The following is a 103,917-nucleotide window of genomic DNA, read 5'->3' on the forward strand; positions in this document are numbered from 1 at the left end:
ATCCTACAGTGAAATCACCCGATACAGAGAGGAAATATTAAGCGTGGCTTACCTATTCCACCGTTGTCTGCTGAAGAAGGAAATGAAGTGGAAATGTATGCTACTACTGCTGCTGTGATATAACACCAACATCACTGTTATACTGTCAGCTGCGAGGGGTAGGTTATTGTGCATTTGATCTTTCTTCCACGCACCTTACAGTTGCGTGTCCGCTACTAAGCGAACAATCATGAGCCCTGAGTTATGAGCCCCTCAACTGACCATCTTAGTGTGTTATTCTAGCTGCTATGTCCACGCAACAATCATCATGTGTCGGTAATCCCAGTCCCTTACCGCTCACATTTTCGGTCTACTGCATCGGTAATTGACACTATTAATACCGCAACAAAGGAAGCCTCATATCAACAGTCCCGCTGTGAACAGCCCAACTGTGAACATTCGCACAATAGCAATATTCTTACACCGATAAAAGGCGACATGTGTTGTGCATCGATAGAATAGGAATTCTCTTGCGCCTAAACGGCTACTGTGTTATAGATAAAACAAATGTTTATCGATAGATAGCGATACTCTTACGCCTCAAAATGGCAACAGTGTAATATACAACAAAAGTTATCTTAAGATAATAAAAAATGTACACGAATGAATTCGGCTCTGTTACAGCTGAATTGCTAAATGAGCCTAATAAAATAAACTGTTGGGATAATAAAAATAATTCATAACTTCATTTGTTTGTCCGAAACTTGGCTTTCTTCGCGAGATGATCGCTCTTTCCACGATTTTAATAATAACGCTTGGACCGTGATGACAGATACGGAGGGGTACTATTGGGGATCAATAGGTGCCACTCATTTTTGACGTGGGACTACGTCTAACCGGAATATATGGAGGGTAAAATGAAAACCTAAACACAGAACATGCAGGAAAAAATGAAAGATTTCGAATGCTTATAGCTCGAACATTTCGTACTGGATAGGAGAGATGTTTGCATCACTTGATAGGGAATATTTCTACGCATCTATCGCAACTAACAAAATGTTGTTTTTCATTAGATAAACAATTGAATAACTGTAAAATATTAGGCGTTATCTAAACGCCCTAACTGCATCGTTTTGATTGGCCCGATTTACGGTTTCCCTAACACAGCCATCAAAACCAAGCAGCCTTGGGGAAATCGGCATTGCAAATACATGAAAGTAGGGGGACTTTTGTTCTCATCGAAAAATGTTCCCTAACACAGACTTTAAAACCAAGCAGCGAAATCGGCATTGCAATCACACGAAAGAGCCTAGAGGCGAGTGAACTGAAAAGTTTAAACCCTCTTAAAGCCAAAAAGAAGAAAAAGAACACACAAAAGTAGGGGGAGCTTTTGTTCCCACCGAAATGTGTTCCCTAATAGAGATTTCTAAACCAAGGTGCCTGGAGAAATCGGTATTTCAAATTCATGCAAGTCGGGGGTATTTTTGTTCCGACTGGAATGTGTTTCCCTAACACAGACTTCAAATCCATGAAGCGTGGGGAAATCGGCATTGCGAATTCATACAAATCGGGGGTATTTTTGTTCCGATTGAAATGTGTTTCCCTAACACAGACTTCAAAACCGAGGTTTCTGGGGAAATCGGCTCTGCAAATAAATGCAAACTGCGAGTACTTTTGTCCTCGCTTGCCTTTGTGCAGAGTGGAATATGTCTGTCCTAACATGATCTTCTAAACTTAGGAACCTGGGAAAATCGTGCAGCCACTAGAAGCGAATGAACTTCCCAGTTTCAAGCAAATTCGAGATTCGAGAAGTATGTACACTTTTGGGATGTAAACTTCAGAGGGAAATGTAAAATAAAATAATCGTTTGATAATTTTTTTTTTTGTCTTTATTGGAAAGATTTTCAGCCTTAGGCTGGTTCATCAAACGTTTGATAATTCTTCCGTACATATATTTTGTTCTAGTCATCATACCAAATGTAAAAGGTCCGTCATTAAATTTACTTGTAACGAAGAACAATCAATCACAATAAATGAATTGACTTTACACGGCATTTGTTCATTTTTTTCACTCACAGAGCAAATATATTGAACTCAATTGAATTTGGAAACTGTTTCATTCAATCAAGAATTTAATCAATACAAACGAATGATTGCTCAGCTAAGGTAGTTCCACGTGAACCTTGCGGTTATATCATATCATATCATTTTTTTTTTCAAATTGACACCTATTGGAGGGATCGAAGCTGTTGCTTGTCATGCAAACATCAGAGGCAAAGGCCTCTGTATTGTCAGCTTGTATTGGCCTCCGAGAGCTGCGGTTAGCAACTTGTTGACATGTGCTCACTCCTTCCTGAGTCACGATTGGTCTTGGGAGACTTCAATTCTCACGGAACCGCCTGGGGGGAACAGTACGACGACAACCGTTCATTGTTCATATATGACCTTTCAAACAGCTTCAATATGACCGCCGAGAAACAACACGTGTACCGAAACCACCTGCTAATCCAAGTGCTCTTGACCTTTCGCTTTGCTCGAAATCACTATCGTTAGATTACAAGTGGAATGTAATCCAGGATCCCAACGGTGGTGATCACTTTCCAATCAAAATTTTGAACACAACTGGGTCGAATTCTTCTGAATCTACATTCAAAATTGATTTTAAGCTCATGTTTTGTCATCCCGATTTATTAGAAACACCTTCAAACTTTAATTCGTAATGAGATCGCTTCTGCGCAACAGCATCATTAGCTATGTGAATAACGTGATCGTGTAAAACAGTCTTACATTCCAGCCGGCGTTGGTTCGATTCCCGTTGACATTGTTTGAACTTTTTTTTTGGGTGCAATCCCAAAAAAGATGAAAAAACAAAAAAAAAAGAAAGAGATGTCTGCTTCCATACATACAAACATTTTGAAGCGTTGGTGGACAGATGACATTATTTGCTCATTTGACGCTACATGGCATGAAAAGACATGGTTTCTGCCGAAATTGAAATGCTTCCTAGCAACGCTAGTTTGGGTGTATAAACATGGCATATGACCTCATAAGATACATTCACTGGAAAAAATATGCGGACGCGATTGCTCTAGCCATCCATTTCAGAGATGGTTTACCACCATTGGTGCAGTATAACTTCCATTCTCGTTTGATCTATGAATGTTTTTAATACTAAATTCAATTTTTGAATAATATTTTTTATCAGTACATTTAAAATGTTATTTTTCCTAAATGGTTGTTTTGTTTTCCAATAACTTTGTTGAACGCCATATTTTAATCAAACATCTGGATTCTGAGTTACGATTTTTGAAAGAAAGATCAATGATTCTGAATACGGTCTTTTGAAAAATCCACTTTATTTGAATTGGTCATATGATAATGAAAATTTTGATTTCAGTTAGTTTACATCATAAGTACCAAGATTCAAAACGAAATGGAGAGGGTCGCGTCAAAATTTATTTTTGGCATCGTTACAAATGACATTCTAGTGAAAATGAAATTAGCTGTGAAAACGAATTCGCTATTGTCCATATATCGTTCGAAGACCATGATGCTGAAATTGTTCCGAGATTTTTATCTTACATTCACGCTTGTGTATATTTTTACTGTTCAATCCTTCCATATGATTCACTTCTGACCTGGTTAATCCTCTCAGTGCATGCAATGCTGAAAGTATTACCTTCCTTCAACAAGCAATATTAACCAGCGGGATAACAAGCATACACAACATTCCACTCAGATGTGCATCAAAATGGACAAACGATTCACCCCCGTTCACACTTTTTCCTGCATGAAGCAGGATTGAGCTTATTTCATCGCTTGAGTTTTCACTTTTTTTTTTCGTTATTCTCGACACGCATAATTTAATCAAAGATGAGATTTAATTAAATGAAACTGTAACGGGCGAGATGCCAATTATTTTTTGACGATCGCTAAGTGTTTACAAAATTAGATTACACTCGCTATGCCTCCAGCAATTATGCTAATTATTGGTGCACAGAGGCTTCAATAAATACCATAAATGCACTTATAGAAGATTATTAGAAAGCGTAAAATGACATTCTTGTAGAACTTGGCTCACGGTAACCTAGTTACCGTGCCGATTTCACGAAATTGTTACATAGATAACATAGATAAGAATAACGTGTTTTGACCATAATCTTGTGTTGGCAGTGATAGCCCAAAAAATGTAATATGATCGGACGAAATCAAGTTTACTTCCTTTTCAGGCCAGCATCATTTCGCTGTCGTGCTGAGAGTGGTGTAAACAAAGTTTTACAATAGTTCGCCGACAAATTGGAAAAAAAAGTTTCGAGAGGAATGTTTACACCAGGATCAGATAATAATTTTAGAGTTATTTAAGGAAATTAGCGCTTAATTGAATAAAAAAAATAAATTGTACATAAATGAATACATGCTCTATACTTTTCGTGAAATTTAATTGGAGATGAATTCACAAACTTCTTGCTTCACATCTTGGTTTGCCTCAAGTAACAATCATCATTTTTATTGATACTATATTGTTTCTGTTGTCCAATAACTGAATTGCATTTTGAGTGGCAAATTCGAATATACTTGCATGGAATTTTACAACAATATGTGTCATTAAACATATATAACTAGCCAATAATATCCTTCAAGAAAAATTAGATATCAATAAAAAATTGAGGAAACATGAGAAGGTTATGCTTTGTTCTGTTTATTTATTAATCTCCGTATTGAGCCTTCACTGTCCGTGAAAAGCACGAAACAAAATATAAGTATATATGCGGAAAAGTAACAAACAACAACCATAAAGTGAACTCATACACCATAAACCGGAAACACAATTACTTACTCTCATCTCTTTTATTTGGCGGATCTATACAATTATTACAAGTTCATTCTTTGTTTCGTACTTGGTCCAAATGTGACCAAAAGTTGCTCATCCGTCCGCCGACTCCATCACAACAAAAACCATTTCAATGCCAAAAGAACAATCGGGAGCGCATAAAGCAGAGCCCAAACACGTTGTCACAAAGTTCAAAGTACAAACATCATCATCAACGTCTCCATCTCGTCTCCATTTTCCGAAGATGAAAAGCTTTTACTTTTCCTCCTGCGATGGATCAAATTGAGGTTATGTCCTGCAGGAGAAGAAGCACACAGAAAACAATTATATTTGTTCATCAGAGTCGTCGCCAATTGCGAATCATACGTACCTCGAGAGTTCGCCAATGGGTGTGTGTGTGAGTGTGCTCATTCGGAAGAACCGGAAGAGGACCCAGCGCTGGACACGACTCGTCCCGCCGCCGATCCAGAATGTGCTTTCTTTTTTCGGCTAGTACTCTTTTCGTTCACAATTTCGTATCCACTGGCTGTATCGTTTGCATCGCTCAGTTCCTGCTCGCGGCCAACGTCCAACTCACCAGCATCAGTGGCATCATCGTTGCTAACGACGTCGTCGTGGTCCATATCGCGTTTCGTTGTTTTCTGATGTTTTCGTGCTTTACTGCGGATGCTGCGACGGTTTGATTGGTTCCGGTATTTGCTGAAGGTGGACAAATTCGATGGCAAATGGAATGTGGAAATGTTTTATTAGACAAGAAAATGAATTGAAAAAATCTATCAATAGAATCTTAATATCTGAGTTTCTGAAGTTAATTAAAGTGTTTTTAAAGGACCTCCATTCACGAACACCTAAAGTACACATAAAGACCTAGTACGATTGATGAATAACAATACGCTTAAAATAGATTAGGTGGTTCGACTGTTTACTATGATATTTTGCATTTATATAACAGATCTGCCAATGGCAAACACAGTGAGAATTTTTCCGAACCGAATTCTTTCCAATTTAGACATTGTATCGATGAAGTGATTCCAATTTAGAAGGTGTACCGACAAAGTTTTTTTTGCAGTGATTCCAAGTTTTGAGTAATAAGAAAAATTGCATAAGTAAACTTGGTTGTTTTGTTTTATGAACGAAAAAGTCATTTTAAAGACTAGAAAAAATGTGTGAAATTCTCCCGATGCCATCGGATTCTGTATGGTACATATTACAGATTTTTGTCCTAAAGTCCAGATAGGTACAGTTTTTTTTGAGTAGCCAATTTAAAACAGGTACAATTGGACAAGTAGATGAGGAATAAAATTGATATATTGAATGCAGATAAAATTATCTATACGAACAGGAGGTATTTCAACAGAATCAGCGGAACTTCGAGCGATACTTCCGACTATTCCACTTGGTAGAGTGTAGCAGTTCCAGCATGCTCGGTAATCAAAACGAACAACCATGCGTGTGCGTGTGCTACAATGAACATGGCCTTTGGATTTATGTTTGTTCATGAACTATCGTTGGAGATGTTGTTCATATAAACAAACTCATGAACGTGATGGATGTCAAGAATGTGTAAGTTGGGTCTTATTCCCGAATACACCAAACGTGAAAAAAGTCACAGGAGGGCTGTGTCCGGGACACAACCGCATAGTTGACGTAGAATTCCGTTAGGCTATCTGTTGATTTTGTATATGTTTGAAGAATTACATCGTTAAACTCTTTGATAATGATTCGGTGGCTCTGAAAAGGGCCGTTTTGTTTGGTTGTTGGGTATTGTTTGTTCACTCCTCCAGTTTTACCGAGTGATGATGACAGATGGATGGTAAACAGTGGATAGTAAAATGGATAGTAAACAGTCACAACCAGTGCTTGGAAATATCTGTATCACATCAATCTTTTCAGCTGAATTTCCGGCCACATTCGATCATTATACCATTGCATTCGGGATACCGAAAATGAACCAACGCCAAACCACACAATCACAGCAAGCCACTCACAGTTGATTCATCCAGTTTTTTTTCATTCTGTTTTTCGTTCTGTTCTGCGTTCACGGAATGTGAGCAAAACAAAATATCCCTAGTTTTGTCATTCATTGACATTAACATACCAGTTCATTCACTATCAGCATCGTTCTCGGACACTGACGAAACGGAGAAATTCGTTGAGGAAGATAAGAAAGTACAGAATGCTCATAATAGTGACAATAAATTAAATTGTTCAAGCATGCAAGGTTTCCGTCTCAGTTAAATTGCTTTCATTTTACATAGTGAATATCCACTTGTCAGAAATGCTTCAAAAGAAGAATTCCGATGTAAAAAATACCGTCTTGACTCAAATTTCAAACATTTAATTCTTTTTAAATTCTGAACACACGAACATAAAATGGTGGTGTCCAAGACACGACCGCAATGGGAATATTTCGAGCTTCCTTTTGCAAACGGATCAAACTATGCTATAGGATTAGCGGATGAAATTGCCAACATCCAGCTTTGGCTGACACAGTTTGCATTCGCTGCTTGGATCGATTCTGCAGAATGCCCCCTCGCCGTCCAAGCCTAAGCAATCCTTAGCTGTGAGTGTGCATGCAGATCTTGCTCTTTTGTTGGCATTTCCGCTTGCGCCACCGATTTGCGTTGCCCTTTCGGAGTAACTTCAAAAACAACTGAATAAGCAAGGCGCTGACTCAATGAGAAAATCACACACATATCGGGATACTGAAAATGAACAGTCACAACATTCCTGACAATTCAATGGCAATGAATAAATGTGAATGAATTCTCATGACTCGAGCTTTGAGGAAAGCTCAGAGAGCACAGAATGAATATGAATGAACACAGTTGTAAATTTGTTTGCCATCGAATGAATGACAGTAGCATCGACAAGCAAAATAAACGCGTTACACTGATAAAAATATATTTTCAATGTTGCTTAACAAGCTCAATATTTCCAAGCTCTGATCACAACACACGATCGGTCATTGATATGGAATTTTACGAAGCAACCAAGGTCCAAATTAAATTTTTATTTGCTAGAATTAATCGTATCACTCACCTTAGTTGCAATATAATAAAGCCCCCGACTTGCATATATTTGCAATGTCGATTTCCCTCAGGCTTGGTTTGGATGTCTCTGTTAGGGAGCACACTTCGGTAGGAACAAAAAGTTCCCCCTACTTACATGTATTTGCAATTCCGATTTCCCCAGGCAACTTGGTTTTGATGTCTCTGTTAGGGAATACATTTCGGTGGGAACAAAAGTATTTTGATATCTCTGTTAGGAACCCACCGCATGTGTCGTCAATTTCAACCAATCAGGAGTGGGTATTTCCGTTAGGATAGGGGTTGAGATTTTTCAATTGTTCGATAGTTAAATTAATGACATATATAATTTTCTTCAATATGAAAAATTGTTATGAAATACTGAAATCGATTGACGCAAAAATTTCATCAACCCATCATGAAATGGCTGAGTAATAAGCGTTTGAAATTGGACAATTTTCACGGTGTGCTCGATTTTAGATTTTCAATTTGTATCCCAAAATGTTCCCGAAAGACGTAATCCTACGTCAAAAATGTGAAATAAGTACAACCCTCAGTTCGTGTTCTGCTCTCGTAGGATACGGACGTACCCCTCTCGTGCGCTACCATTGTTGGGAGGTATTTGTTTTTTTATATTAGGCTGTCAAAAAAGTCCTGCGGTATTTCCGCGAGGTGTCGTTGTAAGCGCGTAGTTCTAGTTGTATTCATTGTATCGAGTCATACTATAGCTTGTTGGAAGGGTATTTTTGCGCGCTATAATATAGTCCTTGACAGTGTTTTGTTTGGTTAAGTCGTTCGTGAGTTATAGTGTCGCAAATATAGAGCAAAATAAAGAGAAAATCCGACATATTTTACAGTACTACTATGACAAAGGTAAAAATGCATCTCAAGCTGGCAATAAAATTTGTGCAGTTTATGGACCCGATACAGTTTCCATTTCCTCCGCACAACGATGGTTTCAACGTTTTCGTTCTGGTGTAGAGGTCGTTTAAGATGCGCCACGCTCCGGAAGGCCTGTCGTCGAAAATTGCGACAAAATCGCTGAATTAGCCGAGAAAGACCGGCATAGTAGCAGCCGTATCATCGGCCATCTTTGACCGTATCGACGCATGTGAATCGCTGCTGAATCGCAACAAAATCGACCCGTTTCTGAAGCGGATGGTGACTGGCGATGAAAAGTGGGTCACTTACGACAACGTGAAGCGCAAACGGTCGTGGTCGAAGCCCGCTGAAGCGACTCAGACGGTGGCCAAGCCCTCATTAACGGCCAGGAAGGTTCTGCTGTGTGTTTGGTGGGATTGTCAAGGAATAATCTATTATGAGCTGCTTCCCTATGGCCAAACGCTCAATTCGGACCTGTACTGCCAACAACTGGACCGCTTGAAGGTAGCACTCATGAAGAAGAGGCCATCTTTGATAAACAGAGGCCGCATTGTCTTCCATCAGGACAACGCCAGGCCACACACTTCTTTGATGACGCGCCAGAAGCTCCGGGAGCTCGGATGGGAGGTTCTTTTGCATCCGCCGTATAGTCCGGACCTTGCACCATGTGACTACCACCTGTTTTTGTCCATGGCGAACGAGCTAGGTAGTCAGAAGTTAGCCACAAAAGAGGCCTGTGAAAATTGGCTATCCGAGTTTTTTGCCAATAAGGAAGCGAGCTTCTATAACAGGGGTATTATGAAGTTGGCATCTCGTTGGGAACAAGTCATCGAACAAAACGGCGCATATTTGACTTAAAACAGATGATTGTAACTAATTTTATGAACAAATGAAAATTCAAAAAAAAATACCGCAGGACTTTTTTGACAGCCTAATATATTGTTACCTGTGACACTAATCTTTTATAGTTTTTCTTTGTAGGTACTTCTTGGGTACAGAATGGTGTCGGAAACAACTACCTGATGGGTCGTGCGAGCTCTTCTTCAGGGGAATTCCCGACAGGCAACATTCAATCTAGAGGTCGATCAAGTGCAGTAGGAATTGCACTTCCGTGTAAACTCGGAGCAGCATCATCAATTATCTTGGACTCGATAAAGGACACAATAACGTCAAGTAGGTTTAAATAGTTATAATTTTCTAACAATGGACGGGGACGAAGATATTCTTCTTGACCCGTCCATTGGAATGATAAATCCCCTATCCCCCGCTCCCCTTCATGCTGAATCCCTTTCCCCTACGATTCTTCAAGAAAATGCCCCATCTTTAGCCTCCGATATAGATGCCCCACCAATTCTTTCTCATTCAAAAGTTCCCCGATCCAAGGTTTACCCCGAATGTAAGACAGGGCCATATATCGTTTATTTTAGACGTAAGGCTAAGCCGATTGATGCCATTAAAATAGCGAAAACCCTGAAGAATTTTTCTGCAGTTGTCGAGATTACTAAGGTTAATCGAGACAAACTACGAGTAGTTGTTGTGAGCCTTACTCAAGCAAATGATATTGTTAGGTATGAAGGCTTTAAAAATGAAGTTGAAATCGACGGAGTGATCACCGAACCGGGTCTCACAGAGGAATACATTATGCAAGGAGAAGGTCGCTTCAAAGACCCTTTCATCAAGTCGGTGAAATTGCATTCCGTAGCTATCAAAGACTCGAAGAAAGTGTATACTCCGTCTGACTCGTTTCTCTTCCCGATATTGTAGCCATTGGTAAAATTCGTTTACCAGTGCGCCTTTTTATCCCGCGCCCCATGAACTGTCTTAAATGCAAGTAATTTGGACACACGATGTCCTTTTGCTGTAATAAAATACGTTTCTGGTAAATGCGGACCGGAACATGCCGATGATGAGTGCCCGAAACTGAAAATTAAATGTATTGCAGTGAAGCTCCACATGACCTATCCGTATGCCCAGCATACAAACAGCGTGCGGAACATATCAAGCGTTCTTTGAAAGAACGTTCTCAGCAGTCCTACGCTGATATTTTGAAAAAGTCTTTTCCTAAGACACAGGGAAATTATTTTGCTATTTTGCGCAATGACGTACCTGTTGCAAACGCACCTAACGCAGGAAGCTTTTGGACTACACAAGGAACCCCTGGAAAAAGACAAAGACAGTCCATCCCATCTGAGTCCTTTAATACATTAGTAACCCCCCAAACTAGAGCGCCAATTTCGAAGAAACGCGTGACAATTGAACAGAGGCCAGTACCTCCTGGTCTACGCGCATCCTCAGTACCCCCTACTATCCAAAGTCCTGAATTGAACCAACATGCCCAAACTAATCCCAGCAGTAATACCCAATTTTCCCAATCTGAACAACAGCCTCAAACAGGGATGTTGGCGTTTTCAGTTCTTGTAGTTAGTGAACGTAAACGTTAGTGAGCCTCTTAAGACCTCTATCATGAATTTTTTTGTACTCCTCGTAGTTATGTACTCTCCAACTGGCAACACAATTGGAGTGAGGTCGCTGGGTCGCTGGTTACATACAATTATTCCCAAGGTATCGACAAACGCATGGTTCAAGGGATTGAATGTAGGTCGGAACTTCATTCGCGTGATGTCCCGCCTCATCTCTAATCATTACTTGTTAAATGCACATCTGTTTTCGCATTGGGATCGTTGATAGTAATATTTGCCTTTGTGATGATGGTTATCATGACATCGAGCATGTGGTCTGGTCCTGTAGAAACTTTCATTCTGCCAGAGCTCACCTATCGGATTCACTCAGGGCACTAGGAAGGCAATCTGACTTACCGGTTAGAGACATCTTAGCTAGTCGCGACCTCAACCTTATCCTTTCTCTTTACTAATTTATCAAAAGAAATGATATCTCTGTTTGATTCCTTCCCTCCACATCAAACCAAACTACCACACTCGTCCATCCTAGTCCTAAATCCTAATCCTGTCCAATTAATCTAGATGTTAGTGTTAGATTTAGCTATTATTAAATTGTTAGTCTTAATTATATAGAAAATAAGTTATATTTTAAGGTGAAATTTGACTCTGTAAACGTTAGATAATAAGTAATTGAGTCTGATTAATAAACGTTTTGGAAAAAAGTACAACCTTATTCCAGATTACACGCAACTGTAAACACTTGGTAAAATTTATTATGAATACACCAGGTGTATGGCACGATTATCGCTATCTCACTCTACCTAACGTCACCGCGTATCTCACTATCCCTCTGCTGTAAAAGTTCATCATCGACTTCACAATATGTCAGATGGTGGTAAATTGGTAATTCGCGATGACAGAAAAATAGTGTCGACGTCTGGTGGCGACTTCAAATTAGGGCCATAATTTGGGTCCCAAACTCGTTAGTGTAATCTCCATCAGATTAGAAGACACGAAGTCTGTTTTTGAATTCCAAAATTTGAATGAAAATTTTCACATCATGTTATTTAATTACTTGAGACACATATTTGTGACTTTCATTCAACCATATGGCTATACAATTCTAACATTGTTAGTGATTTTCTTTTTCATTATAATATAAAGTTGTCTTCATAAACAATTTTCGTATGAGACTAGAACACTAATTTGATATAGAAAAGCTAATTTTCATTCATAATTTTAATTTTGAAAACGTTCATTCCGACTGAAAATCAGCTATTCTTTGACGCTCTCCTAAACTAGTAAACGAAGCTCAATGGCGTCGCGGATCGCTGTTTGGAGGAAAACAAATACTTTTGACGTTTGAGATTTTGGCACCAAAACATGGCGGGTGCCATACGGCTGGAATACACCGAGTTCATCCATTCATGTTATTCAAGTTTACACTTCACGCTCTCGTTTGTGTAAACAAAGCGATTCCTCGTGCTCATCGTAATCGCCGATCATATTCCTTATTCGGCACAACTCGTCCACTACTCGAGGACAAACAAAACAAAATACAACTGACGTTTCTCTTAGTAACGATATTGGAAATGAACATAGGGTCATTCAGGTTTCCACTCCACTTTCTACACGGAGTTCATTTTTACACTTCACGAATGGTGGAAACGGGAATAGGTGCAAAATAATAAAGTGAGATGTAAGCATATTGGGAACGCAATGTGAGTGGATATGAGAGTAAGGCCCATTATCTCGCGATTATACTCGTGGCGCGAATTTTCCCCCATAGGTATTGACACAATGATTGACCACGAAATAAAAAAAAAACATACATCGATGACCATTCGATCCATCAGGAATAGTCTTCAGCTTTCATTGACCTGTCGCTGCCTAAAAGTATTGTCTATTCTAGAGAATAGAGTTTACTAAACCATAATTGTATTATCTAATCCACGATATATTAGATCAAAGGCAGCGGATACTAATTCACAGCATAGATAAAACACATTTTCACGTTCACAAACGACTTGGCTTTATTGGATTTCATATCACATCACATCACGAAAAAAACCACTGTAGAAAATTACCCAATGGGTATTTTCTCATGAAATTTTGGGTAGAAGTAGTTTAGAGGGTATTGTTAACACTGTATTTTTATCGCTGTCAGATTTTTTGAAAATTGGAAAAAAGGCGTCACCCGAAAGGCAACGTCGTGAATTGATTTTGCGCAAGCACTTGGAAAATACTCAACTCACTCATCGGGACATCGGAAAACAACTCGGAATCGTACAGTCAACGGTGAGTCGTGTGATTAAACGTTACTACGAAACTCTGAGCTTCGAACAGAAGGATGAATGCGGTCAAAATGGATTCGTTCAGAATGCCAAGACCGGGAGGGAATGCATACGTACAAAGTGCAGAAGGCTCCAAATCGTGACGTACGGCAAAATACGGTGGTAAAGTTACGGGACCGGAAACTGTACACCCAGATGCTGACGAAGCCAGATTTCTGGAGGAGATGGAATAGCTGAAGCTAAATGTTGCATCAAAGACCGCCAATCCTCCCAAAATCTCTCAGCTGCGATCGATAGATATTGTTGGGCGAACCTCTAACGGAGGATCGACTCCAATAATTTCATGGTCAAAACGAAGAAGCAGTTGATATTTGTTTGCGCATCGAGGGCGGATCGTTCGAATCGTTATGAATCAATCGCTGTAGCATTTGACGATAATCGAAAATCGAAAATCAATTCATTTGAGTAATTATCTTTCAGTATTCGATTAATCGAGCGAATATTTGTGTTTTGTAATAATAATGACCAGGCGTTGATAATGAATAAAGATTATGATGTCATGAAATATAATTTTCAAAACAAATATCGAAGTGTAGAACAAATTTTTGAATGGAGTCGTATTGCAGCAAAAAATGAAACGCGCAAGAATTCGTCGACGTCAAATTGGTGTACTTCTGTTAAGAATGCATTTAAAAAAAATCCGAAATGCTGCATTTGGTAGTTTAGTGTATATCTTCTTCTTCTTCTTCAATGGCACTAACGTTCCTAGAGGAACTTCGCCGTCTCAACGTAGTATTACTTGCGTCATTTTTATTAGTACTTAGTTGAGATTTCTATGCCAAATAACACGCCTTGAATGCATTCTGAGTGGCAAGCTCTAGAATACGCGTGATCACAGTGCAAGTCGGAGGAAATTTCTTTGACGAAAAATTCCCCCGACCAAGTTTAGTGTATATACAATAGCGATAAAATGGCAGCGAGAATGGTCATGTCAGATTTCAAAAACCGACCATGTACATTTTGTTCAATGGCCCAAAAAAAAAGATCTGTGCAAAGTTTCAGCTCAATCGGACATGATTTAGTGGTGCCTCAAAGCGCTCAAAGTTTTGATTTTTTGATCCTCGAAAATCTCCCAAGGGGGAGTAAAGGAAGTTTGGAAAATCGATTTTTTTGACGTGGGACTACGTCTAACCGGAATATATGGGGGGTAAAATGAAAAATGAAAAACAGAACATGCAGGAAAAAATGAAAGATTTTGAATGCTTATAACTCGAACATTTCTCACTGGATCGGAAAGATGTTTGCATAAATTGATAGGGAATATTTCTACGCATCTATCGCATTTAATAAAATATTTTTTTTAATTAGATAAATAATTTAATAACTGTTAAATGTTAAGCGTTATCTAAACGCCCTAACTGCCTCGTTTTGATTGGCCCGATTTACGGTTTCCCCAACACAGACTTCAAAATCAATGTACCTGTGGGAATCCGCTTTGCAAATATACATGCAAGTAGGGGATATTTTTGTTCCCACCGAGCTGTGTTTCCCTAACACGGACTTCAAAATCAATTTACTTTGGGGGAATCCGCTATGCAAATACATGCAAGTAGGGGATATTTTTCTTCACACCAAAATGTGTTTCCCTAACACGGACTTCAAAATCCGTTTTGCCAACACATATAAGTCGGGGGTATTTTTGTTCCCACAAAAATGTGTTTCAAAACAAATATGCCTGGGGGAATCCACATTGCAGATATATGCAAGCTGCGAGTACTTTTGTACTTCCTTGTCGTTGTGCAGACCGGAATATGTCTCCCTAAAACGTTCTTCTAAACTGAGAAACCTGGGAAGATCGTACTTTCAGATACTAGAGGTGAATGAACTTTCGCGGTTCGAGAAATGTAAAATACAATGATTCTTTGACAATTCTTTCGTTCACATGTTTTGATAGTTCTATGCATCATATCAAGTGTAAAAGGAAGTTAATCAAATTTACTTGTAACGAAGAACATAATCTATTACAATGCATGGATTGATCTTACATGGCAACTGTTCAAACTTTTTACCTACAAAGTAAAAATGTTTACTCAATTGAATTCGAAAATTGTTTCATCGATCGATAATTTAATGAATACAATACAAATGCTTACAAAAAGTACGGTAGTCCCACGTCAACCTTGCGGTTATATAATATATATAACCCACCCATTTTTCGATGCCAAATAACTTAAAAATGCATGAAACGTCGAGATCTGGTGTCATCTCAAAGAAATTTGGACGAAAATCGTCCTTTTGGGACTTAGCCTGAGAGACCATGAAGGTTTGGAAAAAAAATAATTATCGAATTTAAAGAACCGACCATACACATTTTGTTTATTGACCCGAAAAATTACGTGTGCAAAATTTCAGCTCAATCGGACATAATTTAGGGGTGCCCCAAAGCTCTCAAAGTTTTGATTTTTTGATCCTCGAAAATCTTCCCAGGGGGGTGAGTAAAGGATATTTAGAAAAAGGTTTTTTTTTTCGATGCCAAATGACTTGAAAATGCATAAAACGTCGAAATCTGATGTCATTTCGAAAAAAAAAATTTGGCCGAAAATCTAGTTTTTGGGACTTAGCCTGAGTGGCCAAAAAATCAAAATTTTGAGTGCTTTGAGGCACCTCTAAATCATGTCCGATTGAGCTGAAATTTTGCACAGGTAATTTTTTGGGCCAATCCTAACCTCCGCCCTATCGAACGGGCCTTGGTCAAATCTCAAAAAATAATAATAAATACATGAAAAACGAGCAGCAGTTTAAATCTAACTGCCGTTCGGCGGTGAAGAAGGTCGATGAGACTACTGTGCAAAATTTAATGGAAGGGGTTAAGCGGAAGGCACGGCACGGATCGGATTTGCAAACCAAAAGAATAGACTAACATTTTTTCCTTCAAATATATGAATTGAACTACCAAAAGAAAAATAAGATACTTTTTGTATTATGAATTTTGACTGAAAGAATCGATTTTTTTGTAGACCCACTTTTGCGCGTTCCAGTTTTCATGTTGATAGATGTAACAATTCATTATTTTTGCGGACGATTGAAAACAAGAGCGGTTTTTCTGTTCAAAATTACCTGAATGTAGCATAAAAATTATTATTCCTGAGCAGGGTTGCCAACAATAATTTGAAAAAATCAGGAAGAATGAAAATAAAAATCAGGATAGCTCATATTGGGTTGTTCGAAAAGTTAATGACGGTTTTTGGGAAAACATAATGACGGTTTTTGGGTTGTCATTAGTTCGACAACTCGCAAACAGATCGGACAAGTTATTAATCGATCCAACAAAGGTGTTTTTTTCACATCGAATAATAGTGTGCTTTTTCATCGGTTGCGCTTGCGAGTGTAGCGAAATTTAAAGTGGTGCGCGCTGAGGATCCAAATCAGACACATTCATCACACACGCCACACAGCCGCGGCAAGTAGAAATTTATTTTTCTTTTGTTTCCCTATCATTCCTTCTACCTTCTGTGCACGATTTACACCATTGTTCAACTTTGTGTTAACCAAATTGGCAAACTTTGGCATTAGGGGTGATCATTATTTCTTATATACCGTTGAACTTTTATTGGAACTTTTTTTCATTTTAGCATTTTATTTGACATAAAATAAATCATAACCTTATAAAAAAATATTTTTTTTTACTCATTTATTTATTTTGAATCATTATATTCTGTTCATATCGAACAGTTGACCGATTTTTTTTTATATGGCTGAGGGCGGGAAGGATCCCCCATCAACGCCATTGAATATTTCCGATACCGATCCTCCTCCTGAAGAGCAGGAAGATGAAGCTGAAGTTGAGGAAGAAACTTCTGTATATGAAGTTGGATGTTCCGAAGATGAGGACATTGACGAAAAACAGGATTTTCGTCCAAAAGAATACCATGAAGGCTCCAAAGGCCCATTCATTGTATACTTTAGACGAAAATCTAAACCTCTCAATGTCATTCGTATCTCGCAGGAACTTACTCAGAAGTTTTCTGCAGTTACCGAGATTACACGGATGGGGCCAGACAAACTACGAGTTGTCGTCTCAAGCAGGACCCAAGCGAACGAAATCACGCGCTGCGACCTCTTTGCGATTGAGTACCGCGTATACGTGCCCTGTTGCAACGTCGAAATAGACGGCGTAATAACCGAAAAGGGTTTGACTCGAAAAGAGATTATCGATGGTGTCGGTCGCTTCAAGAACTCTTCACTAAAAACTGTGAAGATTCTTGCATGCGATCGACTGAAATCTGTGTCACAAAATGACAAAAATGACAAAAGGGTTCTCAATCGGACAAACTCTTTTCGTGTGACTTTTGAGGGTTCCGCCCTTCCAAACTACGTTGCAATAGGTGCACTTCGTTTACCTGTTCGGTTGTTTGTACCCCGGGTAACAGTGTTTGCCAAATGATCCACTCATTGAAAAAATCGCTTTCGTTCGTTCAAATATGATCTTTCAGGAAACATTTCCCCCAGCGGTATTCCATTATTGTTATGTGCTGCAAATCACGACACAAAAGAGAACGAGACAACTCTGCATCGGCTCGCACTTCATTGCACACCAGCATGCAAGCAAAGCTATCATATACGCTTTCAGTGCAGAAAGCTTATTTTCTTCTTTGCCTCTAAAGGCGGCATTCCATCTATTCAACATGATACATGCTACAAGTCAATGGTAAACAACAATGGATATGATACTTGCGCAATTTTTTATTTTGTTTCTACCTCAGCCACTGCACAGTAGTATGCGAACGCTCACTGCTCCAACATATTTGTTCTGATGTTATTGTTTTTACGATCAAACATTCTGTTGTTCCATTATTGTGGTGATTTCTGATAATCGTGAACAAATGACGTAGTTACTCCCATATTGTCGTACATGTCGTGCTACACACGTCGCACCGATCCGCAGGCCAATGATAAGGCCAACGTTGTTCGACAAGACCAATTATGTCGTAAACAGAGATATTTCAATAAGCAAGAACCATTGACTTGTAGCATGTAGCATGTTGAATAGATGGAATTCCGCCTTAACATATGCATACCGACCTCTCCATGCATCATGAAACAGCAGAATCATACGGACAACGCAAAGCGAAAGATTCATATTCAGCTAATGTAGCAGATCCTGATTTTTAAGTCTCAGAGAGTGCAAACTATATGATTATTTAGCTCGATAGAGGCTAAGGGAAGGGTTGTCAGATTATATTTTCCATTTTTAACGCCGCTATCCCTTGAAATGTGTATATTCATATAGACCGCATAGTTTTACTAGCAACACCGCTCCAGTGAGAAGCAAAAACTCTCGCGTTTTATCTCTTTTCCCATTCGCTGCTCTCCGCAAATGGTGACGTAATGATGACGTAATTTTTCTTGTATCATTTATTGCTTTACACTTGTCTGTGCAGTGGGTTTCGCTATAGTAAAATGAGACGATATATGCGGTTCAAACTTGTATGCAGGCTTCGAAAATAGTGTGCCATGTTTGATACAACTCGAATATGCAAACAACAGTCTTCGTTCCTCTCTTAGTTTAATCACTAAATGTTACAAAAGTGATTGCTGACATTCATACAAGTATCTGAATGATCCTCTCATATTTGGTTATATGTTCGTGAGAGTTTACTTGCATGACACATTGTGTATCATTTGATTTTGATCGAAATCCAAACACTGCCAGGTAATGAAATGCAACAAATGTATGCAACTCGGTCACACGGCCGCCTTTTGTTGCAATAAAAAACGTTGCGCAGATTGTGGAGACAGCCATGATGAGAATCCTTGCGCGAAAGAGCACAAGTGTCTTCATTGCGGCGGGACTCCTCATGATCTTATCCAATGCCCGGTGTACAAACAACGAGGAGAGAAAATCAAGCGTTCCTTAAAAGAACGTTCCAAGCGGACTTATGCAGAAATGCTTAAGAGTTCCGTACCAACGAATCAGTACAATCCCTACTCCATTCTGCAGAACGACGAGCCTGTTGCTGACGCTCCCAATGCAGGAAGTTCCGGTACATCGCAGGGTGCCGTCAGGAAAAGAAAAATTACTTCTTTTCCATCACTCCCCAGAAAGACGACCGAAACTTCCCAAGTTGGAATGAAAACTCGAATTGAACGTGCTGAGAATAGGCCGAAGCAAGTACCTCCTGGTTTAAGCGGTTCTTCTACGCACCAGGGGTCCTCAGCACTTCCCGGAGCAGCACCCACCCCGTCTGTTTCATTTTCGCGGTCGAGGCAACAGCCACAATCTGGTTTGCTTGCGCTTTCTGACCTGGTGGACAACATTTTAAATGCTTTAAATATAAATGACCCTCTTAAAAGCATAATATTATGTTTGCTTCCGATTGTGAGAACATTTTTGAAAGAAAAATGTGGTTTTTTAGCAGCGTTCATTTCCCTCGATGCCTGATTCAGTGCAAGAGGTCAAGGATTTGACCACTGTAATACAGTGGAATTGCAGAAGCATCATCCCTAAACTAGATCAATTGAAATTTTTAATTCATAGTTCTAACTGTGATGTATTTTCCCTCTGTGAAACATGGCTTTCTTCAGCCGACGAACTGAATTTCCACGATTTTAACATTATTCGCCTCGATCGAAATGACTCGTTTGGTGGCGTACTATTGGGGATCAAAAAATGCCACTCCTTCTATAGAGTCGCTCTCCCATCGATGACAGGCATTGAAGTTGTCGCTTGCCAGACACAAATCAATGGCAAAGACCTCTGCATTGCCTCGATATTTATTCCTCCAAGAACTATGGTTGGCCGCCATCAGTTTTTTGATATCATCGAGGCACTGCCGGAGCCGCGGCTAATCTTAGGTGACCTCAACTCCCATGGAACAGCATGGGGTTCACTCTACGATGACAACCGTGCCACTTTGATTTATGATCTGTGTGACAACTTCAAATTGACAGTTTTGAATACTGGGGAAGCAACCAGAATAGCCAACCCTCCTGCACGGGCAAGCATGCTAGACATATCTCTCTGCTCTTCTTCATTATCCCTGGATTGCACATGGAAGGTAATCCAAGATCCCCACGGTAGTGATCACCTACCAATAATTTTATCGATCGCCAATGAATCAAAATCTAGTGAGTCAGTCGATATTGCGTATGACCTCACGAAGAATATTGACTGGAGAAAATTTGCAGAATTAATATCTGAAGCAATCATTTCGATGCATGAACTTCCTCCACTCGAAGAGTATAATTTTATATCGAGTTTGATTTACGAAAGCGCACTTCAAGCTGAAAAGAAACGTGTTCCTGCTACCACTTTACGACGTCGTCCTCCATCACTTTGGTGGGACAAGGAGTGTTCAAAGGTCTACCTTGAAAAATCATCCGCTTTCAAAAAATTCCGGGAAACTGGACTAGTGGAATGGTTTCGAAAGTACCAAGCTCTAGAAGCCAAACTAAAAGGTCTGATTAAAGCAAAAAAGCGTGGATATTGGCGAAAGTTCGTCAATGGTTTGTCAAGGGAGACCGCTATGAGCACTCTTTGGAATACGGCTAGGAGAATGCGTGGCTGGAACCATACAAATGAAAGTGAAGAATACTCTGACCGTTGGATTTTCAAATTTGCAAGAAAGGTTTGTCCCGATTCCGTTCCTGCACAAAACGTCGTACGCGACATTCCGCTCCAATGCGATTATGAGAATTTTTCGATGGTAGAATTCTCAATTGCCCTCCTCTCATGTAACAATTCAGCTCCTGGGTCGGACAAGATTAAATTCAACTTGTTGAAGAATCTTCCCGACTTGGCGAAACAGCGTTTGCTGAACTTGTTCAACAAGTTTCTGGAGCTGAATATTGTCCCGCATGACTGGAGACAAGTGAGAGTGATAGCCATACGAAAACCCAACAAGCCGGCTTGCGATCACAACTCGTATAGGCCGATTGCAATGTTATCCTGTATTCGCAAATTGTTAGAGAAAATGATTCTACTTCGTTTGGACAAGTGGGTTGAAGCGAACAATTTGCTGTCAAATACGCAGTTTGGCTTCCGCCGAGGTAAAGGGACGAACGATTGTCTCGCGCTGCTATCTTCTGAAATCCAAATCGCATTTGCTCGTAAAGAACAAATGGCTTCCGTTTTTCTCGATATCAAAGGGGCATTTGATTCAGTTTCCATGGAAATTCTCTCAGAGAAACTTCATAATCGTGGACTTTCGCCAATTCTCAATAATTTCCTGTACAATTTACTCTCAGAAAAGCACATGTTTTTCAATCATGGCAGCTTGAAATCTTCTCGATACAATTTTATGGGCCTACCACAAGGCTCCTGCCTAAGCCCCCTCTTGTATAGTTTTTACATCAATGATATGGATGATTGTCTAACTAGAAACTGCACGCTGAGACAACTTGCAGACGATGGAGTTATTTCCATCACGGGTACTAATCCCGCCATTCTGCAAACACCCTTGCAAGATACCCTGAACAACCTGTTCACGTGGGCTCTAAAGCTGGGTATCGAATTCTCTACGGAGAAAACCGAAATGGTCGTTTTTTCTAGGAAGCACGAACCCGCCCAATTCCAGCTTCACCTATCCGGTAAAGCGATCAGGCACTCGATGTTTTTCAAATACCTTGGAGTATATTTTGACTCTAAATGTACCTGGGGAATACACATTGCGTATTTGAAACAGAAATGCCAGCAAAGAATCAATTTTCTCCAAACAATAACCGGAACATGGTGGGGTGCCCATCCAGGAGACCTCATTCAGTTGTACAAAACAACGATATTATCAGTGTTGGAATATGGCAGTTTTTGCTTCCGATCAGCTGCCAGGATTCATATTCTCAAGCTGGAGAAAATACAATATCGTTGCTTGCGTATAGCAATGGGGTGTTTGCATTCGACACATACGATGAGTCTCGAAGTCTTGGCAGGAGTACCCCCGCTTACTCTTCGATTCACAGAATTATCCTACAGATTTCTCATCCGTTGCAAGATCATGAATCCATTGGTGATTTATAACTTCGAAAATCTACTCCAACTGATTCCTCAGTCAAGTTTTATGTCTTTATACCATGAGTACCTTACCCACGACGTGCACCCTTCGCCAGGCATCTCCAACCAAGTTTGCTTCCCATACTTTTGCAATTCTTCTGTCATTTTTGATCTGTCCATGCGACAAAAAATCCATGGAATCCCAGATCATCTGCGCTCCGATTCTATTCCGTCGGTATTTTCGGCAGAATATGGGAAAGTTAGATCTGATAAAATGTTCTTTACTGACGGTTCATTCATAAACGGGTCCACTGGCTTCGGCATCTTCAATGAAAATTCCAGTGCCTCTTTCAAACTCAAAGATCCTTGTTCCGTGTATGTCGCTGAACTGGGTGCGATATACTACGCACTAGGGATCATTGAAACACTGCCCATCGACCATTATTTTATTTTTTCAGACAGTCTCAGCTCAATAGAGGCAATTCGTTCAATGAAAGTTGATAAACGCTCATCTTATTTCCTAACAAAAATAAGACATCTGTTGAGTGTTTTGGTCGAAAAATTATTCAAGATTACCTTAGCATGGGTTCCCTCTCATTGCTCGATTCCGGGGAATGAGAAAGCGGACTCGCTAGCTAAGGTGGGCGCTTCAGAAGGCACACTTTTTGAAAGGCAAATTGCTTATAACGAATTTTTTCACATTCCTCGTCAGGACACACTCGTTAGTTGGCAGCGCATGTGGAGTGAAGATGAGTTCGGTCGTTGGTTACACACGATTATCCCTAAGGTTGGTTTATGTGCTTGGTTTAAGGGATTGAATGTAGGTCGTGATTTCATTCGCGTGATATCTCGGCTCATGTCCAATCACTACAACCTAAACACGCATCTCTATCGCATTGGGCTCGCAGCAAACAATCTTTGTGATTGTGGCGATGGCTACCACGACATCGAGCATATTGTCTGGTCGTGTATCCGATTCCATGCTGCTCGCTCTCAGCTCTCTAGAGCACTGAGAGCAAAAGGCAGACAATCGGATATCCCCGTCCGGGATATCTTAGGTAGCCGTGATCCTGATCTTCTGCTTCATCTATACCTGTTCCTCAGAAACGCCGATGTCAACGTTTAGTGATGTTTCCTTCGTTGTGTCCCTGTTTCATATCCCTCCTATCCGATCTATAAACTTTTACTTAGTCGCGGCAATACTCTTTACAGATACACGGGCCAAAGGTTGTGCAGTCCACTGATGATTCAACAAGAGCCAAAGGTTGTACCGCTCATGACAACTCTACACGAGCTGATGATTGCGCCGGCTAGTGACCATTCTATAATGGATTCCTCGAGTCGAGAAGACGCACCACGCTAGATATGGGGTACAGACTAGGGGGCGTTGCTGATTAATGGTCAGCTGCATCCCAAAAGGAAGTATCCCGTGTCGGGCACATGTACAGAGCATTGGAGACAGCAACATCACAATTACGAAAACACTTGTAATACTAACCTCGAGCCAACCGCGAGTAATCGGTTACATATTACTAACATAGTTATAAGGCAAACATTGTCGAAATATTGAACTCCCGGCCCCGTCAGGTTGACGCCATATGAGCCCTAATAAAAATATATATTTTGGATAAAAAAAAAATTTCAATCAAAGAAAGCATTATAATTTAATTTTATATCAATAATTTTATTTCACACTCTTTCGTTATCCTTCATACAGCTTTAATATTCTATCCTCCCAGAACATGTTTGCTTCTTCGTCGAAAAATTGCTGCAAGCTATACTGCCGTTCTACGCATAGTTGTCCCATGTTCCGAAATCAGCAACTGAGAAAAACGCATTCAAAGTTTTCTAGCATATTTGTCTACCAGAAGCTTTAAGCATATCGGTTTAGCAATAGACGGGGTTCTTAATAAGCAGAGAACTATTGTTTAATGAAATGTGAAAAGATCCCCTCATTTGAATCAATCAATCTTAGTTACAGACTTAAAAATTCATGACAGTTATGCCTAGAATATCAACATGGGACAATTAGACTTGATTTTTTTTTTAAATACTGGGAACAAACAATAAGTTTTTTTGTGTTTTTCCGAAAGATTTTGCATAAAAACATCGTTTTATGAAGAAGGGATCTGCAATATAGTACGTAAGTGTGTAAAACGGCACTATACATGTGAGAAATAGGTTGCTTGGTAGTAGCTCATAATACAGAATCCATTCTAAATCCCACCAGAAACAGAGTATATCTTCCTTCGGGCGAAAACCGGATATGTAAAAGAATTAATAAGCATGGTATAAATCCTCGCATAAACGGAAATGCTGGGGTTTCGCCTGACTTTTTGATCGTTCACATTTTCCCCTATAGCATCACTACAGTCAATTGCAGAGAAACCAATATTCAAATTTTCACTGAATTCATCATCCATGCTTTGGAATAAAACTTTACTTAACAAATGAGGAAAACATATCAGCAGTGGAAGACTTGTTGAATTTTTCCAAATTTTAATGATATTTAGTACGGTTATAGATATATTTACCATAGTCACTAAAGTTTATTCTACTTTGAATCAGACGAACACATTACATATAAAATCTAAAATCTGTGGATTCAAAAATTTTCTTTTGAGTAATTTTATACTCTGATACGTATTCCTTCATTAATAACTCTGGGGATACATCTACATACACATTATCCTCAATAAAGCAATGTTGTTCCTCAAACTTAATCTCGTTGTAATTTCATAAATTCGTCAGACAATCTGGTTTCATGAAATTTTCTAGCACTGTTTTGGGACGCCACGAAACAATTGAGGGTAGAGATAAAAAAGTTAAGTACAAAGTCATAAATTCGTCAGACAATCTGGTTTCATGAAATTTTCTAGCACTGTTTTGGGACGCCACGAAACAATTGAGGGTAGAGATAAAAAAGTTAAGTACAAAGTTTAACTTAATGTGAGATATATACAAGTGCGAACCGGAGAACTATCATGACAAAAAACTTTGGCATGAAAACCAGTATGTTTATTACAAATAATGTAAAGAGCACAAAAATCAGGAAAAATCAGGAACATTTTAGAAAAATCAGGATAAATTGAATGTTCGTCAGGATATCAGGGAGCGTGCTAAAAAGTCTGGGAAATCCTGAAAAATCAAGAAGGTTGGCATCTCTGTTCCCGAGAGTCGTGTAAAGAGTGGTCAACATTTCAAGCGGCGTATCAAGTTCACCGTAACGATTGCTATTTGTGGAACAACATTGTCCTATTCGGAAACTGAATCAGGTCCTATCCAAACTACACATATTCATTCAGACTCTGCAAGAATGTTATTTTTTTTACTCGTTCTTCGGCAGAACATAAAAAAATTGTATAAAGCCTGTCCACGTCAAATTTCGGACACCAAGATGATGCCAGTAAAACAAAAATTCACGTAATACAACATTTTTCAGTAAAATAGACTTACCGTTCTGAATCCTATTTCGGACACTTTGTTCTAATATCTTGAAATGCTTAATGCACTGATGGTATGACTATAAAATTAATATCACAATTGCTTCTTTAGAGTAATTGCTTGGTTTCATTATCACTTCATTACGGAATTACATTTGAATTATTACATAGCAGGAAAAAAACCATCCAAAATCCACTCATTATCGTTTGTGTTTGACGCTTGCTTAGCGTGAGCACGTAGAATTTAACACTTCATCAATAATTAAATTTCTCTCGTGTTTCATCAGTGCTCATCATCGTTATCAGGTTACTGTGATTGTTTGGTAAGTGTTTCGCAGTTGACTATAAAATATAGTCAAGTGTAATGTAACTTTCGTTCAAAAAATTACAAAATAAAATGTCCGAAATTTGATTTTTTTTATGTTTTCAATCAAATAGGTTGAAAGCTTAAAAGCATATTGAACTAATTTATTAAAAATATCAACCAAATAATATCTGTGCATAAAGTTGAGATCTATTTTCTGCATCATATGCCTTAAGCCTCCAAAATATGATTCAGAACGGTATATCTAAAACAAGGAAAGTTTACTTCGATGTTAATTACGTTGTCTGTAATATTCACGAACTTTCTTGCCATTTTCTGCCATTAGGTTCCTTACAGTACCTTCAGATATTCTGGCGGCGGCGCTTTTCCATTTCCTCTTGAAATCATTAATGTCTTTCGCTTTCTTCTTAGTTTCGAATAGTTTTCGCTTAATCAGAGCCCAGTACTTTTCCACTGGGCGAAGTTCTGGACAGTTCAGTGGATTTGCTGTTTTTGGCACATATTTGACCTCATGTGCATTATACCATTCCAGGATGGATTTTGCATAGTGAAAAGAGGCCAAATCTGGCTAAAACAACCCTGGAGAGTCGTGGCTTCTTATGAATGGTAGCAACCGCTCCTGGAGACATTCCTTCTCGTAGACATCTTTGTTGATAGTGCCGGTACAGACGAAAGATTTGGATTTTCGGGCACAACCGCATATGACCTGCCAAACCAAGTACTTTTTGGGGAATTTAGACTGCTTCTTGGTCCGGAAACACTCGGCTACGACATTCCTTCGTATTACAGTATAAATTTCATAAACTACACTGAAAGAAAAGTGTCCGAAATTTAACGTGAACAGGCTTCAGTCTTACTTTCAAATTAAGGGGGTATTCCAGTTTATAAATTCCCAAACATTGTTTTCTTTTCTTCATATTTCTTTAATTTAGACATTCAAGAACATGCCGTTAGAAATATTTTTCGAAATTCCCACTATTTACCGAGTTCTTCCCATTTTAGTGACGCAGTAACTAATCTGGTAAAACAGGTGCGGGTAAGACGGACAGTAAGTGTAATATGTACAGATGGATGATTTATATACAGGTCGGTCTCGATTATATACAGACTTAATTATATATGATTCGATCATATACAATTTTTAGACTCAATTGTATACAGTTTGAAAAAAAAACTTTTTTACGTTTCAAATATGGCTTATTTCGAAAAAAAAATATTTCAACGTTAAGACGAAAGTTAATTCACTATTATAAATACAGTGGAGTAAAAATCGTTATTTTTGAAGATTTTGATTGAAGACTCATCAGGAATTGTTTATAATGATATTGTAGCGAAATGAAAAAATAGAAGTTGGGTGTCACAGAGCAAATTGTAGAGCGATAAGGGAGCTTTAATTTGGTTGATAGAAACAATCATGTTTATAATGGATAATTAGAACAAATCCACTAATTTGAATGTTTCATAACTATTTCCAATTTCACACTAACGCTCCTTCCCTTCTGCTGGTGTTGGTAAGGATTTATTTCAAGTTCAAATCACCAAAACTTGCGCAATGAAAATGGTTCGCTACTCAGAAGCACCATTCTGTGCGATTTTTATGTATTTCGCTCTCACACTAGAACGAGTTGATGTCTACTATGAAAAAAGCGACCTCTTTTGGACCGTTTTTGGTACTCATAAGTAATTTGAAGCTTATGTATCATTGCACCGTTCACCGTTCCGCGGTCGGATTGGTGTATTTTGACGAATTTTGTCCTTTTTCGGAATATTACTAAAAACGGGATGAATCACCTCCGGATAAACTCACAATATTTCATAAAATTTTTTACGCCTCCAGTCAGACAGGATAACAAAGGTCTCACACCATCCGGTTATCGGCACGATGTCCATCTCCCTTCTTTTTCTTTTCCCGTTCTTATGTAGTATTCAGAACACCAAAACCTTTAAGCCTAATGCTAAGAAAAATGTTGCGTCTGAATATTTTTCATGGTTTTTTGTCGGTCCCTAAAATGAGTTACGATTGTAACTGGGCCGCACTTTGGGATAGATGATGTATTTTGCGTTCACTCAGATACATTTTCAACAAAATTTGCAGCTGTTGAGAAAATTCCATAAGGCACCATGAATTAAATTACTCAATTAAAGAATTATAAATAACACTAGAAAACATGATCATCAACACGAGTCCTTGAAAAGTAAGTCACTATAAAACAATAACGTCGATACCATCACACTGCCAACCTCACCTGCCACCAACTCTGCCGGCCGCATTATCCTTACAACGTTTGCGCTTCCGGTCGCTTCTAACCTGCTCCATCTCATCTACGTCGAATTCATTATCCTTGGTAGCCATTAACTTCCTCGATTTGCCACCCTTCTTGCCGCTCCGTTTCGTACCAATCTGAAGTGCATCTTCATCTTCCGCTTGACATCTTCTGGCGGCGGAGGATGCCTTCAGTCCCCCGTGCGTCCTTTTCTTCTGCTGCTCGATCGTCGTCTGGCTGCTGGCTGTCGAGTATCCGGTGTCTTTCCGCGCTCTGGAGGATGAACTTGATGGACGGGGAATTCGCCGCAACATCACCAACGACAGTTTTGTTTTTTTTTATACGGAAAAGGCAAATGGGATAGCTTACTGTTACTCTGTGCTTAATTACGCATAATTGATTCTACCACAACTGCGGGCTGCGAATGCGAAGAAATGGGAACTACTTTACCTTGCCAATTTGCGATGATGCTTAAGCATCCGCATCTCGTGAATCTCGTCATCGCTGAAGTCAGCCACCTTCCTGTTGGGGGGAAATAAATACAACACTAGCAGTAAAGCGCCGTCTGAAGTACGTAATTAAGACCGTTAGTGCTTAGGATACGGTAAATGAACTGGAAAATAATGAACGCCCGACGAGAATTGTGCTTCCATGAAATGGTAAATATAAACTGGCTCTAATTTAAAACAGACATAAACCCGTCCCATCTTTAGAGTTCATTCTGACATCAGATCAAGGAGTTTGTCAGGTTTAAATTAAATACCATGCTATGCCTAAATTATAGGCTTCGAATTATTCTGTGCTTTCCAATTTGCTTAGTGCTAATGAAATGTGTTCGATGTGTATTGTATTCATCACGTCCTAACTAGCTGTCCACATATTCGAGATGGTAATAATGCCGAATGGATATTCAATATATCAATTCAAGGTTGATTAGGCCCATACCACACCATACCAGATGCCAGCCATTCTCGTAAGCTCAAATTACCTTCGATTGGTTCTCTTCTGCTGCTGCTTCGAATGGCGATTTCCACCCCGCCTCTGGTGTCTGGCTGTCTTCCGATTTTCCGAGTGAACCACATACAACCGATACAGCTGGAGCAAAATAACCAATGTGTTTTTACCTGCGGGGAACCAGATAAGTGCGAGAAGAGAGTCCATCAAATTGGCTCGATAAATAAATGTTATTCCTAACGTAATATGAACCCTGCTTCGGAACGTTTGAATATTGTTATGTCAACCAAAAAAAGGTGGTGAAAATATATTGTCCCCTTTTTCACCAAAATGGAGAAAGTGACGAAGGAAAATCAATACATCTCCATAACAATCGGTCACCTTTCCCCGGCGATACTCACACGTGAAAAAGATATTCATATAAGTGATGATTTTGTAGTGAATGATAATCAGCAACCGAAAGGTGAGAAAGGGTGCGTCCTGAAGTAAAATATTCAGGGCGATTCCCCACACGTCGATGTTACAAAAGGTCATATTACAGCAATGGTTTTCCTCCTCTCGCTGAACGGCGCTACCGCCACCTCGTGGCTTTCGGGCACGTGTTGCCGAAAGCACAATCGTGAACTGTAGTAAACTCCACGACCAAATACTTAGGGTCAGCTGCACCAGCACCGGTTCGTTGGCAATCTTATTATCTTTGAAGGAATCGAAAAATTCAATTATATCCGCAGCGGTCCCAATGTACACCAGCAGCAGCTGACTCAGCTGATCTCGCGTTAGGTCCCCTTTCGGCAGCATCCAGCGGCCAATAATCAGAACCAACATGAGGAACTGCTCTATCAGCGTAACCCACGTGTCGGCATTCAGTTGAATCTCCGGAAGTTGAATTTTCACACCCAGCATCTTGTTGAGGTCCTTCAAATCTTTACCAACCGTTGCCGCAAAGTTGATTGTCTCATTCAACACCTGGTCCTGGAAGAGCGTGCGTTTTTCTAGCTTGTCCAGCTCCAGCAACCATATTGCGGGAACGATACTTGACAAGTAGATGAATACGGAGGGGCAGAACCTGGAAGCAGTCCAAAAGAGTTTCGTTTATTAGATTTGGGAAGGGCCGTTAAGAAGATTGTTAATTGATGGTCTTGGAATTGAACCTAAGATCGTTCGTTTAGTAAGCAGACTCGGACACTCTCATTTATTAGATTAGAATAGTAGCGAAACTTTACATTTATTGTTACCTATCAAACGACAAACGATAGTCTCGAAATCTTTTGAAAATGAAACTAAAAAAGGAGATTCATCTAATAAGCGCCTGCTGGACAAAAGGCCCACTTGAATTTTTAAAAACCACCCACAAATTGCAGAAGATAAGTACATTCCTGAAATCTACACCTAGGCGGCGCTGCGGCGAAAGTGATGATGGTTTTCAATTCTGCCATGTGAGTTTACAGAAGGTTTGTAGTTCTTTCCATAAATTACAATGTTATAGTCATAAAAGATTATTTTATTGCGATGAGTTTGAAACAAATTTAATTCTGCGCAATTTTATATACAGGGTTTTCCAACTTTAAATTCCGAAAGTAAATTGAAATAAAACACACTTAGAATTCGAATTTCGATGAAACTTTTATTTCAAATTAAAGTTTGGTTTATGCCATTATGTGGGAAATACAACACTATTCAAATGTCCACCTAGGGCTTCCTCGCACACCTTGATCCGGAACAGGTAATTTTCGATGACTTTTCGGCACATATGGGGCGGTATCTCGGTCATAACTTCACGAATGTTGTCTTTCAAATGTTCAAGAGTTTGCAGAGAGTTGGCATAGACACGGTCTTTCGCATAACCCCACAAAAAAAAGTCTAGCGGGTTCAAATCGCATGATCTGGACGGCCAATTGGCATCACCAAAACGCGAAATTATGCTTCCCTCAAATTTCGTTCGCAATATGGCCATGTTCGGTCGTGTTGTGTGGCACGTGGCGCCGTCCTGCTGAAACCACATGTCATCCGTATCCATATCTTCAATTTGTGGCAAAAAAATCGGTTAACATGCGGCCATAGCGCTCACCATTCACAGTTACCGTCTCGCCGTCCTCATTTGCAAAGAAATATGGCCCGATGACTCCACCAGACCATAATGCGCACCAAACAGTGACTTTTGGCGGATGCAATGGCCTCTCAACAATCACGTGTGGATTTTCTGAGTCCCATATACGGAAATTTTGGGTGTTCACATAGCCACCGAGTTCGAAATGTGCCTCATCGCTGAAGAAAATTTGATGCGAAAATTCAGCATTTTGCTGCTGTTGTTCGTTCACCCAATCGACATATGCCCGACGCATTCCATGGTCACCACGCTCTAATTTTTGTACCAGTTGGACTTTATATGGATGTAGGTGCAAGTCCAAATTCAAAATTCGCCACAATGATGTGTTTGACAAGCCCAATTGCTGAGCACGCCGTGGAATCGAAACATTCGGGTCATCCTCCACACTGGCAGCAACAGCAGCAATATTTTCGGCCGAACGCACATTACGATGATGCACAGGTTTCACAATATCCGCTACGGATCCAGTTTGTTCGAATTTACGCACTACATTAGCGATTGTGTGCTCTGTAGGCCGTCCATGACGGCCAAAATCCGTCCGTAATGCTCGAAAAACATTTGCCGGTTTTTCATCATTTTTATAGTATAATTTAACAAAATTAACACGTTGTGCGATGCTAAAACGATCCATATTGTAAAATGGCAGACATTCAACTAACGATATGACGCTTTGGTTGACAGCTATGTCAAACGGTTGTCAACGCAGGGCTGTATACTTTCGGAAGCCCGAAATGGAAAACCCTGTATAACATGTTATTTTCGTACCTATAAAAACTATATAAATGTTGACAATGATTGAATAAAAAAAAAGAAATTCGAGAACTACCTTGGAAAGTTCGGAAGTAAAATATACGTGATTCGTTTTTGAGTTTTAGCTTACATTATAATCATTTTCTTAGTTCAAAAACAAAATCCAGATGTCTCACCAATCGTTTAGGTTTTGCGTTAGATTGGCAATAGTTAATGATAGCATCCTACTAGGCAAGTTTGACCGTTGTAACATAATCCAATGTATTTTTTTTTACACTACTTGGTTTTGTATGGTTTAGTGGTTTCGTAGGAGCAGTTCAGGATGGATGATTGATGATTCATTCTTTCCCTCACGATTTCACTTTTCTCAATCACTTCCATCTACCTTTGGCAGCATATAACAATAACAATGCTTGCGTTTGATCAAAAACACAGAAGCACTCGCCGTCAGACGGCATGGGAATCAACGCCACGCTTCCCCACCTTGCATTGTGAACAAAATGTGAACTAAATTGCACCACTGTGTACGATTCTGTCAAATATATATGTACCGGGAATTTGTAATTTTAAATCTTTCCGCTGAACATTTTTCAATAATTCTTTTTAAACTGTTAGTACTGTTACGGGTCTTAATATCAATTTTGGGCGCGTTCTGTCATTTTGTTCGTTTACAGCGTCATTAAGAACAAATTAACTTTTGTTTGTTCTACGATTTTTGATATGGTTGATACTATTGGTCAAAGATATTGTGTGAAATTTTGTGCTGCAAACAAAATTTCTTGTGTCGAAGCGTTGAAAATGTTGCAGTGTATAAATGGTATAAGGCATTCAAAGACGGCAGAGAAGAGAAGAACGATTTGTCACGTCAAAGGACGACTCCTCAACTGATGAAAACACCGATAAAATAAAAGGGATGGTGTTCGGAAATCGTCATATAAGAAGTTTGAGAGAAGTAGCCCGTGAATTAACTATCTCTCACGAGACCGTTCGTCACATTTTGGTTGATGTTTGGGCATGAGAAAAGTCGCAGCACGACTAGTGCCAAAGGAGCTCAATTTTCTTCAAAAATTTAATCGCCATCAAGTGGCTGAAGACATACTTGAACGGTCAAATTATGATCCCAGGTTCATACAACGCATAATTACTCCAGATATGGCCCCATGTGACTTTTTCCTATTTCTCAAACTCAAATTATCGCTTCGTGGGACCCGTTTTGACAGTATTGAAGGCAGTTCTTGAATACAGCTATAAAAAGTGTTTCGATGACTGGATTTTTCGGTGGATTGCTTCAGAAGGGGCCTATTTCGAAGGCGATACTATTCATTTAGATGATAAATGAAGCATTTTTTTTAAATACACAATTGACCACTATATATAAGGTGCTTAGAATGAAAGGGATGTAAGAGATTTGATCGATTTCCCTTCATCAACTTTTTCTTTAGTTGATAAGTCAACTGCAAAAATGTTCCAATTTAAGTATGCTATAGAATCCGATAGATGAGGTTCTGACCTATCTATTGTCAAATACAGCTGAGAATGAGTTTTCAGCTAAATTATAACCAAAAAGGAGAATCGATGATGTCACTTACACCCCTTTCATTTTGATTCACAACACCCTCGACTATTCGACGTGATGGACTAGGGAATCGTAATCGTAATCAAACAAATCTTTCCGATTTCCGGTTCTGATGTGGCATGTTCACTCTTACTGGAAGACGTAATCCTACGTAAAAAAATTGCAAATCCAAAAAAAATTAAAAATTATACACATTTCATATCCCTCAACTCTTTATGGATATTGGGGTTTCAATAGGTTTGCTTATTCTTTAGATCTGCGAAACATTGTACGGAATGAGAAATCAATGGAGTATGATAGTTTCCTGATGAAAAAAATATAGGGGGTTGTATCCAAGACACGCCGCTTAGGACGTAGGACTACACATTTGTTTTATTCAATTTGCTTGTTTATCATTTCGGATATTATTCATAAATGCAAAGAAATTTAATAAATCACTCTTAATTAGAAAGTTTCGGTGAGTCTGAAAAGGGTAAGTGATTAACCCTTGACTTTGTAGAAGCAGTTCTGGAAGCAGTGATTCTTTCTTGCCTTTACGAGAACAATACACGAACTGACACACTCTCGGCACATGCAATTAAATGCTTGTTCCACCAGCACCCACTGTTATTCTTCAATCCTTAACCACTATATCTTGGGCAACCCATGAAACAAAAGAGGCAATATTTGCAAGAATCAAGTGTCATGCTTCATGTTGTTTAGTATTGCACCAGTGGTATCGTACCTACAGGCATCTTCCGTGAATCGTCATTCAACCAGCACTAAACAAGCGTCCCACAGAGAACGCACACGGTAACATACAAAGGCATCGATAAAAATGACACATCGCTAGAATGCCGGTTATGAGAAAACGTTTCTCGAATTTTCGGTTTCGGTACAGGATATGAACAAATTTAAAGTTTAGCGCAACGAAAACAAGCAACATACACAAAGCCAAACACTGGTGACTTGAAGCGACTTAATATAAACGCACCTCTAATTATTTTGCAGTCTTCTCAAAATAAACTCTTTTCTTTTCGTTGGCCTCGAAGAGACGATGCAGACGATGGTGAGGTGCAATAGCAGTTGTGTTGCGTAATAGTCATCCTAGGTGTAGGCAGTTTTGCGACCTGAACGCGAAACTAAATCCAGCAGAAAAATCATATCCCTTATGAGGCGGCGATGATGGCCGAGCTTGATTTTGCCTGCGGCTGAAAACATTATAATTACGCCTGCTTTGACATGGCTCAGCTCGATGTGTTGATTGTAATAGCAGATGTATAACGAGTAAAATATTCACTCACGTCCACAGCTCGAGGGGAAACGAAGATGATACAATGAAAAGAATGAGAAAAGAACAATTCATTGTCGCAATGATGTTGCCTTGTTGACTAACAAACGGGAAATGGAAATTTTCCACAGAGAAGATGCAATATTTATACGCTAGTGATGACGTACTTACTGTGCAAGGGTGAAGTTTACGTCGCAAATATTCTCTTTTTGTTGTCCCCTCCTGTTACCGCCGTGATAAAATTAGTTCAATCACCCCACATAGCGGGACCGAAAATCAAAACATAAGTTCAACCACCCCGCATATCAGGACCAAAACATGAAAACATAAACAGATGTAAACATAAATTGGAGAAAACCATGTGTCTTTCCTCTCCTTCGCCTTTTTTATAAGAATAGAATTTTATGACCTTGACGGGAAGCGCAAGCAAGCTATATCACTTAACTAGGGCATTTAAAGCATAAGCATAATGCACTTGTTTATGTTGAGACCCGCGCTACACGCATAGCTTAGCACTACGAGCGAAGGATAGACATATAAGCAGATGGAAAAGTCCCCCGCATGTGAAGCGGGAAACCGATGCATTTTCGGTAATCTAAATACAATAGAGAGATCTTTCTCCCCCTTTCTAGTTTTAAACTAAATTAAGAATTTTCTGTATATAAAAGATCAAATTTTAGAATCAAGTTCAGCTCTTTTTCAGCCATTCTTTGTGTGGACACCGACTGGACAACATCGTTGCTGGACGAGCTGGACGGCGAGGGATCGAGTGCCTTTCTCAAGGCAAGAGGGCGGAGGTGGTAGCGCTGGAGTAGAGTAATAGAGTAGAGTAGAGTTTTCAAAGGGCCTTTCTCAAGGCTAGAGACGAATGAACTGCAAAAGTTTAAAGTCTCTATAATTCAAGACCTTCCTTCCTTCAAGTTCAGTTCAATATCAACTGCTGTTTGGTAAACTCCGAAACTCCTCTGGTTATACAGAAGTTCGTCTTTGATCCCATTTCAAGGTGCATAGTCCTTCAAAATTACAAGGAAACTAGTGAAAAGTCGGATCAGGTCAAGAGAATCTACTGAGGAGGCGATCTGGCGTAGTGGTAACATCCATACCTTTCACGCAGAGATCACGAGTTCAATTCTCACTCCCGACATTCTTCCAAAAATGGAAGTAAAAGTGACGAACCAGCCGAAATGTGTTGAAAGTCACTATAATAGAGAAAAAAAAAGAATCTACTGTAACTAACCAGTGCGCGAAACTCTTTTCTCCCTTCCAGTAACATAGGCCTTCTTGACCAATTTTAGGTCATGCCATGAAAAAACGAACAGCAACTTTGATAATTTTATCATGGCTTTGGAAAGCTCCTATATGGTAAGGTTTTGGCATTAAATGATAGCTCAGTTTATTAGCTATCACTAATCAACGATTTCATTCAATTTTGTATAGCTTTATTGGACAATAAATTCGGTTTAAAGCAACGGTGTGCGGAAAGTATAGGTTATGTACATAACCAGACATAAAAACTTAATAAAATTTAAAAATATGTATCTTTTCTACAATATTACTTTGATAAAAGAACACACATTGTGGTGTAGGAAAAAAAACCATCGGATTGAACCTCCTACAGAACCAAAAATTTTGGTTTTGGCCAACGGAAGAACGGGAAGAAATATTATTGAAGATTGTGGTTTCTGTAACGCCAATAAGGCGTCGTGCACAAATTACGTAACGCTAAAAATGAGGTATTTCGACCACCTCCCTCCACAACCTATTTATCAAAAATTAATACAAGACGAACCCCCCTCTCCCTCATGTTACGTAACGCTAATCTGTAGACAAAGTCAAAATCGTTTGAAAATTTTTTAGTTTTTTAAGTAATGAGAATATCAACGTAAAAAAACCAGATATCTGCCCAGGTCGGAATCAAATGTTTAGACGAAAGTTCTTTATATGCGAGTAGTGACTTCGGAAGAACTTTTGACAAGTTTATAGAACTTCGAACAAACAGAGATGGAAAATTAATGCTCACATCTGTTGGTGCTTTCAAACCATCTGGCGTTTAGCTGAAAAGACCATGAACTGGTAGAAATTGATGTTGATTTACACAAAAATAACAACTCCTTCGTTCAATGCGGCAGTTCCTGCCGTTACAGTTCACTACCTGCAAAAGGTCTTGGGATGTCTTTACGTGACGAGCAAACAACTCGAATTGATATTGTACTAATTCCGCTTCGTCGATTTGGGAGTTTGCGGACTTAATAGGGGAAAGCCGGAAAGACGGACACCCCTGTATTATTTATTAATAAATTTTTTTTTTTTTTAACTGTATTATAGTGACTTTCAACTCATTTGGCTGGTTCGTCACTTTTACTTCCATTTTTGGAAGAATGTCGGGAGTGAGAATTGAACTCGTGACCTTTAGCGTGAGAGGCATGGATGTTACCACTACGCCAGATCGCCTCCACTATTAATAAATTATATTTCGATTTTAAATTTCAATAATATACAAACTTGCAATACAGTGTTTCAATATCTGTGACATTAACTGTGTACACTTAGCTGGCTTTCTGTTAAATTTATTAATAAAAACAAAAAAAAATCTACAAAGAGCAGCTCGATGTAAATTTTTGTCTGCACAAGATAAGGTTCTCATTGTTATCGAGTAATTTTTTGGGATATTTTTCGTTACATGAGTGTTTTACCATCACTTCTCTTCCAATTTATCGAATCAGCGGTGAAGTTTTGTCATTTCTACTCCAGAAATATTTATGAAAACAAAATACTAATCAGGCCGGGTAAGACGGACACCCCACCGACTAAAGACGAACATTTCGTTTTTGAAACAAATTGATTATCTCCTCCTTCGTTGTTTAACAGATGCCCACAAACTACGCTTGCAAATGCAACTAGATATCATGGACGAATAAGCAGAGCGGTTTTTAAAACCTAAACCGAGTTTGCATTCCGAATGCCGGAAGCTATTTTGGACATGGAAAAATTATACAAATTGTAAGCCTTTTAGGTGATATTAGTCTAGCCTTTTTGTTCGATCATTTTTAAGGCCTATTTGAAGACCACTAAAACTTAACAAGTCCATAAACTTGAATTTTCAGATAGTGGTCATCTTTCCCACCCCAGGTGTCTGTCTTTCCCGCCAAGTGTCCGTCTTTCCCGACCCAATCTTATTTTTTTAAAAAGTCGGACACAGTCATTTTGCAAAATTTTTGCCTCAAAGACAAATTTTATTATAAAAAGAGACCTAGACTATCAATTTGCGGTGAGATAGCTATATATTTTTTGTGAAGTAGAAAAAAACCAACGTTTACTTAAGGTATCCTTCTTTACCAGCCTTCCCCTATATTCTGCTTTGACGGAATATCCATCGATCGCTAGGTTATTCCACAAATCAGCTAACGATTCCCCTGCATGCTAAAATTGTTTTATTTCCAATTCCGGGTCCCTTGTTTCGAGTTTTTATCCATGTGAGATCCCTCATGATCACGAGGAAGTATTTAATCTGCCGGAAAAGAGAGACAATCCAACTCAGTTGAATGCACTGCGTGCTGGAGAATTTGTAGCAACTAATATTGCATCAAAATTCAATTGATTAAAATAATAGATCGAATCCCATGAGGAAATGCGTTCGAAGAACAGTGCCTTCCTGACCAAACTGCAACGTATATTGGAACACTACATAGAACAACTTCAGCAAGATCGAGGTGCCGATGATGAATTGGCAGCGATAAAGGAATTGCTTGATATGCCCATATTTGTATAGGAGACGTAAACGACAAAATGAAAAAAATCGGATTTTTGGCTGTTTCGCATTCTACACAATGTGATACGTACGTTGCATGCAAACAAACATTTTTTTGTTCGAAAACATTTGAGCAGTTTTGAAAAAACCTTCCCGAAAAAATCACTGTTTGTCCGCATAACAGACGTAGTTCCATATAGCTTTTATACATCGTTCGAAAATCAACAATTGTCAGTATGATGTGCTATAAGCTAAATCTACATATGAATCACATTCTTCGTAGAGTTCAAACATGTCTGTCACGATAGTGGGGTATATTCCGAGAGTCGCTTCACAGCGTGACAGTCAATTTGCGCACGTGTTTGTATTCTGAGAATCGGTCTAATTAAAAAAAACATCCAGGTGCAATGAACTCTGTTCATTTCTTATTGTACTTCCGAGTCGCCCGACTCTTAGAATTGGGTGAGAATTGTCATATAACTCTGAAGGAAAAAATATCACCTATACCGAATTGACTCTCAGAATAACCCCCAGTGTCTTATTACTCCTTATCCATCTTAATAGATGAATATAAGAAACCATTGAAACGCTGCTCATATAATTACTATTTTCTGTACACGATGAACAAAAAGAAGCAATTGTGCTTTTTAATGTTATAGTTACCTAAATTTCTGCATTTGAATCTTCAAGTAGATAATGAATCAATCAGATCAGTAGTAAAATTAAAATAATATTGGTTCTTAGCATTATAAGTCCTCGGATTCAATATTGAATTATTCCACATACTCAGCATTTACTCATACCGTTGGAGTAAGTCACTACACCATCTTTATGCGATTGATCGTGATATCGGTAAATCATGTTGCTAAAATTACCAACATTGCAGATTGCTTTTACAAATTCAATTAATTGAAAAATCACGAACCTGCTGTCACATATCACATATCCCAGAGAATTCTTCAGGAAAAAGTAGTATCATAGACTAGCAACAAATCAAGAGCACCTTTTCCAGACATTTCACTAAATTTCTTCCAAACCTTTTCGATTTTATCCGATAACAACTGAAACTACCGACGGAGACGTTTTGACTATTATCGAAATTGTAAATACTAACGCCACAAACAGAGCAATTTGGTGATTACGTCTAGCTATGCGGACAAATGTTCATTGAAACGATTGATTGTCCGCATAAATAGACGCAAGCGTTTTCCAAATGGAAAAAATATGTTATAATCCGCCGAATCACCTAGGCCCTCTTTTTGCCGATAATATCCTTCAACTGGACAGATCATTCCATCAGAAATTTGCATGGTTATGCTTGTTGGCCAAAAAACAACAAAAATGCGTTTTCCCAACACTAATGGTGTTGTCGGATACGTCTCCTATGCAATCATGGGCAGTGATGCCCTCGAACATGTTCTGGTCGGTGTTCAACTGATATTGCGGAAGGAATGCACCCTTTATGAAATTGGCATAACTAGTGAAGATTTTGGCGTCTTCTAATCTATATCGGACCTCATTAACAAAGTTCCCAGAAGAGGAAAACGCCCGTTCAGAGTCCAATTATGTCACGTCACGCACTGATTTGTCAAGCATGTATATGAAATTGTTCATGACTTGATCAAATTTGACGTTGATAATATTGATTCAGTAGCAGGACAACAGGAGGAAAAAAATCCACTGGATGATGCGAAACCTGCAGAAAAATTGAGCATCAAGGAAAAACTTGAACGAAGATTGCAACAATCAAAGGTATCAACGTCCAGCCCAAGCTCAACGTCTATAAACGGATTGATGAAAACCATCGGACAAGTGTTTTCGTACAGAGGTCATCAGAGACAAATCTGCCACACAAATGAGCATAACTCGAAAACTAATCAAGCAAATGGAGCCAAATTTGGCATGTGAAGGTTTTACGGGACACGAAACGTTTCTATGATGAATACACTCCTCCCCCTCTCTAATGGGGGCTGCCATACAAACGAAACACAAACTTCTGCATAACTCGAGTACTTATCAAGCACTATTTGGGATGTGAGGGTATGTGTTAGGGTATGAGGGTATATGTTACGGTATGAGAAATGTTTCTATGATGGTATGCCACCCCTCCCTCCTCTGGAATGGAGAGTTGGTCCCACAAAAAAATTACACATATTTCAACCATAAATATTCCAACCAAACATGGCAATTGAAAATTTTCGGAAAACTCCAAAGGAAAAAGGAAAAATTCGGAAAATTAAACTTAACTTGAAATGGATTTTAATGTGATGAAACGCACCCCTAAATCTTCTTCTATCTATACCAAAAAAAAGGATAGCCGGATGTGTTGATAAGAGCAGACCTCGAGGACGGAATTGTCCGATTCAGTGCTGTCTTTATTCTATCACATTTTCTGTATAAAACATTTATTCCATGTAACGGAGAAACATGTTTTTTGCAAGTAATTGAAAAATTTTGAACGAGAATTGTGTTTCAAAATAATCTGATATTATAATGATGCGTTTTGTTAGAAATACTAGGAATTTCATAGTAAAAAGTAAATTCAACGGGTCGATTAGAAGATCAATCAATGAACAGTTCTGCGATTGGACCCATGAACTTGCTCGTAGTAAGAAAACGTGAATTTTTGAAGGTATAGATAACAAAAAACTAATTTTGGGCGGGATGAAGTTTGCTGGGTCAGCTAGTTATAAATAAATGCCGTTTCGTCAAATAAATGGGTTAATTTAAAAGTATGTTTTTTACCGGTAATGATATTCTCATTACCGAATAACCGGGTATTGAAATTTTGGCACGATAATGCAATCCCTACACACAAGCTAACACACGAATTCTATGCAACAACGCAACAATTCTTGCTGTGCTGTGGAGCTATGCGAACGACGAATAAAATCGAAAAAACTCCCCTATTTTATTTGTTGAATAGTAAATTGTTTAACTATTACCACTCGTTATATCGTATGTCATATATGGTCGGTTTTAAGTCAGACCGGACCATGTTTAGTGTTCTGTGTTATTCGTAGCTTCATTTTTTCGTTCAGTATTGATTCCAGAAATTGCTACTCTCTAAAAATATTGTAACATATAATAATTGTAAAAAAATCTTCAAATCACACGCCCAAAATAAGCAGCTGTTCGAATTCAACCAGTCTGTATTTCTGCAGAATCTATATTCGGCAAATGATATGTTTTCACTATTTTTCAACTCATATAATTTCCATTTTCCGCCATCGTAGGGTAGTGTTTCTCAACAGGATTGTCGAATTCGAGTTCAGTGTCATCGCTGCATTCATGGTTCGTTGCATACATGGTTCGCTCTGACTACATACGATGAGGGATTTACGTTGATCATTCAAAACAATTTCGATCCGTTATTCCTGTTGTGAGCATAATTTTCCAAATCTGATAAATGTGGTAATCAATAACTCGAAATTTTTAATTTAGCGACTTGGTCTCCTCTGACTTAACACTGACCATATCACAATAATAATGATACATAATATGTATTTGAAATCTCTCAAACTTTCGTTATATGCCGCATTTTCAAGTTCGTAGGGTGACCCCCTAAATAGATATCAAAGACGTAGTCCTTCGTCAAAAATCATAAACTAAACGACTCAAAAGCATTGACGCTACTGGGGAGCACTACAGTGGATGGACAAATCCACTGAAGGAAGTGCGGAAATCGATTGAAAAAATCAGATTTGTTTAGATTTGAGGCGTATCAACACACTTATTATCCGTAAGAAAGTATGCAATGAATATTACACCGATTATAAAGCGCAAAATATTATTCAATCAGTCAATTAGTGCAATCAGATTTCAGCGATTATGACTATTTTTTTTATCCCATTTATATATTTATTAGGCTCATTAGCATTTTAGCTGTAACAGAGCCGGGTTTAATCGTGTACATGTACATATGTTTATGTTTCTATAAATTGTAAATTACACAGTAGTTAGAAGTAGCCATTTAGGCGTAAAGATATTCTTTCTGTTCTTCCATTATTCAGCAGACCGGACAGCGGAGACAATTGATATTGATCATTGTAAGGTTATTTATAGAACAGCAGCCCGATGTTTCTTGCAGAGCAGAGAAGTTGTATGGATGAATCGATCTTTGTTCCACCGTGGATCGATTTCCATCGCCGATAATGGTTGCGTGGACGTAGTTATTCTATAACAACACAAAGATGGTCAATTGAGGGCCCGAGTTTGAACTAAGATTATGACTATGATGTTACAAATTTGATACATGCATACCTCGTGCATCTCTCATTAGATTTCAATCATTGTAAATAACCGTGAATAACCAATTTTAGAGGGTTTATTTAACCATTGTAACTAATGTTTAATATCATCGTTCCAATAGCCGTTGCAAATAAACAACGGAAAATCAAATGAAAACAGGAAAAAAGCTAAAAGTGAAGATTGAGTATCATCATGATTAACCAACAGTAAAGACACATGAGAACACTAATATTACTCCAGAGAGACTGTCCACACGAATTTGTTTGCGAGATAAATACTTCTCATAATACTAGCGTTTTTTTTTTGTTACGGTCGATTTTTTTCTCATGAAACATTGCATAACAATTCGTCGAAACATACCATCTCCATTCCTGATTTTTCTTGATGGCCAGAGTGAAAACTCCTTCCACAAAAAGTACCCCTATCGGGGCGCAAATACACCAGTACAGTGGATCCTGCTTGTACTGTGTAACTTGCCAAATAGCGATGAAAGCGTGGGTGCTAAATATTATCCTTGTTATGATCGCCTTTATAGTGGCCAACAACCGAGCCATTCTCTCTTAACTTCTTTAATCACATTCCACCGAACCGTTCCAACAAAGTAGCAACAACAAACAATCCGAATCGTCCAAAGGTTCAAGAAAAACTAATATCCTTAAATCAACCGAATCGTAACAAACCAGTTAGGTTTCCGTGTTAAACTGGCAAATGAAGGGTGTGAAAATCGAATAAAATCATAACGATTTCAAATAGTCATTGTATATTGATGTTCGCCTTTGCGAAATCATGAGTTGCAGTTTTCCGCCAGGAATTCGTCTGTCGATTGTCGTTCATACATAAGGAATGAAGCGTTTCAAATGGTTTGGGATTATGTGTCTGATGTGGTGATCAATGAAATCGATTAGCATGTAGGCCCTCAAGATGTTCATCTCAATGATAAGCCCTAGTCAATTGCTTATGATTATGTGGCTGCTTGAATCCAAAATTTACATTTGAGGAATTTTCATTGTTGAGACTTTTGAATCGTTTACTTGATCAAATTTCTGAATAATATAGTCATGGGGTTCTAGACTTAAAATATAAATAAAAATAAATCGACCGAAGTAAATAACAACCCGAGCTCACATTATTATTGTATCATATTAGATTAATTAATGTTTATGCAATTAACATACTATGCCCGTAAAACCATGATGAAGGAACCTTACTTGTTACTCTCAGTTCAGATCGGGTTTTCAAGCTTCTCGTCATTCTCAAGTGGAAAATTATATGAGCTACACCATCTTATAGGCCAGCCAGCTTCCTAAATTAGGCACCTGGATACAAATTGACGAGTTTCTTGTTTTCATGTCACATTAAGCGAGGAACGCTTTGCCGGATCAAATTAGAAGACAGCCAAAATAGAGGAGTTAGAATATTAGAATTGATAATATTCCAACTCTCCTATTTTGCAAATCTGTCCAATTTGATCCGGCAGAGTGTTCCTCGTTAAATGTATCATCACTTTGAGCAGCAGTGGTAAAAATTCTAAATGATGGAGCAGCTTGGTATTTTTTCACCGCCAGCGTTGCCAAGTATAATGTTTTCAAAATTGAAAAAGATTGAAAAAGATGACTTCATGATTGTATACATATTTTCCTCAATAATTGAAACGCTTTTCATGATAAATACAGTTTATTTACTATGCTTATATGTTCTTATTTGCAATTTTCAATGGTATGGTACATCAAAGTGTTGTATTTGGATGTTGTTTGCTGCGAAAATCTAACGAATTCTGAACCTAGGAGTTTTACATAATTTTTAGTATTCTTCAGTCTATTTCAAGCTTTGTTTTGGTAAAATTAAAATAAGTGAAAAATAATTCTATCGAAACTTCGAAACATCAGAGTGTAGTGATATTACTGCGGGATTATCAATCTGAAAAAGCTTATACAATTCATCTACAAATTACAATATGTGTGACAAAAAAAATAAAAATAGCTGCATATCAGAAGAGTTTATTGCGATCTACGTTCTTCGTAAATTCTAAGTAAATATTGAATGGATGAAATGGACCCGGCATTTGTTGTATCACACGTTCCAACGAAAACGCGTTGAGCTTGAACTTAGGTAGACTGTATACTTCGTAGTTGCTCTCCGTGATTGACCTGACCCTGCCCAACCAAGCCTGACCCAAAATTACAACTTCATGTGTCACAACACGCTGCAGATATTATTTTTAGGCATCCTGATAAGGAAAACCTATAACATAAATTGGACCGGACCGGACCTGAGAAGGTAACCGAGAGAATTTATCTAAAACCAATCGGACCGGCGATTTATTCTGTTATTCATCATGAGTACTCTGTATCAAGCATGGATCCCACCGAGTCTTGTTTGAGAAACCTGGGAAGGTAACCGACGCAACTTCTCTAGAGCCAATCGTCCCGGCGATTTATTCTCCCCAAACTCTTCAAAAATCAATCGGACTAGCTATGTTTCATGCTGCTATGGGGATACAAAGGGCACGTTCCAACGAAAACGCGTTGAAGAAAAAAAAAGTTTATTGCATTAAAATGGAAAACTCTACTCCATCAACGTATTGTTCATCGATAGCTATAGGGGAACCGAGGGTAATACGGATAGTGGGGGTAATATGGACAGGTGGTTGATTTGTATAGTTACATTTTGAATTTCCGATTTCTGTTAATGAGAACACCTTCTACATGATATTCTATAATATTTAAGCCACCCTATGGCAATGAATACTGATCAAAAGTGGAAAAGGGAAACAAAAACAAAAAATCATACATGTTTCCGCGTGAGGATGAAATTTTAACTGCTTCGATATTAAACATTTTGAGTGGTTTAGTACCAAAATTCAATTCACTGATGGTTATATTTCGGTTTGTGAGTTAACAGAGAAGCGATATTATGTACGGAAAAGTAATTGCATTTTTGAGTGTAAAAAATTAAATTAGTCTGTTTAATCTATTCCTAAAGAATGCACTGTGTCTATAAATGGAAATCAAATCTCTGAAAAAGCTGTTCAACAACAAGGACGGTACGAGTTTGTGTGACGCCGGCTGGAAATGTCGCTGCTCCCATTCCACAAAACCCCCAAGCATGAGTGCATCGTCTGTCGGAAGAAGACTAGATCCCCAGAGTACACGGATGAATAGATAGCGACCATGAAATCTCAGTGTCGGTGGATGACGAGGAGTTATCGTAGGACGTCGTTTGTGCTGGACGACGAAAGTTATTTTCCGCTGTCAAAGTCCCACATTCCTGGCAATGACCGGTCCAATACCAGCTACAAGGCGTCCCCTCACCCGGGGTGAAGTACAAATACAAGCATCAGTTTGAGAAGAAAGTTATGCTGTATATTGCAATCTCCGGCAAAGGAATTTCAAAGCCCTGGTTTAACAAGCCGAAAGAACTTGCCATCAACCAGAAGGTGTAACAGGAGGAGTGCCTAGAGAAGATTCAGGTTCCGTTCGTAGAGGAGCATCATCTGATATGAGTTGAAATTCTTTGCTAGAAGTAGGGAAGGTAGGTAGGGTTGCCAATAACGCATTATGATGAGGATTATATTGACAGTTAGAGTCATTTGTTACAAATTCCACTTTCATTTATTGCAGCGGGAGGAAGGATATCGAGGACAAGGAGGCGATACAACCTTCACTTGAGCGCCAGGCAAAGATATGTTCTTGCCGTGAAGGAGCGAGATTCGTCTCAACAGTTTCCCGTGCCCGACCGTGAGACCTCAGGGCGAGTTCCTGCCTACGATATTCAACCCACACTTGAATCGGCTTGGCGCTCACCAAGGAATAGAATTCGAAAAAAAAAACTATTTCAAGAAAGTTAAGGATGGAAAGGTTTCCTTTGAAGGTTTTCCTTTCCAGAGCCTATACTACAACGAACCCGATACCGAACAACTGAAGGGCCTCTAAGCAGCCCAAACCATATCCAACATAAATTCTCAAATTAAATAAATTATATACATTTGTTTGTCTATTAAATCCAACTTCAAATTCCCTATTTACAATTTTGTCTTAAATCTACTACTTGCAAGTTTTTACGGATCCCTCGGTGGTCGAGAACAAGTGCACTTGCTGAGTGGTGTCCTGGCTGAGCGTAACGCACGTCGTGGTGTGTGCGTTTTCCGGTGGTCGCGTTACTTCTCGCTTATCGTGCGACACAGTCCGGATGGCCTGGTGCACTGGGGCAAAAAAATGTCGAACCAGTCAACCTATCTGGTTTTAACTCCTCCCAGAGTTGCACCTTCGCTTGAAGGATATCTATTCAATTTTTTTTTTGCATTTCAGTATGTTGTCCAGGATATCAAAGATAAATTTTTCGCTCAAAAGCACGGTGGACTATCATTAGAAGACAAACTTGCTCATTGTTTGCGATTTTTCGCCGAAAGAAGTTACCAACATGGTACTGGTCAGGGCCCGAAATCTTCGAAGGTGAAAAATGAGGACCGACTCTACTCCCAGTAGCTTCGCTTCGACTAGAACTGCTTCGGCAGTCGCCGCCAACAAAAAATGACTTGACTAGAAAATGAATTGACTAGCGCTGACTAGCGAGGATGACTGGTGAACTAGTCCAGTCAGTGGTTATTTTAACTGACTCGACTAATTAATACATATCTGCCTCTTCATTCAACTGACTTCAATCCACATTTCCATTTCCCCCTGATACTAATTTTGTACCCGCATACGCACGTCCATATAAAGGTAATATTATATTATCAGGCACGTAGCGTAACCGGCACGGCACGTTTCGTGCAAGACAAATATCGGCAAAAGTGTTCAATGTTTGCTGTGCTCTGCACAATATTCGCCAACATTTTATAGATCACAACGAGATCTGTTCATAATATAAAACTACTTTCATTTTAATACAATACTAGTTTTATTCAAAATTTAGGATGTCATCTTGAACACATTCTTATCTTGCCATTTTGAACACATTCATAGTATATTGAGATCTATTAGTTCGGGGATTTCTTTTACATTTAAATCTATTTCACTCTATTTTGATTTAGTTTTCCCAGTGCAAGATTGTGCAGTTTGTGATATTTTATTCTAATTTGTTGCACAATATACAACAACTTTGCTCTACAATATACAAATGTAACTATTCATAGAATATATGATACGAAAAGCATGTTACGGGTGTAGAAAAACAATCTTCAAAAACCTTATCTCATTTGGAAACTTGGCGTTTCGCGTGGTTCTGCATTCCTCTTGTTCACACTTGGTCGAAGAAAAAAACAAAACAAAAACAAAAAGAATAAGAAGCCGGTTGACATATCTGGTCTCAGATCTATATTTGTGCTTTTTGTTTTCTGCTGCTTCTCCCTTAACTGAACACTATGACAGTGAGAGTGGAACTTATAAATTTATTTAATCTACTATTTGAGTAGTAAAAATGTGAACTTTGCACACGTAACAAGTTGAGAAATGGATTCACGGATGGACTTGCGATGAAACAAATTTGTTTCTATGGGCCTGATCACGAGCGTCACTTCACGGTGAAAACGAAATGAAGTGCATATAACCTTATATGCACTTCATTTCGTTTTGCACTTCATTTCGTTTTCATCGTGAAGTGACGCTCGTGATCAGGCCCATAGAAACAAATTTGTTTAATCGCAAGTCCATCCGTGAATCCATTTCTCAACTTGTTACGTGTGCAAAGTTCATATTTTTACTACTCAAATAGTAGATTAAATAAATTTATAAGTTCCACTATGTCTATTTCAATTCAAAAATCAACTCCGTTCGGCTACGTGAAGGTCAATTGACGAACGAAGCAGAAGAGACAGGAGAGCACGGTTGGAGACTCAATACAAATACACACTAGTCGAATGTAATTTTTCTAAATTTACCACAATAAATTGAACACCGAAGAACACTGGATGAATCACAATCAATACACAATCTCATTATACTGGATTGACAAGTAGAAGCACACGACTTAAGCTCGGTTTAGCGAAAAAAAACGTTAATAACAGTTCGGTTGAAAAGTTTATAATGTAACACAGTAAAACTATTTTTTTTTTTTACAAAATTCAATTTTATTATTCAACATAATTGCCTTCGAGGGCGATACAGCGATTATAGCGATCTCAACACTTTTCGATACCATTTTTATAGTACTCTTTCGGTTTTTTCTCAAAATAGGCCTTTAATCACTTCATCATCGGTCTTAAATTTCTTGCCAGCGAGCACCCTCTTCAGGTCTACGAATAGAAAATAGTCGCTGGGGGCCAGGTCTGGAGAATACGGTGGATGCGGAAGCGATTCGAAGCCCAATACATGCAATTTTACAATCAATACACGAAATTCGGATTTTTCCATTTATTTTCACAATAACAAAGGTTGCTTCACTCTCAATGCTGTAACTCACGAACCAATCGATCGATTGCTGTCAAATTTAATTACGTAATTTACGTAATTACGTAATTACGTTTTTTATTCTGCTCCGTTTTTCCATTATCCTGCGATAGGTTATGGGCCCAGCAGCGGAGTAAAAGTGATTTTATTAAACGGTTAATTATCGCGAAAAGTGATGGAAGGAAATCGATTTTCGCTGCAGAAGCTGAATAACAGCAACTATCCGACCTGGCACTTCAAGATCGAGTTGCTGCTAGTGCGGTAGGATCTTTGGTGCTACGTGGCGCCGGGAGTGAAGCCGGAAACGGTAATACAAGCAACGTGGGATGCAGGTGACGCCAAGGCAAGGACCACCATCGGACTACTAGTCGAAGATAACCAACACGGTCTGATTCGCGGATCGACGACGGCCAAAGCCGTCTGGACGGCGCTTCAAAACCACCACCAGAAAACCAGTTTAACGTCGAAGGTGTCGCTCCTAAAACGTATTTGCGAGAAACGTTTCGTCGACGGCGAAAATATGGCGGAGTTTTTGTTCGAGATGGAGGAGTTATTCTCCCGTCTGGCCAACGCTGGCCAGGAACTGGCAAAAAACCTTACGGTTGCGATGATCCTAAGGAGTCTCCCTAGCTCAGCCCTCGAAAGTCGTTCCGACGACGAACTAACATTGGAGTTGGAAGCTGCTCGACGAAGCGGCGAAACGGCATGGTTCCAGTTCGAGTTCGGCATTGAAAGTCATTCACGACGGTAAGAAGAAAAAAACATATCGTTTGTCACTACTGCAAGAAGCCGGGACACAACAGAGCGAATGCCGGAAGTTGGTTCGTGACTCGGAGAAGGGGTCCAAAAGTGCTGAGAAACCCTCCAACAAGAAGGAATCCGTGTCCGTCGCCCTAGCTGCAGGAGGAGCAATAGAAAGCAGTAGAACCAAACCATGGATTGTAGATTCCGGCGCAACGCGACATACCGTCGCTGATCGAAAGTTTTTCCGAGAGCTGCGTGAAAGTGAAGTTAAATTTGTTAACTTGGCAGACGGCAAGCAAGCGGTCGTACTCGGTGAAGATTCCTGTGTCATCGAGTGCGCAGATGAACAAGGTTTTCGTCGGGAAGTTACATTAAGTTTTGCTCTGTACACCCCAAGTATAAAGGGTGTGTCACATCAAATTGCATCACGGAAAAAACGCTGTAGAATTTTAATTTTTAGGAATTATATCTTCAGCTTTCGCTTATAATCAGATAAGAGTGTATAGATCACGTTGGCCATGCTTCACTGTCAATTTTTCGTAAATTTGGAAAAATGTCGTCGAACGAAATAGAGCGTCGTGAATTAATCCTGTGCACTCATTTCGAGAATCCGGAGTTGTCACATCGGGACATCGGTAAGATGTTGGGAATCGTCCAATCCACGGTCAGCAGAGTACTAAAACGATACTTCGAGAACCTAACCATCGACCGGAAGGTGAAGAACGGCAAAAATGGATGCTCCGTCAGTGAGTTAAGTAGTTAAGCAGTTTAGACGTGATCCGAGAAGTTCGGTCCGGGATGTCGCCAATAAGCTGAATTTATCAAGTTCATTCGTCCAGCGGACCAAGCAGCGGGAGGGCCTGCGTACATACAAGGTTCAGAAGGCTCCTAACCGCGACGAAAGGCAAAACATGGTGGGGAAGACGCGAGCCCGGAAGCTGTACACCGAAATGCTGACGAAGCCGCATTGCCTGGTAATGGACGACGAAACCTACGTCAAAGCGGACTTTCGTCAGCTGCCGGGCCTGTTGTTCTTCTCCGCAGAGGACAAATTCAGCGTTCCGGAGGAGATTCGCAAGCAGAAACTATCCAAGTTTGCCAAAAAGTACATGGTGTGGCAAGCGATCTGCTCTTGCGGAAAGCGGAGCGCCCCCTTCGTGATGACCGGCACGGTAAACGGGCAGGTTTACCTTAAGGAGCGCCTACAGAAGCGCTTACTACCACTATTGAAGCAGCACGAGGGCCCGACCATCTTCTGGCCGGATCTCGCTTCGTGTCACTATTCAAAGGACGTGTTGGAGTGGTACGAAGTCAACGGGGTCACCTTCGTGCCAAAGGAAATGAACCCGCCCAACGCGCCGGAGCTTCGCCCAATAGAGACATATTGGGCGATTATGAAGCAAGCCCTCCGGAAGAACCCAAAAGTTGTCAAATCGGAGGCGGACTTCAAGAGAAAATGGATTTCTGTTCAAAAAAAACTACAACCTGACGTTGTACAGAACCTTATGGACGGGGTAAAGAGGAAGGTGTGAGCATACGGGCTTGGGCTCGAAGTATGAATAAAAAGAAAATGCCAAAAGTTGTTTAATAGTTTTTATTTTACTGTCTAAAATTTTCAAAAGGATCGGTCTACTGGGCGAAATTCTACAGCGTTTTTTTCCGTGATGCAATTTGATGTGACACACCGTTTATCTATGAACCTGTTGTCCGTACCGGCACTCGTCCAGAAGCAAGCCACTGTCGTTTTCGATGCCGTGGCGGGCGTTCACCACAATAAAGATTGCAAGCACGTCTGGCATCGGAGATTCGGTCATCGGGACCCGAAGGCTATCGAACGTTTACAGAAGGCTGATCTGGCGGATGGTTTAACTATTTACGAATGCGGTGTTGACGAAAACTGTGCATGCTGTCTGAAAGGTAAAACTCCTCACACTCCTTTCCCGAGCGAATCCAAATCTAGATCAAAGGCGCCCATGGATCTGGTGCACACGGACGTTTGCGGTCCGGTGGAGGTGCCATCGATCAGTGGTTATCGATATTTTATGACCATGATTGATGACCACAGTCGCTATTGTGTACTTTATCTACTGAGGGAGAAGTCGGAGGTCGCAGTCAAAATTGAAGAGTACGTTGCGTTTGTCAAAACTTTTTTCGGACGGACGCCAAAGGCCATACGCTCGGATCCAGGCGGTGAGTACAGCGAAACGCAGTTGGGGTCTTTCTACAAGCGCGAAGGGATCTCAGTCCAGTACACCGCCGGCTACAGTCCGCAACAGAACGGGATTGCGGAGCGGAAGAACCGCTCGCTTATCGGAATGGTACGGTGCATATTATTCGATGCACAACTGGATCAGTGATACTGGGCAGAGGCGATTAACACGGCCGAGTATCTTCAAAACGTCTTGCCTACGAAACCAATCGACGTTACGCCATACGAGCTTTGGAACGGTGTTAAACTCAAGGTCGACCACCTGCGAATCTTCGGTTGCACTGCGTTGGTCCACATTCCGAAGGCAAAGAGAAAGAAGCTGGATGTCACTGCACAGAAATTGATTTTTGTTGGCTATTCAAACGAACACAAAGCTATCGTTTCCTCGACATAGCCACACGGAAAATCCATGTGAGCCGCGACGTCAAGTTCATCGAGAGCGGCACGGACACCATTCCAACGGTTGAGCCGACACGAAGCAATCAAACTGAGGAGGTGGAGTTTGATTTTCTGTCACGAAAAATTCCGAACGAACCCGAAGCACAATCGGAGACTGCAGAAAACGCTGAAAAGGAAACAAGGTTGGAAGCTATTCGGACGACGATTTCCACGGTTTCAGCGATGAAGATACTCTACTTGGAGAGGAAGGAAAGAAGAGGAAGTCAACATCGAGGAAACAAAACCAAGACGATCTGTACGACCTATGAAAAGTTTCCCGCCCCAACGATTCGACGATGTCACCAACGTAACGAAGCACATAAACGAAGAACCCCGAAACTATTCCGAAGCGATCAACAGTCCGATCAGCTGCCTGGAAAGTCGCAATGAAGGAAGAGATCGATGCGCTCAAAGAAAATGGTACGTGGGAGCTCGTACAACTGCCTCCAGGTCGAAAGGCGGTAGGTTGTAAGTGGACGTTTAAGAAGAAGGAGAACAAACACGGACGAGTGGTACGGCACAAAGCACGACTAGTCGCCCAGGGATTCGCACAGAAATTCGGCCAAGACTACGACGAGGTATTCTCTCCCGTCGTACGTCAAACGACTCTCCGAACAGTTCTCGTTTTGGCTAGTAAGCAGCAGATGGTGGTAAAGCACCTCGATATCAAGAACACCTATCTGTATGCGGAGCTGCAAGAAGACATGTATATGAAGCAACTCGCTGGCTTCGATCGACACGATGGCATGGTTTGTCACTTCAAGCGCAGCGTTTATGGACTCAAGCAGTCCGCTCGAGCATGGAATAGGAAGATCGACGGAGTTTTCAAGTCCATGGGCTTCCACCAAGCTGAAACCGATACGTGTCTGTATATCCGCAAATAGGACAGAAAGGTGACCTACATCCTCATATACGTGGACGATATGGTCGTCGCCTGTATTTCCGAGGAAGATTTTGAGGAGATTCGTCGATAGCTCCAGCATCACTTCAAGTTATCCTGTTTAGGCGAGCTCAAGCACTTCTTGGGGATTCACGTGACGAGAGACGGTGACCATTATACTCTCGATCAAACAAGCGAAATGTGGAGGCGATCTGGCGTAGTGGTAACATCCATGCCTCTCACGCTAAAGGTCACGAGTTCAATTCTCACTCCCGACATTCTTCCAAAAATGGAAGTAAAAAGTGACGAACCAGCCAAATGAGTTGAAAATCACTATAATACAGATAAAAAAAAAAAAAACAAGCGAAACGATCGAAAAAATGATTCGACGATTCGGACACGATGAAGCCAGGCCGTCGAAAGTGCCGATTGACCCCGGATACCTCAAGCAAAAGGAGGAGTGTGCATTACCTACAAACACGTCATTCCGTAGTCTGGTAGGCTGTTTCCTTTACGTTTCGGTCAACATCCGACCGGACATTTGCGTATCCGTCTCACTGCTGGGCAGGAAAATTACAAACCCTACAAACCGCGACTGGATCCTTCGATATCAGAAGACTACAACGAACCATCGTCTGCGCCTGGGATCCGGATGCGGCGAGATGGAGTGCTTCGTGGACGCTGATTGGGCAGGTGACGAAGGAGATAGAAAATATCATTCCGGATTTCTGCTGAAGTTCGGCGGCGGTCTTGTCGACTGGGGAACACGGAAGCATACATGTGTCGCAGTTTCCTCGACGGAGGCCGAATTCGTAGCGTTGGCGGACGGATGTCAGCAGCTAATGTGGTTCCGAAAACTACTGAACGACTTACAGCAAGCTCAAGCGGAACCTATCATCGTATGGGAAGATAACCAGTCGTGCATAAAGATCGTCGAATCCCAACGTCTTGAGAGACGTTCCAAACACATAGATACAAAGTATGCTTTTACGAAGGATCTACACCAACAGCAAATCATTGATCTGCGTTACATGCCAACCAAGCGCATGGAGGCCGATATCATGACGAAGCCGTTGGACCGCGAGAAGCTAGACAGACACCGAACTGCCATCGGAGTCAAAGATTCAACCGAGAAATTGAACCAGCATCGTTGAGGAGAAGTGTCGGGTTACATAACCGTGTGAACCGATGCAAATTCGACCCTGACAATTTATCCCATTTCTACACATTTCTACACACATACTCGTTGCTATGGATACGGTAATAAATAAAAATTTTCATTCCATTTTCGTTACTTAGAGAGTAACTACGTTTTTTATTCTGCTCCGTTTTTCCATTATCCTGCGATACTTTGTGATAGTCAAATAGATTTTTGCAAGAGGCGCCATCTAGACGTCAACCTTTTCAGCCGAGCTGTTAATTGACGAATTTACGCAAAGCTGAATCAGCTCATGCGACATCTACATTAGAGCTCAGAACCCCAAAAGTGAGGGTGTTTGTTTATTTTACGCACTGAGAAGCAAGATTCTGTGGTGATTATTCATTTTATTTCAATTTAGATTCGTTTCAGCCATTGAATGTCGTCAGTATATGGTAAGAAAGTTGGAGTTTTGTATATTTACGATGGTTTCAACACGCGATTTGACCAAAGTCATAGATAATCTTCGTAAATTTTAAGTTTGACAATGCATACCGGTTATTGATACTATGGATAATTGCGATGAAATCGATATCATATCAAATTGGGGGATATCATTGATTATGTAGGGGCCGAAACGAGAAGGATTTGCATTATTTTTAGCGCAAAACACCCTATTCATCGTTTACTTAGTTGAAAAAAATTAAAATTACAATACTTATAACAAGCCATTCCTCGTAATACACATAACACATTGTAAAATGATTATTTTCTAACCTTTTCAGCGTGGGAGGAATACATGAACCCGGGAAATTTGAAGATAAATTCTGATTTTTCTAAAAAATTTGAATGAAGCTCATACCAAAAAAATAAAACATCCTCATTTTACTCGCTGCGCCATCTGGTTGTAAATCCAACGTAAATTCGTCAATTGGCGATCTAACGCAAAACGTAAACGATCGGTGAGACATCTGGATTTTGTTTTTGAACTAAGAAAATGATGATAAGGTAACCTAAAACTCAAAAACAAATCACGTATATTTCACTTCCGGTATTTCGAAGGTAGTTTTCACATGTAGGAAACAGGCATTTTTCAACTTGTTTTTGATTGTGCTCTCGAATTTTCTTTTTTGAATCAACCATTGTCAACATTTATACAATTTTCACTACTGAAAGATGTAGTTAAATAGCATGTTATATATAAAATTGCGCAGAATTAAATTTCTTACAAACTAATCGCAATCAAATAATTCTTTATGACTATAACATTGTGATTTATGGAAAGAACTACAAGCCTTCCATAAACTCACATTGCAAAATTTAAAACCATCATCACTTTTATCGCAGCGCCGCCTAGGTGTAAATTTGTACGTTAGATCGCCAATATATCAATAAACGAACGGGATTCGCAAGAAAAAAGTGACGTTTGACAAACAAGCGAAAATACACATTCGAACAGAATTTGGAACTGTACGATTTCTTCGAATGAACAATTTTCGAAAGTTCGATTGGATAGAATGGTTTCGAGCGAAAACAGGAATACGAACGGACAAAACCTTCGAACGTATTTGATTCGAATGAAAACAAGAATAAGGTTGATATTCTTGAAATTACTTAAAAATGTTCAAATTAAACGGTAACACTGAGCGATTGAAAGAGAAAACCCAAAAGTGGACAAAAATTTATCCATGATTATTGCAAAGAAACAATTTGGTTAGCCAGTGAGTACTCAGCCAAAAGCAAAAAAGCGATTTTCACTCTGCACAGTGTAGACAGCTGTTCGTTTTACTGGTCGCGTACACACGGCTCTGTGAAATGTCAAATCTGACATTCGTTCTAAATCCACTCAATGTTTTATTATCCACCTAGAAAGGTGTGTTGTTTATCATTTGCGTTTGCATTTCCAGAGAAAAGTTATTCTTTCTTCCCGAAGTGTCAGTTCCTGAGTTGGGCAAATATGATGAATGTAGTTCTTTAGTGCGATAAAGCAACGGGCGCGGCTGACACCGGAAAGATGGAGTTCAAATACGCCAGCTGGATCGTGCTCAGTGTGGGTGTTTCCATTAACATTTTCGGCCTGTTTTGGTTCGTCGCAATCCTGATTGGTCTCGTCGGATTTGTGGTCGGGTGCGTAAGAATTTGCTTTTAGAAGCTGTCAGGTCGTAAATATTGTACAATTTTAGGTTTCTGACCATCCTGTACCTTCAACATGGTGATTTGGACAAGTTTCTCGACAGTGGTCTTCTGGAAAATCCACTCGATGAACCGCGAATTTTAGGGCTCAGCATTGGTGAGTGTGAAATGGACGAGGGGAATGAATGAAATACAATTGGTTTATTATATCCGTTGTTGCTTTTGCATGCTTAATGTTTGAGTTTTTGTTCTCTGTTGCATGTTATTGAGAGTGGAACAGGAACGTGAGTTGTCTTTTGTTTTGCTACGTTTTACTCGCTCATGTTTACCTGTACAGGTGCTGTCGAAAAATTTGTTACACTTTTCTTTTTAAATTTTAGTTCTGATTCGAATTTTGTTTTTCAAACGAAATTTTGAGTTAGCATATCAGTTTGGCTTCATAATAGTTGTGTGTTTCATACCATTTGTTCGTGTTCGTTTGTGAATTTTGCACATAAAGATAAACTATTTCATCCCACGTCCACATCAAACATTCTTTTTCTCTCTTTCCCTCGACATTCCCTCTGTCTATCTAACGGCTAAACTCTAGTATGCGATCAAAAGCCCAGTAATATGCTAATAATCTCACCCAACATAAAAGTACAGACTGAATCCAGGAGGTCGAAGCTGCACGCTTCCGCATCCTTGGATCAGAACAAACGGCGCAATCTGCTCGATGCCGGTATTGAGCTACTTTTCAAGAAACGCACAAACGAAAGCTCCGGCAGTGGGGGCCGTGCTGGATCCGGAACAACCGGTGCGGGCGGTGGCACTCTTTTGGGCAAATCGAGTACTGGTTCGATCACGGATCATCTCATGCATAAGGGACATTTGCACTTCCATCAAAAGGATAATACTATTTTAGATAACACGCTAGGGCCACCGAAGGCGGCCTCCGGCACCGGACAGCAAGGCAAGCAACCGTCGCCGATGAGTGAGGAGCGTCCGGGAATGAGCCGATGGAGACCGTTCGAAAATATTAAAATACACACGGACAAGGGAAGATCGACTGCGCACCACAGCAGCGAATGGACTGCAGATAAACCGCACAACAAGAAAGAATGTGAGTATCCTTACGTAGAGATGTAGCTTGTGAAATTCAATTCATTCTTCATCACAATGTGCGTTACTAATCGTATTAGTGGCATATGTTGCTTTGCAGTTGTCATTTGAAATTCTGATCACATGAAAAACCTTTCTTCAGCATACATTTCGAAATTTTCATTACAGGATTATACGTTTTAAGGATGATTAAATTGCTTAGATCACTATACATATGGAATGCTCTTATTGCTTACAATTCGAAAAGACTGTGGAACTTGACCATTTATACAATATTTTTAACTGCACTTTTAACTGCGCGTAGTAACACGGCAGATATACATAGTATTTCCCTTAATTTACTTCAGATAAAATCAAGTTACAGTCACGGGTCATACTGATAACATGCCAGCCCGAGTTTGACAAAAGATTTTTTTTTCATATACGTATTGAATTTATCTTCCAGCCCAACAATAGTGAATAACTATATTGTTACAAACGACTATAAAATACGGAGAAAAGCGGTCCTGCAATCCTAAGTAAGTTGGTTGTTGAGTTGGATCTGCAAATGTAACGTACCCTTTCTTCTGAGATGCCTGACACATGCATTGAACAAATGGACAGATTCATCCAATTTTTGGTGCGTTCACCTTAACACCTGGTGATGAGATCACTTGTGCATATCCAATCATAAAGAACAGCTCTTTTAGATGAGCTGTGCTGATCTGAGCTGTACACCATGATGTGATGGATTGCACGCCCCTAGTTTAAACATTGATAAGGAGTTCGAAGCCCAAGATTTTTTCATATACGAGCGGAATTTTTGAAAAAAATTACATGACTATTAAAACTGAATGAAGTTGAATAAAAAATAGTTTCTGGAGTTTTTTCATTCAATTATATATGTTTTCTTTATATAAATACCCACAACGTGTAAAAATACACAGTAGCAATATTACGCACAGTGTGTGAGTGTACGAGTTACGATTTTTCGCACTAGCATAGAAGAGTTAATGAGCGATTACAGTTCGTAAATACTAAACGACTTTGTAGCAATCGCAATCCCAAGACTAACTACAGGACATGAGATAAAAGGCATCACACTATGATTCACCCTGGTTTTTCTGCTGGTACCGGAATGGTCAATATTCGTCAATCTACCTCGAAACATACTTTACTTTACTTTGTTGACCAACGGACCGTTCATCGGTTTAGGGCCTAACGAATTAGAGATGTCCAGCTTCGTCTGTCTTGGGCAGCCGTTCTCCAGTCACCTCGTACACCAGCAGATCGTGCATCATCTTCCACCGCGCACATCTACCGAGTGCGAGGCCTACCACGAAGTCGGCGGCCTCTTCCTGGTTCTCTGCTGAAAAAATTTTTGGCGGCTCTCTCGTTAGGTATCCTGGATACATGTCCAGCCCACTGCAGCCTGTCACGCTGTATTACCTTCACTATATCAGCATGTTTGCATACCTGGTACAACTCGCGATTCCTGCGCCTGCGCCACACGCCAATTTACCGCCAAGTATCGATCACAGAACTTTACGCTCAAAAACTCCGAGCACTCATCGGTCAGCTTCCTTCAGTTTTCATGCTTCATGTCCTTAAAGGGCCACCGGGAGGATCAGCGTCCTATACAGCGCTAGTTTTGTGTGAGTTTGCAAACTACGGGACCTTAGCTGATTACGTAATCCGTAGAAGGCCCTGTTCGCAGCTGCAACTCGTCGTTTCACTTCACGGCTCATATCGTTGTCACAAGTCACAGGCGTACCAAAATAAACGAATTCATTAACCACTTTAAATCGATCCCCATCAATCTCCACTTCAGTACCAACACCACCGGAATCTCCACGCTCCCTGCCAGCTACCATGTACTTTGTATTGGCAGAGTTGGTGATAAGTCCCAACCTCGGTTTTTTGCACGTTTGCTCTTCGTACTGCTCCTTCAAGGGCTATGTTGAACAGTAAGTTGGAGAGCACATCCCCCTGCTTCAGTCTACTAACGTTACGAACGCGACTGATGTCTCGCCAGCTATCCGCACGCAATACTTCGATCCTTCCTGTGTCATACGACTCAGCATAATTAGTTTCGTCGGAAAACCGCGTTCCAGCATAATCTGCCACAGCTCGTTTCTTTTCACTGAGTCGTATGCCGCCTTAAAATCTACAAACAGATGGTGAGTCTGCGAGTTATACTCCCGGAACTTGTCGAGGATCTGTCGCAGGGTGAACATTTGATCCGTCGTGGAACGCCCCTGTCGAAAACCAGCCTGGTATTCGCCAAAGAAGGATTCCATTAGCGGTCTCAATCTGTATGCAGCGTTGAGCAACGTAATGCTCGATAGTTGCTACAATCGAGTCGATGACCCTTCTTGATGGGTCATATAGTGACATATAGTGGAGGGAATATAGACAGGTTTGTGTTATACGAAGCGTAGAAGTTTATCGTTCGTGAGAGGAATTATTTTATTCAACCAAGGTGTGAACCCATCACGATTGTCCGTTAAATGATGAAAAAATCAAATTATTCCTCCTAGAAGTTGTATTGTGATTTTCAGCAGTGTAAACGGACAGACCCTCATTGTCATAGGGGGGTTTAAATATCATAGAATAACATGTAGAAGGTGTTCTCATTAACAGAAAGCTAAAATTCAAAATGTAAGTATACAAATCAATCACCTGTCCATATTACCCTCACTGTCCGTATTACCCGCAGTTCCCCTACGGAAGAATAGCTTTTTTTTCAGGTTCTCATGCTTGTACATTTTGGAATGGATAATCTTGTTTGTCACGAAAACCTGTGTTTGTGCTGGTTTTTCCGAGGAGGAATCGATTCCCCCTTTGAGCGTTAATAATTCTTTTCCAGCTAAACGAAGTGGTATGATAATTACTTTATTCGAAAAATGAGATGTTTAAGATTTATTGCTCAATCAACGTTAGTCCTACGTCAACCTTGCGGTTATATCAAAGGTTATACCACTAGTTTTTTTCATCCATAGAAGTAGCCGAATCACTTCTTCTGGATTCGCCAAAGAAGGATTCCATTAGCGGTCTCAATCTGTATGCAGCGTTGAGCAACGTAATGCTCGATAGTTGCTACAATCGAGTCGATGACCCTTCTTGTAGATTGGGCATATGAGGCCTTCCAAGCAGTCGTTCGGCTATTGTTCATTCGCCCAGATCCTCAATATAATCTGGTGTATCGCATAGTACAATCGCTCGCTTCCCACTTTTAGAAGTTCGGCCGGGATATCATCTTTCCCAGCGGCATTGCCGTTTTTCAGCTCACTAATCGCCTTTTTAACCTCCTCCTGTGTTGGTGGCTCCACAGTTTGTTCGTCATTCATAATCCTCATCCTGTTCTTGTTTTGCTCATCTTCAGGCGCTATTGAACGGTAAGGAGGTTCAATAGCGCCTGAACGTTGTCCTTCCACCTGGCTGCAACCATCGGTTTCTCAGTAAGCAGGTTGCCGTCCTTGTAATTATACATCATCACCGGCAGGGAAATTCCTGCTTCTGACTCTGTTGACTGTTCTATAGAAGCTCAACACGTCGTTTCTAGCAAAGTTGTCTTCTGCGCAGGCGAGCACCTGCTCCTCGTACTCGCGCTTCTTCCGACGGTGGACTCTATTTTCGGCAGCTCTTGCCTCCCTGTATGTCTCTTTGTTCTCCGAGTGTCGTAGTGATTCTCACAGGGATCAATACGCTAGCCTAGCTGCAAGGGATCGGACGGGTCGTAGATTGTGGATAGCGAAACGGCATCCAGATATGGAGGGTAGGTGCGAATACAATGAATAAGTACCCCGAACAAGCAGCAGGAGTTAGTTAGGGCCGGGAGATTCGTAGTGGACTCTACATAATCTCCCCTAACGATTCATAAAAGGCGAGTAAACATGGTCATAAGCGTCTCAGCCAAAGAAAAAAAATCGGTGCGTCTGATCTCCAGGAGGAACGGCCCAAACAGCGTCTGTTTCGGTGCGAGCGTCTGAGAATGAAATGCTGTATCCCGCCAGCTACATTTAAGATGGCAGCCCCATCAGCAGGATGTAGGTATCGCGACCCTGGTAAGGTAGCATACCGAAACCCATCCTAACCACGAACAACGAATTTAGAAATACGGAATCTCGAAACACGCAAATCGAAAAGATGCACAAGGAACAAGTTCTCTTTCAGCTACTAATGGCAACGAAACCTCGGCACGCGAGGACATCGAGGATCCTGGCGTCGGTTCGTACAATGTGGGAATCAATTCCCATAAGTCAAACGTATTCTTATCATAAATTATATTAACAATCCGAGTCTGTGAGGTAGAATCGTGGATAATTTGCAGGTTCCTTTTTTAAATAGATTAGGGGAAGTGGGGGTAATACGGCAGGTAATAATGCAGTTTCTTGTAATTCAATATACTGTTTTTCAACCTAATCGGCCAAATGTTTTACAAAATTTTTTTTTCAATGTTTTTTTACTGAAATTAAAACAAACCTAGCAAGGTAGAACTTTTTTTTAATGCGGGTAATATGGACATATAGTGGAGGGAATATAGACAGGTTTGTGTTATACGAAGCGTAGAAGTTTATCGTTCGTGAGAGGAATTATTTTATTCAACCAAGGTGTGAACCCATCACGATTGTCCGTTAAATGATGAAAAAATCAAATTATTCCTCCTAGAAGTTGTATTGTGATTTTCAGCAGTGTAAACGGACAGACCCTCATTGTCATAGGGGGGTTTAAATATCATAGAATAACATGTAGAAGGTGTTCTCATTAACAGAAAGCTAAAATTCAAAATGTAAGTATACAAATCAATCACCTGTCCATATTATCCTCACTATCCGTATTACCCGCAGTTCCCCTACGGAAGAATAGCTTTTTTTTCAGGTTCTCATGCTTGTACATTTTGGAATGGATAATCTTGTTTGTCACGAAAACCTGTGTTTGTGCTGGTTTTTCCGAGGAGGAATCGATTCCCCCTTTGAGCGTTAATAATTCTTTTCCAGCTAAACGAAGTGGTATGATAATTACTTTATTCGAAAAATGAGATGTTTAAGATTTATTGCTCAATCAACGTTAGTCCTACGTCAACCTTGCGGTTATATCAAAGGTTATACCACTAGTTTTTTCATCCATAGAAGTAGCCGAATCACTTCTTCTGGATTATCTGATTATCTAGCTGTTCAAGGTAGTCATCCTTGTAGTGATTTTTGGTTGTAGCATTTCCTGTGTTCATTTCCTTTATGACACCCGTCATTGCCACCTGTCTTTAACACGTTGAGTGCCAAGGTTTTACGGGGACTCTATGGAATTTTTTAAACGTATTAGGGCCATCGTTTCTTATCGTAGTGGAAGGTATTTTTGTTCAAAAGGGAATGCTTATAAACTTATATGCTTATATTAGTTACCTTTATTATCATATGTTATTCTGTCAGTCACCGGTGACTGACGTGGCAGTCAACATGTTAATAGCTTGACTCAGTTTCGTTTGAGCGTGCTTCAAAGACAGACACCTGCAAAGAGAAAATAAACCATATGTCACAATTTCACATCTATAAAGCCGAAACCGCAAGCCAGGCGGCTTTAAATGTGAATGAAGTTTATGGTCCTGATACTGTAACCGCCTATTAGACACAATTTCGGTTTCGTAGATACCGTCAGTTGTATCGAATATCGATTAAATAATGGCCAGTTTTGATCAATAGGAGAGGAATCTCAGTGTTATAGAACCGATTCTTTCATTCTATGGTCAGGTTCAACAGTTCATAATATAGTACGCCGAGCCATCTCTCCAAATGTAGAACGTAGGCCTCGAGCGGTGATTTCTTGATTTGGCTGGGGCGATATAGGAGCATGACCGAAAAAACTTCATATAATCAATTCTTCGTTTCCAGTTCCGTATTTGCCTTGTATTCGGTTCCACCGTTACGCCGTCAGGCAACCCTCGACTTCCACTCGTACGGTACCAATTTTCATGTTTTGTTGACTCAATCCTATGGCCTTATAACGCATTTAAAGTGACTCGTTGAGTCACTTTAAATGACCGTGCCATTTTTCTTGGTTCCAATAATTAGCTTTGTTGAATATAATTCCTAATCTAATCTAAATCTTCGAAAATCTTTGACATAAGTTTGGAGTGCTGAACCATTCCCGACATGTTATTTTACTGACAGCCGCTTCGAAATGAATATTTTAAATCATTTCAAAACGTCATCTTCCTTAAAACTTCCTTAAAACAGTTTACTTTTTCAATCGATAGTTACTACCGATATGATTCGCTCGCAACGCAAAAAATGAACTGTGTGTCGTGGACTCTTGAACACGACAAATTCAAACGTCTTACGAGGCATAAACGTGATTAATTACCTTCAAAATCATTTTTTCCAAACTGCTAATTTCATTTTGACTTGAAATGACCTTCAAATAATAAATAACATTATTTTCCACAATTCGATTTTCGGAATCAAAATAATTTGGTACTAATCGTTCTCTCCCGCAGCCGGTGCTTTCCAGATAGGGGAAGAGGTAACCGCGAGCACCATGGCATCCTCACCCCTGGCTACATTCAAATCGTACATCACCCATCCGGAAGTCCTCCTGCACAGAGACTCCCCTCCTGGCTCGCCGAAGAAAAAGAAAATCCTCAGCGGCCATAAGGGCGTTGACAAGCTTATTCACAGCATCGTGGACTACGTCATACGGGACTTCATCGAGTCGTGGTACGCGGTCGTCTCGGATAGCCGCGAGTTCAGCGATACCAACATCCGTGGCAGTATCGAAACTCTCGTGCTCAAGGTTTGCCAGCGGATCAAATCGGCTGAGCTGCTTCCACTTATGACCACCAAAGTGATAGATGACTTAGCACGCCACACTCGATTCTACCGACTGGCCACGCAAGACGTGAGCAACAACACAAAGGCTCCCAGTGGGGCCGATTTGAAGAGGCTTAAGATCCACGAGAAGCTTTCCCCACAGAAGAAAAATCAGCGAGGGAACGGCCATCGGCGAAACAAAAGCGAGACGGATCTGACGTGGCACTTGGGAAACGCTGCCCTTCAGAAAAATGTTGCCAATTCGAAATTCTATGGTGGAAAGGCGGATGAGCAATCGCTGATCGATCCGGAGATTATGTTGCTGAATTCATTCTTTGGCTTCAGCGACGTGTATAAACAGGAATGCATGGACGAGGAAGCGATGCTCGGTAAGTACGATATTGTTTGCTGTTTTACAGAAATTTGGTTCTGATTTTCAACAATTTGCAGCGTACTTCAAACGTATCGCCGAAACAGTATTATATTTCACCTTACCGGAGGAAGATTTTAACTGCCTAACATTGCGCTCGCTCCTGTGCAACATTCTGACGAATAATATAATTAAACCAATGGTCAATATGCTAACCGATCCTGACTTCATTAATCTGCAAATCGCCAAACACTTTACCAAAGAACCTCCCAGCGGAGAATTTCTGCTGAAAATGATTCGCCAGTCGAACGATCTGTCCGAGTTGCGTGCCTGCCGGCAGCTTATTACCAAAGAAATGGACGCTAAACATAAGGATTCCAACTGCAGCTCGGAGCTGGCCAGTCTGAAGTATGCCCAGAAGTTGATCGATTTGCGCATCAGCCATTTACAGAGTAACAAAAACGACCCTGGCCGGAGTGAGAAAGATAAAACGACGTCCAATCTGCCGTTGCTAAGTCTGGACGACATCTTACGGAAGGAGCTTGCCGTTTCGTACTATCTGGATTATCTCAGTGTATTGAACTTGCAGAAATATGTGATATTTTACCTAACCGCACAGGGTAAGTGTGGTTTTTTTGACGTAGGACTACGTCTTTCATTTCTATACCGGGGTGTAAAATCAAAGTTTCGAAAACGAAAGCGTTACGCCGGAGACCGAGATTTTGAGTGTTAATAGCTCCTAAACAACTGAACGAAATGGTATGATAAACACTTCATTCGAAAGATAAAATGTCTACGCGTTCTATACTTGTTACTTTCTGATCCAAAAACTTGTTTCAATAGTCTTAAATTTGCTTTCAAAATAGGCTATTGAAATCACCAATCGGTATATAAGCGAGCGCCGCTCGGAAATCCACTCAGTTGTAATTGAACAGCGATTGGAGCATGTTGTCGCTGTTGTAGTGAAGCTCTTCATTTATCATGAAAGCGCGGATGAACGGTGTCACCAAGAGCCTGTTTGTGCACCTTAGGCCAGAAGGGAATCCATCAGGAGGAGAGTGATGCTACAAACGGTTCCCCGGGAAGATCTCGAATCAGCCGCTACACACACACACACATACACGCACGGATTTTTTTCCGTTTGGATCGAGAAAGATCCGGAAAATAATCTGCCAGTTCCTCTAGGAATTTAAAAATACATTCATGTGAAAGAGTTTATTTGAATGTTTTCTATCCATGTAACACTGTGACCAAATATGTTTCAATCAAGTGCTATTAACAGATGGTTATCGAGTTAGCATTAACCACTGGTGGGCTTCCAGTATCGAGGAAAATGTGGAAATATCTAATCGTTACTGAAAATAATCTGCCAGTTCCTTTGGGAATTTAAAATTACATTCATATGAAAGAGTTTATTTTAATGTTTTCTATCCATGTAACACTGTGACCAAATACATTAGGTTTTGTGATTTTTCAATCAATCGCAATCAACAGGATAGCTTCTGAAGATTATTCTTCCCCATCAGTAGGATATTTCCGTATCCAATATTGGATGCATAAAACCTTGTGCCTCCAACGTAACGCTCTCGTTTTCGAAGTTCTCCAAATATTCATTCATTCAGAATGAATTCAGATTCAACTTCATACAAATGATCTCTAAATCAACGATAGTCCTACGTCACCCTTGCGGTTATACCATAGATATAACCCACTTCCTGTTTTTTACACGTAAGAGATCATAGTTTAATATTGAATGTAATGTTGGTTTTAATTTTTTAGAGTGGAAGATTACAACAAGTCAGAGTTACTCGGAGATGCAAGTCAACAAATCGAGGATAGAACGTGAAGAGTTGATGCGTATAATAAGAGACAAAGCGAACCATCTTTATCAAGAGGTAGTTTTTAGAAACTAAATTAAATGTATTTCTGCAAATTACATTGAATGCTGTATGTATGTTGTTTCTCAAAAATCCATTCCATGGTTTTGAAATAGTTCAGATATATGTTTGCCGGGAATCGAACCCGGGTGAAAGCCGGATATCCTAACCACTAGACAATATGGGACGTAGAGACGCGATTCTAGTTTCTTTCTATTTTTTTCATGTTATATTTTTCTATACATCTCTATATATAATATAAAAATGTTCTGTTCGTTTGTGTACGCGTCAAAAACTCGAAAAGTGCGGAACCGATTGAGCTCAAAGTTGGACAGAATATACAATCCACTTCAAAAAGTGTTATTATGGCATAAAAAATTACAGGAGGTTTAGTCCAAGATACGACCGCATTGTTGACGTAGAACTACGCTGTTATTTTATATAAGTCGCTTGTTTATATCTTCGGATATCATTTTATAACGCTTTGGCGTTTGCAGACAATCTTAACGTCTGCTTCGCCATAACGTCAGTTTAATGCATTGATGCATCCTCAAAGGCACCAACGAAGCCCTTATGATGACGGAAAACAAACAATGTTAACTGCCTGGAAAAAGACTGAATTATGCCACACAGCTTGTACCCTGCTGTAACACCCTTCGAAGCGAATTCGCTGATTAGTTTGTCAAGAGCGACCGCCTTCACCACCAGCGGGAAGAGCTTGATTTGGTTGCTGCCTGTGTAACGGCGTTTACATGTTCGACCGACGCGCCGAAATCGCCTACTTCGCTGTTGTTCGATGCGGTGTCACACTCGCGAAGGCTCGTTCAGTGCGAGCGCTTTTCACTGCACCAACATCGCGTGCATCGTTAGATGACGCTTACCTCGAAATTTTATTGCCCCTGGCAATGCGTTCGTTTTTTTGCAGGGCTCGAGCCTGCCTTCCTCTTCTTCTTGCTCATCACAGACTACGCGAAGTGTCCAATTTATGACGCGGAAAGGAAGGAAGGAAGAAAGGTCTTGTATTATAGAGACTTTAAACTTTTGCAGTTCATTCGTCTCTAGCCTTGAGAAAGACCCTTTGAAAACTCTACTCTATTTACTCCAGCGCTACCACCTCCACCCTCTTGCCTTGAGAAAGGCACTCGATCCCTCGCCGTCCAGCTCGTCCAGCAACGATGTTGACCAGTCGGTGTCCACACAAAGAATGGAAGCGGAAAGAAAAACACACGATACAAATAACGCCAAAAACGAACTGAAAAAACCACACGACGATATCCAAGTTGGATTACCACTGGTGGGGTCCAATCTTAGATCGAAGCGCAGCGAAAGCAAAGTGAACTGGATTGCTCAACAGTCCGATGCCAAATGAATGTTTGCCTCAGCGAGATCCACTGTTTATACTCTAAGCAAAAATTCCCCTTCATTCTTCTACTTTTTCTTTGTTCACGGTGACTTGAAATCCTACGACTTCCCCTCCGTTGGTCGTCGATAAGTTGCTCGTTACTGACTGCTCTGTTCGGGAAAGCACACAAATGTACAAGCAAATGTATGGGAAAATGAAAACGCTAAAAGTTTTCATGATTTTTAACCATTTACAAACCAGGGAATTCTAATGTATAGCATATTAAACAAATCTTACGGAATTTCCAATTCGTTTAGTATGCAAATCGCCAAAATCCTTTCGCGGCAAAAATAGTTATTAACGTTAACTTTATTTCATAAAAACGTGACCTGTTTTCTGATTTGGCACCCTTAATGAAAGACGTAGTTCTACGTCAAAAAATGGAAAATTGGAAGAAAAATGATTTTATATATGACCAGAGTGCGTTTCTGAAATTGAGCTTCTAATGAAAATCGACTATTCAGCAATGAATATGTGTTCTATGTGATGGAAACATCTTTTCCCACGTGTTTGACAAAATCATGAACTGAAATTGTGTTTCGGAGTGATTTAAAATTTATCGATTCCCCTCATCTAATTCTATATATATAAAAGTTTTCTGTTCGTTTGTGTGCGCGTTAAAAACTCGAAAAGTACGGAACCGACTGAGCTCAAACTATGATACGATATACAAAACAACCAAACACATCTAGGAATGTTGTTACAACATAAAAAAATGAAAAAAATCAACTCAACCATGTAACCTCACTGTTCCACAGCAAAGCGTGGCAGGGTACAGCTAGTCCTATATAAAAATTGTACCCAGTGTTGAGCAAGAAGACTCAAGATACTCTTGATCGGTCGGTTTACAAGCTCAAAATTAAACACCTTATTGTTTGGTGAAATTCATCCATCAGATATACAGTGAGAAAAATTTAAATGTAGAGTCATATTCATATGTTCTGGTAAGTCTACGAACAATGTTAATCCGAATCAGTTGCATATGTTGGCTCTCCACGTCGTAGTTCATTACAATATTGTCTTCAATTACAAATTTCTATTTGGCTACATAGAAGACAAAAATTTGGTTTTTATGGTGAAACTTCGTTTAACCGCACTTTTGTTTCAATAATGAAAACAGATATTTAATTGATATCTCAATGGTAAACGTAAGTCAATTTTAAATTAGTTTCGATTCTTACGAACAGTTTGAAAAAATCGGTACTGCGTAGAATTGGCGAGATTCTCTCGCGTTTCAGGAGGAATTAGTCTCCAGGCTTCTCCCACAGTAGCTGCTAGTTCCCGCACTGTTCCATACTCCTTTTCCACTCGTCGTGCGAGGATTTCTCAAAGATTCTCTGTCGGATTTAGATCCAGACTATTTGCTGGCCAGTCCAAAACCTTGATGTCTCGCTTTATCCCATCCATTGTTCCATGTCATGTGTTTTATGGCGAAATCCAATCTAGCCAGAAGATGAATTCGAGATGGTCTTTTACAGGGTGTCGACTACCTTGCAAATCAGGGAATATCAGGGAATTTCTTCGCTAAAAAAAAATTATTTTTTGACGTTTTTGATTTCTATATAGGAGGGTCACTCTACGAAAAATGTAACGTTTATTAAGAGTTTTCAAATACATATTACGCAGAATTGTTCTTACAATATATGTTCGCCTGGGACATCAACAGTGAAAATAATAAAGCAATTTAACAAATAAAACAGATATGTTTTGCGAGCGGATGCGAAGATAAATCATGAATCATGCATTCTTTCTTCCAACTTCGTTCCCATGAGTGTTGTATGTAACACAAAATTACGTCTAATAATTCGTTCTATCTAACAAATTAGCAAGATCTGAAAGTAATCAGATGCAAGATGAAAGACGAAAATGAAACGAAATGAAATATTAATATTCTTCATGACCCATACTCATAATTCTCAATGACTCAATTCCTTCTATGATAGATTGAGCAGTAGAACCAATACGACATGATTGTGATAGCTGCAAACGAACATTATTTCACCGAAAAAAAATATAAGAATAAGACAATGGAAATCACAATGGCATAGCTTTCCATTAAAAATAAAGCAACTTCATGATTTCATGTGTATTTTACCTCAAAATATCACGAAATCGTGTGTACTTTCAACATGATATATGATATTTTTTTTTCGTTTACCGATTCACATATACTTCATCTACCACTCCACCCTGTTATGTGTCCACTGATATTCATGAATCATTTTCAGTTAGATAGTTGAACTACCTTCTTCTTCTTCAATGGCACTAACGTTCCTAGAGGAACTTCGCCGTCTCAGCGTAGTATTACTTGCGTCATTTTTTATTAGTACTTAGTTGAGATTTCTATGCCAAATAACACGCCTTGAATGCATTCTGAATGGCAAGCTCTAGAATACGCGTGATCACAGTGCAAGTCGGAGGAAATTTCTTTGACGAAAAATTCCCCCGACCAGAACGGGAATCGAACCCGAACACCCGGCATGTTAGTTATGACGCTAACCACTCGGCCACGGGAGCACTAAGTTGAACTACCTACCAGAAGCTTATTGTCTTTCTTTGTTTGTTACAAACCGTTTGAGTACATACAACAAACGGTTTTTTTCAGGGCTACTATTTAAAGTTTCAAAAAAATTAAACTAACATATTTCTGAATAATGATAAGAATTACATTGAAAATAACCAAGTGGTCTGAACAATCACAGTCCTACGTCAAACTTCCGTCCGTGCCCTAGTCTCAGATCCTTCTACTTTTTATTACTATAAATAATTCGATTAGAATTTCAATTATTGCAGTAATCGAAATGTTAATTATACAAAATGTGTATTTTACTAGCCAGGTTCTCTGTGTACATTTACTTCAGTGCATGTTGCTTTTCCTATGCCTATGCTTTTTCAAAATCTCCGAGTTTGAAGTATTTAGCATCAACAGCCCTCAGAAGAACCAAAAATGCAAAAGCAGAAGTCTTTAGATAATCGCATCCTCCATAGACCCAGTCGTTATTGATTGCGATTGATAATTGGTTGGAAAACGATTCAAAACCATATCCAGTACGAAGACAAGGAGCACCAAAAGAAAGAAGCTCTTGCGTCAAATGAATCGAAATTAATGAAACGGTAATGAGATCGAGGTGTCGAACCGAAATCTTTGGAAGGGAAACGATAAAAAAAAGTTTGAGTTTTTTTTTTTGAGTCATATTACCTGCAATTCGATGAAAAACATTAAATACTTTTGCAAGTCCGTGAATATGGATGAAATATGTCTGTATTTATTCAGAATACCGATGTGAACTCTATGACTCTATTACATGAAAACGAAGAAAAATTGCGCACAAAATAGGCAGGTATATCAGCTCCATTGAAGTTGTCTGACGTATCGTTGTTCCAATTTCATGTACAGCAATATTGAAAAAAGCAAGCGCGTATTTTCCATCGAGACAACCATAGAACGAAATAAATCAAACATATCAGTGCACTATACACATTTTTGTTCAATTCTTTTCTTTCGTTCTGTTTTGTTGATCACATTCGATCAAGTTTATAGATCGTTGGAACATTCGAACATGTTTACAATACATTATATATGTTTCATTTAACACCCAAAATATTCACTAGAAATAATTTATATGGCAGAACAACGTGTCAAACCATGTTGAACTCGAACATCGATGCATGCACACGTACATGGGAGAGAGAAAGAGAGGAACGAATTCGTTTTGGGGGAAGTCACTTCAAAATGCAATGAGGACAATTTGACTGGGAAGAATGAAATTATATAGTCGAGTCGGTAGGGGGAGATAGCGACTAAACGCCCGGCTGACTGTTTACTCGTTTTGGCGGAGAAACTGCGTGAAGAAGCCAAAAGTCATTACTAGATAATCAAAAGTCAGTCAGATAATCAGCTGACTATCCTCAGTTGACTATGACTATGCAGAGCCCTGATTGCAAATATATTCAAAGTGCGCAAGGTGTGTGTGGACTTCAAAAGCGGTACAAACACAACGCTTTGTTTCGGTTACTCAAGACTGCATCGGAAGATATCCCTTCATGTCATCAGCTCACCGAACTTCTACGTATACCGTTTGGCAAAATGATTGATAACAATTTGTTGCGATAACGTCGATAACGTTGATTGAATAATATGTGTTCAACTTACATGTCAAAATCCAAACTATGCGCCTGAAATTCATCTAGTCAAGCAGATTTTCGGTTCGAGAAATACGTACGCTTGGGAGATGCAATAACTTCAGAGGTAAATATAAATTCATTGATCGTTCAGCCATTCTTCTGTTCATATATTTTTGTGTATATTTTGTGTTTTTATCCACGATAAATGAATGAAATGAACAAGGCATCATGTTATAAGTCAGACTTGCAACGAAGAACGTAATTTTTCTTTCAATCACTGGTTCAACCAATAATTTAATCAGTACACTCAAATGATTACTAAGCCAATGGTAGTCCAACGTTAACCTTGCGATTATATCCTAGGTAGGGTCGGTTTTTTGCACTAACTATACAATCTGTGGGGGCTCTAATAGTATTTTCGAAGCATTTCCATATTCTTACAGTTGCCAATAAACCACAGAACTAGTGGTAAATTTGATTTCTAAACAAACATCTGGAATTTTTCTGGAAAATTACCCGAAAATCAGGGAATATCAGGGAATTGTATTTCGATTCTTGATACGACACCTTGTTTTAGTATATTGGATGTATCCAAATCTCCGCAGTATTTGAGAAATTCGCTTAGTGGTTATTGGGAGCCCAAGTTCCTACGTAATCTCAGTCTCTTAAAAAATATTAAAGCATTGAACATTCCAATTCCGGCCTGTCATTGCGTGTTGGTTACTGAACAATCCGAGAATATTTTACATTCGGTAAACCCCCACTTTTATGATTTGATGCATGGGTGACCTTCGTTGGCTTTGGAAACCTAAAATTTACCAACACAAAAAAACCATGATACAAAACAAAGAGAGAAAGAGATAGGAGAAAGGAAGACAAACAAGAAATCATAAGAAACAAAAAAGAAGATGAAAAATAGAAGGTTTATAAAAAACAGAGTTGGAAGAAACGGCCATTGGAACGGTCAAATTATTTATGTCATATTAAAATTACCTGTAAATAATATAAATGTGAATGAATTGTAAATATATGAGTTGTGAATTATAAATAAACAGACTGTAGTGCATATTCAAGTTGGTGCTGTGTTTATTTGGTGGTTACTCACCCCCCAAATTATAAACCCAGGAAGGAAAACCGCGACAGTCCCAGGTCGACGAAACGCAGGATAGGGTCCTGCGTATTGGCATCGAACCAGCTACCCAACATTGGTCCTTCGAACCGGATAAACGGAAAGGATTCAGCAGCCAAATTATATCAACCGAAAAGGAAAATCCGCCATCACTTGGGCCAATACAACAGCGAATTGGGGATTCGCCATTGTTTATTCTACGACACAACCGAAGATCCGCCATCACAACCAACTCAACTGAATTCCACTGCACCACCAACCAATAACTGGCATCAATAATATCCAATCCACATCATACTGACTCGCACTACAGTAATTCCGACCGAAGGCAACAGGAAAGGAACATATCAAAAACACTCGATTCTACACTTCAACTTCAACACCAGGTTCAAAATCCTGGTTGTCCAGGTAAATAAACAAATAGTTTATGTCCAGCCGATGCTGGGATAATTATTGTTATCTACACCACGCGTTTATTTACATTTCACAACTCGAGAAACAACGGAATCAACACACACAACCAAAAGCGATTCTTCATTAAAATCATCCAACAACCGCTGAGGAACTCACATCACACAACCGAATACGGCTCGGTTTGTTTACTAGTTTGATCACTATATCATCAATTACCTTATAAATTACCAGAGGAAATGATATGCAAACAAAGATATGAGATATAAACAAACAACATTTGGGGTCATCGAACAACATCACGTGATCAACGAAAACAAAGGCATATCCAATCCATCGAGCATACTTGATCACAACCGATACATTGATTCATCATAACACCGGGTGCAATTCCTGGTTCTCCAGAAACAATACGGGATCCACGCACGCACACCATCCAGGGCAATCGCGATCAATCATTTCGCTGGGAATCAATGTCAAAATACGGGTTGGCACAACACATACGGTACACTGTGGCATCACAGAACATTTCGTCGGCTTCAATTCCTGGTTTGTCCAGGTAAATATATACACGAGATATGTCCAGCCGCTGCTGAGACATTTTGGCAAAATCTACACCAACTGTTTATTTATATATCACCATCGGAGAAACAACACAAACACAGCCGAAGGCAAAATCATATGGCCAACGGATGTCATCGCACTATTTTGTCATCACTGAGGACCAAAGTACGAAATCACATCGTAACACCGGTTAATCGCACCGCTTACCGTAGAAATCACCGCACATCGAATCCCTTATTCTTGTTAAGGTCAGTTTATGAACTGTATATGTCCAGCCGAAGCTGGAGTTTGTTATTGTTTACTACACCCACGTTTTCCATCTTGCACACTGGTATTGGTTTAGCATTCGATTGAATTTTTGTGGAACGTGTAACCGAGGGGTACTCGAATTTGAAAATTACACGTTTTACTAATGAGGAGCAGCAGATGTGATTCCGATGATCAGCCGGCACACTGCTTTTGGATACTAGAACCAACAATTATTCCGTAGGTCAGTTCACAGTATATGCCCAGCCGTGGCTGGTGTTTTTGAGTACTACATAATTTGTATTTCCTATCCTACGAAACAACTTTGGGAATTATGGCACCAATCACGCGGAATACTTCACTCAAGGCGCTTCAAACGAGGTTGAAGGCTCTATTGGGAATGTTCGACGATATTTGCCGTTTTGTCGACTCGATGGATGATGACACTCCAGCGACTGCAGCGACAGTTCGTATAGAGAAATTGGACGAATTATGGGATCAGCTCAACGACACAACAATGGAGATCGAGATGCACGAAGATTTCAATGACGATGACGAAACCTACTCCAGGAAACGATCGGAATTTGGCGATCGTTATTACAGGGCGAAATCTTTGCTACTTGAGAAGGTCAAGGAGCCAGAGAAGAAGTTGAACCTTTCAATTACCAACCAACAACCAATCCATGAGCACGTTAGACTCCCACAAATCAAGTTGCAGACCTTCGATGGCAACATTGATGAGTGGTTGAGCTTTAGGGATCTGTATTTGTCATTGATTCATTGCAAAACAGACTTACCAGATGTAGAAAAACTCCACTATTTAAAGGGGTGCTTAGTAGGAGAAGCTAGGTCTTTGATAGACTCGCTCGCAATCACCAAAGCGAATTACCAGATAGCGTGGGATGCGTTAATGAAACGCTATAATGATAGCAAGATGCTCAAGCGTAGGCAGGTGCAGGCACTTTTTAATTTACCAAGCGTTACAAGAGAGTCGGTAGCCGAACTGCAGTCACTTTTAGAAGCTTTTGAGAGTATCGTTAAAACTTTGGATCAACTAGTACAACCAGCCGATTACAAGGATTTATTGCTACTGGATGTGTTGTGTTCGAGAATGGATCCAACTACACGCAGAAGCTGGGAGGAGCATTCTACTCCAAAGGAGCATAATACGATCGAAGATTTAACGGAATTCCTACAGAGGAGAATAAGGGTGCTTAGTTCACTTCCCGAAGAATCCGTCGAGGCGAATCAGGATTATTCACAACAATTCAAGGGGAAAATACCTTTAGCCAAAACTAGCCATAACGCATTGATATCGTCCAGGGAACAATGTGTAGTTTGTCCAGGTTTCCATCTCCTTTACCAATGTCCGAAGTTCCAACAGATGACAATATCCGCTCGTGATAATTTGATCCGTACCCTTTCGCTATGTCGGAATTGCTTCCGGAGGGGACACCAAGCAACCGACTGTAACTCGCGATATGCATGCCGGAATTGCATGGAGAAACACCATACATTGATATGCTTCAAACCTCAATATTGTGCAGTGAAGAGGTCATCAAACCAAGGGAATATTTCACCAGAAATTAGGGGAGCTGGAATGGAATCAAATGGTGAACATTCGAACATTTCTGCAATAGTTTCATCAAACACAATATCAACCAAGGAATCATCGGTTATACTAGCAACGGCTGTCATTCTTGTGGAAGATGATAAAGGGATCACTTATCCAGCAAGAGCATTGCTAGATTCGGGATCTGAGGACAACTTCATGTCAGAACAGTTTTGTCACCTCATGAGACTCCAAAGGGTTCCAGCAGAAGCATCGGTTATCGGCGTTGGCAAAACAAATAAAAGGGTAAAACAAAAGGTTACGGCAAATATTAGATCGAGAGTAGAAGGATTTTCGTGTGAGATGGAATTCCGATTGCTTGATAAGGTGACAGGCAATCTACCAACTTCAAACATATTTGTAAGAAATTGGAAAATACCAAGGGGCTTGAAATTGGCAGATCCAGCATTTTCGAGATCAAAACCGATAGACCTGATTCTCGGAATACAACATTTCAACAAATTTTTCAAATCGGGAAGTCAATTTTATATCGGGAACGGATTACCAGAGCTGACAGACTCGGTATTCGGATGGGTGATTGCAGGGACTTTTAGTATACCAAGCACTACTCGCGTAGAATGTTGTAATATTTCCACAACATCCAAAGGATTAAACTTTGATAAAAGATTTATCAAGGATGGGTCAAACAAACGACGCAATATCCGCACATCAAAATTTAACTATACCAATAGGAGAGAATTATTGAACCTAAAATCAACAGATAAGCCTTCATGGAGTAGATTCACCACGATGAATTTGAGAAATTTTGAAGAATCCTGTGCTGCCAAGAGAGCAAGATTTTAGAAGGAACTTGGGATGAAATCAGAATGGTAAAAAGGAATTACCAGGATTGGGCAATTTGAAGATTTGATAAATGCAATAATCGGGAAATTAGGAAGGAAATGCGATAATTGAGAAATGGAATACAAAAGGGATAAAAGGTTTAGAAATATCATCAAGGAAAATTTAGGAGAGCTGCCAATCCAGTATGCGAGAGGTTTATTTATCATTTCAGAAATTAAGTAATTTCAGCGCGGGCGAGAATGTTGGTTACTGAACAATCCGAGAATATTTTACATTCGGTAAACCCCCACTTTTATGATTTGATGCATGGGTGACCTTCGTTGGCTTTGGAAACCTAAAATTTACCAACACAAAAAAACCATGATACAAAACAAAGAGAGAAAGAGATAGGAGAAAGGAAGACAAACAAGAAATCATAAGAAACAAAAAAGAAGATGAAAAATAGAAGGTTTATAAAAAACAGAGTTGGAAGAAACGGCCATTGGAACGGTCAAATTATTTATGTCATATTAAAATTACCTGTAAATAATATAAATGTGAATGAATTGTAAATATATGAGTTGTGAATTATAAATAAACAGACTGTAGTGCATATTCAAGTTGGTGCTGTGTTTATTTGGTGGTTACTCACCCCCCAAATTATAAACCCAGGAAGGAAAACCGCGACAGTCCCAGGTCGACGAAACGCAGGATAGGGTCCTGCGTATTGGCATCGAACCAGCTACCCAACATTGCGCGTCTTTTTCAGTATATGTCAAAAGGTTGAAGCGTAAACAACATAGTTTTTTGCCACTTCGAATATGTCGAATTCCGTACCAACGAGATTGTTTTTGTGGGGAGTGTTACTTTATTACTTCAATATGAAGAAAAAGCTGCGAAAAGTCATCGCATTTGGTGGAAGTTTATGGTGACCATGCTCCAGCTGAGAAAATGTGTCAGACGTGGAGTAGCTCAGCAAACTATATCAGATCATTTAAAAGCAATAGGAATGATCCGAAAGATAGGATATTGGGTGCCGTATGAAATAAAGCCCCGAGACGTCGAACGCCGCTTTTTTCACGTGCGAACAACTGCTCCAACGACATAAAAGAAAGGTTTTTTTGCATCAAATCGTTACTGGCGATGGAAAGTGGGTCCATTACGACAATCCTTAACGTTGGGCAACGTATAGATACCCCGGCCATGCATCAACATCGACGGCTGCGCGGAATATTCACGGCCAGAAGGTTATGCTGTCTATTTGGTGGGACCAGCTGGGTATGGTGTATTATGAACTGCTAAAACCGAATGAAACCATTACAGGGGAAAGGAAAGACGGCCACAATACGAGCAGAGACACGATAAAAACTATTTTGCAGCACAACAATGCTCGGTCGCATGTCGCGAAACCTATCAAAACATACTTGGAAGCGCTGAAATGGGTCTCCAGACGTTGCTCCGTCTTACCGGTACTCTTATTACATTCTGTCAAATTTTAAATTAAGGAAACAACATGTTAATATATGCTAGTTGAAATATAGTTAAGTGTTTGGCTCCTTTAAACTTATGTAACTGAGCCTGAAAAAATAAACGGATTAATAAAAAAAATATCATCAATTTCTAATTTATCGCCTTCAAAATACGACCTTCTGAAACAATACATTTTTTCCAACGAACAAAAAATACTTTTTATAGCTTTATCCAGGAATTTCCTGTCAAAACGGGTCCCACGAAGCGGTAATTTGAGTTTCGGAAAAAATGAAAAGATTACACGGGTTCCCATCTAAAGAGTACGGTGCTTGTTGAATCACTTTCGTACAATTTTTTGTCAAAAATTCGTTTACAATGATCGATCGATGAGCTGGTGCATTATCATGGTGCAAAATTCAAGTGTGTTTTCTCAAGCCCATCATCCCGAGCATAATTCCTTTTATGCTGTTTGTTGATGTTTTCAACGCACATTTCGCCAAAGAACAAAAACATTCAACAGACGTTGATCAAATATTCATCAACACTAATTGTATGTGTGTAAAATCTGATTTATTGTAATTTTTTCTTTAGTATTTGGTTCCCAAATCGACGAACTGTCTGAGCATCGATCCCGGTCTAATCGAGGCACTCGCCATACGCGTCCGAGATACGTCTATCCAGCCGGAGAACACATGGTTTGACTCGATCTGCAAATATGTATACGAGAAGCAGAAGAACGAGGAAGTCTTCCTGAACAATTTCTACCAAAGTTCGGCCTACAAGCAGCTGCTACGGGAGCTGGACTTCAGCAACACCCAGGAGAGTGAGTTGCCATCGTTGGAACATTTGGGAATTTCCAGCCAAGTTGATAGCTTGAGTGATACCAACTCGGGGGATGTGCGATTCGACGAAACGGATGACGATGACATGGGAACCGCGCCGTCAAGCGATTTATTTCACAGTAACATCAAAGAAGAATACGATGTGAGAACCGTTGGTACGGCTCAAGCATCTACCAAGCGGATGGCGATTGCAGATGTCAATCTTCTTCCAGCGGTAGCGAATGTAAAGCATGCCCGTTCCCATAGCGACTGCACGGGGATGTTCACAACCATTAACGATATTAACGCAGAGCAGCTGAAATCTTCCGACTGCTCTAGTAGTAATGACTCGGGCAATGAGCTCGCTATGCCGTGTAGCATAGTATCTCCTGCGACTTTATCAACCAATGAGACATCAACCCAGCAACCACCGGTTGAAATACATATAGAGAACCGTGCAGAGGAAACATTAGCACTAAAGCAGAAACTATCCGCCAAAATCATCAACACAGCGATCCACTGTGAGGGTCACTATGCGGTCTATGCGATTCAGGTGGGGATCATCGAGGACAACGAGCACAAGAGTTGGCACATCTATCGGCGCTATTCAAAGTTTTTGGAGTTGAAGAAACTGTTGGTGAAAAGGTTTCCCGCTCTGTCGAAAGTGCCCTTCCCGGCGAAGAAAACCTTCCAGAATACGCAACGAGCAGTTTTGGAACATCGAATGGAGATCCTGAATCTATTCTTGCAAGAGATATGTGTCAAAGCGGAGCAAAATGATGAAATGCGTGCCATCGTGAGGAATTTCCTGGAACCGGATACGGACGATCGAAAAATGCATGGTGGAGCTGTGGTGAAAACGGTAAGGCAATCTTCTCACAATAATCTCAGTTCCTTGGATCACGAATAATGATATATTTCTAGATTGAAAGCTTCAAATCGGGCATGAGTAAAATAAGAAACATGCCGGACACGCTGGTTGGCGGCATTTCGCGTATGTTCCTCGGTAAAGGACCGTTGAAGGAACGAACTTTCTACGACATACAAGACATTCCCACCCTGGAGTTGAAACAGTCGGAGTACCCGGCACTGGCATCGGCCCTGAACCTACTCGATGAAGTGTTTGATCTGCAGAACAAGTCCCAATGGTTGAGAAGAGGTTTGATCAATCGATTGCTGGGAGCTCCGTGGGTTAGCCACGCGACAAATAAGAAGATAGTACAACTCGCTAGCTCGCTACTGTCGGCGGATAAGGTGGAAACAGTCCTGTCGGCCGTTCTGTAAGTAGACTGCTCTCACCGATTTTTTCTGCATTGGTTCGACATTCATCTTTTGCTTGTAGGAACAACGTTTGGCCGGAGGGCGACCGGTTCAATCCCAATCCACCTCTACGCGAGGACAGCACCAAACTACGCACCAAGCTGGCCGCCAAGATCGCCCTGTTCGCACTGCTGTCCGACGATCTGAAGCACGTGGTCGGATCGGTAACGTGCAACACCGGACTGTTGAACTTCTTTCAGATGCTACAAAACAAAAAGCTTAACACCCGTCTCCTGCTCATACTCATAGATCATCTGCTGAGGGTGATGTTCCAAACCGACAGTATGACCAAACACGTGATGGTGGCCAGCGGGGAGGACGGTTCCACGATACGTATCGGGACACCGTCCGGTTCGGCCGCTGGGTCCCGGAAATCGTCCAAACATTATTAGAAGAACAGGTAAGTGATTAGCTTAGAAATGTTGCGAGACTGCGAAACTAAGCAAATAAAAACGTATCGAAGCATTCCGCCATGCCGAATTAGGAGAAACACAATTCGCTGATTGAATTATTACTCTAGTAGAAAAACATAATTAGAACTTAATTTGAATATTACATTGTGCATAGATGTATTCCCATGATATTAGCTTTTTTACTCATTGTTGAGTTATTTTCCATTTCTCGAATTATTGCATTTTATTTTTGTGTGCAATTGGCTGAATTAGATCATAAGAGATGTTTCGATGTCTGTTTTAGAATTGTATGGCGTTATTTTTTCCGATTATGGATTTAATTCTGTTGGTAAAGCGTTAGTGAATTTTACTTATTCATCATGTACAATTTTTTTTTTGTTCGAAATAGAAACATTGAAAAATAGAAAATAGAAGTAATTTTTTTCCGAAATTGTCCCTTTAATGTTTTATTCATGGTCAATTGATCCATTGTAGTTTCAGAAGGATGATTTTCAAGTGGTTAAATTTTCATTTTAAAAACATAAAAATGGGAAAAAGTGTATGAAATGTTTACTCAAATCGAAAATTTGGTGTGGTGGTTACTTTTCGAATATAATTTCACGCAAATCCTAATAGCGATTACGCTTGAGCAGTGAAATGCAATTTTTTACCTAATTTACTTTGACACTTGTTACGAATCACGCTTTAGTTGTCAGCAGGGTTGTAATTACTATAATTATCGAAAATCAGGAAAAATGAAAATAAAAATCAGGAGGAAATCAGGATAGCTGTTATTAAGATGTTCGGAAAGTTTGTGTCGATTTCTAGGTAAACAGAAACATCAATTTCATTAGATATATCCAATTTTATTCTACATTCTACATTCTTATTATTTTGTTATAGAATCTTTTGCCATATTTCACACAACTTGAAAATTTTTTTCTCCCAGGAAATGTTTGTTTTCTCGTATTTTTATGCTGGCCATAGAGTTGAGATGTTTCGCAGTTGAAAAAACTAGAAGCGGGTTATATCTGTGATATAACCATAAGTTAGACGTAGGACTACCGCTGGCTCTGTAACCGTTTGTTTTAAATTGCATCTGAATCAATTCTCAAGGAATGAATGAATAATTATTTCTAAAGATTGTTGAAAGTTTTCCGTGTTAGTGTGTGAGTGGATGAGTATGAAATTGTTATTAACATGAAATTCAACCATTTCGAACTGTTTGATGGCTCAGAAAAGAACCGTTGGGTTTGCGTGGTTTTACAAAAGCAACTGATGAAGTTGGATTCATAATTCTATTTTATTTTCGTGAGAGTAATACTCGAATGTCATTATGACGGAAGCGGAAGCAGAATAGAAACTGATGCTCTTGGATACGATTGTATCACTGAAACCGAATGCGCAAATCTTCCTTTGTTCGAGCCCATTTGCAAACAAGTAAAAGAAATCACAGCCTTCTTGTATCCGCTATGACGGTTTCTTCAGGTGCCTCGATTTTGCGTCCGTGTTCGGGAACACATTCCGATCACCCCAAAGCAATCATCGTCAATGAGCTAGATTGTTATGATTTCAATAGCCTGTTTTCAAAGCAATTTTTAAGCTATTGAAACGATTTTTTGGACCAATAAGTTACATTCGTATAACTCTTTGAAATATATCGCTTCAACAGTAGGGGATCGAAAGACGGAGGCAGCATTACGATGATCACCTGAACAGCGCGCAGACAGGAGACCAAAATGGCGTCGGTGTATAGTGTATAACAACCACAAAAATAAACTTTTCAGATAGCGACGAGCACCGATTTATAATTTACTCGCTAGAAATTTAGTGTTTTAGTGGTGAATATGTAGATAAGAGTGCCAATGAAAATGGTCATCTCGAGTTTCAGAGAGTTACCCCAAAAACAATGTTCACCACCTCGAAAAAACACCCTATGCCAAATATCAGCTCAATCGGACTTAAGGGAGAGTGGCGTAAAGCGGTCAAAGTTTGAGTTTTTTGAAAATCGAAAAACCACCCAAGGGGGGAGTAAAGGAAATCGGGGTTTTCGAAAAAAAATTTTGATGCCAAATGTCTTAAAATTGCATGAAAAAGATCGACACTCTGGTACTTAGTTTTTTTTCGGCATGCGAAACGAAAAGTATGGTTCAGGGTAATAATAAAAAAAGTTATCTCGATTTTTCATTCGGAACTTGCTACGAAATGTTGATTTGAACAATAATATATTAATAATAATATATTTTCAAAAAACTAAAATTTTAACGTCTACGACACCAGTAAATGAAGTCCGAATGAGTTAATATTTTGCATAGGGTATATTATTGTGCAAATCAACATTTCGTAGCAAGTTCCGAATGAAAAACCGAGATAACTATTTTTATTGGCACCCTAAAACATACTTTTCGTTTCACATGCCGAAGTCCCAGAGTGTCGATTTTTGACAAAAAAAAAATTTCGAGATGACACTAGATCTCGACGTTGCATGCAATTTTAAGACATTTGGCATCAAAAAATTTTTCGAAAACCCCGATTTCCTTGGATGATTTTTCGATTTTCAAAAAATACAAACTTTGACCGCTTTGCGCCACTCTCCCTTAAGTCCGATTGAGCTGAAATTTGGCATAGGGTGTTTTTTCGAGGTGGTGAACATTTTGTATAGGGTAACTTTTTGAAATTTTAGGGTCGATTTTTTCCCATACATTCATTGGCACCCTAATGTACATGTCTCGTGAAACCAATGTTATAATAGCAAACAAGCAGTTCTGTTAAGCGCGCTTATATAGAAAACGGTATGTTTTTAAAACATTTAATTCAATTATTGAGGCTCTTTTACTCGACTCATACCGGGGTTAAAACGGCCACTATTGTAAGAGATGTGATTTGCCATAAAGGATATCATTTGAACTCACGTCACACCCAGGGTTGCCAACTATAATTTTAAAAAATCAGGAAGAATGAAAATAAAAATCTGGATAAATCAGGATAGCTCATATTGGGATGACCGAAAAGTTAATGTCGATTTTTGGAAAAACAAAAACATCATTTTCAATCAAAGCATTATAATTTGCTAAGGGGTCTTCGTAGCCTAATTGGTTGCGTGTCCGCTACTAAGCGAATGATCATGAGCTAATAACTCAGAGCCCCTCAACTGACCATCTTTGTGTGTTATTCTAGCTACTACGTCCACGCAACAATCATCGTGTGTCGGTAATCCCAGTCCCTTACCGCTCACATTACGATCTGCTGCTTTGGTAATTGGTGCTAATTCTAACACAGCAATGGAAGTCTCATATCAACAGTCCCGTTGTGAACAGTCCAACTGTGAACATTCGAACAATAGGAATGTTCTAACGCCGAAAAAAGCGGCATGTGTTGTGTATCGATAGAATTGGAATATTCTTAGGCCTAAACAGCTACTGTGTTATAGATAAAAAAAATGTTTATCGATGGATAGGAATCTTAAGCCTAAAAAAATTGGCTACAATGTAATATACAACAATAGTTATCTTAACATAAAAATGTATACGGATAAATTCGGCTCTGTGACAGCTGAATTGCTAAATGAACCTAATAAAACGGATGGGATAGAAAAAAATATTCAAAAAAGCATTATAATTTAATTTTACATCCATAGTTCTGTTTCACAATTTTTCGTAATCTTTCACTCAGCTTAAATATTCTATCCTCCCAGAACATGTTTGCTTCCTCATCGAAAACTGCTGCGAGCCATATATGTGAGAAAGAGGTTGCTTGGCAGTAACTCATAATACAGAATCCATTCCAAATTCCACCAAAAACAGAGTATATCTTTCTTCGGGCGAAGACCGGATGTGTAAAAGAATTCTCGCTTAACTTTTGAAAAGGTCCTATGTAACAAAAGTAAACAAATCGAGTTAATGGATGCACGCTCTTAGTTTTCAATCATTGAATGCATTACAAAAACAATCGTTCATGTATCTATCTTCTTCATCTTTTTATCGCCGATACAAAAAATATCCAATGTGCAGATTCGTATTTTAAGCACTCGGCTGTTACTTCGGACGCCACTTTCCTCCGACGCTCGGAACGTCCGAAGTAACAAAGCAGTCAAAACAACACAAAGTCGTACTTCGGTCGTTTTGGGTTTTTGTATCTTGCAGGCGTTGTTAGCGATTTCAGTGCAATTCAACGAGTGATAACAACAATAATATGTCTTTAGAACGATATGCTGATATTTGAATTGCTGTTTAGCAGTTAGTTTCAGATTCGCATCGTGCAACGTAATATGTCCAATGTACAATCGCGGCAGTCAAAACGTCCAATGTAACATTTTTCGTTCCTAGGCTTCAAATTTAAGCTCAAATCACTGAACAACAGTTACGATTGGTTTTTTAGAGTTATTCTTGACTGCTAGTGGTGAAAGTAGCGATAGAGATCGATACCTTTCAATACAATTCGCAGATTAATGTTCGGGTCTTCAACTTCGTTCTTCTCGAGTTGACGAAAATGTTACATTGGACCTTTTCAAAAGTTACACGAGAATTAATAGGCATGGTATAAATCCTCGCATAAGCGGAAATGCTAGTGTTTCGCCTGATCTTTTGATCGTTTATATTTTTTTCCGAAAACCTACAGCATCACTACAGTCAATTGCATAGAAATCAATATTCAAATTTTCACTGAATTCATCGTCCATACTTTGGAATGAATCTTTATTCAACAAATGAGGAAAGCATATCAGCTTATCAGCGGAAAACTTGTTGAATTTTTCCTAATTTTTATGATATTTAGTACGGTTATAGATATATTTACCATAGTCCCATCATTAAAGGTGATTCTACTTTGAATCAGACGAACAAATTACATATAAATTATATTGACTGTGGATTCAAAAATTTTCTCTTGAATAATTTTACACTCTAAAACGTATTCCTATATTAACAGCTCTGGGGATACATTTACATACACATTATCCTCAATAAAGCAATGTTGTTCCTCAAACTTAATCTCGTTGTAATTTCATAAATTCGTCACACAATTTGGTTCCATGAAATTTTCTAGCACTGTTTTTAAAAGCCACGAAACAATTGAGGGTAGAGATAAAAAAAGATAAGTACAGCTTTGCGTCAAGAGAATTTAACTTAATGTATGATATATACAAGTGCGAACCGGAAAACTATCATAACAGAAAATTTTTGCATGGAAACTAGTATATTTATTACAAATAATGTAAAGGGTACCAAAATCAGGAAAAATAAGGATCATTTCTGAAAACTCAGGATAAATTGAGTGTTCGTCAGGATATCAGGGAGCGTGCTGAAAAGTCTGGAAAATCCTGAAAAATCAGGAAGGTTGGCATCTCTGGTCACACCACTTGGATTGTTAGTTGCAAAACTCGAGGCGCATTCATGATAAATTGTTTTCAGATGGCATATATCATAATTTGTTATGTTATGTTAATCGCGTTATACGTAGTTCAGGAAAAATAACACCTCATATTCTTGTCGTCCTTGATCTAAAGTACAACGCCTTTGATCTGTAGTACAATTTTGCCAGAAACAATTATCGTATAGAGGCTATAATCACGAGTTATTGCATGTGGCCGTCTAGCCCCTAGTGGTGGCCAAATTTATCCGGCCTTTTAGTAGCACAATTTCATACCTTTTTTGATTTATCATATAACATTATGAAATAAGACATAAACTTTCTGAACGTGAAGTAAACTTTCACGTTCAACGTGATTGTGGAAAACATCCTAAAAATCTATACTGACATGAAGAAATGCTTCAATTTTGTATACATTGTATTTGATTATACTCCAATCTTAAAGTGGCCGTCTTACCCCGTCCTCCCCTACTACCCCCGACGATGGATGGAATCAATCAGTTAAAGAACCACAAAGCAACTGGTAAGGTTGACCTCGCAGAGGAGCTTTACAAGGGAGATCCAGTAGTATCAGTATTGCGTCAGCTGCAGTAGCAGAAATAACAACATCATAATCAGCATCAGTACCCGCACCATCGGTAGCAGCAAGTCAACCAACTTACCAGTAACGCATTCAAATTCACATTACTGTACATAGCAACAAATATTAATTTCAAGGCATATACAAACACAATTCAAGTTCTTTTCATGCAATATTCGACTCTTTAGTTAGAGCATCCGGGTAACACAGTTCACTCTGCAGTTTCAACCGGAAGGAGCAATGACATTTCTACTAAAATACAATCGACAACCAAGAATAACGTATCGATTTCGTGTATGATATGTACGAGTTTTAACTTACCACGCTTAACACGGTATACGGTATACCCTATACGGCTAGAATCATGTGGCCGCCTTACCCCTAGTGGTAACCAATCATATTCTGCATGATTTAGTTTCACCATTTTTATACTTTTTTGATTTATCATATAAAAAAATCCTAAAATATCATAAAGATCGATGCTGACATAATAAAATTCTTCAGTTTTGTATACATTGTGTTTGATTGTATTCCATGCTTAGGGTGACCGTGTTACCCCGTCCTCCCCTAAGAAGAACTAACTTCAACTACAGACAAAAGCAAACAACAAACTGAAGAACCTACAGAGTCAAATTATTTAAATGCCATTTCTGTTTATCTTTAGCTCTCTAATCGCCGCAATAATCAAGATTCTAATACAGGGAAACTTCGATATAACGTACCCTAGATATAACGTACATATTTTAAATGTGTAAAAAATCTTTTCGGGATAGGTACTGAGAGTTTCATGTCAATCTCATAAGTTCAACAAAGGTCACCTAGTGGCCAGGGTATAGGTTCTCGAATTCCAATCAAAGCATTGGAAATCCCATAAAAACAATTCATCTGTGTATTGTGCATTGTGAATTAGGTGATTATAGTCTTATGTCTGAAACTAAACCATAATCAGGACTTCCATATAAAATTTGTATTTTTGCATTGCATGCTCTGAAATTTGGCTTGAACACTTGTGCTGAAGAATAAAGGTGCAATCGTTCATTTTATCTGTTCACACACTGGACGGCTCTCCCGCGCGGATTTTGCAATGACAGGCCGCCGTGGGGCCTCGATAATGAAATGTGAATGAGATAAAACACACAAGGCGGAGCGGGTGTGTACGGTTCTAAAGTCACTGTTGTAAGGTTCCACATTCTCTGCGGTGGCTCGATGGAGATGGTGCACCGCAACGGTTTTGTGATGGTGTTTGCGCAAGGAATGAGTTTTGAACACCCCGAGCCAACATGTGATCCACAACAGCGAAGGCAGCAAAGATCACGTCTCTCGAGAGAGAATTATTTTGTATTTTGCTTTGTGCGGGTTTTCGTTGTCACGTAATAGAACGGCTGATTGTGAACAGATTAGACAGAGAACAGAATCAGAGACAGAAATATACGGACGACAGAATCGGTCAAATATATGTGTTCGCGTTAAATTCTGTGTTTGAATTTAAATATCTGTTTTGTCTGTAAAGTATCCGAAAATTAGGGACGGTTGCGCGCGAACAGATGGTATTAGTGTTTATGCGCCTTAGAAAGGTGCACATGAAGCAAACCAATAATAAGTGTACTATCAGGTGAGCCAATACTTGAAAACCACTCTGCGGTCATGTAGCTGCGGATCCTCGAATTCCATCCAAATTGTCGAGAAATGCAATATTCCAGACGTTTGTGATCAACTTCTTTCTACCTCTCGCTCAGGTAAACATTCCTTCTTCCGTTTTCCACCATTCTGTCTTTATATACCGCCCCTCTAATCTGCTTATCTGCTTACTGTCCAAACAGTTGTACCTTGTACCATAGACCATAGACTTCCATCTATAAAAACTAGAAGTGGGTTAGATCTTTGATATAACCGCAAGGTTGACGTAGGACTAACGTTGACGTAGCAATCAATAAGCAACAAGCATTTTCATCTTAGACGTTTCATTTTTCGAATAAAGTGATTATCATATCACTTCGTTTAGCCGGAAAAGGATTATTAACGTTCAAAGGGGGAATCGATTCCTCCTCGGAAATACCCAGCGCAAATAGTATCCACTCCCCAAGACAATTGGAATCATCGTTGATCCGGAGCAGGATTATTAACGCTTGAGAAGGAATGAATTCCTCCTCGGAATTACACAGCGAAAATAAGACCCCCTTCCCAACAATTCCAACTTCCCAATAACGACGATCGATTGCAGCATTCGTGAACAAATAATTTTATAACGCTGCTTTTATAAATGTGATTTCTTCGATATATAATATAATATCCACTTTGATCATATCCACTACACCGTATCATACCATATCAAATCCATAGTCAATCCGAGTACAAAAGCACTCGCTGCTTGCATCTAATTTTCTATGCCAATTTTCCCTGGCTCCATGGTTTTGAAATCTGTGTTAGGAAAATATTCCGATTTGAAGAAACGCATGCGAGTACAAAAGTACCCGCAGCTCACATCTATTTTATAAAAACAACCACAGCACTCGCACACCGATTGTTTATGTTTTTTTCGTCCCAGTAATCATTCGCTAATTAAGACTGTTTTCCGTGTTGTTTAATATTACATGTTGTTGTACGAACAATAAAAAGCCGGCATTATATCATTCCGGTGCTTTTCCACATATCACAGTGTTGTGTATCAGTGTTTTTGTGATTTGTGTTTTGCACATTTGATCATTCTGACACCGCCATCGATCGCTCTTGTTCGTTCTTCGTCATCTCTCGCACGAAGTAAAACAAATAGCTTGAAAGCTTTACGTTCATCTGCGTGCTGTATAACGGTAGGCGTTTGATTATTACCGTCGTTTAAGGAGACTTTGTAACTGTTGTAATCACAACTGATTTTGCGATCTCCTAATATGGATTCGTGCCAAGTCTGTTCACGATCTCTAAGCTCTGGCCGGGTAATAAATTGTAGTGGCTCATGTGGCCTCATCTTTCATCATACCTGTGTTGGCTTATCAAAACTGCAGTATTCAGCATGTTCAGCGAAAGTTGGACTGCTCTGGTTTTGCGATTCTTGCCGACTGGACTTCAACCCTTCTGTGTTTAATCGTGAGAAAATAATTATCAAAGCCTTACGAGAGTTGCTCATACGTACTGACTCCATGGATACGCGCTTGGGCAATTATGGCGATAATCTTCGAACCATTAACAAAACGCTCTATGGTTCCAAACAGCAAGGCAAGCTGAACAACCAAACGCTAGAAAATTCGACTTTTCATCAGAACATCGATCAGTTGAATCTCGATGATACCATAGATCCTATCAATCGGTCGAGATCCTGTGATGAGTCATCCTTTTTCGAGGTTTTAGACGAAGTCAATAATTCAGTAGGACAACAATCTGAAAAACTCGTTGTGGGTAACAGGCGAGTGCATATTTTATCGAACCAGCAGCTGCACACCGGCTGCGCTTAACTCGAATAAATCGTCCCTCGCTCGATCTGAACGTAACGGTAATCAAGCCAATTCTGTCATTTTCGGTCAGAATATTTTGCACGATGGTAAAACTCAAAATGGTAACAATGTTGCACGAAGTAATAGTGGTACTTCAAGTGTCGCTAAAGCTGGACCGTCCGACGATATGATCGCTTTCTACATAACTCCGTTTACTCCTGATCAGAAAGAATGTGACGTAAAGCAACACATTCATGAAATTGCAAATGTGGACACTTCGTTGATCAAAGTCACCAAGCTCGTTCCTCGTGGGAAAAGTCTGGATGACCTTTCATTCGTCTCGTTTAAAGTGACAGTCAGTAAAGATTTATCTAATGTGGTCGGCGATCCTTGGTACTGGCCTGAAGGAGTCACTGTCCGTGCTTTTGAATTCAACCAAAAAAACGGCTCTATCTCATCTCGTCTGGGTTCGACATAGCATCAGAAAAGAACACAGGACGCACCATTTCTGGCACTATGGAAGACCCTTATCCGTCTGGCACAGTCGCGCTGCATCACAACCTCAACCACCACCCTCCTATTACGAGCACCAGATACGCTGAAAAACCTTCATATTACAGCTTTATTACCTCTGGTTCTCCACAACACCATAATGAATCCTCTGCACAACAAACTTCATCTCCAGGACGCTACGGAACCGGCTTCATGGAAGCCCCTAATCCCCCTGCCACAGTCGAGATCCTCCAGCCATCGCTCAGCAGTCGTCCTGGCCCTGTGAGTGGGGTCAGAGAAGGGGTCTTCCACCACGCTGTTCTCGGCAAGCACGACAGTGTTTTTAGTTCTTCAGATTCTCATCCGTTCACTGGTTCTAGCGATGCAACCAATGTATGGTTGCCACCACAACCCGTTGCTGCCCCTGTCGATTGTGTTTGGCTGTACTACCAAAATGTCCGAGGTGTTAGGACTAAAATCGACGATTTGCTTTTGGCGGTTACGGACTGTAACTACGACGTCATCATATTAACAGAGACTGGATTAAACGATTGTATCGATTCTCTGCAAATCTTTGGATCGACATTTAACGTTTTTCGTTGTGACCGTAGTTGTATAAACAGCAATAAAACGAGCTTCGGTGGCGTATTAATAGCGGTTCACCATCGCTATTCTTGTACGCAAATCCACACGCCTCACGGGGAAAGATTGGAACAGGTGTTTGCCGTCATTGTCATCGGAAGTAAACGATTAGCAATCGGTGCTGTGTACATCCCACCTGATCGTAGTCGCGACGTGGAGTTGATAGATGAACATGTGGCCTCTGTTCGTGATCTTTGTGACAATGCTACATGTGTAGATCAGGTGCTGCTTTGTGGTGATTACAACCAACCTCGCCTACAGTGGTTGCAGAGTGCTGGCGGCGAAGTTTTACCAGCAGGAGCTTCGACGGTATCTGCGTCGAGTGCTGCTCTGATCGATGGAATGGACTTTTTGAATTTAAGTCAAGTCAATTGGCACCGCAATCAACTGGATCGAACTCTTGATCTTGTTTTTTGCTCAAATGGCTGTAATGTAATCGTCAATACAGCTGTGGTTGCACTGTTACCCGTGGATACGCATCATCCACCATTGGAAATGTCTCTACCAGTACCTCGTACGTGCCAGTACAGTGACGGGTATCCTGTTGCCGATGAATACACCCCCGATTTTGGAAAAATCGACTACGATGCACTTGGTTATTACCTCCCCACTCTTGACTGGACATACCTGAATGCCTGTCAAAATGTTAATGAAATGGCCTCTGATTTCTGTTTTACCATTCAACGTTGGTTGCGGGAGAATGTACCCCACAGAAGACGTCCAGTTTCGCCTTCTTGGAGTACGGCTTTACTTCGACAGCTGAAACGCGAAAAAAACGCCTGTCAGCGAAAACATCGTGTTCTACAATCGTCTGACAGCAAACTCAGGTTTCAACATGCAAGTAATGCGTATCGTAAGCTGAATTCAACTTTGTACAAGACCCACGTCTTGAGAATGCAAACCAATCTGCGACAAAATCCGAGAAACTTTTGGAAATTCGTCAACAGTAAGAGGAAAAACTCAACTCTCCCAAGCAACGTGCTCTATAACGACGTCGAAGCGAATACTCATACTGAATGCTGTGAGCTTTTCGCCAAGTTCTTTACATCCGTGTTTGACCATATACCAGCCAGTGAAGCTCAAGTTAAGTTTGCCTCCATAGGTGTTCCTTCGGACGTCATAAGTTTGACGACGTTCGTGGTCACTCCTGCCATGGTGATCTCCGCTGCAAAAAAAATTGAAAAGTTCGCTTTCGCCGGGTCCTGACGGCATACCATCGGTATTGTTCTGCCGTTGCGCTTCTGATCTAGCCGAGCCACTTTCTGTCATCTTTACCCGATCACTCAATGATGGAGTATTTCCTGAAATTTGGAAGGAGTCTTTCATGTTTCCTGTCTTCAAAAACGGTGATAAACGAAACGTCAGGAACTATCGTGGAATAACAAGTTTGTCGGCTGCGTCCAAGCTATTTGAGATCATCGTCAGTGAAGTTATTCTTACTCAATCCAAGCGTTACATCTCTACCGATCAGCACGGCTTCATGCCCGGCAGGTCGGTCACCACGAATCTGTTGAACTTCACCAACACCTGCATTACTGCTATGGAGGGCAAGGCTCAAGTCGATGTCATCTATACCGATCTGAAGGTGGCTTTCGATAGGATCGACCACAACATACTATTGGCTAAACTATCACGTCTCGGATCATCTGCAAAACTCGTGTCGTGGATGAGATCATACCTGACGGAAAGAAAACTGCGCGTTAAAATTCATGGCTGCGTTTCCTCGTGCTTCTGCAATTCTTCTGGAGTCCCTCAAGGAAGCAACTTAGGCCCTTTGTTGTTCATATTATTTTTTAATGACATTGCTGCGAAATTAGGGTTGAACTGCAAATTAATTTATGCTGATGATTTGAAAATATTCTGCATGATCCGTTCAGCTGAAGACTGCCAACGCTTGCAACATTTGCTGAATGTGTTTGTTGACTAGTGCCATCTAAACAAACTGATTATCAGCGTACCGAAGTGCTCCGTCATGACGTTCCATTGTTCCAAAAGTCCGTTACAGTTTGATTACTGCATCGACGGTGCTTTGCTTGAAAGAGTTGAAAAAGTTACTGACCTCGGAGTAGTGCTGGATCAGAAATTGAACTTCAACGCTCATTACACCTCAATCATTGCTAAGGCAAACCGACAGCTCGGATTTATTTCGAAGATTGCGAAGGATTTCACTGACCCATACTGCTTGAAGTCCTTATATTGCGCTTTAGTACGACCAATTCTCGAAACTGCAGCCGTTGTTTGGACTCCAAATGTGATTTTCTGGAATTTGAGGATTGAGCGTGTACAGCGAAGATTCATCCGGTTGGCCTTGCGTCATCTACCTTGGCGCGATCCATTGAATCTTCCTGCTTACCCGGATCGATGCAGACTTTTAAGCCTGGACACTCTTGAGAGAAGACGCAGAATACAACAGGCAATTTTCGTATCAAAGCTGTTCAATGGGGAAGTTGATTCTCCTCGGCTACTTTCATTACTGGACCTTCGTGCTGCTCAACGACCTCTCCGACAGCGATCTTTGCTACAGAACAGATTTCATCGTACTTTATTCGGATACAACGAACCGTTGTCGTCGATGATTCGAACTCTCACATTGGTGGAGGATCTATTTGATTTCGGCGAGACATCCAGCCGCTTTAAAAACAGATTAACTAGTTCGTCGATTGTATAAATAATTGTACTATATTATTATATATTTATTCATTAAGACCACAGATGTCAGATGAATCAGATTAAATAAATAAATAAATAAATAAATAAATAAATAAATAAATAAATAAATAAATAAATAAATAAATAAATAAATAAATAAATAAATGCTGATTTTCTCATGCTTCATGGTTTTGAAGTCTGTGTTAGGGAAACATTCCAATTTGCCGAAACGCAAACGAGTACAAAAGTACCCGCTGCTCACATCTATTTTGCAATGCTGATTTTCTCATGCTTCATGATTTTGAAGTCTGTGTAAGGGAAACATTCAAATTTGCAGAAACGCAAACGAGTGCAAAAGTACCCACTGCTTGCATCGATTAAATGACGCGTCTTAGTGGAACATACGATCGGAAGCTGGAAGTTGAAGGCTTTGAAGTAATTACAAACCCGCACGCAAACCCGGGACTTTCGTACTACGACATCGCCACAAACACAACTCTAACTAAATTACCATCCAGAGGATCGATACGTGGGAAGGTTATCGTAATTTCGATGCCTGCAAGCAACCAAACAGGACGCTGAAGTAAAATCTGGTGGCCGAAAGACGCGCTCGAAAATCGTACAAGGTTTTGACGAAGTACGAATGATGCAACCCTTTGCAATGTCTACTCTCAGCCACCACATCAAGGAATTGTACTAATCTTATACTTTATTCAAAAATGCATCAATTCACACTTTTAAGACGAATCTTGATGTCTAGTATAAACAAAGGTTGTCACCCATGATTGAGGAAAAATTCAAAATAAAATTCCATGTATTGTAGCGTATTGTAGATGTATTAAACCAGGATTGGGCGATCTTGGTTTGATTTTCAGAAGATCGATCTTTTCCATTTCGATTTTCGATTTTTTGAATCGATTCATTGTACCCGAAAAATCATGAAATTCGATCTTTTTCCTACGATTTTTTCGATCTTAGAGATTTTTTTCAGTGTACATCGATTTTAATCTCACCACCTGACATTGTTTTATAAACATAATGTCAACATTTGGATAGCTTTCGAGGATGTCAAATAAGTGATGGTGAATAGGATTGGGCGATCTTGGATCGATATTTAAAAGATCGATCTTTTCCTCTTCGATTTCTGTCTATTTAAAACAATCGCGAAAATAGATTTGTTCTTTTCGATCTTTCCAATCTCTTTGATAGTAGAGAAAACCAAAAACCACTTGACAAATTTCATAAACATTGGGTTCCATTTCAAGGTTGTCAAATAAGTGGTCGTACACTTAGGAGAAGCAGTGTTGTAAGTTTGATCATTACAAAACAAGTGGTCACAAGTTATACTTACACCATCACATTCACGAGGCTGACAATGAAAATTGTGACGAGAAATGGGATTTTTTTTTATCCAAAATATATATTTTTATTAAGGCTCATATGGCGTCAACCTGACGGGGCCGGGAGTTCAATATTTCGACAATGTTTGCTTTTTAACTATGTTAGTAATATGTAACCGATTACTCGCGGTTGGCTCGAGGTTAGTATTACAAGTGTTTTCGTAATTGTAATGTTGCTGTCTTCAATGCTCTGTACCTGTGCCCGACACGGGATACTTCCTATTGGGATGCAGCTGACCATTAATCAGCAACGCTCCCCTAGTCTGTACCCCATATCTAGCGTGGTGTGTCTTCTCGACTCGAGGAATCCAGGATAGAATGGTCACTAGCCGGCGCAAACATCAGCTCGTGTAGAGTTGTCATGAGCGATACAACCTTCGGCTCTTGTTGAATGATCAGTGGACTGCACAACCTTTGGCCCGTGTATCTGTAAAGAATGTGTGTATGTATTGCCGCGACTAAGTAAAAGTTTATAAATCGGATAGGAGGGATATGAAACAGGGACACAACGAAGGAAACATCATTAAACGTTGACATCGGCGTTTCTGAGGAACAGGTATAGATGAAGCAGAAGATCAGGATCACGGCTACCTAAGATATCCCGGACAGGGATATCCGATTGTCTGCCTTTTGCTCTCAGTGCTCTAGAGAGCTGAGAGCGAGCAGCATGGAACCGGATACACGACCAGACAACATGCTCGATGTCGTGGTAGCCATCGCCACAATCACAAAGATTGTTTGCTGCGAGCCCAATGCGATAGAGATGCGTGTTTAGGTTGTAGTGATTGGACATAAGCCGAGATATCACGCGAATGAAATCACGACCTACATTCAATCCCTTGAACCATGCACTCGTCGAGACCTTAGGGATAATCGTGTGTAACCAACGACCGAACTCATCTTCACTCCACATGCGCTGCCAACTAACGAGTGTGTCCTAAAGAGGAATGTGACAAAATTCGTTATAAGCAATCTGCCTTTCAAAAAGTGTGCCTTCTGAAGCGCCCACCTTAGCTAGCGAGTCCGCTTTCTCATTCCCCGGAATCGAGCAATGAGAGGAAACCCATGCTAAGGTAATCTTGAATAATTTTTCGACAAAAACACTCAATAGATGTCTTATTCTTGTTAGGAAATAAGATGAGCGTTTATCAACTTTCATTGAGCGGCTTGCCTCTATTGAGCTGAGACTGTCTGAAAAAATAAAATAATGGTCGATGGGCAGTGTTTCAATGATCCCTAGAACATAGTATATCGCACCCATTTCAGCGACATACACGGAACAAGGATCTTTGAGTTTGAAAGAGGCACTGGAATTTTCATTGAAGATGCCGAAGCCAGTGGACCCGTTTATGCATGAACCGTCAGTAAAGAACATTTTATCAGATCTAACTTTCCCATATTCTGCCGAAAATATCGGCGGAATATAATCGGAGCGTAGATGATCTGGGATTCCATGGATCTTTTGTCGCATGAACAGATCAAAATTGACAGAGGAATTGCAAAAGTATGGGAAGCAAACTTGGTTGGAGATGCCCGGTGAAGGGTGCACTTCATAGGTAAGGTATTCATGGTATAAAGACATAAAACTTGACTGAGGAGTCAGTTGGAGTAGATTTTCGAAGTTATCAATCACCAATGGATTCATGATCTTGCAACGGATGAGAAATCTGTAGGATAATTCTGTGAACCGAAGAGTAAGCGGGGGTACTCCTGTCAAGACTTCGAGACTCATGGTATGTGTCGAATGCAAACACCCCATGGCTATACGCAAGCAACGATATTGTATTCTCTCCAGCTTGAGAATATGAATCCTGGCAGCTGATCGGAAGCAAAAACTGCCATATTCTAACACTGATAATATGGTTGTTTTGTACAACTGAATGAGGTCTCCTGGATGGGCGCCCCACCATGTTCCGGCTATTGTTTGGAAAAAAATGATTCTTTGTTAGCATTTCTGTTTCAAATACGCAGTGTGTATTCCCCAGGTACATTTAGAGTCAAAATATACTCCAAGGTATTTGAAAAACATCGAGTGCCTGATCGCTTTACCGGATAGGTGAAGCTGGAATTGGGCGGGTTCGTGCTTCCTAGAAAAAACGACCATTTCAGTTTTCTCCGTAGAGAATTCAATACCCAGCTTGAGAGCCCACATGAACAGGTTGTTCAGGGTATCTTGCAAGGGGTTTTGCAGAACGGCGGGATTAGTACCCGTGATGGAAATAACTCCATCGTCTGCAAGTTGTCTCAGCGTGCAGTTTCTAGTTAGACAATCATCCATATCATTGACGTCAAAACTATACAAGAGGAGGCTTAGGCAGGAGCCTTGTGGTAGGCCCATAAAACTGTATCGAGAAGATTTCAAGCTGCCATGATTGAAAAAAATGTGCTTTTCTGAGAGAAAATTGTACGGGAAATAATTCAGAATTGGCGAAAGTCCTCGATTATGAAGTTTCTCTGAGAGAATTTCCATGGAAACTGAATCAAATGCCCCTTTGATATCGAGAAAAACGGAAGCCATTTGTTCTTTGCGAGCAAATGCGATTTGGATTTCAGAAGATAGCAGCGCGAGACAACCGTTCATCCCTTTACCTCGGCGGAAGCCAAACTGCGTATTTGACAGCAAATTGTTCGTTTCAACCCACTTGTCCAAACGAAGTAGAATCATTTTTTCTAACAATTTACGAATACAGGATAACATTGCAATCGGCCTATACGGATTGTTATCGCAAGCCGGCTTGTTGGGTTTTCGTATGGCTATCACTCTCACTTGTCTCCAGTCATATGGGACTATATTCAGCTCCGGAAACTTGTTGAACAAGTTCAGCAAACGCTGTTTCGCCAAGTCGGGAAGATTCTTCAACAAGTTGAATTTAATCTTGTCCGACCCCGGAGCTGAATTGTTACATGAGAGGAGGGCAATTGAGAATTCTACCATCGAAAAATTCTCATAATCGCCTTGGAGCGGAATGTCGCGTACGACGTTTTGTGCAGGAACGGAATCGGGACAAACCTTTCTTGCAAATTTGAAAATCCAACGGTCAGAATATTCCTCACTTTCATTTGTATGGTTCCAGCCACGCATTCTCCCAGCCGTATTCCAAAGAGTGCTCATAGCTGTCTCCCTTGACAAACCATTGACGAACTTCCGCCAACATCCCCCCTTTTTGCTTTAATCAGACCTTTTAGTTTGGCTTCTAGAGCTTGGTACTTTAGAAACCATTCCACCAATCCAGTTTTCCTGAATTTTTTGAAAGCGGATGATTTTTCAAGGTAGACCTTTGAACACTCCTTGTCCCACCAAAGTGATGGAGGACGACGTCGGAAAGTGGTAGCAGGAACACGTTTCTTTTGAGCTTGAAGTGCGCTTTCGTAAATCAAACCCGATATAAAGTTATACTCTTCGAGTGGAGGAAGCTCATGCATTGAAACAAGTGCTTCAGATATTATTTCTGAAAATTTTCTCCAGTCAATATTTTTCGTGAGGTCATTACGCAATATCGACTGACTCACGAGAACCTGATTCATTGGCGATCGATAAAATTATTGGCAGGTGATCACTACCGTGGGGATCTTGAATTACCTTCCACGTGCAATCCAGGGATAACGAAGAAGAGCAAAGTGATATGTCTAGCATACTTGCCCGTGCATGATGACATCAGGTTCAACTGAAGCGTTCTTTTCTAGAACTGGGACTACTACCAATATTTCAACTGAATGCCAGACGTATGACAAGGTTGGATTCAACGGGATTATTGTCAGCGTAGCTCTGGATGAATATCAGTTGTTGAATTTTTAGTAATTTTCAATTAATTTATTTAATTAAATAATTCCATGACGATTCAAGTTTTTTTCTGGGCTTTCATGTTTTTTGTGTGAGCTTCATTCTGAGAATCAAAATAAAATGTCTTTGATGTTTGAATAGAAATATGAAATGTTTATTCCATGTTGAAAGAAAAGACAACACTTATATAGAATAAGTAAATAAATTGTAAAACGGCATTCGAATTTCCCAAGATCGATTCTTTGGTACCGATTAAATCAGTGAATCGATCCCTGCGCCGCTTAGTAAATCGATTCATCAAGATCGATTTTTTTTCTACTGTTTCGGAAGATATCACAAGAAGGAGAATTATTAAATATAATGTTTATATGACAACATCTTATTTTTAGTATGTATTTACTGAAGTTCACAAAAAAAAGATACATAAATCTTGTTTTTTCAGATCTTTTTCAGACACCTCCAATGGCTCCCAGCATGTCACAGCTAGGGCTTGGAAATATTGAGCTAATTAAATAATATTGAAAATTGATTTTTATCGGTGTAACGCGTTTATTTCCATTGTTAATATTGCTGTCATCCATTCGATGTCAAACAAACTTACGGCTGTGTTCATTCATATTCATTCTATTTTATCCGATATTTCTTTAAAACTCGAGTCATGAGACTTCATTTCACATCTATTCATTGCCATCGAATTGTCAGGAATTTTGTGACTGATCATTTTCAATATCCTGACAATTGTGTGATTTTCTCATTGAGTCGGTACTTTACTTATTCTGAAGTCTAAGTAACTCCAAAAGGACAACGCAAATCAGTGGTTCAAGCGGAAATGCTAACAAAAGAGCAAGATGTGCACGCTCATTCACAGATATCGCTAAAGATTACATTGGCTTGGACAGCGAGGAAAATCGATCCTAGCGAACGCAAAATTCGTCAATTATACATAGCTGAATACTCGCAATTTCCGAGTCCGGTTCCCGTCGATCATCAACTATTAGTTGAATATGTGGTCAAAATGATCGCAAACTGGAATCTTCCTATTTAGTTTGTCGAATGGAACGAAACAAAACTTCTTCTGAATATATTGTCTGAGGCTGTTGGAGCAGAAATCCCATTCAATGCGTAGACAGTACCGACTACAATACCGAGCTGTACGGGGGTTCAATTGCTGAAATAGATACAAGTCAATCAGTGTTCGCTCAGTAAAGCTTCGGAAACTACAATTTTTGTTTTAGATATCGAGGAAATGAATAGTTGATTATTCGTAAAAGTGTTAAGCATGCACGAAACTTCAAAAGTTCATTGAATGAAGGTGGCTGACTCTGGAATATCTGTTAAGGGTGAAAACGTACCTAATGCAACTGTTCAATACAACTCACAAAGATTGGAACGATTTCTACAAAGCCGCAGTTAAAGATTTCATATGGGAGTTTCTTTCACAGTTATTTTTCACAATACAAAACGTAAATAAAATTCAATTTTATTGAGTTATCATAACCTTTCTTTGCACGATAATTTCAAAGTGATGATCGTAACTGAGGATCCTAATCTTCCCAATTACGGGTTGAGGAATTCTAGAATAATCTTTCGCAATCAATCGAAAGCACGTCAACAGAAGCAAATGGCCTGAAATATGTGCTGCGTGTTCGTGATGCGGAGCAGGCTGAAAAGCTGCTCGCCATGGAAAAATTAATAGACGGTAGGGCAGTGACAGTAGAACGCCATCCGATCCCTAACAAGTCGCGAAATTATTGAGGAGACGGAGGAAGAACTAATGAAGTATCTAGACAAGGAGGGAGTGATTGCCATTAGGCGCATTACTCGCATTGAAAAGGGGGTGAAAATTAACACCCCAACGCTCATCCTCACCATCAACGGTACATCAGTACTTAAACACATAAAAATTGGACCACTGCGCATTAGGACACGTTTATACATCCCGGACCCTATGCAATGCTACAAATGTTTCGCATATGGGCACACAAAATTGCGCTGCTCAATTAAACTGCCAAAATGTCGAAACTGCACAGAGGTGCACGATTTGGATGGTATTTGTAGCGCAGATCCATTTTGCATATACTGCAAAGAAAAGCACAGCTCAACAAGTCGAACTTGTCCCACCTACGTGATGGAGAAGGAGCTCGCTCGTCTTCGCTTTATCATGGGAATCTCCCACCAAGAAGCGACAAGACAACAGGTTCCTACGCGGCTGTTAGTAAAATTCAGGAACGTTTGGTCACAGCCCGTGGAACCTACCCAGAATCAGAACAACTAAAGCAGAAGGACGAACTAATAAAACAACTTACCGAAACCATCGCTGCACTTTCTAAACGAGTGGAAGAACTCGAGAAAAAAAGAACAAAAAAGAGAAGAAACGCAACAATCAGCAACCACAGACCGACATAGAAACCAGCAGCGAGATGGAAACCGACCTAATTATCGAGCAAGGCAATACCAGCATGATCAACAAATCTTCGAAGACGGCTGAGTCTAACATTCAGGTTAGTGAAAGTTCTTCTAAGTCGAACGTTTTGAAAGCACCAGAAAGGCAAAATTCTACCGAAATTTTTTACCCTACAAAAAAAGTCCCTGAAATAAATAATAATTCCCAACATATCCCGAGCCACTCCATCCCTCCTCCCACTCCAAACCACTCAATTTCTTCCCTACGCTCCCTTGACTCCCCCCGTAATTTAACCAAAAATGGCCAACAATACAGCACCAAGAAATAACACAGCCAACTATAACCAGTCCCATTTTCAAACCCTTGCTATGCAATGGAATATCTGGGTCTTAGAGGAAGACTTTCAGAATTACAAATTTTAATTAATCAACACAATCCAATTGCAATAGCCCTCCAGGAAACCATGCTCCCAGAATCCCTCATCCCCCCGAACTTCATCAAAGATTATGATGTTTATATTAAAGAAAAATCTGATAATCCGCAGAAACTAAGCTTAGGTCTAGCAATCAAATCAAATATTCCCCACCATCGAATCAACCTCTCTTCCTCTTCTCCTGCAATAGCTGTAGGAATCGATTTCCCCATCAAAATTACACTCCTATCCATTTATATTCCTCATTCACAACCAAATCCCACACTAAAATCCAGCCTCAATTAGATTTTAAATAAATTTTCATCACCTGTTCTGCTCATGGGTGATTTCAATAGTCATACAACGCTTTGGGGTGATTCTTCCCCTGACCATCGTGGTATTTTATTGGAGCAATTCATTGACGAGAACGGTCTCATTTTACTCAATAATGGTGATCATACTAGAATTTGTTTCTCTTCTGGTAAATCATCTGCAATTGATCTGTCCATATCCTCACACAACCTTTCCTCTCAGTTGTCCTGGATGACAGCTGTGGTAGTGATCACATCCCCATTACCATCTCTCTGAACCGAGCAACTCCAGTCAACACTTGCCGTCCCAGATGGAATTATGACCTGGCCGATTGGCATGATTACCAAAATAAAGTGTTCGACTATTTTACCTGTACACCGCCCTCCACTCCTGAGGATTTCGTCAAATCACTTTTTGATATCGGTAAAAATCACATTCCTCGAAGCAGCGGTTCACCTGGTAAAAAACAGTTCCTTGGTGAGGACCCGAAGTGCGTGCAGCTATAAAACTGCGTCGCAAAAAACTTCGAGCTCTTCAGAGACTGGCACAAGAAGATAGGATAAACTCAACGGCTCATTCAGAGTTTAAAGCTGCTAGAAACGCGGCCAGAAGTATAATTCGTCAAGCCAAACAGGACAGCTGGGAGAAATTCATCTCCGCCATTGGCCCGACAGTACCTCAAAGGATCTCTGGGACAAGATCAATCGTTTGAGTGGCAGTAAAAGTCGTCACTGCATCAAATTATCCATCAATAATGCTCTCACAGATAATCCATCCACCATTACAGAACATCTAGCTGACCATTTTTCACAAGCTTCATCATCCTCCAATTACTCCCAACAGTTTTTATCTCACAAAATAAGTTTAGAATCCTCCCCTCCTTCTTTTGATACAGACCTTGACGCGGAGTATAATAAGGAGTTTGCATTTGAAGAACTTGAATGGGCTCTTCGTGGAGTACATGGTTCATCCGCCGGTCCTGACGATGTCGGTTATCCTCTTCTCAAGAATCTTCCCCTAATCGGT

At 39.9% G+C, this 103,917-nt stretch overlaps 3 protein-coding genes across 6 annotated transcripts; 2 read left to right on the forward strand and 1 right to left on the reverse strand.

Moving 5' to 3' along the window:
• Positions 1-4,874: 4,874 nt before the first annotated feature.
• LOC129775445 (transmembrane protein 26) lies at positions 4,875-43,645 on the reverse strand. Its single transcript, XM_055780195.1, has 7 exons — positions 43,452-43,645; positions 29,791-30,455; positions 29,424-29,559; positions 28,886-28,957; positions 28,418-28,708; positions 5,181-5,509; positions 4,875-5,105 (listed from the first exon to the last, which is right to left on the reverse strand). Exons 1-6 carry the CDS (start codon positions 43,643-43,645, stop codon positions 5,218-5,220), a joined length of 1,650 nt encoding a protein of 549 aa, XP_055636170.1. The 3' UTR covers positions 4,875-5,105; positions 5,181-5,217.
• A 13,087-nt stretch (positions 43,646-56,732) lies between these two features.
• LOC129775443 (sorting nexin-13-like) lies at positions 56,733-81,819 on the forward strand. 4 transcript variants are annotated; one of them, XM_055780191.1, is made up of 9 exons: positions 56,733-57,013; positions 57,070-57,176; positions 57,609-58,121; positions 64,593-65,294; positions 65,356-65,895; positions 67,055-67,170; positions 79,486-80,577; positions 80,640-80,995; positions 81,058-81,819. In XM_055780191.1, exons 1-9 carry the CDS (start codon positions 56,901-56,903, stop codon positions 81,425-81,427), a joined length of 3,909 nt encoding a protein of 1,302 aa, XP_055636166.1. In that variant the 5' UTR covers positions 56,733-56,900; the 3' UTR covers positions 81,428-81,819. The 4 variants fall into 4 exon arrangements, with proteins under 4 accessions (XP_055636166.1, XP_055636167.1, XP_055636168.1 ...); XM_055780192.1 differs by having other exon boundaries at positions 57,660-58,121; XM_055780193.1 differs by having other exon boundaries at positions 57,924-58,121; positions 81,058-81,818.
• A 9,496-nt stretch (positions 81,820-91,315) lies between these two features.
• Positions 91,316-93,139, forward strand: LOC129774066 (uncharacterized). The gene has a single exon (XM_055777763.1). The coding sequence runs from the start codon at positions 91,316-91,318 to the stop codon at positions 93,137-93,139; it is 1,824 nt and encodes a 607-aa protein (XP_055633738.1).
• Positions 93,140-103,917: the final 10,778 nt, after the last annotated feature.

This window comes from Toxorhynchites rutilus, chromosome 3, assembly GCF_029784135.1.
Source record: "Toxorhynchites rutilus septentrionalis strain SRP chromosome 3, ASM2978413v1, whole genome shotgun sequence".
Lineage (NCBI taxonomy): Eukaryota > Metazoa > Arthropoda > Insecta > Diptera > Culicidae > Toxorhynchites > Toxorhynchites rutilus.

Coding starts and splice junctions, on each gene's coding strand:
- LOC129775443 (XM_055780191.1), top strand. CDS start 56,901: ATGGAGTTCAAATACGCCAGCTGGATCGTGCTCAGTGTGGGTGTTTCC. Junction 58,122..64,592: donor ACCGCACAACAAGAAAGAAT/GTGAGTATCCTT, acceptor TCTCTCCCGCAG/CCGGTGCTTTCCAGATAGGG. Junction 65,896..67,054: donor ATTTTACCTAACCGCACAGG/GTAAGTGTGGTT, acceptor TTAATTTTTTAG/AGTGGAAGATTACAACAAGT.
- LOC129775445 (XM_055780195.1), bottom strand. CDS start 43,645: ATGGCTCGGTTGTTGGCCACTATAAAGGCGATCATAACAAGGATAATA. Junction 30,456..43,451: donor AAAAATCAGGAATGGAGATG/GTATGTTTCGAC, acceptor GACTGCTTCCAG/GTTCTGCCCCTCCGTATTCA. Junction 29,560..29,790: donor TATGAATATCTTTTTCACGT/GTGAGTATCGCC, acceptor GGTTCCCCGCAG/GTAAAAACACATTGGTTATT.
- LOC129774066 (XM_055777763.1), top strand. CDS start 91,316: ATGGAAGACCCTTATCCGTCTGGCACAGTCGCGCTGCATCACAACCTC.